The 144,179-nt window shown below is 42.9% G+C and overlaps 3 protein-coding genes across 3 annotated transcripts in view; 1 reads left to right on the top strand and 2 right to left on the bottom strand.

Annotated features, from left to right (window-relative positions):
- Window positions 1-9,551, bottom strand: part of LOC139174816 (uncharacterized) — a 12,744-nt gene extending 3,193 nt beyond the window's left edge. Inside the window, exons 1-8 of the mRNA XM_070765436.1 lie at window positions 9,352-9,551; window positions 8,348-8,436; window positions 5,949-6,036; window positions 5,347-5,435; window positions 4,714-4,846; window positions 4,390-4,498; window positions 3,515-3,567; window positions 2,808-2,899 (exon numbers count right to left, since the gene is read on the bottom strand). Of these exons, the coding sequence (XP_070621537.1) occupies window positions 2,808-2,899; window positions 3,515-3,567; window positions 4,390-4,498; window positions 4,714-4,846; window positions 5,347-5,435; window positions 5,949-6,036; window positions 8,348-8,436; window positions 9,352-9,418 (720 nt within the window). The 5' untranslated portion in view covers window positions 9,419-9,551. The remainder of the gene's footprint in view (window positions 1-2,807; window positions 2,900-3,514; window positions 3,568-4,389; window positions 4,499-4,713; window positions 4,847-5,346; window positions 5,436-5,948; window positions 6,037-8,347; window positions 8,437-9,351) is intronic.
- A 3,709-nt stretch (window positions 9,552-13,260) lies between these two features.
- On the bottom strand, window positions 13,261-48,104 carry ATP6V1B2 (ATPase H+ transporting V1 subunit B2). The gene is made up of 14 exons (XM_070765435.1): window positions 47,897-48,104; window positions 39,324-39,379; window positions 36,499-36,597; window positions 35,060-35,153; window positions 34,849-34,926; window positions 25,716-25,855; window positions 24,262-24,363; window positions 23,334-23,431; window positions 22,961-23,084; window positions 18,776-18,926; window positions 17,250-17,332; window positions 16,956-17,060; window positions 16,514-16,643; window positions 13,261-15,690 (listed from the first exon to the last, which is right to left on the bottom strand). The coding sequence occupies exons 1-14, from the start codon at window positions 48,018-48,020 to the stop codon at window positions 15,548-15,550; spliced, it is 1,527 nt and encodes a 508-aa protein (XP_070621536.1). The 5' UTR covers window positions 48,021-48,104; the 3' UTR covers window positions 13,261-15,547.
- Window positions 48,105-84,476: 36,372 nt separating this feature from the next.
- On the top strand, window positions 84,477-132,463 carry SLC18A1 (solute carrier family 18 member A1). Its single transcript, XM_070765541.1, has 15 exons — window positions 84,477-84,618; window positions 85,366-85,708; window positions 86,373-86,431; window positions 88,937-89,020; window positions 90,011-90,103; window positions 99,749-99,838; window positions 100,092-100,135; window positions 100,441-100,501; window positions 102,458-102,553; window positions 111,412-111,490; window positions 111,977-112,028; window positions 127,335-127,398; window positions 129,643-129,762; window positions 130,628-130,761; window positions 132,350-132,463. Exons 1-15 carry the CDS (start codon window positions 84,477-84,479, stop codon window positions 132,461-132,463), a joined length of 1,575 nt encoding a protein of 524 aa, XP_070621642.1.
- The last annotated feature ends 11,716 nt before the right edge of the window (window positions 132,464-144,179 follow it).

The raw sequence follows: 144,179 nt of genomic DNA, 5'->3' as shown, positions 1-144,179 counted from the left end.
AAAATATACTGTAAATTATCTACTATATAAACTGTATGTGTATATACAGAAAGAGAAAGAGAGAGAGCTCTTGTAAAATTATATATGGTACATTCAACCTCACTTACTGTAATAGGAAAAACAAACCCAGAGTCCACTTTCTACCACACAGTTAACCATAACCAGAACATTACACACGTCTTCAGATGTACCGGTACTTCCCTAGCTTGCACATCACTGTTAGAGCTAGGAAATGTCATGGATTGAGTAAAATGTGGTGATTCTCACTTAACAATGCTTTTGCTTAACAACAAATTTTGAGCTCAATTGTGGTCATAGGTCTCTGTCTGTCTGTCTTCCTTTCCTGTCTGTCTGTGCCCCCCTCCTCTCCCCTCCCCGGGTAAATTACAGAGTCAATAATGTATTGTTTTTTTATTTAAGGTTACAAAGCAAATGAAGAATCATCTTGAGTATTCTTTAAAATTTCTTCAGTGGGATCCATAGCTAATCTGGCAAAAGATTTTTCACCTGGCAAAACTTTATATTGTTGACATTAGGCACAGCCAGACAGATGTCTTAAAAGGCAAACAAACTGTCAAAAAAGTATGTTTTTAAAAAATATAATATTTTGGTTGTTGAATTTAATTCTGCCTTGGCGCGGGGCAGCCCCGCAGATGAGTGGCTGGCGAGGACCACGCATTCCCATCTTTGTGTCCGCTGGGGTTAAAGGAAAGTTTTAGGGACCCCTGCCCCTTGGAGAAATGCCTCGGTGGTGACATTCTGAGCGTTTTTGCCTCCCCACTCCGAAAACCCCACTTCTCGGCAGCTTGCCGAGGCTGAGAGGAGAGTGATTTTAAAAGGCACTCTCAGCTTGGGGTTATCTCCCCGCTGAAATGTTTCTCTCGCCACTGACAAATTGCTCGCCCGCCGCCCTCAACACCCGCTTTGTCCTCGACCCGGCAGAAGAAAACCGCATCCTTTCCTGTCGCTCTCTTCCCGAGAGGTGGGGTGGGGTTTTTTTGAGAAGACAGAAGCAAGAATCCACCCCCCCACACACACACACTGGCTTTTTTCCCCTCTAGCGCGGCATTGGAGTGGTTGGCTGGCTCTTTTGCTTGCGGGGAGAGGGGGGAAAAGCTGGTAAAGTGGGGGTGGTGGATTCTTGCTTCTATCTTCTCGCCCCCCCCCCCCCACCTCACTGGCTTAGGAACATCGTTGCCTCCCACAGCCACTTCCCCACGCGCTTCGGATGTTCCTGCCTCTCCTACAGCCAAGACAGGCGGCACCTTCCCGAAGCACTAAGCTAAGTGGTTGGGGGAAGGGCTGGCCATTTGCCGCCTCTCTCCGCTGTAGGAGAGGCAGGCGCAACCAAAGCAATGTTCCAAAGCGGTCTCCGGGAAGCGACCGAGGGAAAGGCAGTCGTCTGCCTTTCCTTCAGCTCTAAAGAAGCGGCAACTGCCCTGCCTTCCCCCAGCCGGTTAACCGAGCGCTTCAAGTTAACCGACTGGGGGAAGGTGGGGCATTTGCCTCCTCTTTCGAGCTGAAGGAAAAGCAGACGACTGCCTTTCCCTCGGTCGCTTCCCGGAGACCGCTTTGGAACATTGCTTTGGTTGCTCCTGCCTCTCCTGCAGCGGAGGGAAGTGGCAAATGGCTAGCCCTTCCCCCAGCCGCTTCACCGAGCACTTTGGGAAGGTGCCGCCTGTCTTCGCTGTAAGAAAGGCAGGTGCATCCGAAGCGTGCAGGGAAGCGGCTGGGGGAAGGGCTAGCCATTTGCCGCTTCTCTCCGCTGCAGGAGAGGCAGGAGCAACCAAAGCAATGTTCCAAAGCGGTCTCCGGGAAGCGGCTTAGGGAAAGACAGCCGTCTGCCTTTGCTTCAGCTTGAAAGAAGCAGCAACTGCCCAGTTAAAAGCAAGAATCCACCCCCTAGCCAAACGGCTTTTTTCCTGTTTAGCGCTCGAACGCCGTGCTAAGCAGGAAAAAAGCCGTTTGGCTAGGGGGTGGATTCTTGCTTTTAACCGGGCAGTTGCCCCCTCTCCCAGAGCAATATCCTTAGCGGTCTCCAGGAAGTGGCTTAGGGAAAGACAGCCGTCTGCCTTTGTTCCAGCTTGAAAGAAGCGGCAACTGCCCGGTTAAAAGCAAGAATCCACCCCCTAGCCAAACGGCTTTTTTCCTGTTTAGCGCTCAAACGCCGCGCTAAACAGGAAAAAAGCCGTTTGGCTAGGGGGTGGATTCTTGCTTCTTAACCGGGCAGTTGTGGCTTCTTTAAGGCTGAAGGAAAGGCAGACAGCTGTCTTTCCCTAAGCCGCTTGCGCCCTCTTGTGGTGACTTGTCAGTCACCCGAGTATAAGTCGAGGTCGGGTTTTTCAGCCCATTTTTTGGGCTAAAAAACTCGACTTATACTCAAGTATATATGGTACCTTCATTGAGATTGACTAATAGAATTCTGCAAATCTGATTGTGCTACACCTCTACCCTTACACTCCAGTGAATGAAGCCAATATTTGCCTTATGCCTTTCCAAATGTTATCTCAGGTTTTTTGGACTTAAAAAAGTCTCATTAACTTAAGTAATGGTTCTTGCACATTTCCATCAAAGATAACTTCCTTTCTTTTTACACTACTGCATAAACCATTCCACAAAACCAGATTCTTTACTCCTGCAATTTTTCATTTGGTAGTGTTCACAAGGAGATGGTCATATGGAGGCAAAATTAAGATAGATCAACTGAATCTAAGAAGACATCCAGAATTCTCATTTGGGGTCAATAGGTTTATTCCAAGTGTGACTTCTCTGCTATATGTTATCTGGAGAAGCAAACAAACACTTACCTTTCTGGATGTGGTTGCTGGTTTTGACAAAACTTGCTGATGAATCTTTACTAGTCTTTTCTTCAATTTCTGCTTTGGCAAGACAGCATCACCTAAAAGAATTTAGGCTATTGTCATAAAAATGCTTTGTTCTTTTGCACTTTAAGACCTAAGGCAAAGGTGGGCTCCTCCCGATTTGGACCGGTTTGCCCAAACCAGTAGCAACCTGCTGGTGACATCACAATGATGTCATGGAACCGGTTTGATGGAGGAAGCGAACCAGCAGCGAGGTAGGTTAGACCCCACCTATTTTGCCCTCTTGAAACCCCAGTAGATTTAAACTTTCAGCCAAACCATAAGAAGAGAGAGCTTTCAGCACTACTAATAAGCTGCTAGAATGCATATAATGCCGAAAGATTGCCCACTTTTGATCCAGATGTTCCAGCTAAACTTTCTAGTTTTGATGGATGAGAACTTAAGCCTCTATATCCTCTTCCATTACTACATAGGCTCATCTTCTAAAATGGTAGCCAGAATAAGTGGATGAAATGTTTGATAAAAGTAGAAATGAGCAGGACAAGATTCTCAGTTGATTTTGAAGGAACGGTTTTGCAGACATAGAAGACAGGTCATTTTGAAACTTCATTCTCTGCTCATCTAAATTGAATATGGTAACTTCCTTCCCCGTCAATTCAAATAAAAGCTAAGTACAGTACCAGAAACACTACCTTGTTTTTGCAAGTTTGATGCTGCAGACTTCTTGTTGATTTTAAAGAAGAATCTAGAGTTTAAAAAAAAACCAGTTGAGCTAAACATTAAAAATTCTTAATGAGATTTTCAGCACACACAGGTATCTGTTCACATGGGCAACTACAGAAAAACACCAGTAGAGAAGAGTGTGTTCCTTAATGAAAGAGAGATTTTTAAATTAAAGGGCCACACTGTGGCTTTCACTCAGTTTATTTCTGTAAAAAAATGCAAAGCTCCAACAGGATGATGCTTTGAGATGGGAAGGGTCTCACAGATGTCCTAACCAGCATGCCCGTGCTCATTTAGATTTCTGAAACCTATTGCCTAACATATTCAAAGGATAATATTGCATTTGCAAGAACAGCAACAGCAAGATTGTACATTGATTCTGGGAACTGAATAGAAAATGCCATTCAAATCCTAGTGACAGAATATCGAAGCCTGATGAGTTCTTGCATTAATCTGTTTTATGTAAGCTGGTAGCATAAATCTAGTTGCTCACATAATCTCAACTCTAGTTCACTATTTTCCAACTTTTGCAATCTAGTGTCCCTTTGAACTGCAGCAGTATAGCATAAATTTGAAGGTGATATTATCCCTTTGTGGAATGTCAGTCTTCAGTATTTAACAAGGTCTCTGTGATTTAAGAGGGGATTATTATAGTTATCTATTTAGTGATGGGACTTTTTCAAGATGTAATTGTGGCAGCAGCTCAGTCAATATAAATAGGTAACTATGAATGCTACTAAACAGATTTAATAAGAGTAATGTTTTAGGAACCGAATCCTGTAAACATAGCATTGCTCTGGATTAACTTTGCAACTTTGACAATATTTCTGGCTATACAATTTACCTGCTAGAAGATTGGGTAGGAGAGGAAGGTGAGGATGCATGCTGCTGGTTTTCTCCTGGCTGTGCTAAAGAACAGCTAGCATCTTGCAGCTGCCTCTGAAGAACAGTCACTGTGGAACAGGCAAGAGAATTAGCTGTGTCTCGGAAAAAGTCATACCACCTCTTCTTGAAATAGACATTTTAAAGTTTTCAAATTTAAAACTATACTTACCTTGGTGATTTGGCCATCAAATCGTAGTGATTTTACTTGCTGAATAGATTTTTACTATCAGAATAGTTTTCCTTTCTTAATTATTTGGGAAGATTAATATCTGATTTCTCTTACCTGTATGCTCTAATTCCACCATGGTCCTCTCTGCTGCAAATGCTCTGCCTTCTAGTTCCTGCTTTTCCATCAATAGGCATTCTAGGTACACTCTCACCCTCTCTGAGAGTCTTAGCCCTGTACATTCAGACAACTCCATCCAAAGAAAGCAGAAAACAGGAGTCAAATCTAGGCTTTCTTTCCATGGACACATAATCAAAGATAGCTAGTCTCTTATAACAGCAACCACCTCAATACAGTAAGTGCTGAAGCATCAGAAGTATACACAGGAAAAGCATTTTCTATTGATGTTTTGTCCACATAGACCTATCTACAGTGGTACCATGGCATGCAATTGCTTTAAAACTCATTGAATGTGGTACTCAATGTATTTTGTTTGGTGCTCAAAGCACAAGCTAGAACTTGTTGGTGTTGTCTGTCTTGTGACTCATTACATTATTCCTCATGGGGAAAATTTGTTTGGTACTCATTAATTTTGGTACTTATCACACCTCCCAGAAACAATGATGAGTGCCCAATAGATTATACTACTGTATAATCTTAGATTTATATGTAAGCATCTTATTTCTTGAAAGCCAAGATGCAGCATCCTAATCTTGTATAGAAATCCCTAATTCAAACAGCCAGCTCTACCTCTGGTAACACAAGTTGATCAATTTCATTCAGCACACAAACCAACTTGCAGTTGTCCTTCCTGGCATTATCCAACTGATGCTCAAGTTCTAAACAACAACAAAAAAGGAATATCAAGTCAGCGTCATACATGTCTGATACCATTAGAACAGGAGCATTCACTTCCTTAATGTCATCCAAATCAAAGCTTGCATGCAGCTTTAAAGCCAATAATATTTTCTTCAAAACAGCAATGTTTAGGAATTTGTACTGCAACCTAAAGCAACCTATCAGTGAATATTACTGAAAGCAGTAGAATTTACTTGAGCTAATGTGCTAGCGATGAACTGAAAATCATCTCTCTTATACCAAGGTCTGTGTGTTTGCCCAAATAACTTAATGGAACAAATATATCATTTCCCTATTAATAACACACACTGACTTTATAATATCAGATGTACATTATAAAGCACAATAGGTGGAATCCTGGGATTTGAAATTTTTGTCTCTTAAATTTGTCAAGTTTGAGAAGAAATGCTTTAGAAGAGGCGATTAATTGCTACTAGAAAAATGATTGCAGTTTTGTTCCATCAAGTTTCAATAGATTAATCAAATCAGTTTACCTCTGATACGCCTTTGATATGCTTCAGTATCTTCAGTTACCATATCTGTGGCACAGTGTTCTCTTTGGGATAGAGAATCTTGGACTTGCTAGAAAGAAAATTTTTAGTAAAAAATAATTAGCCATCTTATTTTTCCCACTTACAAGAGGTTGTAGCCAGGGCCGCCATCAGGAATTTTGGGCCCCATACAGCCTAAGTGTCTGCCCCCCCGCCATTTTAAAACTACTGCCCCCCAAATCCCGTGCCATGCCCACCATGGCCACACACCCTGGGCAAGGCCTCTCCCGGCCCTCTGCGGTCAAACACAGCCCTGATGTGGCCCTCAATGAAATTGAGTTTGACACCCCTGGCCTAGAGGCTAAATCCTATGACCAAGGGCTAAGAGAACGAGTATGTTTAGCTCAACATATAGAAAACTGAGGGGGAATATAATAGTAATTTGCCAATCCTTAAAGGGCTGCCACAGAGTAGATGGCCTCTATTTATTCTCCATGCCACCTGAAGGTAGTACAAGAAGCAATGGGCGGAACCTCACCAAGAAGAAATGCAATCTGGAAATAAGGAAAAACTTGGGACTGGGCGGCGCATATATATATATATATATATATATATATATATATATATATATATATATATATACATACATACATATACATATATATACACATATATATATACATATACATATATATATATATATATATATATATATATATATATATATATATATATATATATATATATATATATACACACACATACATACACATACACACACATATATATACATATACATATTATTTGTTTTCGTAGAACAAGGACCGAAATACCAGCCTGAAGATGACGAGTGAGATAAATAAAATAAAATAAAATAAAATAAAAAAACAAAACATAACATAACATAACATAACATAATAAAATAAAATAAAATAGTACCGGCCTATTGGCTTCCCTGGTTGTAGCCATCATTTCTATGAAAGATCCTTCATCCATCTATATATTACTGAAACACTTGTTGAAATGCCGTCAATTGGATAAAATAATGCATTATAAGGCCACCATTTTTAAACCAGGGTCATCTCAAATGAGGTAACTTACAGAATGCATCCTGAATCCAGGACCCATGACTCCTGAAGGAATAAAATTTGGGGAAGTTGTAACCATTTCTGGGCAGTTGCTGCACTGCTGTTGGGGTCACGTTTTCTTCATTTTCAACATTTTCAACTCTTGAAATCCCTCACTGCCTCCCCTGCTCAGAAAAAGCCATTTGCCTGCCTGCTCTCTTTGCCTTTTGGCTCTTGATCATACTGATTTTCTCTATTTAGGTTAAAAAAAAATCTCTGAAACAATGAATCAACATGGCACATGTTGTCTAGTAATCCTCTATCATGTTTGGTAAGGTTAGGCGTCCCTGCTGAAGAGTATCTCCTGCCATAGTTATTAACCCTATATTTTCTGGAAATCAATACCTTTTATGTGCACACCTGAAAGGCCAGAAAGTTATAAGATTTGCATTTTTCTTTAATTTCTCATCAGCTAATTGTCTAATTGTATTTGCTACTGGGCAACTAGCAGTGGTATAATTTGATAGTGATTTCCAAATGACTGTTTTTCTAATTCAGTTTCCTCTTGCTAGGATTCAGAATTTCCTATCTACTTGTCTGGAATGTTGACATTTTTCTTCTCACTATCCAAAATCAAAGAAAGTTTGTGTTGTTATCCCATCCAATAAATGAGAAACTATTTTGAATTGATCCTTTTTAAAAACACTAGTAGCCAGTAGTTTTAAAATACTAATTTTCAGTGGAGCAAAGTATTTTCTCTTAAGCATATTACGCTTGTACCAACAATTACTATGGTACTGAATTCCAATGACAAGGTCCACTTATGGTTTTCTTTATTTCCATATCTTTCTGCGCTTTGACAGATCTGATTTAAACCATTTTTAAAGCATAGTTTCAACAGAATCAATGCATCCAGTCTTGGATCTGACCATTATAAGTGGACAAAGATCCTGACATCAACAGGTCACAAAATCATTAAACAGTTTTTCAAATTCTCTAAAACTTCATCAGAATATAAAGTGGATAATAAGGATGTGGAGAAAGGAAACCAATTTGGTGTAACAGTTGCCAAATATTGAGCAGTTAATGGTTTCATTTTCCCAGGGAGTATTTCACTATCAGCAGTTTTTAGCAATGATATTAATAGCTAAGTAATTCACAAATAGTAAACTTTAAGTTTAAAACAAGTAGCTTATCTTATGTTGTATATTGTCATGTCCTGCTACTTTTAACATCTAATGGAAATCTTTAGCAATCTCAATTCTTACTTAGTATTTATATCTTTTGGAGCTATGCCAAAGTGTATAGAGTAAGAATATAGTAATTCAGATTTACCTGGACATCACTTCCTGAAGCAGTGCAGCCATTATCTTTTGTATGGAATTCTTCCTCTTGCTGTTGCTGTGGTGGATTAAGAACACCCCCTGAGGAGAATACAATTTTTGGAAAACTGAGAACATGAAGCAGAGACCCTGTTTTTCCAGCATAAGTAGCATCCAAAATGTTTTTGTAATAGCATAACAATGAACATAGTACAAAAGGTGTTAACATCTTTGAAACTCACTGAAAATCTGCAAAGTTAAGGTTTTCAAGGCAAACCCAAACCAGTTTTAGGTGCAGGCAGATGAAGCCATGATCAAAACATTTTCCAGTGTCTTGAGATTCAAGTATCAAAACTAATCAGAACTCTTATAGCTCAATTGGAAAGGAGGGGAAAACATACCCACTAAGGTCTCCATTTAAATCCAGTCCCTAGCATCTGTAGTTAGAATTAACAAACAATGAAATGCTTGAGCTAGATTTAGAGCTCTAGGACCAGTCTTGAATATAGAAAAGAAGGGGGGAGGATTTTTTTTTTTGCCTCTTATTCAAGAAGCAGTTTCAGTTCTGACTGGAGGGGAATAGAAGCATTTAATGGAGAAGTAAAATGTTTTGAAACCAAGACAAGTTCAGTTGCCTTTTGGACAAAAAAAAAGCACCTTTGTGACAACCATGGATGATGGAGAATGTCCATAGACTTTTATCTGAACGCTTTCTATTCTCCTAACACTCTGTGAAGTGTAAAGCAGCAGCAAATTTACCTTTTACTATTTGAAATATGATATCCCGTTTAATCCTTTAACTCATTATTTCTCAACCCAGCAAAAACAGTAGTAACTGAAATTGCAGTTAATTTAGAAATGTAATAAGGGTTTTAATATATTGCTAAATTTCAACACAAAGCATTCACTTCTCTGGGTATCACTCTTGGTTAAAAAAAATATTTTCCCCATACTAATGTTCCATTGTTGATGATCCACATTTATTCATCATTCTAAGGAAATGAACTCCCAACAAACCTTTGACTTTCAAACAACAAAGAGCTTCTCTTATTCCACCTCGCCGGCCATTCCTCTGATTAGACATAATTGAGCCTCACAAAAGTCTCCCAAGCTCAACTTTTCCTTCCATTTATCTTAATTTGCTCTTCTTCCATTGGAGAAAATAAACAGGGCACATGTGTTGCTTACTAATTAGTTTGAGGTCTCAGCTGACCACCTATTGCCTTTAAGATAGCCAACATTTGAACTAGCCCCAGCAGCTGTACTTCTAAGAGGCCTTCCTTGCTAGCAGTTAGAAGATCAGGTTTGGCCTTAAAGTTGCCTACCATTTTTTTCTGCCTAAAATACCGGTAAAACTATTATGGTTGTGTTTCCCCAAGTTGCCCTAATGGAGAATAGTCTATTGACCAGGGTTTTTCATTCTTTGCATGGAACAAGCAATACTTTAACGAAAGTAAAACTTTTTTTTTACAATATGATTATAAAAAGATATTGTCCTAAGGAATTGGAATCTTGGATGAGAAAGCAAAACATTTTCAAAGAAAAAAAAAGTCAAGGTGGCTTTTGGAAAAGGAACTTTGGGACAGCCTGGCCTGGATGATTGAGAATCTCTACAGATGTAAAAAGATATTGTGATAACCCTGTGTGACTTATATTTCTGATACTATGAACAGATACATAACAACCAATTGTCCATCACATTTACACAGAAAAAACTAGGAAGGAAGATTAAACCATAATTGTGTTCTTCACTACTACTAGCAATTCTTTGGATATCGAATAGCTTTGCTTTCATCAACCATCAGAACTACTTGGCCACCATGATCTTAAATTGAAAGGTCACTTTTTCCTTCTCTGAGCTATATGCAGATTAGAAGTGTTGTCTAAGCTCACATATCACACTAAGCTATATTGCTGTACATCTTTGATTTAAATTTCTTCACAATAATAATAAATAATAATAAAACATGATGATGATGTACATAATGTATACAACAAATTTGTTTTAGCCTCTGTTGGTGAAATCCATAACAGAAAATGCAACTAATGGTGGGGGGAGGGGTGCATTGTAATCTATAAACCATGTTTATAGATTATAAACACATCTGTTAAGATGTGTGAATAAATGCAATTGAGGTTTATTTAAGTCACTGTTAAAGAACCCAAACTCCATAGTGTAAATTCAGTAGTTCTTTATTGAAAGAGTAGTAAGGGAACTCTCTTCTTATTGTTCCACAAACTTCAATTGGTGATTCTGCTGTTATCTGTTTTTAGGGAATACTTAATTTCTGGTTTCTATTTTGTCTTGTAATTTCTGGAGATGCTTTGTGGCTGATTCTATCAGATTAATTTGTTCTCTCCCTACTTCAATCAGGATCTATAATATATTTTAATATAGACTGATAGATGTATTTTGACAATACTGTCCTAGACAGTTTTGATTCCTTTTGGCTCTAACATACACTCCTTAAAGAGGCCTTTTTAGCATTTTTTGTTTGTTTTTGGAGAAAAGGTAGTCCTCATTTAGTAACTGCCTCATTTAATGACTGTTTGCAGTTTTATGATGGTGTTGAAAAAATAACTTTAAACCAACCTCACACTTATGACCTCAGGTCTGTAAAGTAAAGCTAAAGGAAGATTGTAAGGACAGTGTGCATGGCCTCACATAGCAACGAGTTGTGAATCCCAATCATGAGTGCTAAACGAAGATTGCCTATAGTGGTTAAAACCTACTTTTCTAGCTGCTTAAATTATGCTAGTAATTTAAACTGTCGGCTCTGTAGTCTGGCTCTGCCACATAAATTGCTTTGTTGCTTATTTCTTATTTTGAATTCATTTGTGATTTGTTGTAGTAACAATATATTTTGATGTTTTATTTTATTTTATAAGCCCTGAATATACTTAATATTGTATGTCTCAACATGAAGCAGCGTACCACAATTGTTTTATCATCTTTTTAAAAAATGTTGTTATGCATTTCAAATTCCATTTATCTGACATTTACTAATACAGTTGTGATTTAAAAATTGTAGTGCGACCTTAATATAACTTGCTCCTGAAAATTATGCAAGACTGAACTGAGGAAAAGAGCAATGGAAAGTCTCCTATAGTTCTGCATCTTTGCCAAGTAGCTGACATATGAATCTATAAGTTAGGTTAAACAACTTGGTGGCCTTTTGGGTAACACACATACTCCCTTTGGGGCCCACCAGATTCTTTGTCTCTCCCAATTTAATTTTTAGAAGATTCTTCTTTCAAAATCTAATCAGGCTGCAATGCACCTGTCTCTAGCATAATTACACAGAAAGACCCTTGACTCCCTTCCAGTGGCCCCAACTGGCAGAAAAAAAGAAATATTCATGTGAGGTGGCTGTAGCAACCTCGCCAGTTTGTTTGAGGTAGTCAAAGGTAGTCCTTGACTCATTTAGTGACTGTCCAAAGACATAACAGCATAAAAAATGTAATTGATCATTTTTCACTTATGGCTGCAGCTCCATAGTCATGTGATCAAAATTCAGACTCTTGGCCACTGACTCATATTTATGATGGCTGCAGTGTTCTGGGGTCAAGCAATTCCCCTTTTGCAACTTTCTGACCAGCTAAGTCAATGGGGCAGCCAAATAAACTTAAAAACCATGTTACTAGCTTAACTGCAGTGATTCACTTAATAACTGGGACAAGAAAGGAACCGCCTTCTGCCGCACAAATCCCAGTGACCGGTTAGGTCCCAGAGTTGGCCTTCTCCGGGTCCCGTCGACGAAACCATGTCTGGCAGGACCCAGGGGAAGAGCCTTCTCTGTGGTGGCCCCGACCCTCTGGAATCAACTCCCCCGGAGATTAGGATTGCTCCCACCCTCCTTGCCTTTCATTAACTCCTTAAAACCCAGCTCTGCCATCAGGCATAGGGAAATTGATTCCCCTGGGCCGTTTCCGTTTTATGTATGGTTTGTCTGAGATGTAGGACTGTTTTTTATATTAAGGGTTTTAAAATTGTTTTTAACTATTAGATTTGTACTGTTTTCTTGTTGTGAGCCACTCTGAGTCTTCGGAGATGGGCGGCATACAAATCTAATAAACTCACTTAACAAAAGTACTGTTTAGCAACAGAAAGCTTGGGCTCATTTGTGATTGTAAGTCAAGGACTGCTTGCATTTTTTATATCTGGCCATGCCAATCATAGCAATCATCCACTAGAGCAGTGGTGGCAAATCTTTTTTCCCTGAGCTGCCAAGAGCGTGGGCATGCACTATCATGCGTGCGTGAGTGCCCACACCCATAATTCAATACCTGGAGAGGGCAAAAACAGTTTTCCCCACACCTCAGAGGCCCTCTGGAGGCTGGAAATGGCCTGTTTCCCAACTTCTGGTGGGCCCAGTAGGCTCATTTTTTTGCCTTCTTGAGGCTCCAAAGGCTTCCTCAGAGCCAGGGAAGGGTAGAAACGCCCTCCCCCATCCCCTCGGAGGCTCTCTGGAAGCCAAAAACACCCTCCCAGACCTTCTGTGAGCCAAAAATCAGCTGGCTGGCACACAATCATGTTGGAGCTGAGCTAGGGCAACGACTCCGTGCAAGCAGATATGGCTCTATGTGGCACCTGTGCCATAGGTTCACCATCACTGCATTGATTTCCACTGTAATGTACAAAATCAGTGATCAATGGACAATATCAGATAGAAAGCAGAAATTTGCAAGAGCGGGTGATGAAAGGTCTCTCCTTATCCTTCTAACAGCTCAGAAGCTGGTAGGCAAGGATATGTATAAAGGCAAAGATGAACCACAATGAGCTCATGATGTATGGCTATAGGCCATCTTTTGAGCATAAAATAGTTCTTAAGAAACTTCAACTTCTAAGGGCTCATGATTTATGAAAGGCCCACTTCCTAAAGAAAACAAGAAGCTTCTAGATGACCAGTACAGAACAGACTCCCATTTTCTTTAACATTTATTGATTTTTAACTTATTCAGGTATCACAGTTTTTACATTAAAATATTTCCATGCTATTTCCCCATCCCCATGATTCCCAACCCTCTTCCAATTCAGAGAAAAATAGAATTGATACAACTTCAATGGAATGCATCAAGAGTAAAGGGGGGGGGGGAAGGCTACTGCACCCAAGTTACAGAGCACACAGAACGAAACAATACAAAGATCTGCAAAACAATACAAAGAGGGCCAAAGGGGTGACACGTTGGGATAGACAGTCTTTTCAGCCTGAACCATCACAAACCTTTCCAAGCAGCACCCAATTGGGATCTGGGATATTGTTCTGCACTTTTTTGGTGATCACCAAAATTGGGAGAGCCGGGTGAGGTCCCCAGAAATAGGCTAGAAACCAAAATCAAGGTGAAAATGTACCTTGTATTTGCCTCTGGGCTTTGAAATTCACGCAAGTCCATTCTACAAAAGCATTGGGTTGCCAGTGCCATCTATCGCCTAGCACACGGGTAGGCAAAGTTGGCTCTTTTAGGACTTGTGGACTTTAATTCCCAGAATTCCTGAGCCAATCATGCTAGCTCAGGAATTCTGGGAGTTGAAGTCCACATGTCATAGAAGAGCCAACTTTGCCTTCTACTGGCCTAGCACCAAAGCAATGTTAGAACTGTGGTCAAAGGCTAGTGAACTTCACCTTTGGAAGATGATTTAAAGAAAAATCCAAGATTGTGATAGGATTCAAACCTAAAAACCTTCCAAACGGTCTCTCAATAACAGACTAAAATGGCCCTTTGCATGTTCAATACGCCTTCTTACTTTCTGGATCATTAGGAATTGAACAAGAGGACCCCTTAGTCTAAACTTTGAAACAATCGATGCATATTTCAAGCAAAGACTCCTCAGCTTTGTTAAAACATAAGGGTCTGCTGCTGTTGGAAAACACTGGGTCATTTTCAGAGTATTTTGAAGACTAATAAAGGAGAATATTTTGTAGCTTGGGATTTATATGAGGGGTCCTTGGTGCTCTCTAAGTTGGTTTGTTTTCTTAGAGACATTTCATGACCCAACTAGGTAACATCATCAGTGCTGATAACGAGTGGGCTTTGCTCTCGTTATATTCTGTGCCTGTCAGTGTTGGTGGTGTGTTTTTTGGTTTTTTTGGACTGTTTACTGTTGGCAGTTTGTTGATACCCCTATGAAAAAACTGCCAAAGAGCCCACAGTAATCAACCCAACCAAATAATCTCTAAGATCATCCCCACCAGCACTGAAAGGGCAAACCACTAAAATATAAATCAACAGTAAACCACACTCCTTACTAGCACTGATGATGTTACTTAGTTTGGGTAATGAAATGTCTGGAAGAAAACAAGTCAGATCAGAGAGCACCAAGGACTCCCATACTTTGAAGACCAATGCTGTACCAAACAAGGTACTCATTAGCTGCAGGCATCCTTACCCTTGCCAACATTGTCCTCTATCTTGATTACTTTGCAATGCAGCAGAGGAAAAAAAGTGGGGGAGGAAACTCCCATTTTCCTGCTGTTTCATATTTATGTCCACAATTGCGTAAATGTGCAGCCGGGCAATGGGACTGGCCACCTGAAGAATAGTCCTTATGCCAAGTTTTTACAAAAGAGGTAGGAATCATGTACTTTTTCTGGGCAAGCAACAGGATGTGCAAATATTGTAAAATCGCTGTTGGGCAATTTCCTAGCCATACAATAGCTGAAGAAAATGGCACTTTGTGGGCTTGAAAGGCTATCAGTAGCCACTGTAACCTGATGGGTGGCTTTCTCTTGCCCATTTGTCTTGCAGGATAACTTAAGAGTGGAGTAACCCCCAAATACCAAAACTCCCAAATGGACAAGGATGGCCTGACCAAGGAATACAACTTTTTCCCCATTTTTGATTAGTCTAGCTTTTCCCTCCACAACTAGATGATTTTTCTTATGCTCCAACAGTCCGAAAACAGCATGGCAGCCAGCTCTGTGTACTTTCTTCCTTCATGACTATATAAAGGGGAAGAAAAAAGAAAAAATCTTGCAGGAAAGCAAAGAAAATTCTTTAAATACATCATTTCCTTCCAATATATGTAAACCACTTAAGACACCAGTGCTTGAAAGGAGCGTATTTTAAACTCTGTTATCAGCTTAAAACATCAGCAACACTGGCACAAATATGTCACTTATTCTTGGTTTAATTACATAGCTGACAAGTAAACACCAACACAAGGGAAGGGGAAAAATCCAGTATTTGGGGGTGGAGGAGCAAAAGATGCAAGCTAATGTTTTGCAGTGGAGTCTCGTGGATAGAACTCTGCCAAAGTGCTCTGAGGAATCCTCTTCAGCATCTCCTTGGGGAAAATACGTAGCAGCTGCCAACCAATGTCCAATGTTTCATAAACAGTGCGGTTTTCATAGGGCCCTGAAACGATAATGGAGAGCAGGGTCACACGCTGAGATCCAAATGAAACAGCAACACGCTCCCGTCATCTGAGAGTCAGCTTGATCTAGTGCTTAAGGCAGCAGACTAGAAAGTAGGAGCCTGTGAGATCGAGTCCTACCTTAGATGTGAGAACTGCCTAGATGACTTTGGGCCAATCGTTAGAGACCATGGGTTTTAGTTCCACCTTAAGCATGAAATCTAGCTGGGTGACTGGGCCAGCCACTCTCAAAGCACAGTCCACTTCTCAGGGTTATTGTTGGGGGGAAAATAGGAGGAGGAAGGAGTAGACCGTAATTTTAGGTGTATCCCACTGGAGTATAAGATGCACCTTAACTTTTGGGGAGGAAAATAGGGGGGGGGGGGAGAGAATCTGCCTACCAGATATTCATCTGGCCAGCCTCCTTAATCTGGTCAGCTTCAGCACATTATTTTATCCCCTGGTTAGGGCTTAAAAAAAACTTATTCGGAAAGAGTAACAATAAAAGAGCTTGCAAGGTAAGAGCTGGGAAGATTGTTAGCACCTGGTTAGGGCTGGAAAGAAACATTCGGGCTGGAAAACCATTTTTCGGAGAGTAACAATGAAAAAGCTTGCAAGCTGGTAAGAGGTTAGCACCTAGTTAGGGCTGGGGAAAAAAATAAAAGGCTATATTCAGAATATAAGATGCACCCAAATTTTCAGCCTGTTTTGGGGAGGAAAAGGGTGCATCTTATACTCCCAAAAATAGGGTATGCATTTGCTGCTTTAGCTGTAAAAATAATAAAGGCAGTATATAAATAAATAAATTTGAAAGACAATCCCTACCCTGAGCAATGAAGTTCCTCTCAAATTTCTGCAGAAATTCAAGGTAGAGAAGATCATCAGAAGTAAGTGCTTCTTCTCCTACTACTGCTTTCATGGCCTGGACATCCTTCCCGATGGCGTAGCAGGCATACTAGACAAAAAACAAACACAAAATTAAAGGACTGTGAAGTTTACTAAGAAACATGTCTCCACATTTCAAGCAATAGGACCGTCATAAGAATTTTGAGATTATTTCTGGTTTGAAAGGCAATTAGACCAGGGAATACTTGTGGTTTTTTGGGATCCTACCTCTCATAAAGAAATTGAGAATTTGGGTTTTTTTAATTAAAGATCTTTCCCCCTAAATTAAAAAAAATCTAATAAAGGAAAGAGAGAAGGAAGGAAAGCTTTTTAAAGCAAGAAAATGGAGGAATTATGGACTTTTTTTAGTAATTCCACTTACCAGCTGGTTTGATACTTCAGCATGATCTTTTCTGGTCATTCCCTCCCCAATAGCAGATTTCATCAATCGAGACAAAGAAGGAAGTACATTGATGGGTGGGTAAATCTGGAAGAAGAACCAGGTTTTAACAATGGCGCTGACAATTTACAGGGAAGAAATGTGAAGCCAGTAATCATGACAGAACGAAGAGATGGCAAATAGATCAGCTCTTTGATAATTCCTTCTTGGACAATGAAAACAGTGGCTTCATGTGTAACAGGCACAAAGCAGTATTTTACAATATGAAATACTAACCTGTCGGTTGTGCAGCTGTCTGTCTACGTAGATTTGGCCTTCGGTAATATATCCCGTTAAATCAGGAATAGGATGTGTTATATCTGCAAGAGAAGTTGCATCAAAGTGCTTCAGTTTCTTTGCAAATTACATGACCAATTACTGATCTGTTTCACATATAACCTACTGAGCCACAAGAGCTGTGGTAGCATAGTGGTTAATGTTTTGAGTGCTCCTTGTCCACCTCAGGTCATGTCAGATTCTGAGGAGAATGAGCCAGGTCCCTCTGGGTACCCTGGGCCAGGGGTTGCCAGAGGAAGCAGAGAGCAAGAGTGAGGCAGAAAGTGACTTAAATGAGCTGAGGGGGCTGATGTGACATTGAGGGAGTGGTCCCAGTCAGACAGTGAGGAAAACATGTTAGTGGAAAAACAATTGGATAAATCTTCGCTATAGAAGAATGCTTCAAAAGCGAGAGGACCTCCAGAGTAAGAGGTATTATCTTATAGCCTTAGCTCTTTGAGGTGTGATGTCACTTCCAGGAATTATAAAGCAATGGGATTATGGAAAATGGGGCATGGAGACTCAATGCTGTTTTTTGGAAGAGACATGAAACTAAGCTTTAAAACCATGATTTCTGTTGCAAAAATATCATCCTTGTTGACCGCTGTACTAGCAAAGACTTTGGTGAGCAGATTTATGTTTCAGTAAATTGGCTTTGGGACTTTACCTCAGGAATGTAGATAAAGATTGAGTTCTAGTGCTCTTCCCCGACCAAAATCAAAGCTGGCTCTAAAAGAGATAGTATTTGCATCTATGCTGTTTTAACCCTATGTTTTAATTCATGTATGCTTGATTTTGAATAAAGAGTGAGTTTTTATTAATTAAATAAGTGATTCCAGAGATTGGAATTTGTCGGAGGCCTGTGAATCGGAACAGTTAGAATATAATATTACATGGTAATTCTACTAACTACCAGCAGTTCGATTCTGAAGGTTGACTCAGCCTCTAGGTTGACTCAGCCTTTTGTCTTTCCAAGGTGGGTAAAATGAGGATCCAGATTGTTGGGGGACAATATGCTGACTCTGTAAACCACTTAGAGAGGGCTTAAAACACTATGAAGTGATATATAAGTCTAATTGCTATTGCTATTTATATCTTAGTGTGTTCAATGAACCCAGCCATTATGGTTTATTTATAGCACGAACTATAAATCCAGCCACTGTGACACACTAACCTAAGCAGAAGAAACAGAAAAAGCGATCCAAATACAAAGATCTATTAAGGAAGGATACTGCTGTGGAAAGCAAGAACCACCAAATGCTTGGGAAAAACCATTCCCTTGTCTAGGAAGGCTGTGTAAGAAACCCTTGGAATTATAAAACACAGCTCATAGCAACATTGTCTGAATTGTGAAATGTTTGCCCATCAGGCTTAATGCATTTAATCTTAGCCTGCAGGGTCAGGTATCAGATGTATAGGTTGCATGCATCAGATGCAGAGGTTGAGAGAAGTTCCAGGACTAAAAGTAAGCCTGAAAGAGAACCTACCATCATTGGGCATGGTAAGAATGGGAATCTGGGTAATGGACCCATTCCTGCCTTCTACTCGTCCAGCTCGTTCATAGATTGTGGCCAAATCTGTGTACATGTAGCCAGGAAAACCACGCCGACCTGGCACTTCTTCTCTGGCAGCTGAGACCTTTGAGAAATGAAGGTGAACAGGTTGGAATAACAGCAGAAGCAAGAAAATAAAAAAGTGTCTTCAAACTTCTGTCCCCAAAGCTACACTTTTTTGATATAGCCTTTGGATCACTACTTTTCATCCCACTGATCTCTCTGTGAAAATCAAGACTGTTACCATCTCCTTAACATAAAGAAATATTTCCCTGAACCTAGCGTGTAGCTCAGGTATTGTCTCTGGAGCCACATGCGGTTCTTTGGGCCCTCTGCTATGGCTCCTTGTCGAGTGATCCCACCACTGGCTAGCCTCACCCCTCACCCTCCCTTTCCAGTCACTCCTCACCTGGGAAAGTAAGGGCGATGGTAGCAAATAGAGACTCGTTCCATATTCCAGAGCAGAAGAGAAACGCCACGTACTTGCCTCTTTTTCCAGCCCTTTTTGGTGCTGTGCGCACCTCAGCTGCTGAGGGTGATGCATGACTTTCTCTCCGCCCCAAGACACTGGTCTGACCCTGTTGCAGCTGTCGCCACTGCTCTTGCTGCCTCCATGTGCTGCTGGCTGCTCTTGCAGCGCATTGGGCAGCGGAATTAAATTTAGCGCACTTCACAATGGGAGAGATGGTTTTTCATCCTCCTCCCATTACAATGCGGAGCATCGGCTGCAGCCAAGCTGGGCCAGTGTTTTTGAACGGAGAGAAAGTTGCGCGTCTCCCCGATTATCTAAGGTGCATGCAGCACCAACAAGGGCTGGAAGAAGGGGCGCTTTTCTCCTGCTCTGGAATGTGGAGTGAGTCTCCATCCATTGCCACCACCCTTACCTTCTCAGGCAAGGAGTGACTGGAAGGGGAGGGTGCAGCCAGCCAGTGGTGGATTCAGCAAACAGGAAGCCATAGCAGGGGGATGAAGGAGCTTCATTTATCTAGGAAGAGAAGGTGAATTTATCTATGTTGAGAAGGTGGTGTCGCTCCAGCTCCAACGGTGCTTAGATGAAGCCCTTGGCAGTCAGGATTCAGGCTCAGCTACAGCACTGAAACTGCTTTGGTGGATGATCTCTGGCGAGCCCAGGACAGGGGTTTATCTTCTATCCTGGTGCTTCTTCACCACTCAGCGACTTTCGATACCATCGACCATGGTATCCTACTGCACTGGCTGGAGGGGTTGGGAGTGGGAGGCACTGTTTTACAGTGGTTCTGCTATCTCTCTGGTCAGTCGCAGTCAGTGTTAGCAGGTGGCCAGAGGTCGACTCCTAGGTCCCTCCCTTGTGGGGTTCCTCAGGGGATGCTCGCCCCTGCTGTGTAATATCTACATGAAACTGCTGGGTGAGATCATCCGAGGGCATGGGTTGAGTTACCATCAGTATGCTGATGATACTCAGCTATACATTTCCACCCCGTGAAGCAGTGGAAGTAATGTGCCGATGTCTGGAGGCTGTCAGGGTCTGGATGGGCGTTAATAGGCTCAGTCTTAACCCCGAGAAGACAGAATGGCTGTGGGTTTTGCCTCCCAGGGACAATACCGTCCCTCCATCATTCTGGGGGTGGGGGTGTCTTTGCCACCCTCAGAGAGGGTCCGCAACTTGGGCGTCCTCCTCAATCACAGCTGAGCTTAAAAGACTATCTCTCGGCTGTGGCGAGGGGGGCGTTCGAACGGGTATGCCCTGTGCGCCAATTGCGGCCCTATGTGGACAGGAGTCACTTCTCACAGTCACACCCTTATCACCTCGAGGTTCCATTACTGCAATGCTCTCTACATGGGGCTGCCTTTGAAGAGTGTTCGGAGACTACAAATTGTGCAAAATGTAGCCGTGCGAGCTATCGTGGCGCTACCAAGATCTCCCCACATTTCAACATCACTCCATGAGCTGCACTGGTTGCCAATTGGTCTCCGGGCGCAATTCAAAGTGCTGTTATGACCCACAGGGTGCGTTCCAAAAGTAATGCAATTGAATTTCCCGCGCTGCTCCTATTGATCAGTGGGACCAAAGCACATGGAGTGGGGGTGGGGTGGGGACACTAAGATTTGCCATGAAACCGGTCTCAGTGCTCTCCAAGCTGTGGAAGTGGCAGGTTGTCAGTTATTGTAAACCTCTGTGCACAGACCGTGTCACAAAAAAAATGGAATCGGAAATTTGAAGTGAACTTTTGCAATGTATTGAACCTGATTATTTGGACATCATCATCACTGGTGATGAAACCTGGGTTTTTGAATACGACCCAGAGACAAAACGCCAAAGCTCTGAGTGGCACAGCAACCAGTCCCCCAAGCCCCAAAAGGCAAGAATGAGCAAATCAAAAGTGAAAACAATGCTCATTGTCTTTTTTGACAGTAAAGGAGTGGTCCATAAGGAGTTTGTTCCTCAAGGACAGACAGTTAACGCTACCTACTACGTGGATGTGCTGGAAAGACTCTGAAAAAGGGTCATGAGGACAAGAAAAGATATCTCCGCTATCTGGCAACTCCATCATGACAACGCGCCTTGCCACAACGTGGTATGAGTCCGCGAGTTCCTGGCCAAACACCAGGTGCCAACGCTGCCCCAACCCCCTACACTCCTGATGTCACCCCAGCAGACTTCTTTTTGTTCCCTCGAATTAAGACAGCCCTGAAAGGAACCCGTTTTTTGTACATAGAAGAGATCCAATCAGCTGTGACGAAGACCTTGCGAGAGGTCCCTGAAGACGCCTTCCAGGGCATGTACCGGTCATAGCAGAGTCGCTGGAAATAATGTGTAGAGGCCCAATAACAGTACTTTGAAGAATTTTAAATGTCTGTGCAAATCTGTTCAATTGCATTACTTTTGGAACGCACCCTGTATAAAGCCCTACATGGCTTAGGATCAGATTATCTTCGGGACAGTCTTCTGCCTCATGTATTCCAGTGGCCAATTAGGTCCCACAGAGTCGGTCTTCTCCATGTTTCGTTGGCCAGACAATGTTGGCTGGCGAAGCCTAGGGGAAGAGCCTTCTCTGTGGTGGCCCCGGCCTTCTGGAACAAACTCCCTCCGGAGATACATACCGCCCTCTCCGGGCCTTTCGTAAAGCCCTGAAAACCTATCTCTGCTGATGGGCATTGGGGCCATGAGTGATAAGACTGTCTCCGGCCGTTACTATATATGATTGAATTGGATGAATGGGTATGATTGTATATGGGTTTAAAAAAAATATTTTTTAGTAATTTGTATAATCTTTCATAGTTATTTAGATTTCTTACATATTGTTGTATTTATAATGTTGTACGCCGCCCTGAGTCGCCTCAAGAAGGGTGACATAGAAATCTAATGAGTGAATGAATGAATCTGAAATGACTCTTGATTTAAACCATATGGTAAAAAACACCCAAAGAAGAACATTAGCAAAAACAAAACAAAACCCAATCCTTGCCTGTTTTTGGAAATTGTATAAGAAGACACATACATGCGCACGCGCACGCGCGCAAGCACACACACACACACTCTTAGTGGGGGAGGGAGGAAGAGAGAGATGAGATGAAAGAGAGATAGAGAGGGAGAAAGAAAGAGAAAAGAGAGCGGGGGACAGACAGACAAACACACGGACACACACAACACACAGAGAGAGGGAGAAAGACCTGTTTCCCAGAGAAAAGAAAATACAAAACCTGGGTGGGCATGGCTGTGTGTGTGTGTGTGTGTGTGTGTGTGATGTGACTGGATAAGAGAGAGTGATGTGAAGTTGGCCATGCCCACCCAGGTTTTGTGGCTGCTGGTGTTTTCTGTGGGAAACAGGTCCAAATAGCTCTTTAAGTGTTTAAGGTTGCAGACCCCTGGTCCAGCTGATGGGCATGCAATAGGTTTACATACCCGTTGATGATCTGAATACCACACACTTTTACTAAATGCCCTTTTGAATTCATTCATGCTATATATGAAAGGCAATAACGCCAGAATATTCTGCATAAATTCTTTTTTCTCAAAAAACCCATATAATCTTCAGATTCTTAGTTAATTTTATTTCTTACAAGCTAGAAAATTCAAGCTGGGGAAAATATTTGGCTGCACAGTTCAACAGTTGTCTAATTGATAGACTAAATATGTACCTCTCTCAGAGCTTCTGCGTAGGAACTCATATCTGTCAGAATGACCAACACGTGCTTCTCACACTGATAAGCCAAGAATTCTGCAGCAGTCAGTGCAAGACGAGGAGTGATTATCCGTTCAATGCTGGAAAAAGGTAATTAGCTCCATTAAATGAATTATGCAAGTGAAGGACTTGCTTTTTCTCTGAAGATTGTCTGAATATAATGAGTAGACAAATACATCCAGTGCTCTAAGACTTCACCCTATTTCAGTCACAAATAGATGCTTAGATGTTCCATGAAAGCCTACACAATTAATATTAAAGGCCCCACTTTTGGTAATATGATTAATATACAAGATGAAATCCAAGAATAAAGATTCCAGTCCACTTACGTTGGATCATTAGCCAAATTCAAGAACAGACACACGTTGTCCATGGACCCATTTTCTTCAAAGTCAGATTTGAAAAATCTGGCTGTTTCCATGTTCACCTGGAGTAAAGCAAGAAGATAGAAGTCGACCCAAACTCAACTTACAGAAAATATCACTGTATGCCTACTAGATGCCTACTATGTTTGTACGTTTTGCTCTTTCCCCCAATTTTAATTTTTTTAGCCAAAAGGTGTTGGTTATCACCATTAAAGCCCTAAATGGCTCAGGGCCAGACTATTTACGGGACCGCCTCCTCCCTCATACCTCACTGTGGCCAGTAAGGGCCCACAGAGTCGGCCTTCTCCAGGTCCCATCCAACAAACAATGTCAGTTGGCGGAACCTTGGGGAACAGCTTTCTCTGTGGCGGCTCTGACCCTTTGGAACCAATTGCCTCCAGGGATCTGCACTATCTCCACCCTACAAGTCTTCCGGAAAGCCTGGAATTAGGCTGATTGCAAGTATGTATGTTTTTTATGTTATTATTGACTTTTATTGTTGTTATATTTATTCCTATTGTTATCCACTCCGAGTCCGTTTGAAGTGAGTGGTAACTAACTAACTAACTAACTAACTAACTAACTAACTAACTAACTAACTAAGCAAGCAAGCAAGCAAGCAAGCAAGCAAGCAAGCAAGCAAGCAAGCAAGCAAGCAAGCAAGCAAGCAAGCAAGCAAGCAAGCAAGCAAGCAAGCAAGCAAGCAAGCAAGCAAGCAGCCAAAAGTTGCAGCAGTCTCAGAGAAATGGGGGCAAGTTACTCTACCATGGAGGTTCAAATTCAAATTCAAAACTTTATTTTCACAATATGTGTGTACAATGAGATTGGCTGAGGTGCCCATTTTTCTTAGCAATGAAGGAGAAAATAATTTTGCATGCATTTAATTACTTACTCCCATCGCAGCAAATACAATGGCAAAGTTGTCAGCACTGTAGTCCATCACGTCTTTGGATTTCTTCACCAAGCCTGCCTGACGACAGATCTGAGCCGCTATCTGAGGTTTAAAAAAAAAAAAAGGCAATGTATGACTTGAGTGTAATAAAGAGTTGATTATTAGGAAGAATGTAGATGATAATCCAAGTGTCATTTATGAGGGTAACTACTTTCATACAAGTAGTCCTTGACTTGCATCTATAATTGATATCATTATTCTGTTAATTGAACCTGGAATGTAGGAGAACATAGGCAGAGCCTGAGGATGGAGAGTAATCAGTCCAGTCATTATGTTCTCACAAGAATTCATCTTGAATTCTATTAACTCTTATTTAACGCCAATTTAGTTTTCACCATTATTTGACTAGATTCTTGTCACTAAGCATGAACGATAAATCGGCTAAAGTAGAATTTAAAATGTGGTCCTGATTCTTTGTGCCTGACACAGAATGACAGCCGTTAGTCATGCCAGTTAAGGAGGTCATCATGTGACCAACCAGATTTTATAGCAACTTTTTGTCATTAAGCGAACACCATGGCTGTTAAGCAAGTCCATTGCTTGCAAGGGGTACCTTTTGCCAGAAGCCAAAAGTAAAAAAAAAAAGTTTTTGGCAAACAAAATCAATCAATCGTGGCTTGTGGTCACAACTGCAGGACACTACAAACAGCCATAAATATGATCACAGGACTGCTGGATACCATGGTCATAACTTTGAATGGTTGCTAAGCAACAATCATAAGTCAAAGATTGCTTATTTATTTATTTATTTGATTTTTTTTAATGCCGCCCTTCTCCTTAGACTTAGGGCGGTTTACAACATGTTAGCAATAGCACTTGATTTGATTAAACCTAATATAGAATGAAAAGTAATAGTTCAGCTATATAGGCATATATATGATCTACCTAACCAATCTCTGAGTTCTGGGGAAAAAACTGGCTTACAAAGCAACTCACTTCATGAAAAAAAATTCTAAAAAAGAACAGAAAAAACCACATCTGAAGATCAGTCTTTATCTCACGTCCTTCAAGAGGGAGATGAGGTGCTTGTAAAAGGATGTTTCCAGTTGTGGACCACATTCTGTGGAGAGGTGTAACATTTACTTGAAGTGCCTCTCCACATCTCCAAGAAGGCATCCTTGGATTTCATACAGCTTTTAAATGAAATATAATGGAGTTCAGCTTTCAGTGTGATTTTAGCTTAATGTTTTGATCTATCTTAATGTTAGGATTTATTAAACACTTTTACTTTTATGCTTGTTTTTATACTTGAGCTTCAGGAAGGACTTGCTAGAGAGTGGCCTCCAGTTTTTTCCTTCTTTTTGATCTGTCCAGGAATTTCGACCATATGGTCATCTCCAAGTGGAGGAAGTGAGATGAATACTGTACTCCTTAAAATGCTATTCAAACCCTACCTCGTTATGGGGCAATCCAGCAGCAGAGAAAATGGGGATCTTCTGGCCTCTGGCAATACTGTTCATACCATCTATTGCAGAAATGCCAGTCTGAATCATTTCTTCTGGATAGATTCGACACTGAGGGTTGATAGGCTGACCTATTTTAATGGGGAAAACAGTCCATTTTATTCTGCATTTTTGAAAAAAAGCATGACCAGCATTTCCCACAAAAAATATTAAAATACAACATACTCATGTTACAGTTCAAGCAATATGTCTAAGGAAGTGGGTATTTTTGAAGCATCTATACCAGGAGTGTCAAACTTGATTTCATTGAGAGTGGCATCAGGGTTGTGTTTGATCTTGGGGGGGGGGGGGATTTCCAGCATAGGCATAGCCAGCTGAACATCACTCGTGTTGGGGGCGCCTGTGGCAGCTCAGGTGGGATGCATTGTCTCCAGCAGAGGAGAGCGAGATCAGGGAGAACACCAAACCCATCCTCCAGAAGAGCCTTGCCGGCCCTCTCAGGTCATGCAGAGGACCCATGGAGAGCAGTGCAGGCTGTCCAGAGGCCTAGGCAGTGGAGGGCAATGTCCAGCCCGACCCTCAAGTTCCCAGGGCAGCAGGACTCCACAGCCCAGCCCAGCTTCCCCAAGGAGATGCCCAGCTGCGCATACCTCCTCAAGGGTGCTATTCTCACTCAGCTTGGCCAGGTTGCTCCTAGCGCATGTTTTCAGCATGCATGTGGCCCCTCTGGGCTCCATTTTTTGGCTGCGATGGCCTCCTGCAACCCTCTGCCAGTAAAAGCAGCGCGGGGGGGGGGGGGAGAGCTCCATTTTCACTGGCAGAGGCATCGTGAAACAGTCCTTTGCTGTTTCTGGCCTACGGGCCAGATTTAACAACCCTGAAGGCCAAATTCTCAGGACCTTGAGTTTGGCACCCCTGATCTATACATAGCATGGTCTTGTGTGAGTTACTAACTGCAACCTACTGCTTAATCGACAGCCTCTAAAGATAGTGAGGTACTTTCAAAGTTTGAGGCCACACTGCATTTTTATTATTTAAATGACTACATAATGATAAGCCAATTCTGGTTCCTTAAAGACCTCACCCAAGCAATGTTCACTTCTCATAATCACTTAACGCAAGTTAAAAGTTTCAAGGCCTTGAAACTAGATCTTGCAATAATTGGGTTAGAACAGTGATGGCGAATCTTTTTTTCCCAGGTGCGCACTATCATGCATGTCAGACTCTGCATTTCTTTTTCATGGCCTGCTTGTATTGGCTTCCATAAGAAAGGGTGGGAGGGGAGAGGAAGCTGGAGGGGGGGATATGGAGGGGAAGTGCACTGGAGGAGCCCGTTTGAAAGAAGGGGGAGTTAGCATTGCCGCCCCCTACCTGGTACAGTTATGCAGAGCAGACCTGCTTATCACTAACTCAAGATCAACGGCCTTGCATTCCCCATGTGTAACACCAAATGGATGAAGCACCCACCTATGCACAGAGGGGATGCCCAGGGGAGAAATTGGGAGGGTTTTTGGATACTTTGTATATGCTATGTGCGCACCTTTTTCCTCAGACTTTGCTTCACTTTTGTTGCGTTCATTTCTTGTCTAGTAAAAGTGCTCTTTAAAACTCCAATGGACCATGAGTTTTACTTCCCTAGATCCTGAAAGGAAGCAGACCTGACAGCGCATGTGTGAGTGCCCACACCCATAATTCAATTCTTGGAGAGGGCATAAATACCTTTCCCTATCCCCCGGAGGCTGGAAACGGCCTGTTTCCCAACTTCTGGTGGGCCCAGTAAGGTCGTGTTTCACCCTCCCTAGGCTCCAAAGGCTTCCTGGAGCTGGGGGAGGGTAAAAACACCCTCCCCTATCCCCCAGGGCCTCTGTGCGAGCCAAAAATCAGCTGGCCAGCACACACATGCATGTTGGAGCTGAGCTAGGGCAACAGCTCATGTGCCAGCAGATATGATTTATTAATTGGACTTGTATGCTGCCCCACTCTGTGGACATGGGATGGTTCACAACATATCAAAATAGGCGTTGATTGCTTACCTGAACACCTCTTCTCATACACTGAGCAGGTACAGCTCGCTGTCCAATTTGCATAGGACCGAGCCTTGTTTTTTAAAAGATTGCTGGATCCACACCTTCCCAGAATTCGCAAATCCATAGACTTAGGCTCAAAAGTTGTGGCTCAAAAGTGCTCTACTCTCATAATTAAGAATATAGATTAGAAAGGTACAACCACAGTCAGAAAGACATAGGGAGGGACATGACTGCTGTACCCGCTCAGCATACAAGAAGAGGCACTCAGGTAAGCAATCAACGCCTATTCTCCATACTAAAAGAGCAGGTCCAGCAGTCACGTGGAACATACCCAATAGATGTGTCCCTAGGGAGGGATTAATTGGCTCTCATAAGAGATAACGGATTGGAGGACTCTTCTGCCAAGGCAGCACCCACTGAAGCACAAGAGTCGATTTTATAGTATGAAGGAGTTGGGTGAGGCCCAGGTGGCCGCTTTGCAGACTTCTTTCAATGGGGCTTGAGTGGCCCAAGACGCTGTTGTGGCTGCATTTCTTGTAGAATGTGCCGTGATTCCTCTTGGTACATTGAAGGAAGCTGATTCGCAAGCTTTTGAGATTGCCCCTCGAATCCAATGGCCAAACACGGTTGACGAGATCTTGGCCCCCAGAGATCTGGGGGGATAGGCTACAAATAAGGCTTCTGACCTACGAAAGGTCCTGGTTCGTTGGATATAGATCCACAGTGCTCTGGTAATGTATGCCATCCGATGGAGAGATGATGGTTCTGGTTGGAGCAGAAGGAAAGCAGTACTACGTCCTGAGACCTGTGGAACACGGAACAGACCTTTGGAGAAATGTGGGGTCCAAATGGAGGACTACTTTGTTTGAGTGGAACTAGCATAGGTCTTGTTGGATGGAAAGAGCCACCAGTTTAGAAATGCGTCTGGCAGAGGTGATTGCCACAAGGAAAGATACCTTGAAGAACAGGTGTTTGAAGGAAGCGGACATTAATGGTTTGTATGGAGCTTGAGTAAGAGAATGCAGAACTCGAGGTAAGTCCCAGGATGGATATCTGTGGACAGTGGGAGGCCTGAAGTTTGAAATGCCTCTTAACAACTCTTGTATTTCAGAGAAACTACGTAGTGGTTGTCTGCGGGGTCCTGCCAGGACCAACAAATGGTGTTGGCTGAGAGGCCTTGATGAAAACCTCTCATGAGGAAGGACACAATCCTGTGAATGGGAATACACAAGGGGGAGAGACCTTCCTGCGAACACCACTGGTGAAATTTAGACCAGGTGTGGTCATAGATCCTATTGGTAGATATTCTTCTGGATTTTAGGATCACTTCCATGGCATCTGGATCGTAACTTCAAAGATCTAGGTCACGCCGGATAACAGCCAAGCGGTGAGGTGGAACCAATCTTTTCCTGGATGGTGAGAGGCCCCCTGCTGCAGCATATCCCCCAAAACAGAGAGTCACCAGGGGGCCTGGATGGAGAGCCACTGAAGTTCTGCGAACCAGGGATGGCTGCTTCCACTCCCGGGGACAGGAACCTGGAATAGAACCGAGGGAGTTGAGTGTTGGCTGCGGTCACAAACAGGTCTATCGATGGGGGACCGAATTTGAGGCAGATCTGGTGGAACAGGTCCGGATGGAGGCTCCAGTCTCCCGGGTCCAGAGTTGATTGGGAGAGCCAGTCCGCCTGAATATTGAGGACTCCCGAGGTGTGGTTGGCCGAGGACTGCAGATGTTTCAGTGCTTCCTGCATCAGGGCCTTGAACCAGGTGCCCCCTTGACAGCAGATATGGCTCTTCATGGCCATATTGTCCATTAGGACCAGGATATGTTGGTTGTTGATGTGGGATTTGAATTTCTTGAGGGCTAACGACATTGCTCTCAGTTCTAGCCAATTGATTGGCCTGGAAGACTCCTCTGCTGACCACGTGCCCTGGGCAATCAGGCCCGGTGCGTGGGCTCTCCAGCCCACCAGACTGGTATCCGTGGTGATAGTAAACTGGTCTGGAAGCCTGAACAGGGATCCTTTGTCCAGGGTGGAGGAGGTCCACCATGAGAGGGACCTCAGGATGGTGAGAGGAACGGAAATGGAGCGTGCCGAGTTGCTGGTTCCCGATCTCTGGGATGGCAACAGAAGCCATTGGAGCTCCTTGGCGTGGAGACGAGCCCATGGAATGATGCCAATGCAAGACACCATATTTCCCAGTAGGGAAGAAAAGGTGGCAATGGTGGTCTTCTTTTGGGATCTAATTTGGGAGATAAGCTTTCTGATGCTTATCTTCCTCTCAGTAGAAAGGAAGACCTGGGATTGCCACAATCAATAAAATTGAACGGGTCCAAAGACGGGCTACAAGAATGGTAGAAGGTCTTAAGCATAAAACATATCAGGAAAGACTTAATGAACTCAATCTGTATAGTCTGGAGGACAGAAGGAAAAGGGGGAACATGATTGAAACATTTAAATATGTCAAAGGGTTAAATAAGGTTCAGGAGGGAAGTGTTTTAATAGGAAAGTGAACACAAGAACAAGGGGACGCAATCTAAGTTAGTTGGGGGAAAGATCAAAAGCAACATGAGAAAATATTATTTCACTGAAAGAGTAGTAGATCCTTGGAACAAACTTCCAGCAGACGTGGTTGGTAAATCCACAGTAACTGAATTTAAACGTGCCTGGGATAAACATATATCCATCCTAAGATAAAATACAGACTAGATGGATCATGAGGTCTTTTTCTGCTGTCAGTCTTCTATGTTTCTATGCCTCCAAGTGTTGAAAAGAAGTGGAAGGAAGAAGCTGACTTTTTTTTATATTGATAGAAAAATCATGTTCCTGTAGGATAGACATGGAAAACTGAAGATCTGAACAGGTGCACTCTTTGGAGAGACCGTGAATTAAAATGTCACCCCAATAGCACAAAATATGGATGGGAATAGCCCGGATGTGGGCCGCTAGGGCGCCTAAGAGCTTAGTAAAGACTCGAGGGGTTGAGGAGAGGCGAAAGTGCATGGCCCTGTATTGATAGTGCTTGTCCTGGAAGGCAAGATAGGGATGTGGAGATAGGCCTCTGTAAGATCCAAGGAAGACATGGAGTCCCCCAGATGGATGGATGCTAAGATGGATGACAGGGAATGAATCTTGGATTTTCTATACTTTCTATACTGATTTAATCCCTTAAGATCCAGGATGGCTCTCCATCCTCCAGAGATTTTAGGAACCATGAAGAGGATGGAATAGAAGCCCAGGTCTCTTTGAGAAGAGGGCACTGGCTGGATAGCTTTAATGGAAAGGAGGTGTTGGATTGCTTCCTCCATGCGGAGGTGGGAGGGAAAAAAATCTAGGAGACGGGCATGAAATGAAATGCTTAGGAAGCATGGAGATAAACTCCAATTGGAGCCCCCATTTGACCGTGGAGATAACCCAGGCGTCCTTACAGGAACGGCGCCAGCTGGAGGCAAACTAGGCCAGGCGCCCCCAAATAGGAATAGGATGGTCATTACCACCTGGACCTTTCAGAGACTCTCGAGGAGGAGGAGCCCCTCTAGCAGCGAGACCCTCTATCCCTATCTGATTGGGAACAAAAGTGGGAGTTATACTGATCTGTGTTTCTTTGAAATGCGAAACCTTGTTCTTGCTGGCGACTGGGGCGCCGAAAGGACTGTTGTGTTTGGGTAGCCTTCTTGTAGTGGGACCCAGGACTTTCTTTTTGTCAGTGTTCTCTGTAAGCAGCGGGTCAACTAGGTCGCCAAATAGAAGATTGTGCTTCAGAGGACCCATGGAAAACTGCCAGTTTGCCTCACACCCGCTTGCCAGGGACGGGGCCAGAGGAGTCTTCTGGCCACTGTTGAGGCAACCACTGATTTCATAGCAAATCTTGAAGATTGCAGAGTGGGATCTGTCACATCCTGGGCCGCTGCAGATACTTTGTTGAAGTCCTGGTGGTCCCGTAGATCAGGGGTCCCCAACCGCCGGGCCGCGGACCAGTACCGGGCCGCAAGGCATGTTGCACCGATCCGCGGAGTCAGCAGCTGCTGTGGAGCCGGCGAGTGCCAAGCTGTTTCCTGTCTCTTTCCCCTCGCGTTCACTCAGGACCGCCATTTCCCTCGGGCTGAGAAAACCTTTACTTGCTTGCTTGCTTTCTTCCTTTCCTGTCTTTCTTCTCTTGTCGAAAGTGGTCTATTTCCTCCTTGCGAAGCCCTCGCAAAGCCCTTGCTCTGCCTGCAGCTCAAACGGAAAGGCTTTGGCATTGTGCAGCTCTGTTTTTGCTAGGCTCCCCCACCCAGGCTCCCCCACCCTATTCCCGGGGTCCTGGGTGGGAGCGAAGCCAGTGGTGTGCGTGTGACCATGAAACCCCCACCACCAGCTCCGGTAATTTTCTTTTGGAAGGATTCCTTGCTGCAAGAAAATTACCGGATCTGGTGGTGGGCACTCCAAGCAGGCAGCGATCACAAAGGAAGGTGACTGTGTCCATGGAGGCACCTCCTCCTCCTCTGGGATTCCTTGCTGGAATCCCAGCCGGAGCGGGCGATGGCGGGGGGGTGTCCTCTGAATCTGCTGAAAGGCAAACGGCAGTCCCGAGTGAACGCGAGGGGAAAGAGACAGGAAACCGCCCCTTCCTACACTTCCTCCCTCTGTCACCTCGGTTCCCCCGCAAAATTAAAAAGGGGGGGAGGGAAGAGAGACAATGGAATGATAAGCTATACCCTCATGTTTAATCCCGCCCAAAACCACACCCCTTTCTGCCCCCACCGGGCCATAGAAAAATTGTCTTGCTGAAACTGGTCCCTGGTGGAAAAAAGGTTGGGGACCACTGCCGTAGATCATCGGGGGTAATATTTTGTTGAAGCTGCTGTAGCAATAATAGCATGGCTCTGGTGAAAAAGGACGCTACTGCTGCGCATTTAATAGCCCAGGTGTCAGCGAAGAAACACTTCTTGAGCATTTGCTCCAGATGTTTGTTCTCAGGCTTTAAACCTCTTCTGCCTCGCCAGGCATGGCTACTACAGAATGGAGCATTTTCACCAGTTCATCTGCTCTGGGGAAGAAAGGAGATCTTCATAAGATGGAGAGACTTTATATAATTTCTTATCTTTGGATGTGGGGTTAGAGCCCAAGGTTGGGTGGTCCCACTGCTTCAACAGAGCATCTTTAAATGACTTAGGCATGGGGATGACCACAGTGTCTTTCTGCTTCTCCATAAAGAATGGAAGATTTTCCTCTTGAGGAGCTGTAGGTGCAGGTTTGTCCTGAGCCGCAAGGCCTGTAGCTGCTCTGGCCTTGAATAGAAGGGGCTTGAACAGCTGGAAAGATGGTAGCCGGTGAGGGAATCTTGATTTGGGATTCCTCATCCTCTGACAGGCCTTGGAATGGATCATCCCTGTCCTCTGGATCCTCATCTTCCTTGTTCTCATTCTGTGAAGAGTCAAAGTCTGTTCTTGAACTGGTACGCTATAGGTTGAGAAAGAGCTCATGGGCCTGGAGGTACATGGGGGAGGACGAAGTTGAGGAGGCATATTGATAGCCAAGAGTTTGGCATCAATGGCTTGGGATAAGGCAGAAAACATAGACTGTCATTCTGGAGAGAGGTTAGTAATAGATGCAGGCAGCTGAGGAGGCACCCTGTGGGCCTGGGCTGGGCCTGGCTCTGGGGGATCCTCCATGAAAATTTCTGGCTCCCCTGGACCTAAACCCCATAAATTAGGTTGGGATCTGTTTAGGTTTGGCTCATCCAGGGAAAGCACAAGGACACCTGAAGGAGGCAGGTCAGAAGCCTCTGGAGGATCGGCCGGAGGGTGGTGGTGGTGCTAATATGAGCTTAGGCCCGCACTCTCAAGGGTTTAGCTGATTGCTCATAAATTTTCTGAAGTTTTGTCCCGCCTCTTCTCAGCTCTAGTGGCCCTAGCCACGGGGGGGGGGGGGGGGGAAAGGAGGAGGGGGAGGAGAGAGAGCTGCTAAGGAGGAGGAGGAAGAGGCAGCCTGGGGGATGGATTCAATTTCATCACCAGCAGGCCTACCATCCTGGAGACCTTTAGAAGAAGTGCCTCTCTTGGGAATAGAAGAAGCTATGGCCTGAAAAACTTACAGGAACAAGGTCTGAGCCAAGGGTGGAGAAGCTACGATGAATAGGCAAAAAAATTCCCAAGAGGAAAAAGGTCCAGACTCCTAGGCCCAGGAGCGTCTGCAACTCAAAGACAATCTGGACAAATCCAAAGTTCGTGCCAATAAACAACCAAGACACACTGGTTAAGAGGCCTAGCAGATGAGTAATAGCCTGAGAGTTTCACAGCCTACTCTGGGCCAGGCGGTGGACTTTATGGTGCCAAGCAGCTTGCGGGTGGGCAAGCTGAAAGTGCCGTTATTACTGGGCGCTGAGGGCCTTCGCGCCAAGGAGAAACTCCAATTTTTTGAATGGAGAATAGACTAAAGTCCAGGAGACAGAACAAGAGAGCTTGTTAAGAGCCCCACAGCGCAGGAGGAAGAAAGCCACAATCAATAAACCTTCAGTACAAAGAAAAACAATATACAATAACACATTTGAAATCCAATTAACTAATCTAAAACTATTCAAAAAAGGGTAAAACAGAAGGCTCATTCCCTAGGCCCCACCAAGCGACATTGTCTAGTTGATGGGACCTGGAGAAGGCCGACTCTGTGGGACCTAACCGGATGCTGGGATTTATGCGGCAGAAGGCGGTCCCCTAAGTAATCTGGTCTGATGCCATGTAGGTCATAACCAACACCTTGCATTGTGTCCGGAAACCAACTGGCAGTCAATGTTTGAATTGATTTGAACATTTGGATGCATACAGAGATAGTCAACAAACCTTCAAATCAATCTTCAAATCAATCACTTCATTCACCGAATCCACAAAACCATTGCAAACCCCAACTGATGGGATCATAGCAATTTTATTAGAATGGGTGTTTTTCAGTTGTTTTCATGTGACTCCATATTTATTTATTTATTTATTTATTAGATTTGTATATTTGCAACTGAACAGTCATACAATTCTGCTTTCCTGAGCTGTCTCTTTCATTATATTACTAAAGAACTGCAAACTCATTTCCTGTGAGAAATGCATATTGTTATATTAAACATACCCATGATATCAAGGTAGTCTTCAGCCAAGACTACAGGACCTCTGTCTATAGGTTTTCCTGAGCCATTAAACACACGTCCTACAAAGATCAAAATGAGAGAGAGAAAGAGAGAGACATTATTATCACAGAAGCTACCATATTGCATACAAAATAGATATCAGGACAAGTTACATATAAAGTTTTCCATCAAATAAACAAAATCTGATACTACCGAGCATATCTTCAGACACCGGGGTTCGAAGGATATCCCCAGTGAATTCACAAGATGTTCTCTTAGCATCGATTCCCGAAGTTCCTTCAAACACCTACAAAAGGGCAAATACACTTCGTGTTTTTATTTCAAAATTATATCCATTGTCATCCATGACTTCCTACCAACATTTAAATAGAATTAAGGTAGTTATGCTTGTCCTTTATTCTAGGCTTCAACAGCTCAAAAATAGCTTTACAAGACTATTTTGAAGGGAAACTAATTCCAAACCCAACAGGAAATAAGATGTTAAGCTTTTCTGGAACAAAATTATCGTGAGACCAGAAACTGAATGTACTTCTCTTTCATAAGAAGCCTGGAGGTATTTATTTATTTATTTATTGGATTTGTATGCCGCCCCTCTCCGGAGACTCTGGGCGGCTAACAGCAACAATAAAGCAGTGTACAATAGTAGTCTGATGTTAGAAACAATTAAAAACCCATTAATATTAAAAAAAAAACATACATACATACATACCATGCATAGAATTGTAAAGGCCTAGGGGGAAGAGGGTCTCAATTCCCCCATGCCTGACGGCAGAGGTGGGTTTTAAGCAGCTTACGAAAGGCAAGAAGGGTGGGGGCAATTCTAATCTCTGGGGGGAGTTGGTTCCAGAGGGCCGGGGCTGCCACAGAGAAGGCTCTTCCCCTGGGTCCCGCCAAGCGACATTCTTTAGTTGACGGGACCCGGAGAAGATCCACTCTGTGGGACCTAACTGGTCGCTGGGATTCGTGCAGCAGAAGGCGGTCCCTGAGATAATCTGGTCCGGTGCCATGAAGGGCTTTATAGGTCATAACCAACACTTTGAATTGTGATCGGAAACTGATCGGCAACCAATGCAGACTGCGGAGTGTTGGTGTAACATGGGCATATTTGGGAATAGGTATACAATTTCTAAAATATTACAGCTCAATTTAATAAGCTCAACATAAAATCTTATGTTAAAAAATATCAGACCCTAGAATAGCAGGTAAGAATACAGGCAGTCCTTAACTTACAACAGTTCACTTAGTGACCATTCAAAGTTACAATGGCATTGAAAAACATGACTTTTTCATGCTTATAACCTCTGCAGCATCAAAAATCAGATGTTTGGGAACTGGTTCATATTTATGACGATTGTAGTATCCTGGGCTCATAGGATCCCCCTTTTGTGGCCTTCTGACAAGCAAAGTCCATAAGGAAGCCAGATCCACTTAACAATGTTACTAACTTAACAAATTTAGTGATTCATTTAATAACTGTGTCAACAAGTCGTAAAATGGGGCAAACTCACTCAACAAATTTGGGGCTCAATTGTGGTCATAACTTGAGGACTACCTATAAAAGTGTGTATCCTGTTATTTCAGATAGCTTATTTTCATTTCAAAATTAGAAATATGACTGGGAAGCAATGTACCTGAACTACAGCTTTGGATCCACTGACTTCTAGGACTTGTCCACTTCTCTTTGTTCCATCAGGAAGTGTCAAATGCACAATCTCTGCATACCTGGGAAACTAAATGACAATAATTTATTTATTGTATTTATAAATAAATTATTTATAATGACAATCAATCATGCAAAGAGATTTTTGTTAAGAGCAGGGGACAACACAAAATTAAAGCACAAAACATCAAGGGTGATCAAGCTCATTTCTTCAAATTTAAATGTTAAATTACAACTTGAATAAACTTAAGGGAACACTGAATTGTTAGACATAATTATAGACCAGTGGTTTCCCCACCACCCATACCATTTTTACAGGCATTCAGTATGAAATTCTTACAGCCATAGCAATGGCTTGACAGCCACTTGTTAATGAAAATTTACTATGGCAATTAATTAATTACACTTCTATGCCACCCTTCTCAAACAACTCAGGGCAATGTACAGCATAATAAATACAATACAATACAATTATTTATGGATAAGGGATAAAATTATCTAGCTCTTTCATCCCAGAAAAAAACTGGTATCTATTCAATAGCTTCCCTAAACTGATGTTCTTAAAATGTGATGGACTACAAACTCCCAACCAAAATTAGATGTGCCAGGATGCTGTTGCTAGTTCACTATCAGATGGAAGATATAAAAAATAGAAAGGGCAGTCTAATTTTTCACGTTTGAAATTCCAGTGAAATTGGAAATCCCTACCAGAGGTTACATATTGATACTGCTTTTGTATTTGATGTGAATGTTCAGTAATTTGTCCGTGAATGTTATTTTACTGCAAAGGATGAGATGAGATTTGCATGTCTTTATTGAACATGTTGATAAATGCTCTATCCACAAGAATGGCATAGACACAGAGTCCCTACGTTGGTTTGAATGTAATTTTCATTACAATATCAACCAAGCTAGCATTGAAATAGACAACTGCAAAATGCACTAAGATACAGTGGTACCTCAAGATACGAACCCCTCATCTTACGAACAACTCGTGATACGAACCCGGGGTTCAGCAAAATTTTGCCTCTTCTTACGAACTTTTTTCGAGTTACGAACCGGCGTTCGGAGACTGCTGGGAAGCCGCGCGGCTGTTTTAAAAGGTAACAGCCGGGCGGCGGGGTTTCCCAGAAGCCTCCCGAACGCCGGTTCGTAACTCGAACAAAGTTCGTAAGACGAGGCAAAATTTTGCTGAACCCCAGGTTCAGTTCGGGAGGTTGCTGGGAAGCCCCCCAGGCCGGCTGCGACCTTTTAAAACAGCCGCGCCGCTTCGCAGCTGTCTTCCGAAGCCGAACGCGGAAGTTCGGCTTTAGCGTTCGGCTTCAGGAGACAGTTGCGAAGCGGCGCGGGTGTTTTAAAAGGTTGCAGCCGGCCTGGGGGGCTTGCCAGCAACCCCCCGAACCCTGAACCCAGAGACGGAAGGCCCGGGAGGCGTGGCTTGATCCGGAAGGCGCGGCTTGATCCGCTGAGCCTGGCCGGCCCGAAAGATCGCAGCGAGCGTTGCCTGCGGCGGCAAGGGAAGCCAAGCCGGGAGCAGCATCACCGCGGCTCCTGGCTCGGTTTCCCTCGCCGCCGCAGGCAACACAGGCTGCGATTTTCCGGGCCGCGAGGATCAGTGACGGAAGGCCCGGGAGGCGCGGCTTGATCTGCTGAGCCTGGCCGGTCCGAAAGATCGCAGCAAGTGTTGCCTGCGGCGGCGAGGCAAGCCAAGCCGGGAGCAGCATCACTGTGGCTCCTGGCTCGGTTTTCCTCGCCGCCGCAGGCAACACGGGCTGCAATCTTCCGGGCCGGCGAGGCTCAGTGACAGAAGGCCCGGGGGGCGCGGCTTGATCCGGGAGGCGCGGCTTGATCCGCTGAGCCTGGCCGGCCCGAAAGATCACAGCGAGCATTGCCTGCGGCGGCGAGGGAAGCCAAGCCGGGAGCAGCATCACCGCGGCTCCTGGCTCGGTTTCCCTCGCCGCCACAGGCAACACGGACTGCGATCTTCCGGGCCGGCGAGGCTCAGTGACGGAAGGCGGCCGCCTGGCCCGGGAGAGGCGGCTTGATTCGCTGAGCCTGGCCGGCCCGGAAGATCGCAACGCACATTGCCTGCGGCGGCGAGGGAACCCAACCCGGGAGTAGCGGCGACGCTGCTCCGGTTGCCTGGTCCTCTCCTGCCTCCCAAGCTGATGTTCCCCGCTGCGTCGGGCGCCGCCAGCCCCGAGTCGGACGCACCCTCGCCGCCGCCCCCAGCCGCTGCCCTCCCCGTCCTAGCCGGAGCCTGAGCCGGGCCCGCTCGGTTCGGGGGGGGGGGGCTGGCAAGCCCCCCAGGCCGGCTGCGACCTTTTAAAACACCCGCGCCGCTTCCCAGCTGTCTCCTGAAGCCAAACGCTAAAGCCGAACTTCCGCGTTCGGCTTCGGGAGACAGCTGCGAAGCGGCGCGGGTGTTTTAAAAGGTCGCAGCCGGCCTGGGGGGCTTGCCAGCACCCCCCCGAACCCGGGGGGTGCTGGGAAGCCCCCCAGGCCGGCTGTCACCTTTTAAAACAGCCGCGTGGCTTCCCAGCAGTCACTGAAAGCCCTTTTTTTGCAGGGTTTTTTTGGTTGCACGGATTAATTGACTTTACATTGTTTCCTATGGGAAACAATGTTTCATCTTACGAACCTTTCGTCTTACGAACCTCCTCCTTGCACCAATTAAGTTCGTATCATGAGGTATTACTGTATATAGAAATACTTGCTATAATTAAGGAAAACACAACCACAGAAAACTGCACTTCAAATCAAGTGCTTTACAAACCCATCGAACCCTAAATTTACCTTCACTTGATCCAAGATTACGAGCGGTCCATTAACACCAGATACTGTTTTGTATGCTGAAAAGCCAAAATGAAGAAAAATTGTTTTAAACAATTTAACACAGTCTTAGTCAAAATTTACTAAATGGAGGCTATATAATCACATCACATTCTTATGTTTGATAGATCATCTCTGGAAAAGAGACTACAACTAGCTAAGTCAAACGCTAGATATGGAGAACCAATTACAGTCCTCACCTTACGACTGCAATTGAAACCAAAATTTATGTTGCTAAGTGAGAAATTTGTTTAGTGAGTGCTGTCCCATATTACAACTTTTCTCGCCACATTTCTTAAGTGAATGACTCTAGGACACGGCAACTGTCATGTGAATTAGTTATCAAACATCAATATATAAATCACATGACCATGGGGAACTGCAATGGTCATAACTGGGGGAAATGGTCATAAGTCACTTTTTTCAGTGCTTTTGTAACTTTAAACAGTCACACATTTATTCAACTGTTGGTGACCGCTGTTCTAGAACATCTCTCACTTGCCCTTTAAAGAAAACTAACCCGGAAACTAGAAACCACCACCAAGTTTCATTCATTCGCTGGATGGTAACCCTTTTGCTTTCTTACCTGTTGACTAGAGCAGCGATCACCAACTGGTGGTCCACAGAAAAATTATTTGCATTTGTTATATTGCACTAAATTAGGGGTCCTCAAACTATGGACCCTGGGACAGAGATGTGAATGGTTGTGTTGCTGCAGAGAGTCTTCCCTTTCTAGGTCTTTTTGTGCGGGTCAGAGGGCGGCAGAAATTCCGATGTGGGGCCTGCTTCAGCCTCCTGGTGCGGGGCTTTGGGTGAAGGCTGGAGGGAAGCTCCGGTGGTGGTGAAGTGCCTTGTTCCAGTGGGACTGCATCATGGCCTGGAACTGGCTGACCATCTCAACCCGCTGAGCCTCTAAGCACCGGTACCTGGCCTTCCACTCCTGCAGGTCTTCCCTCTGTTTGGAAAGCCTATTCTCGTAGCCATCAGTGAGGTGCTTCTTCTGAGCCTCCTTCTCGGTCAGATCCAACTTGAACTGAGCCAGTTGTTTTGCCAACTCTTTCTTGTGGTGGCTTCTTAGCTCAAACAACTGCTTTCTATTGGGGCCCTAAGCAGCAGGCAGGTAGGTGAGGAGTGGCTGGGAGGGGAAGTGTGAGTACAGGCCAGCAAGATACTTCTCAACGTGAGTGACATCACGTTGGTCACACCCACCCAGCAGATCATTAGGCAGATAATATTACTAGTCCACAGAATTTAAAATTATGAATTTAATGGTCCCTGAGGTCTGAATGGTTGGTGAGTAGTGGAAGTGAGTTTTAGGAATGCTTTCTCTGTCTATTTTAGCTTGTCTATGAGAAGCTTCTGAAGATTAAAATGTGCATGGCCTAATTTCTTGCAGGTTAGGTTATCATAATGAATAAGACAGGAGGTTGTCTTCTAATATTTGTCTGCTCAAAAATAATTTGACATGGTTCTTACACCAAGATTTATAAAACAAGTCAAAATTACACGAGTGTATATAACATGCCATATCTTAAATCAGGGTTTTAAAATTAAAAGGGATGATTTCATAGCAAATCGAAGCCATGGTTTGTTTATAATGCCACAAGAACCTAGATCCATTCATCATGCTAAATTTCAAGAATTACCTCCACCAACCATACATTTTGACTTAATACACACCCACTCATTTCATAAATAAATAAGACTGTGAAACACTGTGGCCTGTTCCCATTGCCAAGATGGCTATCAGAAATTCAACTATCTCTGTGTTATGCAAAAAAAGTTCATCTGGGCTCAAAGATGCAGTCAAAAGGTGTGCAGGAATTATTTTACAATAATCTATTCTATAAAGGAAGTTTGAGACATTGTATAATGAATAAAGGATGGGAGGAGGTGAAAAAGAGCATGCACAAAGTTATAAGGGTCCTTTATCATCCTTCTCAGCAAAAGCTTCATTTTAATCCCACATGACTGTAAAAACAGAAGTACTTCAAAGAACACAAAGGACTTTATCAGGCTCACAAGACGAAAGAGAAATCATTAATCACCATCCCACCAAATTAAGGAAAGGATGAACAATCATATTATTTCTGGAACAGAATAACTGAGTAAGAAGCTGCATCCAATCCATAATTATCTAGAAATAAATCTCATTAGACAATAGTGAGATTGAATATATGCCAAAGGATTGTCTTAAGGTCACAACTAAGCACAAATCTTCATGGAATCCAACTAGACTCAGATCCAATTAAAGATTTGGTAGATAAGAGATTAGCTATTTGGTCAATGATTACACTACATATAGCTACGTTATAAGTCTGCTTTAGTTGCTGCCACTGTTGTTACTGCTATTTACAAATTGGATGGGGACAGAATAAATCCATTATTCCTTAGTCACCCCACTTTATCTTTGTGATAATTTAAACCAAGATAGCCTTTAGACCTTTTGCTTAAAAATTCCTTTCAACATGATCATTAGACGCTACAAGTAGTCCTTGACATACAACTGTTCATTTTGTGACTGTTTAATGTTACAAAGGCACTGAAAAAAGTGATTTACAACCATTGTTCACATGACCATTACAGCATCCCCAGGTTCAGCTGATCAAAATTCAGATGCTTGGCAACTGATTCATATTTATGACGGTTGCCATGTCCTAGGGTCATATTTGCAACCTTCTGACAATCAAAATCAGTAAGGAAACCATATTCATTTAAGAACTGTATTACTAACTTAAATAGTTAGTGATTCACTTAATAACTGTGCCCAGCAAGTCACAAAATGGGGCAAAATCCATTCAGCAAATGTCTTACTTAGCAACAGAAATTCTGTCCTCAATTATGATAGTAACTAAAGGAACACCTGTATTCACTTCTGGTCTTGGAAAAGGTAAATAAAGATTCTTTTCTATCCGAAATGTCTCACCAGGTCATCTACTCCATAGCATTATTTTGTTAGGCTTTATAGTAGGTGGTTGGCTTAATAAACTGTATGAATCCAGTCATAATTTTAAAGGTACATTTTGCATCTAGAATTTAAAACATTTTACATAAGTAAAATTTATCATCATTTATTTGTGCTGGGGATTATCGTGAAGATGTCTCAAACTTAACTGGAAGAACAGCTATATGAAACTATTTATAGCAAACCTGATAGTATGTTACCTGTGTTGTGTCAACACAGTAATATTTACCTCCCTGGTGGATTTGTAACAAAGTTTTTATAATACTGTAAAGACGTTTTACAATATCACCAATTAAGTTGATAATACTGTACTTGGATTTTAAATCAAAACAACTTTAAAGCATACATCTTTTAAAACAGTTAGTCCAGGTTTTTTTTTAATCTTAACCCTAAATGTTTTAACATTGTACATACAGTATTCTTCTGCTGCTCAAAAAATGTGTATTGTAAAACTCTTTCTGTGTTTCCTAGCAACTGGAGAGCAATCGACAAGATTTTTTTCCTTCCTGCCCTACCACATTTCAGTGTTAGATCCTTAACAGCTGTTACACAACTGCAAACTATTTTGGGCTAAAATCTTGCCAAACTGCAAGATTTTAGGGGTCTCTCAGAAGGTAACTTCTAGGATTGCTGTTTGAAAGCAGGCTTCTTTTATTAGCTTTGTAAAGTTACTGATAGTTTTCAGATAATATTTACAACATAAGCATAGTCGTACATCCTGTATTTTCGGAGTACAGTGGTACCTCTACTTAAGAACTTAATTCATTCCGTGACCAGGTTCTTAAGTACAAAAGTTTGTAAGTAGAAGCAATTTTTCCCATAGGAATCAGTGTAAAAGAAATAATGTGTGCAAACCCAGTAAGAAAGAAATAAAAGCTTGGAATTTGGGTGGGAGGCGGAGGAAGAAGAAGAGGAGAAGGACAGACGCTACTGAAGGAAGAAGGTGAAAGGAGGGGAATTAAAAAAAATCCAAAACTTTAAGGCTTAAAAAAAAAAGAGGGACTCTGAGGTGGTGAGGAGAACGCACCTCCCATACAGCGCGAGGCTGCCTCCCATACACTGCACCAGAGAGAAACCCAGGCCGGCGAGAGGAGGAACCTCCCACTCCTTTGACTGAAAGGCAGCTGCTGCTGTTGATGCTACCTGCTTCCTCTTCCTTCCCATACTGAAGGGCTCCCCTCTCCTCTCGCTCACCCTGTAGCCGGTGCCTTTCTTTCACTGTGGTGACTCCTCGGTTTGGCTGAAGCTGAGTTGATCTGGCTGGGGCAAAGTGCCCCCTTTTGCCTTTCCGTACCCAGACGCTCCCGGCAGCCATGTCGCACCGGATGTATGGGAGGCAGCGTGAGGGAGTCACCACAGTGAAGTGGTTTATTCCCTCTCCAAGCACCTAGAGAAAGGAAAATGCTTCATTCGCTCTGGACTGCCAAAGCCTCCTTAAGTGCCACTGAAAGGCTCCTCTGGCAGTCCCGAAAAGCCCGAAATGGCCAGGATTAAAGGGGGAATGGCAGGAGACTGGGCGGGCCTTCGTGCCGCTCTCAAATTTCCTGGGAAATTTTTCCAGGCTTGGGTTCTTAAGTAGAAAATGGCTAAGAAGAGGCAAAAAACTCCTGAACACCCGGTTCTTATCTAGAAAATTTCTTAAGTAGAGGTGTTCTTAGGTAGAGGTACCACTGTATAAGATGTACCCCTCCCCCAAAGAGGGTGGAAATGTTGGTACATCTTATACACTGAACGTAGCCAATTTTGCTGTCCCACCCCCACATGCAGAAGGCTCTTGGGTGCTGGGGGTTGGCAAAGATGTCGGTTTTTGTGGAAAATGGACCATTTTTGCCCCTTTTTCACAAAAAAGGGGTAGGCAAGGGATCTGGGGAGCGTGTAGACAGCTCCTGGGGACTGGGGAAGGCAAAAATGCCTCAATTTTTGTGGGGAAAAAATGCAAAAGGTCAATTTTTCACAAAATGGGGGCATTTTTGCTATCCTCCAGCACCCAAGACCTCCCTGCAGGCTTCCCAGACACTTTGCCCACCCAATATTTGCAAACAAATTTTGCAAAAAATGGCCTGTTTTTCCAAAAATGGGGTTGTTTTTGCCTTTTAATTACCTATCTAGTATGACTAGAGGAGGAATTCTGGGAGTTGAAATCCACAAGTCTTAAAGCTGTCAAGTTTGAAGTTTGTAAAAAGTGTACATGGTTGTAAAAAGTATTCTGCTATACTGGTATTTTATTAAATAATATATTATTACACCATTTGGTTCAGAATACATTTTTCCTTGTTTTCCATCTCTAAAATCTAAGTGTGTCTTATAGTCCGGTGCGTCTTATACTCCGAAAAATACCGTATTTTATCCTAGATAACATATTTCTTGCAACTGCAGAAACAATATACAAATCTAAGAACTGGGGGAAGGAACACCCAATTTTACCCCTAACCTCCCCAACTAAGAGTTAGTTAAAATGTGTCCTTTGATTACTCCTGAACATTTTGTCTCCTTTTCCCAGGAGAAGAGACTATTTCCTGTTGCTCTCCAAACAATCTCATTTCCTTCTGTATTTGCACATACAAAAATCCAAATATTTGGTTTCTAGTCTATAATAAGGACCCTGCACTTCTAACAAAGCAACAACCAGCCACAGAGACCAAGCCAGAATCCATGTAGCTAATATCAACCAATGCTTCCAAATTTGGCCAACATTGCTGGCAAACACACTTAAATTCTTTCAGCAAAGGGAGTTGCAGGCACATCATATGTATCCTACTCCAGGTTTAGTTTTTTATTTATATCCTAGTTTGCAGAACTATCTGAGAAAAGAAGTGGATTACCTCCTGCTTGAATGAATTTCCTCCACATCCAACATCTGCATCTACCTCCTCATTCTTTCCAGAGATATCTTTTTCTCTCATTCTGTTGAAGATGAAGAACCATATCTAAAAGCTGTAGCCCTTAACTAAAGATATCTGGATGCTTGTGGCACACAAGGATTGGCCAAAGGCAGCATTTTTCACTGATATGGGCATTTTAAATCTCATGGGCATGACATTTTCTGTAACAGGAAAATGTTATATACTCTTACAAACAAATGCAAGTAGCCACAAATAATGCATTTACTAGAAATCAAAGTCCTGAGGTTATTCATTGCTGCCCACTCTTAAGTTCCCTTTTCTCCACTATCTTAGCTTAACTCTTCCTTACTACATGGGCAGTCTTGCAACCCAAGCACAGGGCTACAGCTCTGTACTCTAGAAATATAGAATTGCCTGGAATGCACTTTTGGAAGTAAACAATTCTGGGGACTAAAATATGTGGCTTAATAAAAATATACATAAATACACGATACATCCCTGAGCACAGTGAAATAATACTATTACTGGTATAGATTCAGGATCATGGAGGTGCTGAAAAGACAGGATGGGAGGATACACAAACCTCTATTCAACTAAGCAATTGTTTTTAATGTAATTTGAGTATAACATTTCACAGCTTCCACAGCAACATCTCCTCTGGAGATGCAGAGAAAAAAGATACTAAGAAAAAGAGAAACCTTGCCTTCCATCTACATAATTAGATTTCTTTACCCTTCCTGGAAATTACCTCTATAAAGATAAAGGTATCTTCATAAAACAAACTATATGTGCTTCTAAAAAAACATTTCTCTGCTATTGGAATTTTTCTGTTCCATGAGATTCATGAAGTGAAAATGGGATCTATTTTTTATTGCCACAACACAGGATATCCCCATTCTGGGAGTTCCACAATTGCAAAATATTATTTGTTGTCACGCTGCCTTTGATTTACAGGAACAAAATAAGCATCAGAATATCCCTGCCCGATCTTAATAGTAACCAAGTTTAATTTCCCAGTCAATAACTAAGCCTATTTCACTTTACATCTGGTTTAATTGCCTACATTAAACTTGCACATCACCTCATGCAAGGAGCACTATTATAGCTAAGTGGCAAGTCGCCAAATAGCCAGCTAGCTCAACAATCTGAAGAGATCAGCATCCAGATTTTTTCTCCCTTCTGATCTAAAGGCAAGCAAGGCAATTCCAGATCAGGCTGAAATGAATAAAACCAGTTGTCTCACGCAACAATGTTGCTTCTATCTTTCCTTCATTTCATCTGGCAACAACAAAATTAACCCTAAAAGACCTCCAAGTGAGCATTACAAACACTGGGATGTGAGAACGAAAAAACACTGGAATCTGAGAGTGCCAGCACCATCTTGCTTCCACTGTTTCACACAAGCCTGCAGTGTGTCACATGACCTTGAGGCTTAGCCAGAATCTATTAGTCAGGAGGTTTCACAATCACTCACTCTCATTTCTTGTTTTAATAGCAAACCTCGATGGATGAACAGAGAAAAAAAAGAAAAACCAGGCAGGGAGAGTGTATCAGCTTCAAGGAGCAGCAATAGCATAAGAGTGGCAAAGACAATCCTTCAGTGGTGGAACAAGAGCATTCTACTGGGGGTTTTTTTATGCACAAATCAGCACAGGTGGGGAATAAGCTGACCAAGGAAAAAGAAGGCAGTCCATATTAAAAAGTGGGGGAGAAAAACATGACGGGGATAAGAAAAAAGTGATAAAATCACTTGAGTTATTGCCACAAATTAAAACCAAGGAAATTACAGAAGAGGAATCATTTACTAAAGAATATCTACTGTCAAGAGAATGGGCATGGAGTGCCATAAAGCAGCATATCTGATCCTGCAGGGGATGGCATTGCAATATAGCCCCCTTTAGGCCTCTCCACTCCCAAAATTACCTCTTTACCTTGGGATTTATTTTATTTTATGGCAATCTACCCTATCCTTCAACATTCAGTTCTAGCTAAGGGAGGGTTTCACTGGCCTTATTTGGAAGGAAGGGCTCCCAGCAGAAAGTGGCACTGCAGTGCTCTTTGTGTGTGCAAGGAGGTCCTAGCTCAGAGTGCCCGGTGGGTCTGATGCCAACCTAGGGAGCATTCAAAAGACACTCAACAGCCTTGGAGAAAAAACCGAAAGGTCACACAGAGGTTCTTCCTGCAAGATGATGGGCAAGAAGGTAGGAAAAGGAGGCAGAAGCTGAGCCTAGCTATGCGTGCAACATCTGGTCTTCACTGCAGGGCTTTGGGGCATGGAAACCTCTGAAAGAAAGGGTCGGGGTCCCTTCCTGGGCAAATGCAGAGTAGGATAGGGACTTCCTTTTTGACGCCAGAATGAGATCTGAAAAAGGAGGGGCAGCCCGCGCTCAAGAAGGGCTCCTGCATCGCCCTCTTTCTTTCTCTCTCCCTCTTCTCCCCCCCCCCCATCACCACAACGCACGAACAAAATCACCCTTCGTCCCCAGGAAAAATGGAATTTCAATCCAATGAAGGGCGCCAAAGTTGGATCTGCTGCACCCAGGATGATCTTGCCCAATGAACTCATCTTAGCTTCCCCTCTTTCGAGAGAGAAGAAGCCAAGCCATTCGAGGGATGCCGGGCGGAGGTGACCTGAACTGCGCCCACTCCCCGATCTTTTCCCAGCTCCGCCAAAGGGTAAAAGGAGAGTCTCCCTTAGCACTAAAGCGCCGCCGGGCACCCGTACTCACTGAGGCGGGGCTGAGAGAGGTAATCGCGAGTGACGGCGGCCGCCTGATCCCGCGTCGCGCCTCCACCGCTCAGTTCCGAGACGGCGCCGTTCACCATCCCTCGGATCGCCCGCATCGCCGCCATCTTGTCCCGTCTGGACTGCCGCGTGACTGCGCACGCGCTGATATAAGCGCCATGCGTCACCCCCCTCTACCCCGCCTTTCTCTCGCGCGCCAAGCCGGAAATCGCTGGGAAGGGAGAGGGGCGGGACAGGGCAGGGCAGGAGGAGAGGAGCTGGCCAAAGTGCTGAAGAGAAAGTGCGAGGGAGATGCGCAGGCAAAAGCAGGGCGAGGCGCAGAGCGGCTAAACTGCCCCTGAGCGTGTGCAGAGCGCAGAACGGCAGCTCCCCCGTCTGCAGGTTGCAATGGAAACTATAGAAGCGAGAAGAGGCTCTCGACTATGCCCAGGGTGCTCCCTGCCCAACCCAGGTGCTACAAAGCCAGCCATGCCTTAATCGGGGATCAAGTTGCATCAGAGAGCTGGGACAGTTAGTTTAGACCAGTGACTTTCAACCTTTTTTGAGCCGCGGCACATTTTTTACATTTACAAAACCCTGGGACATATTGAGCGGGGGGGGGGGGGGGCTAAAAAAAGTTTGGACAAAAAAATTCTCTCTCTCTCTTCCTCCCTTTCGCTCTATTTCTCTTTCCCTCCCTCTTTCTCTCCCTTCCTCTTTCTTTCTCTTTCTCTCCATCCCTCTTTCTTCCTCTTCCTTCCTTCCTCTCTTTTTTCTCTCTTTTTCTCTCCCTCCCTACCTCCCTCTATGTCTTTCTCTCTCCTTTCCTCCCTCTCTCTCTCCCTCTCTCTCTCTCTCTTGCTTTCTCTCTCTCTTGCTTTCTTTCTCTCCCTCTCTCTTGCTTTCTTTCTCTCTTTCTTTCTCTCTCTCTTCCTTTCTTTCTCTCTCTGAGCTTCACGGCACACTTGACCGTGCCTCGCGGCACACTAGTGTGCCACGGTACACTGGTTGAAAAACACTGGTTTAGACCAATCTCTGGTACTGCAAAGTGGCTGAATTTATCTTCTGTTATATAAATCCGCATCTGTTATATAAATCTGCATTAGGGCCTCTAAGCACCTGCAGAGGGCTTCTCCAAATGCCACCTTGTATAGCATAGAAAAGTCAAAGCTCCTGTGTCATAGATGTGCATTAATATTGTAGTGAATTACTGTGAGGCAAGATGTGATGGCTAATACATCTTATAAATAAATAAATGAAGAAGGATCATATCCTCTCCTTGAATTAAAGGCATTGTAAGATAGATTAAGATAGCCTTATCTACCTCTCAGGTTAGTAGCAGTCCTTTCAAATAGAATTATAAGGAATATAAACAGTTGCAAATAAAATGCAAGCAACAGGAGAGGAAAATAAATATTGTAGGATTTTTTTAAACCATAGGAGTGTCTATGTCAATAGCTATGCAAATAGGGGTAGAAACAGGGTGGGGAAAGGCCAGATAAGCAAGTGACTGCAGTGACTACTATCTGGGGCTGATAGGAGTTTATTGGGTTTGGGAAAACTGTTTCAAAGAAATAGCACGGAGCACCAAAGTAAGAGAGAGACGGAAACTGAGTGAAGGGAAGTCTGATGCATTTGCCTGGCAGGAGAAAGCAGCATACAAATACAAAATGGTTTTATATTTGATATACAGCCATCACTGGAATTCTTCCATAATGTCTTGACAGCATGAAATTTTCTTATCCTTGGAAATCTCAAAGGTTTTTACTTTGTTAACTGAGGAAAAACTGATATCTACATTGCTAATAAATTCCTAGTGAGGCCAGCATTATTAATAAAGGAAAAATGTTTTCTCTTTTTCCACTGAGTTTTTGCACTTGCTTCTCCTCTAGCTTGGATATACATGTATAAAACTATGTGTTTTTCAATCTTATTCAGCAGCAATTAGAAGCAAATAGATTTACAAAGCTTCCGTATGCCTGGTCACATCATTGGACTGCATTATATCAGTCAAGATTGCTTTATTATTATTATTATTATTATTATTATTATTATTATTATTATTATTTATTTATTTATTTATTTATTTATTTATTTATTTATTTATTATTAGATTTGTATGCCACCCCTCTCCGTAGACTCAGGGCAGCTAACAACAATAATAAAAACAGCATATAACAAATATATCTAATATTTAAAATAACTTTAAAAACCCTTATTAAAAACCAAACAAACACACACACAAACATACCATGTATAAATTGTATAGGCCTAGGGGGAAACAATATCTGAGTTCCCCCATGCCTGACAACAGAGGTGGGTTTTAAAGAGCTTACGAAAGGCGAGGAGGATGGGGGCAATTCTGATCTCGGGGGGGAGCTGGTTCCAGAGGGCCGGGGCCGCCATAGAGAAGGCTTTTCCCCTGGATCCCACCAATCAACATTGTTTTGTCGATGGGACCTGGAGAAGGCCAATTCTGTGGGACCTAACCGGTCGCTGGGATTCGTGCGGCACAAGGCGGTCCCGGAGATATACCGGTCCGATGCCATGAAGGGCTTTATAGGTCATAACCAACACTTTGAATTGTGACCGGAAACTGATCGGCAACCAATGCAGGCTGCGGAGTGTTGGTGTAACATGGGCATATTTAGGAAAGCCCATGATAGCTCTCGCAGCTGCATTCTGCGAGATCAGAAGTTTCCGAATACTTTTCAAAGGTAGCCCTATGTAGAGAGCATTACAGTAGTCGAGCCTTGAGGTGATGAGGGCATGAGTGACTGTGAGCAGTGACTCCCGGTCCAAATAGAGTCGCAACTGCTGCACCAGGCGAACCTGGGCAAACGCCCCCCTCGCCACAGCTGAAAGATGTTTCTCTAATGTGAGCTGTGGATAGAGGAGGATGTCCAGGGTGATGGATGGACAGATGGAATTGTCCCTGGGAGGCAAAACCCACAGCCACTCCGTCTTATCAGGGTTGAGTTTGAGTCTGTTGACACCCATCCAGATGCTAACAGCCTCCAGGCACCAGCACACCACATCCACTGCTTCGTTGACTGGACATGGGGTGGAGATGTATAACCAGGTATCATCTGCGTACTGATGATACCTCATCCCATGCCCTTGGATGATCTCGCCCAGCGGTTTCATGTAGATATTAAATAGCAGGGGGGAGAGGACCAACTCCTGAGGCACTCCACAAGGGAGAAGCCTAGAGGTCGACCTCTAACCCCCCACTAACACCGACTGTGACCGACCGGAGAGGTAGGACAGTGCCTCCCACTCCCAACCCCTCCAGCCAGCGCAGAATGATACCATGGTTGATGGTATCGACAGCCACTGAGAGGTCGAGAAGCATCAGGACAGAGGATCCAGAGATCATCCATCAATGCAACCAAAGCAGTTTCTGTGCTGTAGCTGGGCCTGAATCATGACTGCTGAGGGCCTAGATAATCGGCTTCTTCCAAGGACCACTGGAGCTGGAGCGCCACCACCTTCTCAACAATCTTCCCCATAAAGGGAAGGTTGGAGACTGGCTGGTAGTTGTTAAGAATGGCTGGGTCCAGGGAAGGCTTCTTGAGGAGGGGGTGCACAAGTGCCTCCTTGTAGGGATCTGGAAAGGACCCCCTCCTCAAAGAAGTATTGACAATCTCCTGGACCCAGCTCCGTGTCACCTCCCTGCTGGCCGAGACCAGCCAGGAGGGACACAAATCCAGTAAGCAGGTGGCGAAACTCACAGCTCCAATGGCCTTGTCCACTTCATCAGGTGTCACCAGATCAAACTCTTCCCAGACAGGTGGACAAGTACAGGCCCCAATCACCTCGACTGACTCATTGTCAGTCAACTCTGTTATCCAATTGGAGTCAAGGTCTGCCTGGATCTGAGCGATTTTATCAGCGAAAAACGTGTTTCAATTTATCTTCTTCTCTTCCTGACACAAGAGGATTATATCTCCATATTTTTTGTTTATTATTTAAATCAAATACAATCACTGCTAATAATGGGGCGTGGTCTGATAACCAAATGCTTTCAGTTTCTTATTTTCACCAAAATCCTGCTTAAATCCTCTGAAATGTAAGTTTGATCTCCTCTGCCGGTCTTCTAAATTGTTTATACGCTGCTCTTGTTTTTTTCTATCTGCCTCAAGTCTCGAGATCCTTGTCTCCTGATTTTTGGATTGAACTTTTAATTCATTCATACCGTTTGTCACTTCTTTCATGGCTAATTGCAGGTCTTTGAGTTGTTGTCCTACATTTGCAAATGCCTGAAGGAGTGTATCCATTTTCCCCCCCCAGGTCTGGAATAGTCGCCATTTCCCTTTGTCGTTTTTACTCACTTTTTTAACAGTGAAGTTCTGGTCTGCAACTCCTCTTTTTAGCTGATCCCAGCAGGTTTTCCAAGTCTCTTTTAAATTCTCTTATCTCTCAATGCACTTTTCACTTAGTTTGAGAGGGCTGTTAAGGGTTAAGATTTGTTTTCTCTAATCACATCTGGAGAGCGTTCCGTGGGAGCGTCTACTCTCGATGCATGCGCAAAGCCGAAAAACATGTTAAAATCCTCGGCACTACTCTGTAAGGGCTCCCCAACTCCCCCCTGGTTAAGAAGGGAGCGGGTCACCCTAAACAGAGTGGTCGGGAAGGATTCCGCTGATGCAGTCAAGGCGGCATGATACGCAATCTTGTCACTTTGAGCGCCACTTTGTAAGTCTTAATATGAGCTCTTACAAGTGTTTGATCGGATTCGGATTTACTCTTCCTCCATCGCTTCTCTAGACGTCTCTTCTGGCGTTTCAACTCCCGGAGCTCCTCGTTGAACCATGCAGCTCGATGGGGTCTAGTGCCACAGAGAGGTCGCAACGGTGCAATCCGGTCAAGAGCCTCCGCTGCAGCCTTGTTCCAGGCCTCAGCAAGAGACTCTGCCGAACTGTGGACGAGTGCATCTGGAATAACCCCAAGAGCCCTCTGAAAGCCCTCTGGGTCCATCAGGCGTCTGGGGCGGAACCACCTAGTCGATTCCACCACCCTGCAGGGAAGGATTGGAGCCAGGAAGTCAAGCCGCAATAGAAAATGGTCTGACCATGACAAACACTTCTAAGCCCCTTAGTCTCAGACCATCACTCAATTGCTGAGAGAGGAATACCATGTTGGGTGTGTGCCCCTCCTCGTGAGTCGGACCCTGTACTACTTGAGTCAGGTCCATGGCTGTCAAGGTGGCCATGAACTCCTGCGCTAGCCCAGAGGTTTAACCGAGCGATGGTAGGTTAAAGTTCCCCAAGACAATAAGTCTGGGGAACCCCACTGCCAGCTCGGCTACCTCCTCAAGCAGCACAGGCAGGGCTGTTGACATGCAGCTGGGAGGAAGGTACGTGAGTAACAAGCCCACCTGAACCCCTAAGTCCAACTTCACCAGATCTGAAACCCGGCTGGGCAAATTTCAGAGAGAGGAACTCCTCCCTCCGGGCCTCCTCATCCAGGATCAGATCCTGGATGAGGAGAGCTTTATTTCCCACCGACCTGGCATTGAGTAGCAGCAGCCTGAGCCCAGGGCCAGAATTACACTCATCACCAGTGCCCAGGGTTGAGCTCACGGAGCCGGAACAAGGGATTGTTATTAAGCAGCGATCCCTCGTTCCCCTGGAATGGCTAGCTCCGTGGCTCCCGCCATATCTGCCTCTCCCCAGCAACACTGGAATATTACGACCCTCTGCCACCTCAGATATTGGTGCCCCCTCCCCTCCTGCCTCTCCAGCATCAGGTGGGCCAAGTACATTATTCATAACAATCCCATTCGCCTCCTCTATCCCACCCACCCCACCCCTCCCACTCATACCAATCATTCATTTCATGCATGTCATTACACCCACCCCAATTACAGCCTACAGCCATCCTCTTGAAGCCTTTCAGAAACATTGGAATATAATGGTCATTCTGATGAGCATTCATGACAAGGATCTATTTTGTTATATGGGGGTTACACCTGTTGAGAAGGATGTTTTAAATGTATTTAGGTAGGGAACGTTCTTGAGAAAGATAGGAATTGAATTTAGGACTTTCTGTAGGCCTTCAGATCTTGACCTATATGTTTGATCCACTCAAGTAGAATTCTTCCATGTTACAAATTTAGAGAAGCAGAAAAGGAAATGATGAAACATCATCCTACTTCCTTTAATTTGCATATGGACAACTAGCTAAGTGTCATCTGCTTCTTTCTCTAGAGGGGTGATTAATATGTGCATATTGCCGACTCACCATTGTGTTCCAATGGAATAAATATTCATGCTTTTGGTTTGAAAAACACAGATAGTCCTCGACTTACAATCAGTAATGGGGAGCCAAAATTTTTACTGCCACACTCTGGGTGTGGCGTATTTTGTGGGTGTGGTTTAATAATCATGTGACTGGGTAGGAGTGGCTTGTCGGCCAAGTGACCAGGTGGGAGTGGCTTAAACAATCATCATCATTCAAGTGAACTGTTAACTGTTACAACCATAGTTCCCTCTAAGCTGAGCAGTGGGCTGGAGCGCACTAAAAATAGATGCCTGGAACACGCTTTTCTATGGCTGCTCAGAGAGGAGGATGGCGGAGGCCCCCCCTCACCCCTGCCTACCACCGCCACCACCACCATGTCTCTAATCACATCTGCGGCGTTTTACTTTTCCTGCTCCACCTCCTCCTCAGCAGCAGCTCTGCAGGGCTTTGAAATGACGTCAAACCTGCGCCAAGGGAAACAGCGCGTTTTTGAAATGCGCTGCTTCACTGGGCAGTCGGCTTTGCCTCCTCCCCTGCCGCCATGCTGGGGGCTGCCCCCTGACACCGGGTCCCCTCGCTGCTGAATCCGATGTTGCTGCTGGGGGGGGGGTGATGGGCAATGTTACCTCTAAGCTGCAGAAGAGGAAGAAGATCTGGATTGAGCGTGAGGGGGGAAATGATGGAGGGGAGAGGGGGTGGGGATCCCAGGTTAGGGATGGTGCACGCAGGGAGGGTTGTTTGGGTTTAAAAGGCTGCTTGGTTAAAAACTTGGGCTTTTACATTCTTAGTAATTTTAATAAGAAAATGAGAGGAAAAATTTTACATTTAAAATACTAATAGACAAAAAAGTTAAACGTACCAATTCGATTCAATTAATACAATAATTAATTATTTGATTTAATTAAAAAGAAAAAAAGGAATGAGAGAGAGAGAAAGAAAGAAGATATTTCAGTAAATTCCTAAACTCCTTAAAAAGGGGGTCAGGTGGGGAAAGGAAGAAACCGATGTTCTAGCACATAACTATTTAATAATAAAAAAAGGAAAAAGATATAATTGTGATAAAAAAATTAATTAAAAAAATAAAATAAAAAGGAAGAGAAAGGAGAAAAAAGGGAGAGAAAGAAAAAAGAAAGGAAGGAGAAGAAGAAAAATGAAAAAGGGCTTATTTAAAAAATTATTAAAAACAACTGAGAGAAGTTTCTTAAAAAAATTATTTTATATATTTAGAAAATATGAAAAAATGTATATAAGAAAAATAATAAAAATACAGTGATAGTAATCAATTAACTAAAAAGGAGGGGGAAAGGGAAAAATATAAAAAATCTAAAAGAAAGAGCCAAAAAGGAAAAAAAAACTATTGAGTCCAAATATACCAAATATAGGTTGTGCTTTAATAAAAATCTCCAAAAAAATGTTCCAAAGCCAATGTCCAATATAATGTCCAAATTAAAATGACAGTAAGATAACTGTAAAATTAAAATCTATGTCTTCTTATTGTATAAAGGGGGAAAAAAAGATGAGAAAGGAAATAAGGAAAAAGAAAAATATCCTTACGCCTCCAATTTCATGTTGAAAAAAATAGTCCCACTTAGTCCATGGAAAAAGAGAAAAAATAGGAAAAAAATAGAAGAAAAATTATAAAAATAGAAAGATAAAATATGCCATCCAAAATTTATTCCAAATAATTATAACCTCAGTGAAATTCCATTAAAATAGGGTGATTTCAGTTCAATCCATATGTTCGTGTATTCAATTCATTTAAATATTTTTACTTCATCTAATCAAATAGTTGTCAAGCCAGTCTTTAATTATCAGGGAAAAATATAATTTTAAAAGATGGACAATAATAGGGAAAAAGAAATAGAAATAGAAACACCACACTATCTTAAAATTGAAAAAGAAAAAGGATTATACTGTTGGGTTTAACAAAGGCAAGTACTGTAGTTCCGGCTATGCTTCTCCTCCGTGTATGGATATCACTTACAGTTTTTTTCCTTCCTTGTTTGTGTTCGCCTTCAGAATCTCCTTTTTTCTGAAAAGAGTTCCTCTGATACCAAAAGATTTCTGTGTGGTGCTATTGATCTCCCTTATCTGCCAATCTGCTGCTTTGTAGACTTCTTATTCTTTCTTTAAACTTCCGCTATCGGCGATCGCTATGGCTGCGCCCAGACGGCCGTCCAGTCACAGCTCTCCATTCCTGTAGCTGCGGGGCTGTCCCTAACCCCCAGGGTCGCGGCAATCCATCCCAGGGGGTCCAGGAGACCCCCTGTCCTGGGCCGACCCCTCCGGGTGTCAGCACAATACAAAACGGCATCCTACAGGGTGAAAAGAAGGCCATGGAGCCGGAGCTTGGCTTCCGCACCTCCGGCGCAATCGAGCTCCACCCGGAAGACCCATTACAGATATAGAATTAAAACAATCTATAAAGAATGAAAAAAATAATAAAGCAACTGGCCCAGATGCAATACCAATTTGAAATAGAAATACTCTTTTCAAATATGCTTGAAACATATAATCAAATATTGACAATAGGTAAATTACCAAAAACCTGGTCAGAAACTTTAATAACTTTAATACATAAGGCTGATACCAAGAAAGAAAAAATTGAAAACTACAGACCTATTTCATTGTTGAACGTTGATTATAAAATTTTTATATCAATATTTGCTAATAGACTTAAAAGTATTATAAATAATATGATACATAGTGATCAAAATGGATTTCTACCAGGAAGACAAATTAAAAATAATTTAAGAATAATAGTCAATACTTTGGAATATTATGAGCAGCATCCAGAAAAGCAAATGGCACTTATATTTTTAGATGCTAAAAAAGCATTTGACAATGTGGATTGGAATTTTATGAAAATACAATTAAATAAGATGGAAGTAGGAACAAATTTTTTTAATATAATAGATGCTTTATATTCCGAACAAACAGCTAAAATTATAATAAACAGTGAACAGACGGGAAAAGTAGTCATACAAAGAGGAGTAAGACAAGGTTGTCCAATATCACCATTGTTATTCATTTTAACATTAGAAGTATTGTTGATAAAAATAAGAGAAGATAAGGAAATAAAAGGATTGAAAATTAAAAAAGAAACTTATAAAACACAAGCATTTGCCGATGACGTAGTGTTTGTTCTGGATGATCCAATAGAATCTATTTTAAACTTAATAAATGTGATTGAAGAATATGGGAAAGTTGCAGGATTGAAAATAAATAAGGAAAAGACACAGATATTAACAAAAAATATGACTGAAATACAGAGAAAATATTTAGGAGATCTATCAAACATGAAAATTACGAAAAAAGTGAAATACTTAGGGATATGGATGACTTCCAAAGCTGTATCCTTAAAAAATGATAATTATCTAAAATTATTAAGTCAGGTCAAAAAAGATTTAGAAATATGGAGTAATTTACAACTATCATTTGTAGGAAGAATCTCTACAATTAAAATGAATATCCTTCCAAAAATTTTGTTCCTTTTTTAAGTAATTCCAATAAATCCAGGAACAAAATTCTTTGCCGAATTGAATAAGATAATAAGAAAATTTATCTGGCAAGGTAAAAAATCAAGAATAAAACAAAATTCATTAGAAGATCATAAGGAAAGAGGAGGCCTCGGTCTCCCAAATTGGAAATTATACTATCATGCCACGGCCCTGACATGGATAAAAGAATGATTTGATGGTCGGTTGGCATGCATTTGTATGGTATGATAAATTAAAAACACACTCATATTTTAAAAATAATGTTATTAGAAAAGCATTGATAGAAGTATGGAATGAAATAAAGAAAAATCACTTCTTAGTAATGCCAGAATGGGTCTCACCCCTTAAAGCCATTGTACACCCAAATCTTAAAGAAAAAGGTAAGATTTGGAAATATAGAGACTTGCTAGACAATCAATTAAAATTAAGAACAAAACAAGAGTTACAGGAGTTAGGTATAGATTTAGATTGGTGGCATTATATGCAGATTAGTTCTAGATATCAAATAGACGTAAAGACTTATATTTTTAAAAAAGAAAATAATGTATTAAGTAAATTATTATTTCAAAATCAAACAAAGACAATTGGAAATGTCTATAAATATTTATTAAATTATAGAATGATAGGTTGGATATTGAAAGATAATATGATCAGTTGGTGTAAAAATTTTGGCAAAGAGATTAATTTAGATACTTGGGAAAAGATATGGATGTATAATTGGAAAATAACAAAATCAATAAAGAAAACCAAATCAAGATGTTTTATAGATGGCATCTTCCACCATACAGAATTTCTAAAATGTTTTCATCTGTATCGCCTATCTGTTGGAAATGCAAAAAAGAAGTCGGTACATATTATCATACATGGTGGACTTGTTCTGAGACCAAAATATTTTGGAATAAAGTAGAGAATTGGATAAATGAAATAACAAAGGAGAGGATTAAAAAAATCTCCTGAATTTTTCTTACTGGGTATTTCAAATATAAAGTATAAAAAAGAAATTTATTATTTAATAATACATATATTGGTTGCGGCACGAATAGCATTTGCACAGAAATGGAAAGAAAAGACGATACCGAAAGATATTGAGGTATTCAAAAAAATTATAGAATGTGCAGAATTAGACATGATGACTAAACGTCTGAATAATCAAACCGAAACAGAATTTTATAAAATATGGGATAAAGTATATGATTGGTGGAATTTTAAAAACTAAATATATAAGAATAAATGACTATTTGAAGAATTATAAGATAGAATGAAATAGTTTACATTATAACTAACTTAGAAGTGTTCTGCCTGTTCTGTCTGGGTGCCCCCAGACTTCAACACCAACTGGAAAAAACAGCCAGAGACGCTGGTAAAAGCAAAGGCACTTTATAGTTTGAAAAATAAACACAGAGAAAAACCTGTTCTTCCCAACAGGCAGGCTATGAGGCTTCACAGCAGAGTCCTGACGGCCAGACAATACAGCAGACTTCTTGCTGGCACACACACCACTGTAGAGAATAAGACCCACGCCTTTTCCCCCAAGGTTTCAGCCTTCAAGGCCACAAGCCAGAATCAGAGACGCCAAAGATCACAGCCAGGTCCCAGGACTCCCAAAGATAATACTCCACAATACAGGAAGGGTGGGTCTGCCTTTTCAGCCTTTCTGGGGAGAACGACACCCAAACCCAGCTGTTGCCTATTTAGGGCTGGAAATACCTGGCTAATTGTCCCCTTCGTTGTGCTGCTCTTCTCTGCCTGAGATCGATTATGGCTTGTGCATTTTCATCTAAGGACTCCAGGCTGCTTGCTGGGGAGAGCTCCACCCCGGGGGACTCAGGCTGTTCTCCCTCTCCCTCGGCCTGATATTCCTCCTCCCCGTCTGCCTGGGCCTCCTCCTCCTCCTCCTCCTGTTCCTCATCCTCCCCCTCTGAGCATGGAGCCGGCAGAGGGTCAGCCGTTCCCTGAGGAGCCTCAGACGGAATCACAACACTGCCCAAGCCCCACTGCCAGCTCGCCACGCTCCTCCCACTGCTTGCCTGCTGCCCAGGCCCCGCTGCCGGCTTGCCGCATTCCTCTTGCTGCTTGCCCATCACCCAGCCCCTTGCTGCCTCTCCCCCTGCCATAGGGAGAGAGAGGGAGAGAAAGAAAGGAAAGAAAGAGGGAGAGAGAAAAAGAGAGGGAGGGAGAGAAAAAGAGAGGGAGGGAGAGAAAAAGAGAGGGAGGGAGAGAAAAAGAGAGAAAGAGAAAGAGGGGGAGAGATAGAAAGGAAAGAAATAGAAAGGGAGTGAGAGAAAGAGAGAAGAGAGAAAGAAAGAGGGAGAGAGAAAAAGCAAAAGAGGGAGAGAGAAAAAGGGGGAGAGATAGAAAGGAAAGAGAGAGAAAGAGGGAGGGAGAGAAAGAGAGAAAGGAAAGAGAGAGAAAGAGAGGGGGACATGGAGAAAAAGAGGGAGAGAGATAAATAGGGAGAGAAAGAAAGGAAAGAGAGAAAGAGGGAGAGAGAGAAAGAGAGGGACAGAGAGAAAGAGAAATAGAGGGAGAGGTAGAAAGGGAGAGGGAGAGAAAGAGGTAGGGAGAGAAGAGAGAGAGAAAGGAAAGAAAGAAAAAGAGAGGGGGACATGGAGAAAGAGAGGGAGATAGAGATAGAAAGGAGAGAGAGAAAGAGGGAGGGAGAGAGAGAGGGACAGAGAGAAAGATTTTTTATTTATTTATTTTGTTTAGACTTCTATGCCACCCAGTCCCGTAGGGACTGCCGCTCAGACACTATACTTTTCTGCCCACACAGAAAAAAAATTAGAGGGAACATTGATTACAACCTTACCAATGTCACTCGCTGGGGTGACAATTTGCTTTGTGTTTCTGGCACTCTCCTTCCTGGATCGCTCCCCCACTTCAGGCTGGGTAGCTAGGCGAATGGGTGCTGCCAGAAGCATAAATGCTGCCAGTGCCACTTCCACCCACGCCTTCTGCTTGCACGTCAGGCGGGAGGTGGCTGCAGGAGGCTGGAGGGGAGCCGGGCAGGAGAGAGGGAAGCTCATCTGAGGCCAGGAAGGAGGAAAGAGGAAAAAAGCAAGGAGCGCAGATGCAGCAGCAGCACCAGGGGAAAAAAGGAGAGCCCAGCTGAGACCAGTAACCCAGGAAGTGACAGCCACCGATCAGCTGGAACTGCACACGCATCTTCATTTCTGCTGCTGGAACTGCATTCCATCCCATCCTGCCTGCTGCTCACCCCTGCTTACAATGGCACAAAAAGTGACCTATGTCAGGTCCTCATGCTTATAACCAATGCAGTCTGCTTATAAATTAATTTATCATGATAGGTTATTTTTCTTATGGGTATCTAAGTCCAAAATAGTCTTCCTTGTCACATTGTGCATAGTAAAATAAATCAGAAGTATCACAAATGATTGCATTCTACTAATTCAAATAACTTTTTATTATATAAAAGTATAACAAAAGATTTCTACAATACCACATGCTCCTTCACAGGCCATGTGGCAAGAGATGTTTTCACAACAAAGTACAAATGGAGAACCACCCCCTTCTTCTTCCTCAGGTTCTGGACATGCTCAGTCAACACTATGATTGGTTTTCTGAGTCACCAAACAAGATTTATTGACAAACCATGTTCTGATTGGCTCTCCCTGTCAGGAACAAATCTCAACACTCCTCCCTTCATGATTGGAAGAGACAATCAGACTAATTCATTTTACATATTTTCTATGATGGACACCACCCAATGGTTTGGTCATCATGTCTGCCAAATTATCCTCTGAAGAACGATGATGTAAACTTATCAAGTTTTCTTTTACAGCTTCCCTGGCATTACAATACTTAATGTTATCTATATGAACTTGGCTGAATTGATTAATTAATTGACCAGTTGGAATATTTTACCTATATTTTTAATAATTAATATATATTTTAATAGTTTAGTTTTATATCAATTAACTTTTAATTAAATTATTGTGGGGATTTTTAAGGATGGATGAATGGCAAGGGTGGAATGGTGGGAATTATATATATGAATGGAATGAGGGGGGAGGGTCAAGGTTGGAAGATTGGGGTGGGAGGGCTGTTTTGTATGAAATTAATGAGTGGGGTGGATGGGATGATAGGTATATGAATAATGAGAATAGTGTGAATGTTGAACTTAGCCTACCTAGCGATGGAAGGACAGGAGGGAGAGGGGCACCTATCTTTGGGGTGGCAGAGGGCCAGAATATTCTGGTCTTGCTGGGAAGAGATAGATATGGCGGGAGTCACGGGGCTAGCCATTCTGGAGGAAGAAGGGATCGCTGCTTAAAAGCGATCCCCTGTTCCAGTCCCGTGAGCTCATCCCGGGGTACTGGTGACGAGTGTAATCCAGGCCCTGGGCTCAAGCTGCTGCTGCTCAATGCCAGATCGGTAGTAAACAAAGTTCTCCTCATCCGGGATTTAATCCTGGATGAGGAGGCCGATCTGGCATGTGTGACTGAAATCTGGCTGGGCCCCGAGGGAGGAGTTCCTCTCTCAGATATGGCATCAGCCTCGACCCCAGGGAATGGGGCGGGGAGTGGCTATTATAGCCAGGGAGAACTTTTGCCTGTGTAGACTCGTTGCCCCTGAGATTGCGGGTTGTGAGTCACTCCTTGTGAAGTTGGATTCAGGGTTTGAGGTGGGCTTGTTACTCACGTACCTGCCTCCCAGCTGCATGTCTACAGCCCTGCCTGTGATGCTTGAGGAGGTGGCCGGGTTGACGGTGGAGTTCCCCGGACTTATTGTCCTGGGGGACTTCAATCTGCCGTCACTCGGCAGTTCCTCTGGATTGGCACAGGAGTTCATGGCCACCATGACAGCCATGGACCTGACCCAAGTAGTTCAGGGTCCGACTCATGAGGGTGGACACACATCTGATATGATATTCCTCTCGGGGCAATTGAATAATGGTCTGAGACTAAGGGGCTTAGAAGCATTGCCTTTGTCATGGTCAGACCATTTTCTACTGCGGCTCGATTTCCTGGCTCCAATCCTCCCCCGCAGGGAGGTGGAACTGATTAGGAGGTTCCGCCCCAGACGCCTGATGGACCCTCAGGGCTTTCAGAGGGCGCTTGGGGGTTTACCAGATTCACTCATCTACAGCTCGGCAGAGTCTCTTGCAGAGGCCTGAAATAAGGCTGCAGCGGAGGTTCTTGACCAAATTGCGCCTTTGCGACCTCTCTGTGGCACTAGACCCCGTAGAGGTTCATGGTTCAATGAGGACTTCCGGGAGTTGAAATGCCAGAAGAGACGTCTAGAGAAGCGATGGAGGAAGAGTAAGTTTGAATCTGACCGAACACTTGTAAGAGCTTTTATTAAGACCTACAAAGTGGCGCTCAAGGTGGTAAGATGCGCGTACCATGCCGCCTTCATTGCATCAGCAGAATCCCGCCTGGCCGCTCTGTTTAGGGTGACCCGCTCCCTTCTAAATTAGGGGGGAGTTGGGGAGCCCTTGCAGGGTAATGCCAAGGAATTTAACTCATTTTTCACTGATAAAGTCACTCGGATCCGGGCTGATCTCGACTCTAATTGCATAGCAGTATCAACTGACAATGAGTCAGTTGAGGTGACTGGGGCTAAACGTCTTTGTCCATCAGTCTGGGAGGAGTTTGACTTGGTGACACCTGATGAAGTGGACAAGGCCATTGGAGCTGGGAGTTACGCCACCTGTTTACTGGATCCGTGTCCCTCTTTGCTGGTTTCGGCCAGCCAAGAGGTGACACGGAGCTGGGCCCAGGAGATTGTCAATGCCTTCTTGGGGAGGGGGTCCTTTCCGGCCCTTTATAAGGAGGCACTTGTGCGCCCCCTCCTCAAGATGCCTTCCCTGGGCCCAGCCGTGTTTAATAACTACCGTCCAGTCTCCAACCTTCCCTTTATGGGGAAGGTTGTTGAGAAGGTGGTGGCACTCCAACTCCAGCGGTCCTTGGAAGAAGCCGATTATCTAGGTCCTCAGCAGTCTGGATTCAAGCCGGGTTACAGCACGGAAACTGCTTTGGTCGCATTGATGGATGATCTCTGGCGGACCCGGGACAGGGGCTTGTCCTCTGTCCTGGTGCTTCTTGACCTCTTAGCGGCTTTCGATACCATGGTATCCTTCTGCACCGGCTGGAGGGGTTGGGAGTGGGAGGCACTGTTCTTCAATGGTTCTCCTCCTACCTCTCCGGCCGGTCGCAGTCGGTGTTAGTGGGGGGGGTCAGAGGTTGACCTCTAGGTCTCTCCCTTGTGGGGTGTTTCAGGAGTCAGTCCTCTCCCCCCTACTATTTAATATCTACATGAAACCGCTGTGTGAGATCATCCAAGGGCATGGGGTGAGGTATCATCAATACGCCGATGATACCCAGCTGTACAACAGCCTGGAGGCTGTTGGGGCCTGGATTGGTGTCAACAAGTTTGAACTCAACCCAGACAAGACGGAGTGGCTGTGGGTCTTGCCTCCCAAGGACAATTCCATCTGTCCGTCCATTACCCTGGGGGGGGAACTATTGACCCCCTCAAAGAGGGTCCACAACTTGGGCATCCTCCTCGATCCACAGCTGACATTGGAACATCATCTTTCGGCTGTGGCGAGGGGGGCGTTTGCCCAGGTTCGCCTGGTGCACCAGTTGCGGCCCTATTTAGACAGGGAGCCACTGCTCACAGTCACTCATACCCTCATCATCTCGAGGTTCGATTATTGCAACGCTCTCTACATGGGGCTACCTTTGAAAAGTGTTCGGAAACTTCAGATCGTGCAGAATGCGGCCGCGAGAGCCATCATGAGGCTTCCTAGATTCACCCACGTTTCTGCAACACTCCGCAGCCTGCACTGGTTGCCAATCGGTTTCTGGTCACAATTCAAAGTGTTGGTAATGACCTTTAAAGCCCTCCATGGCATTGGGCCAGAATACATCTGGAACCGCCTTCTACCGTACGAATCCCAGCAGCCGATAAGGTCCCACAGAGTTGGTCTTCTCCGGGTCCTGTTGACTAAACAATGTCGTTTGGCGGGCCCCAGGGGAAGAGCCTTCTCTGTGGCGGCCCCAGCCCTCTGGAATCAACTCCCCCCAGAGATTAGAACGGCCCCCACCCTCCTTGTCTTTCGCAAATTACTCAAGACCCACCTTCGTCGCCAGGCATGGGGGAGTTAAGATATTCCTTCCCCTAGGCCATTACAAATTATGCATGTTTGTGTGTATGTTTGGTTTTTTATAATAAGGGTTTTTAGTTGTTTTATTAAATTGGATTGTTACATGTTGTTTTACCATTGTTGTTAGCCGCCTCGAGTCTGCGGAGAGGGGCGGCATACAAATCCAATAAATAAATAAAATAAATAAATAATGTCTACATGTTTACTTTTGTTCTTTATTCTGGAATTTTTATACAGGCAAATTATCTCCAAATACAATTGCTGCTCCATTATTTATTTATTTATTTATTTATTTATTTATTTATTTATTTATTTATTTATTTATTCATTCATTCATTCATTCATTCATTCATTCATTTATTAGATTTGTATGCCGCCCCTCTCCAAGGACTCTTACTTTTACATTTAAATCTTGTAACAATGATACATACCATGTTATTTCAGAACATAACTCAGACAATGCAACAAACCCTGCCTCCGCAGTTGTTCGTTTTTTGAACTTCCAACCAATTAAAGCCCCTCCAAACCATATTATAATCCCAGAATTGGACTTTCTGGTTTTTACATCATTTGCATAATCACTATCAACATAACATTTTAATTTTAATTCTTCAGTGACCTGTATTTGAAGACCCAAATTAACAATTCCCTTCAAAAACCTGAGAATTCTTTTCACACCCATCCAATATAATTTCATAGGTGCAACAGTAAAGCCACTTAAAATGCTTACTGCACAAGCTATGTATGGTCTGCACCACTGTGACAGATATAACAGACTCTCTATTGCTGAGTGATATATCTCCTGATCACAGGCTTCACTTTTATCCTCATTCAAACTATTGTAAAAATCTGTGCTCATAAGTGTAGGAGCAATATTATAATCCTTCATGTGATATTTCTCCAATAAATGTTCAATTTTTCTCCTTTGACAGAGAAGATAATCACCTTTTTTAGTTTTTTGTATCTCTACACTGAGATAATTCTTTATTTCTCCCAAATTCTTTAATTCAAATTTATTTTCTAACTTATTAGCAAATACTTTTAGTTGTGATGCATCCTTTGCAATGAAGCAAAGATCATCCACAAATGCTAACAGTAGACAATTCTCACCTTATAACTTTCCAGTATATATGCAACCATCAGCTTTGCAACTCTTGAACCCAAGATGTTTCAATGCAATATCTAAACCAGGGGTCCCAAACTCGCAGCCCGCGGGCCAACTGCAGCCCTCAGGACAATAGTTTGCGGCCCCCACCTCAATATCAAAGTTTAATGTTAGTGCGGCCCAAGTTTGATACCAATGGCACTTTTCAGTGTTGTGTTCGGAACTGAATGAACCTACCAATCATGATGGGGTATATTGCTTTCGGTAGCGGGACATCAGCTGGGCTTATTGCGAACTTGCGCCATTACCCTGAGCTCAGAAGCAGAGGCAGCCACAGAAATTGCTACTCAGCGAGACAGGAAAAAAAGCAGAAAAGACGCATCGGCTAAAGTTTAGCTGCTAAACATTGAAACAGTGACACCAAGTAGAATTATATATTACAAAGCCCCAAACATGTCTTTTTCAAAGCCTGCAGTGAAGAGAAAGGTTGGTTATGAGCACAGACAATTTCAGGAAAGTAGGAAGTGCAATATTTCTCTGTTGAACACAGGGGCATACCGACGTGTCTTATTTGCACAGAGAAAGTTGTGGTGCACAAAGAATACAATTTGAAACATCATTACACAACTAGACATGTTGAGGAGTATCAGACCCATGGGCTTAAAGCACAGAAGGTTTCATGCTTTTTTAGAGGAAATGGAGTGAGAATATGGGGATGTGCTCTACTTCACCAAGGTGCATTGGCTCAGCAGGGGAAACATATTGAAGATATTTTTTTGAGTTGAGAGTGGAAGTGAAAACCTTCATGGAGAAAGATGGGGTTGCTGTTCCTGTGCTAAGGGATCCAAAATGGCTTATGGACTTAGCTTTTTACATGACCTTAATGTACTGAACAAGAAGTTACAAGGCGAGGGGCAACTTGTCAGTGCTGCCTATGACAACGTGAGAGCATTCTCTACAAAACTTATGTTATGGAAAGCCCAGCTTTCTCAGACAAACCTTTGACATTTCCCAGCATGCAAGGCACTCATGGATACAGGCACACCATTCAGTGATTAGGAGTATGTGGATGTCATTTTGAAGCTACAGGAGGAATTAGATCACAGATTTGCAGACTTCAAGACGCACAGATCCACATTTCAAATTTTTGTGCACCCCTTCTCCTTTGATGTGCAAGATGCCCCATCTGTGCTTCAAGAGGTGCTCACTGACTTGCAGTGCAATTCTGAACTCAAAGCCAAGTTCAGGGAGGTGAGTGGAAAAGCAGACAAGCTCGGGCAATTGCCACCCAGCTTCCCTGAGCTTTCCTGAATGTTCAAGCAGACCTTGTGTCTTTTTGGGAGCACATACTTGTGCGAAAAGCTCTTCTCTACCTTGAACTTCAATAAGTCCAAGTACAGGTCCAGACTTACTGATGAGCATCTTCAAGTCCTACTGAGGGTCTCAACTGCTTCCTCCCTTAAGCCAAATATGGCTCGGCTATGCGAGAGTAAGCGCTGCCAGATCTCTAGCAGCAAGAAGTAGACAGAGAAAGCCATGTTCAAAACAGTTTATGTTCAATGTTTCCATTCATGTTCAGAAAGTTAAATGTTAAAGAACAGTTAATACAGACATTTGAATCTGAATAATAATAATAATAATAATAATAACAACATTTCTGTAGTCACCAATTATATGTGGTTTCTTCAGTCTTCTATATCTGCTGTATTATTATTATCATTATCATTTTATTTATTTGTTACTGATTTATTTATTTTTTTCTTATGAATTTAAATTATTTATTTATAAATAAATTTATTAATTTATTAATTTATTTTTATTTTTTAACACAAAATAAGATGAAAAAATAAAGACATTTGATAACATTGGAATGTTTTTGTATGAGCTTTTCTTATGGAAAACCTAATGTGCCCAGCCTCACCCAGCCTCTACCTCCAGCGGTCCCCGGGTAAATTGAGTTTGAGACCCCTGATCTAAACAGATATGCCAATTTCTGGCTGACTACTTCAGCCCATAAATGGCCTTGTTCAATTTATGCTTTCATATCTATTGTGATTAGCTCTGGCCCAGCTCCTGCCCCAAGGAATGTGCAGGTGGATGTGGAGAAAACATCCACATGCCGCAGGCCTGTTTTGCTCCCGATGGAATTTGCCAACAAAGCCTCCTCTGACCAAGGAAGCGTGAGTGACAGGGAAGAGGGGAGTTTGGCAGACAGCCCAGGAGGAGATCAATCAACTGTATCATCCTTGGATTCTGAACAAGAATTAATGACACATCCACGCATGCGTAGAGTGATGCATAGGAGACAACAACTGAAGGATTATTACAAGAGAAAATGAGGCCACCTGTGGTTGGGTGGGGCTGCTGTAATTAGTGCTACAGATAAAAGTGCAAACTGGTGTTTTAGCCTCATGGCAGTTTATCTGATTCATTGTTTTGTCAAGATCGGGGTTTTTGTGCTGTTCAAGATTGTGTGTGGACTCTCTGGACTTTAGAATTGGACTCAATTTCCCAGTTATTGGGTAAACAATTGGATTGCATTTAACCTGTGCCTTGTGTGTACCAGAAAATCCCTTTGACATTTAAAAAGGGAACTGTTTCTGTTTTTCTGTTTATAAAAACTTTTGGGTTTTCCATTTAGCGTGTGGTATGTGTCTTCCTGGACTAATTACCCTGTAATTACGGGCGGTTGAAACACGCCAGCAGAACACATGCCATGGTGCTTGGACCATATAAATTTCTTCTTCTAAATCAGCATTGAGGAATGCTGTGGTTATTTCAAAATGCCAAATTTTATGCTTATATGTTGCTTTCATTTTTTACAGTTGGTGCAAACAGCTCATAGTGTACATCAGGCTAGGGTTCCCAAAATTTTTACTACCACACTGTGGGCTTGGCTTATTTTGTGGGTGTGGCTTAATGGTCATATGATCGGGTAGGAGTGGCTTGCCAACCATGTGACCATGTGGGAGTGGCCTGACGATCATGTGACTGGGGGTGGCTTAAAGGGCATGTGACTGGGTGGGAATGGCTTATGACCAAGTTAAGTTTTCAAATATATGCTTGGACTCTTTTTGATTGTCACATTATTTGAATGGCTATCAAAAAGGACAAATGATAGATAGCATTATTTGTTAAGAAGCACAGTAACATTTAAGGTATTGTACTGAACCCACAAGTATAATAACAGATTAGGCAAGTAGCTCAATTTTCTTTAAATGCTATAAAAATTCAATTCTAAATAATGATTAAAATGATTAAAGTGTTTATGGGTTAAACATACTATTTAACTATTTCCTATTTTAAAAGTAATTAAGGTTCATACTAAGGTACTAGAGAAGGAAGGACAATTAAAAACCTATTAAGTATTCAATAAATAGTGCATAAACCTCTTAGATCTACTTTTTGATAGTTTATATGACTGGTTTTTTAATCATAGATTTTAACATTTTAGTATAATAACATGTTTCACCAGAGAAAACTTTTATTTTAATTAACTATCATTAATGAGGTCCTTTAATAAATATGCCTTTTCCAAGGTTTATCAGCTATTCCTGAGTTCTCATTAATATCTAAGTGTAAATATCTTTGATTTAATCTTGTGATAAGCTGTTTTCACATAAAAAATATACCAAACAGCAGATTTTGATCTTCTGCATATTGTTTCTGGGAATGTATAGGGTGCTCAGGGAGGGCTAGCAGCACGAAGGGTTATCGCTATCAGGATACCAACAGACAGTCCTAATGACAGGCCAATGCCTCCCCCATCAGAACAGGTACCCGAGTTTACCAACTCCCTCTTGCTTAACCGAGGCTCGAGGCTCCCAGGAGGCCTCTGGCATTTGAATCCGCTTGAAAGCCTGGTGCAAGCGCGCACAGAGTCACCCAGACAGCCAGCAACTAGAGAGGGATGCCACTTAGCCTGAGATAGTAATGGGTTTCTGAGAGAAATGTAAGCCATTAGCCAACCATAGGGAACAGAACCAGTAAGGGGAATGAGAGATGCTGGCGGTGGCTACTTCTACTACTACTGCTCCTCTGCCTCCAGCTATGCAATATTTGTTAATGCACTTGTAAGAACTCCATTACTATTCTCTCCACACTGACGCCCGTGAGAGGCAATGGGGCACCACTGCAATTAATGCAGAGAGGCAATGGAAGGCTGCCACTGCAATTAATGCAGAAAGAAAGGCTCATAGAAAGCTTTGTGTGCACCTCTTTCCCTGCCCAGAAAGAGCGTGTGCCTGGTCTCTCTCCCTCATTAGGACTTTCCATACACATGTTTGGCTAGTTCTAGATTTGCTGAGAGCGAGAAGAGAGGCTTTGTCCCCACCCCGGTTCTTCAGCCCTTTGGTTCCTTTCCACATTCCTGATGGTATCCGATTGGCACTGGGTGGGTGGGTGGAAATTCAGAGAGCCTGGAAGGTGAATATCTTTTCTTCCTTTCTTTTTCTTTAAAAAAAAAAAAGACTGGGGGCTTGGGGTGCTGAGGCGCAGAAGCAAAAAAATGCAAAAATCTCACATACACAAGTGTCCCCTCATGGAATTTTTCTTCTGCATATGCACAGAAAGCAAAAAATAACAAAAATTAAAGAAAAAGATGGTGGCACCCAAAGGACTGTCACCAGAGTGATCACACGCAAATTGTGCAATCTGGCAGCCATTACCCGTTGTGAGTGCTTCTTGTCCACCTCTGCTCATGTCAGATTCTGAGGAGCATAAGCCAGGCCCCCCTGGATAACCTGGGCCGGGGGGTTGCCAGCTGATGCAGAGAGTGAGGGAGAAAGTGACCTGAGTAAACCCGAGGAACTAATAAAGGGGTTGATATGACAATGGGGCAGTGGTCCCAGTCGGAGGATGACAAAGACATTAGAGTGGATAGTCTGTGGATAGATCCTCGATATAGGAGATTACTAAGAAGGCAAGAGGAGTTGCATAGTAAAAGGTATTAGCTTACAGCCTTAGCCTCTTTGGGGTGTGATGTCACTTCCATGCAGTACTAAAGCAAAGGATTTCGGTAATTGTGTGTGGGGTTTCAATGCCGTTCAGTGGAAGAGGTTTGAGTATGGGGGTGTGCTTGAAAAGACTGCATGACCATGATTTCTGCCTCAGAAAAATATATTCTCTGCTGGATGATTTTTGCTCCAAATTTTGGTGATCTGATTTATATTCTTGAATGATAAATGGACTTTGTTATCTAAGGGATGCTATTTAGGCCATGTTTGGCACCTTTCCCAGACTTTGTTGTCCCCCTTTCCTTGCCATTTAAATCTGCTTTAGCTGTGTGTACTTTTATCAATAAAGAGTGTGATTTTTACCATGAAATAAGGGACTTTTGAGTCAGGGGGTTCAGTCCAAGGGCCATGGACAGAACATTACCGCTGCACAGTCACCTACCACACCAGTAGCAACCCATCACTGGTCTTATCTAACAAAATGAAAGTCAATGTAGAGAAAAGTAATATCTCACACTTAGACAAGAAAAACCAAAAGTATACATGTATTTTTTTCCCCACCAACTTTATATCCATACATATACCTCAATATCAACTTGTTACAGCCATACATTTTTCCAATATATAATAAACAAATATCCTAAATGTTCACCATTTATACTTTTCTCTCTGTTGTGGGCCAGCTCCTGCAGCCGGGGATTTTGATGTAGATTTATGGGAATCCTCGGTTTATTGGAGACCTGTTTAGTTGCTAGTTGAATCGGACAGTGAGGCTGGCTCACAAGCAGACGCAGACAGTGGGGGAGAGGAGACAGACAGGGGGATGGGTGCAGCCAGCCCACTAGTCAGTTCTACAGTTAGGGAGTCATCAGATTCTGAAGAGGATGAATCGGACAGTGAGGCTTACACGCAGACAGTGGGGGAGAGGAGACAGACCGGGGAATGGGTGCAGCCAGCCCACCAGTCAGTTCTACAGTTAGGGAGTCATCAGATTCTGAAGAGGATGCTATTTTGGAGGACCCAATTTTGGATCCCCATGTGCACAGGATTATGGCATGTAGGGATCAGTTGCGCAGGCAGCAAAGGAGATAAGAGCAGACAACTGTTCAAGGGGTGATTAAGCTAATGAGTTCATGATAAATAAGGGAGGTCGGGACTGTGGGTGCATGAGAGTTTATCCGTTTGGAAGAAGACTGAATCAGCGTAAAGTGTTTTCTGTTGTTCAGGGACTCTGAGGAACTTTGTATATTTCAGTGTCAAAGAGCTTTGAGGATTCTGGTGTGTGCGCAGTGTGGTTTTATAGCTGCACCATTTACTCCTTTGTTTTGGCATGCTTCAGCATCAAAGGACTTTTGGGTGAGAGTAATTTGACTCGTCTCGGGGATTGTTTTTCAAGACTGTCTATAAACTTGATTTATTTCTACTGGTTGCATGTTTGAAACTTATTCTGAACTCACTGGGGGCTAATTGCCAATAGTCCGGCATAACACTCTCCAATCCATTTTACTTCTATATTTCATGTTACTCCCCTCCCTCTATCTCCTTCTCTTCTCTCTACCTTCTTTCTCCCTCTCTCCCTATTACCTACTTCCCTCCTACCTCTCTCCCCTTCCTTCCTTCCTTCCTTCCTTCCTTCCTTCCTTCCTTCCTTCCTTCCTTCCTACTTCTTCTTCCTCCTTCTTATACTTCCATGAGTACTTCTAATTTTAATCTGTTATGAAGTTGACAGATGAGCTTTCCAGAACCCTAAATTTATTCCAACATTGGTGCTATTCTTAAGCTAACACCTCCCCTTTCCTCTATTTAAATAAAAAATATATTCTTCTAGGTATAGCTACTATTATCTAATACTGCCTCCTTCCTCCTATTTCTGTCACCTGGCTCTACCACTTTTAATTTTCAATTTTCTTTCAAATTATTCACCGTTGCTTCTCTTTTAAATTTCACTCCATTTTAAAACCTCTTTTGTTTCCTTTTAAGCTTGGAATTTATTCTTTTAATCTTTAAATCAGCCAAACACTCATCAGCTTCAGTACTTCTACACCTCTCTTTAGCACAAATGCTTAAATTTTGTCACCCAGGCAATCCATAATCTCTCTCTTTTCATCAGTCCATCTCAGCCATTGGCCAAGAGGCTGGTGCCAGTTCTCTGGGTGATTTGTAACCCCCCTGAAACCCTGACAGTACCTCTCTTTTCCACTGCCCCTCCAAGGTGGATCTAACCTGGTTCCGATTGGTTGCAGATCTCCAAGTAGCTGGAATTCATGGTTCCCCACAGAGTACAGAGGAAACCCATAGCACTGCAATGTTGGCCACACCCCTTCTCCCGAAACCAGGCTTAATAGCAATAACTGTGAGAGGGATCTTAGAGTCTTAGTGGACAACCAGTTAAATATGAGTCAGCAGTGTGCGGCGTCAGCCAAAAAAGCCAATGCAATCCTTACTTGCATTAACAGAGGGATAGTATAAGGATCAAGTGAGGTACTAATAGTACTGTATAAAGCTTTAGGAAGACCACACCTAGAGTACTACATCCAGTTTTGGTCACCACACTATAAAAAAGATATTGAGACTCTAGAAAAAGTCAGAGAAGAGCAACCAGGATGATTAATGGACTAGTGACTAAAGCATATGAAGAATGGTTGCAGGAACTGGGCATGGCTAGTCTAATGAAGAGAAGGACCAGTGGAGACATGATAGTAGTGTTCCAATATTTGAGGTGATGCCACAAAGAGGAAGTGGTCAAGCAATTTTCCAAAGCACTTGAAGGCCAAGCAAGGTATAATGGATGGAAACTGATCAAGGAGATTCAACCTAAAAATAAGGAGAAATTTTCTGACAGTGAGAACAATCAACCAATGGAACAGCTTGCCTTTGGAACTTGTGAAAGTTTAATCACAGGATTCTTTCAAAAAGAGATTGGACTGCCATTTGTCAGAAATGGTGTAGGGTCTCTTGCTTGGACGGGGTGGTGGTGGACTAGTCACTAGATGACCTAGAAGGTCCCTTCCAACTTTGTTAATCTGTAATCTGTAAACCCAATGTAACCCTTGATTAATATGGAAAAGGATGAAGAAGTGCAATCTACAATGCTTGGAGAAAATCGAAGAGTTAGGTAGAGAATTTAGATCTCCCTAGCAATAGCAACTGCACATAAGGTTCACGAAACTATATCAATTTTAAAGCAGACAGAAAAATATATAATGTAAGCCATGATTTTATTTTCTTCAAATGCAGCTTCTTGTGAAGCAACCCAGCTTATGTATACATCAGCAGGATACATTTAGATACGATTCTCTTTGCAAATTAATTTCCTCCCTCATTTTATTTATGTAGTTTCTCTGTATGGGTAGATGGGCTGTCATCTTTCAGATTATCTTTCCCACTCGTCTACAATTTATAACAATATGTTTGTTCTTCAGAGGTTTATTATTCTTATGATTGATATCTAATCCAATATCTGAGTAATAATAGTGTCTGGTTCCTATTATAATTTGCAAACACAATGCTACCCTCTTCAGTGTAACGTTCGTTGCTGCACCAGCCTGTCCCTCTTCACACAGCTAAAAGGATTTCAGATAATTGATTCAAAGCATTTCCATCCTACTCTTTAGCCAGTTTGCCTTGATGTTACCATCAATTTACAATTCAATAATTTATCAATATAACTGAGTTGTTTATGCCTGTGAATATATAACCTGTGTGTGTGTATATATGCAAATTTGAAGCAAATTTAGCTTTTTTCTTCTTTTATAATTGTGTCAATTTTTTCTTTATTTTTTTGGATTTTGTTAATAAATGTGGGGAGGGGGAAGAAAGTCACCTCTGCATTTGTATTTACAGTGATCCCTCGATTTTCGCGATCTTGATCTTCGCGAAACGCTATATCGCGATTTTTCAAAAAATAATAAATTAAAAATACTCCCCGGTTTTTTTGCTATACTGTACCATGGTTTTTCTCACCCGATGACGTCTTTTTTTCTATCATTTCTCTCTCTTCCTTCCACTCTTCTCTCTCTTTCTTCCTCTCTCACACTCTCTTCCTCCCTCTCATCTCTTTTGGGGGGGGGGCGGCGGGCAGGTGCCTACGGGGCATGGTGGCCGCCAGCGCTGGACTCGGCAGTGAGAGGGGCGGTAGCGGCGAGTGGGCGGGCGGGCGAGTGGCGGGCGGGTGGGTGCTTACGGGGAACGGTGGCCGCCAGTGCTGCTGCAGGAGGACTTGGTGGTGAGAGGGGCGGGTAGCGGCGAGCGGGCGGGCGGACAAGCGGCGGGCAGGCAGGCGGCGGACAAGCGGCGGGCGGACAAGCGGCGGGCGGGCGGCGGACAAGCGGCGGGCGGGCGGCGAGCTGTATGTAGCGGAAGTAAAAACACCATGGAAAATTAGTGCGCATGCGCAGATGGTGTTTTTACTTCCGCATCACTATATCGCGAAAAATCGAGTATCGCGAGGGGTCTTGGAACGTAACCCTCGCGATACTCGAGGGATCACTGTATAATCTTATTATATGAGCTTTTTATGATATTGTTTGCTTATTTCTTTAGCTCTTTGCTCTAGAGTCTAGCTAAATGGAATAGTTGAAACAGGGTTTCTCAACCTTGGGGACTTGAAAATGTGTGTACTTCAACTCCCAAAATTCCCCAGCCAGCACTCAACTTCTGGGAATTGTAGTCCATACACATTAAAGCTATTGAAAAACATCAAATCCAGTGGTTTATGGAGAGGCAAAATCCTGGAGCTGATTTATTTATTTATTTATTAGATTTCTATGCTGCCCTTCTCCTAAGACTCAGGGCAGCTCACAACAAGTAAATATAGAACATGTAAGAAATCTAATATTAAAACACACTAAAAACTTCAATATTAAAAACATATAATTTAAATTCTAAAACCCCAATATATTTATTTATTTTATTTTATTTATTATTTTATTTATTACTTAGATTTGTATGCCGCCCCTCTCCGAAGACTCGGGGCGGCTCACAACATGTAAAAACAAATCATAAGCAATCAGACAAATTTAAAATATTTAAATATTTAAAAACCCCATATGCTAGCAGACACACACTCAGACATACCATGCATAAATTAAACGTGCCCAGGGGGAGATGTTCAGTTCCCCCATGCCTGACGGCAAAGGTGGGTTTTAAGGAGTTTACGGAAGGCAGGAAGAGTAGGGGCAGTTCTAATCTCCGGGGGGAGTTGGTTCCAGAGGGCCGGTGCCGCCACAGAGAAGGCTCTTCCCCTGGGGCCCGCCAACCGACATTGTTTAGTTGACGGGACCCGGAGAAGGCCCACTCTGTGGGACCTAATCGGTCGCTGGGATTCGTGTGGCAGGAGGCGGTCTCGGAGATATTCTGGTCCGATGCCATGAAGGGCTTTAAAGGTCATAACCAACACTTTGAATTGTGACCGGAAATTGATCGGCAGCCAATGCAGACTGCGGAGTGATGGTGAAACATGGGCATACCTAGGTAGGCCCATGACTGCTCTCGCAGCTGCATTTTGCACGATCTGAAGTTTCCGAACACTTTTCAAAGGTAGCCCCATGTAGAGAGCATTACAGTAGTCGAACCTCGAGGTGATGAGGGCATGAGTGACTGTGAGCAATGAGTCCCGGTCCAGATAGGGCCGCAACTGGTGCACCAGGCGAACCTGGGCAAACGCCCCCCTCGCCACAGCTGAAAGGTGTTGTTCTAATGTGAGCTGTGGATCGAGGAGGACGCCCAAGTTGCGGACCCTCTCTGAGGGGGTCAATAATTCCCCCCCCAGGGTAATGGACGGACAGATGGAATTGTCCTTGGGAGGCAAAACCCACAGCCACTCTGTCTTATCCGGGTTGAGCTTGAGTCTGTTGACACCCATCCAGGCCCCAACAGCCTCCAGGCACCGGCACATCACTTCCACCGCTTCATTGACTGGGCATGGGGTGGAGATGTAAAGCTGGGTATCATCCGCATATTGATGATACCTCACCCCATGTCCTTGGATGATCTCGCCCAGCGGTTTCATGTAGATGTTAAATAGCAGGGGGGAGAGGACCGACCCCTGAGGCACCCCACAAGGGAGAGACCTAGGAGTCGACCTCTGTCCCCCCACTAACACCGACAATGTTTATAAATGGATAGATAAGAAAAAATAAGACATACATATTTACTTCTAGTTAATTTTCTGCATTTGTTTTTACCTAGGTGATAACAATATTAATACTAGTTCAAATGTATTTTTTGACGATTATGACATAGTAGTGTACGCATAAGTATAAGTAACATATTAAGATTTTTGGATGTATAATGGTTGAAATTAGCTTAAATGTTTGGTTTGATGGTTTGATATTATTTTATCATAGTAATTAGGATTACATTAAAGGTATTTTTTGACGATTATGTTATACTAATCTTATCTAACATTTACATTGTATTCAAGATTTGTAAAACTTTAACTCAAATTTACTAATTTTTTTTTTTAATAGTTAACATATATTTAATTATGTATTCTTTTTCTATATTTGAATGTATACTTTCAAAAGAAGCGGGGGAAATACACCCCCACTTTATGTTTATTGTTTGTATGTACCTGTTTGTTTTATGAAAATTAATAAAAAATTGAAAAAAAAAAAAAGCTGGGTATCATCCGCATATTGATGATACCTCACCCCATGTCCTTGGATGATCTCGGCCAGCGGTTTCATGTAGATGTTAAATAGCAGGGGGGAGAGGACCGACCCCTGAGGCACCCCACAAGGGAGAGACCTAGGAGTCGACCTCTGTCCCCCCACTAACACCGACTGCGACCGGCCAGAGAGGTAGAAGGAGAACCACTGAAGAACAGTGCCTCCCACCCCCAGCCCCTCCAGCCGGTGCAGAAGGATACCATGGTCGATGGTATCGAAAGCCGCTGAGAGGTCAAGGAGCACCAGGACAGAGGATAAACCCCTGTCCCGGGCCCGCCAGAGATCATCCATCAACGCGACCAAAGCGGTTTCCGTGCTGTAACCGGGCCTGAAACCCGACTGCTGGGGACCTAGATAATCGGCTTCTTCCAAGGACCGTTGGAGCTGGAGTGCCACCACCTTCTCAACAACCTTCCCCATAAAGGGAAGGTTGGAGACTGGACGATAGTTATTAAGCACAGCTGGGTCCAGGGAGGGCTTCTTGAGGAGGGGGCGCACAAGCGCTTCTTTATAGAGTGATGGAAAAACTCCCCTCCCCAAGGAAGCGTTGGTAATCTCCTGGGCCCAGCTCCATGTCACCTCCCTGCTGGCCGAAACCAACCAGGAGGGACACGGATCCAGTAAACAGGTGGCGGAACTCACAGCTCCAATGGCCTTGTCCACTTCATCAGGTGTCACCAGATCAAACTCTTCCCAGACAGGTGGACAAGTACATGCCCCAGTCACCTCGACTGACTCGTTGTCAGTCGACTCTGTTTTACAATTGGAGTCGAGGTCGGCCCGAATCCGAGCGACTTTATCAGCGAAAAACGTGTTAAAATCCTCGGCACTACTCTGCAAGGGCTCCCCAACTCCCCCCTGATTAAGAAGGGAGCGGGTCACCCTAAACAGAGCGGCCGGGCGGGATTCCGCTGATGCAATCAAGGCGGCATGGTACGCGCATCTTGCCGCCTTGAGCACCACTTTGTAAGTCTTAATAAAAGCTCTTACAAGTGTTCGGTCGGATTCAGACCTACTCTTCCTCCATCGCTTCTCTAGACGTCTCTTTTGGCGCTTCAACTCCCGGAGCTCCTCGTTGAACCATGGGGCTCTACGGGGTCTAACGCCTCGGAGAGGTCGCAAAGGCGCAATCCGGTCGAGAGCCTCCGCAGCAGCCGTGTTCCAGGCCTCCGCAAGAGACTCCGCCGAACTGTGGACGAGTGCCTCTGGGATAACCCCAAGCGCCGTCTGAAAGCCCTCTGGGTCCATCAGGCGTCTGGGGCGGAACATCTTCATTGGTTCCGCCTCCCTGCGGGGGAGGATTGGAGCCAGGAAGTCAAGCCGTAGTAGAAAGCCCCTTAGTCTCAGACCATTACTCAGTTGCTCGGAAAGGAATACCATGTCAGGTGCGTGCCCTCCCTCGTGAGTCGGACCCTGTACTACTTGAGTCAGGTCCACGGCTGTCATGGTGGCCATGAACTCCTGTGCCAACCCAGAGGTTTCGCCGAGTGACGGCAGGATGAAGTCCCCCAAGACAATAAGTCCGGGGAACTCCACCGCCAACCCGGCTACCTCCTCGAGTAGCACAGGCAGGGCTTTTGACACGCAGCTGGGAGGCAGGTACGTGAGAAATAAGCTCACCTGAACCCCTAAGTCCAACTTCATCAAGAGAGACTCGCAACCCGCAATTTCCGGAGCAATGAGTCTACGCAGGCAAAGGCTCTCCCTGGCTACAATGGCCACTCCTCCCCCCCTTCCCTGGGGTCGCGGTTGATGCCATATCTGAAACCCGGCTGGGCAAATTTCCGAGAGAGGAACACCTCCCTCTGGGCCCAGCCAGGTTTCAGTAATGCATGCCAGGTCGGCCTCCTCATCCAGGATCAAATCCCGGATGAGGAGAGCTTTATTTACCACCGACCTGGCATTCAGCAGCAACAACCTGAGCCCAGGGCCAGAGTTACACTCACCACCAGTACCCAAGATTGGGCTCATAGAGCCAGAACAAGGGATCGTTATTAAGCAACGATCCCTCGTTCCCCTGGGATGGCTAACTCTGTGGCCCCCGCCATATCTGCCTCTCCCCAGCAACACAGGGATATTCCGACCCCCTGCCCCCCCAGAGATCGGTGCCCCTTCCTCTCCCGCCTCCCGAGCGTCAGGTGGGCCAAACCTCTCGTTCACACTACTATCAATGAATTCATCCATACCATAATCCCCCCACCCCCACCCATGCAATCATACCAATCATTCCATTCATAACCCCAATTTTGATTATCCCAGTCATCCATTACTTTAGACCCCAACTACGTTAAAAAATTAATTAAATTAATAGCAATATAAAATAGTAGTAATAATAATCTAAAAGCATTAAAACATTAAAACATTTAAAAACAAATCATCCACATTCATCCTATCATTCAATCATAGGCCAGGGTAGATGTTAAAATTTCAATGGCCTCAGGCCTGACAGCAGATATATGTTTTAAGGCTTTATGGAAGACTGGGAGGGTGGAGGCAGTACAAATCTCATGGGGGAGTTGATTCCAAAGGGCCAGGGCCACCACAGAGAAGGCTCTTCCCCTAGGCCCCACCAGATGGCATTGCCTAGTTGAGGGACCTGAAGAAGGCCAACTTTGTGGGACTTGACTGGCCACTGGGATGCATGAGGCAGAAGACGGTCCTGTATGTTATCTGGTCCAATGCCATGTAGGGTTTTATCAGTCATAACCAACACTTTGAATTGCGTTCAGAGACCAATCGACAGCCAATGTAGCTTGCAGAATGCTTGAGCAACATGGGTGTATCTACGAAGCCCCATGACTGCTTACGCGGCTGCATTTTGCACCACTTGTAGTCTCCGAACATTCTTCAAAGGTAGTCCCATGTAGAGAGTGTTGCAGTAATCAAACCTCAAAGTGATAAGGGCATGAGTGACTGTGAGAAGAGACTCCCAGGCTAAATAGGGCCACAAGTGGTGCACCAGGAGAACCTGGGTGAACGTCCCCCTCACTACAGCTGAGAGATTGTGTTCTAAGCTCAGTTGTGGATCAAGAATGATTCTCAAGTTGCAGACCCTCTCTGAGGGGGGCAAAAGCTCCCCACCCCAGAGTGATGGATGAACAGATGGGATTGTCCTTGGGAGGAAGAACCCACAGCCACTCCATCTTGTTGGGGTTGAGTCTGAGCCTGTTAATGCCCATCCAAATCCTAATAGCCACTAGACACTGGCACATCACTTTCACTGCTTCGCTGAGTTCACATGGGATGGAGATGTATAGCATACTGATGGTAATTCATCCCATGTCATCGGATGATCTCACCCAGCGGTTTCATGTAGATATTAAAAGCAGGGGGGAGAGGACCAACCCCTGAGTAACCCCCAAAGGAGGGACCTTGGAGTCGACCTCTGACCCCCTGCCAACTCTGACTGTGACTGGCCAGAGAGGTAGGAGGAGAACCACATAAAACTGTGCCTCCCACTCCCAACCCCTCCAGTCGGCGCAGAAGGATGGGCTCCTATGGGTACGATCAGGTACGCAGAACCGATAGAATAATTTTTAATTTTGATTTTTTTTCCTTTCTGTGCTCTGGATATATTTTCCTATCACAGTAAATGAGGTTGGATGTGTATAATTTTAAAAGAGCTGTGCAGGTGTGTGCAGGTGTACATACACATACAGTTTATATGGTAAATAATGTATATTTTTGTGTGCCTGTGTGTAATATGTATCTACACATATGGCATATATACATAGAATTAAATAGTATATTTTGGATGTTCAGTAATAGTAAATAGATAGAGAAATAATATCTCTTTGAGGTGAGGAGACCCACACACCCTAACCCTAACCCAAACCCTTGACATGAGTTATGTCAAGTTGGCCACCATTTGTTGTGATTCAGCCTGAGGCTCCTCAGGGACCGGCTGGAGCTCTGCCGGATCCATGCCCAGAGGAGGAGGACAGTGACCAGGAGGGGGAGGACCAGGCAGACGGGGGAGAGGAACGTCAGGAGGAGGAGGAGGGAGAGCAGCCTGAGACCCCCGGGGGGGGCCTCTCCCCAGCTAGTAGCCTGGATTCATTGGATGAAGACGCACAGGCTATAATAGACATGAGGCAGAGACGTGCAGCTCAAAGAAGGGGCCAATTAGAAAGATATTTCCATCCCTGAATTGGCAACAGCTGGGTTTGGGTGTGGTTCTCCTCAGCAGGGTTGAAAAGGCAGGCCCGCCCTTACAGTCTCGTGGAGAGTTATCAACTGGGAGTCCTGTGACCTTGCTTCGATTCTTGGCGTCTCTGATCTTGGCTTATGGCCTAGAAGCCTGGAAGACTTGGGGGAGGCGTGGGTTTTATTATCTCCAGAGTTGTTTTTGCCAGCAAGAATCCTGTTTTATTGCCTGGCCTTTGTGAAACCTCTGTGAAACTGCATCATGTTCCTGTCTGTAAGAACAGTTTTTGTTACCTGTGTTTGCTTTCCAGTATATAAACTGCCTTTGCTTTTTACCAGTGTGTCTGGATACTCTTTTTGGTTGGTGTTGGCGTCTGGGGGGACCCAGACAGAACACCATTAAGCCAGTAACATGATCTTTAAGCCACCCCAGTCACATGATTGTCAAGCCACTCCCACTTGGTCCCATGGCTGGCTATCCACACCCACAAAATAAGCCACACCCACAGTGTGGTAGTAAAAATTTTTGTAGCCCTTCACTGCATGGTTGATACTATCAAAAGCTGCTGAGAGGTCAAGAAGCACCAGGATAGAGGAGTGGCAGGGCCCGCCAGAGAACATCCATCAGCACGACCAAAACAGTTTCCATGCTGTAGCCAGGCCTGAAACCAGACTCTTGAGGGCTCAGATAATTGGTTTCATCCAAGTACCGTTGGAGCTGGGGCACCAACACCTTCTCAACAATCTTCACTAAAAAGGGAAGATTGGAGACAGGACAATATTTGGTCAGAACAACCGGGTTCAGGGAAGGCTTCTTGAGGAGGGGGGGGGGGGGGCACAAGTGTCTCCTTTAAGGGAGCCAGAAAAGATCCCTCCCTCAAGAAAGCATTGACAACTTCCTGGACCCAGTCCATGTCACCTCCCTGCTGGCTGAGACATTAGGACAGTGACTGTAGGCACAAGGGTGTACTTATGCATGCCCATAATAATTAAATAATCAAAGAGTAATTAAACTCACATTCCATATTTTGCTCACCACTGCCCTTATTATTTGGGGCAACTAGAAATGGTAACTTAGCAGTTTCTGGAGAAGTTTAGATGGTTTCTCCTAGAATGTCAAAGATAATTCCCTTCAATTCTGTAAATCAGTAATTTTGCTAAAAGATTTAGAAAGGGGATATAGAGAAGGAATATTGTACAGGGAAGAATATCAGAGTTCTGAATATTCCTATGGGAACTGGGATTTTGTTATCTGTTCCTCTTTGAGCTGGGACAGAAGTACTGGTATGTACTTTTGAATGATAAAACCTGACTTTAAAATTGGGTATTTTTGAGGTGTCTCTTAATGCCAATCCTCTCAGTAGTCTACCTGCCATTTCCCTGGCTTTGACACAGAGGGAGCTACTGAACTGATTGGGACATGTTTGAGCTATCAGTTATGCCTTCCTGGTAAAGAAATCCTCATATCATTTTCAGATAAAAAGGAATATTAAATTCACTTGGTGAAGCATTTTCAGAGCACTGTGAGAAAGCACCAGGAAGACAAACAGTGATATATATTCAAGAATGGTAAGGACTCTCATTTCTCAATATCGGGAGGTATGACAGGGTGGAAACTTATGAGGCCACTAGAAGCCTAATGGGAGGGAGGGAGGGAGAGAGGGGGGGGGAGAAAGCTTAAAAATATAATTTGACATTTGCATAAACTCAAACCCAATGAGTTGTACTAACTTCCAATATTTTCTTTCCTATGAGTAATATTATGAAACTTCAAAAACACAAATCTTATTAAAAGATAATGCATTTGGGTTGTTCAACTATAGGTACCCCTGTGGTTTACTAGACACCTTCTTTAAAGAAAAGATAGGCCTGGACAATGCAGTAAGTTGAATTAATTTGGCACAACTAGTATGCAATCTTTCAAGTTCTACCTACAGAGATTCTTCTGTGATTGAATGTTTTGTAAATTGTGGTAATGGAGAAGACCAGTCACTACTGCTTGTAACTTTTTAAAAATAAGGTTGTCAGGATTGATCAAATCTAAAAGAATAAGCCTCTGCTAACTGCTCATGCTGAATAGTTTTCAATTCATACTGTATCAGAAATTAAAGAAACAATAATGTGTGTGTGTGTATGTTTGCAAATCTGTACTTGGCTATAAAGCTGTCTGATTCACACCAGAACAACTGAAGGAGGCAGAAGCTGAAATACAATTTTCTTATTGTTTGTTTATTTTTTAAAAATGCATATTTTGGTGATGCTTCATGTTTGTTCAGGATCTAGAATAAGTAAACCAATTTAAAATGATACTTTAGCAGCCATTCAGGTCTGTATATTTATTTTTCCTTTGTTATTTTCTAATGTGCTCTTTTCAGAAGATTGTTTCAGGAATCATTTTGGACTTTTATATGGGTGTTTCACAATAATTTGGATCAGAGGTAATGAGAGCAGCAGTTGACTGGCTAACAGAATTTTCTGTTGTATTTTTTCATTCTTTCTTTTGGAAAACTGAACGAGAGTAGTCTGGATATCTGCAAAGGGTGTGGGAATCAATATCCCAATTAGATCAATATCTTTGTGTATTCAAGTCACGGGCATGAAATAAAATGCAAGATTTTTACGTCCTTGATAAACATTTCTGGAAACTTTTGTTGCAAAAAGAGATTTGCAACTTGGTTGCAAAAAGAGATTGTCCTTGTCAATTTTAGAACTGTCCTTTTAGGTATATTATTGATGCTGGAGTTTGGGGTTGACATTTTGCTAAAATCTTTTCCTTACAGGATATAGAAACATTTAAATTCTAAGTAGCAGTGAAAAGGATCTCGGAAAATGAAGATTCAATTCTTTCCTAACCTAGCAACTGAATGCTCCCTATGGCTCTTGTTAAAAGAAGGAAGAGAATCCCGGAAATTGGTTCTACTGGTTGTGTTCGTGGCTCTGCTAGTAGACAATATGCTTTTCACAGTTGTGGGTATGTAGTGTTTTGGTTTGCTCATTCTTCTTAAATGTGGAAGCTTTTATATTGCTTTTATACTGCTTTTTTTGCACACAGCAGCTTATTTCAGTGTCCATTTCTTAATAGTATCCATTCAATTTACCCAGAATTCCTCATACATTGTTCAAGGACATTCTGAATAAAATAATATTGGCTGCCAGTTGGAATGATATTAGTTGCTAGATATATTCATGCACATTTTTCATGATACAATATATTGGTTTAAAACTCAAGGGTTTGCTTATCTGTGGATAGGTGTGTATGAATATAGAAAATATGGATGCCGTAGTTTTTAAAAAGTGCCATTATATGTACTTGTGCATAGGTCCATCAGTAAATAAGCCAAACTAATTTTGGGAGTGCATTTTGGCACCTAAAATTTCCAAATTTATCCCAAAGTTTATACAGATTTATACCCCATGTTTGTATTTGACTGCCATCATCCTAAACCTAATCAGATTGCTCTGCAATATAGTGAGTGTGTATGTCAGGAGTGTTCAACCTGGGCAATATTAAGACTTGTAGGCTTAAACTCCAAAAATTCCCCAGCCAATCATGCACAATCCTAAAATTGCCAAGGTTGGACACTTCTATGTATGTGTTTGCGTGCGTTTCTAAAAGCAGTTGGTAGAAGGCAGAAAGCAAATACATTTAAGATAAAAATAAAAAAGCTAAATTTTTTTTGACAGGAGAAATATTGCCAAGCTGTTCTCTTTTTTTCAGTGCCAATCATTCCTTCATTTCTATATGCCACACACAAAAATGTCAGTCACTCTGCAATACGGGCCACACTTCCAAGGATTCATATGCCTTTCTCAGCTGAGTTGGACTTTTTGGACTATAACAACATCACAACAACCGTCTCAAGCCATGATACCCTAGTCAGTGTCAGTGGGATCCAAGAAGGAACAGTTGCCTCCTCTTTCCCCATGGATTCTTTGAACCATAGTTGTACAGATGGAATAAACTCTCATTCAAATGAAAATCTCCAGGTTGGGCTGCTCTTTGCCTCAAAAGCTTTGATGCAACTCATAGCAAATCCCTTTGTGGGACCCTTGACCAACAGGTAAGTCAGTTTTTAAACAAATAAATCAGAAAGACTTTCCATATTGCAACACATTAAATTTGCAAACTTTCCAAATACTCAGTAGGAGCTAGTTGGCCTAGTGGGTAAACATCAGGCTAGCAAACAGGAGACTAACTTCAAGTCTTGCCTTAGGCCAGTCACTAATTCTTGGCCTTGGGAAGGAAACAATAATAAGTCTCTTTTGAAGTCTTCATGCCCAAGGCAGGACTTCTTGTTATTTTAGCAAAAACTGGGGAAGGTCCTGTCTGAGACACTTTTTCAAACTACACTTCTGTCCTGGACCTAGATTTCTTTTATCTGACTATTGCAGCTTTCCTCACCATTCCTCAAGATTACTTCTTAAGCCTGCTAGAGTTGCCATATTTGCAATAGGGTCTCTATGATTATTCACAACTAAGTCAGAAGACATGCGTAATGCCAACTAAAGCAGGCAACTGCAACTTGCCATTTTAAAGCATCTCCAATATCTCATTTGATTTGATATTAGATCAACCTAAGGATTTCCAGAAATGAAAATTATGTCCCCTACTATGATGGGTGCTCAGACACATAGTAAAAAATCTTGTTTCCTTCTTCCTCCCGATTATTAAAGAAATGTGAAGTAGCTTGTGTTGAACTCAAAACCATTTTTTAATCCCTGTAGGATAGGATACCATATCCCCATGTTTCTTGGATTTGTTATTATGTTCATCTCTACGCTATGTAAGTATGAACATCTACACAACATGCATCTCCTCTGATGTTGCTGGATTTGAATCCATGGTAGTAGAATACAACAGTACTTTGTTCACCCCACTCAACTGTGTTTACAGAATGGAGATGTGAACAATACAGAAATCTGTAATTTTAATTTTAAAATTAATTTTTAATTTTTTAATTTTAGAAAATGTGCAGAGAAGAATAACAAAGATGATGAAGGATATAGAAGCTAAATTGTATGATGAATAGTTGAAGGAGCTAGGTAGTTCTAGCCTATGAGATGGATTGGTGGGGGTGTGATAACTGTCCTCTACTCTTTGAGGGGATGTCACAGAGAAAAGGGAATTGAATTATTCTCCAAAGCACCAAGGCCAGGACAAGAAGTAATGGGTGGGAACTTGTTAAGGACAGATCCAATATAGAAGTAACAAGAAATTTTCTGACAGTGAGTACAATTTATCAGTAGAACAGTTTGCCTCCTGTAGTTACAGAGACTTCATTGCTAGATGTTTTTAAGAATAGACTGGACAATAATTTGACTGGGATAGTATAATGGTATAAGGTCTGCTCTTGCAGTGGTTTGGGTTAGAAGACCTTTGAAATCCTTTCCAGTCCCATGATTCTATGTTTGTGGAATAATATTAAATAGTTTTGTTTCTGGGTCAGCAGTCTAGCATCCTGCAAATATTTTGATCTCCAAACCCATAATATCTTGTGCCTTAGTTATATTATTGACTACAGATGCTGGGAGACTAAAATATTAAAACAACTCAGTTTGCTTCATCTTGATATTTGTCTAATATAATTCAATAGAATAATATGTAACCAGAATTTCAATGTACTTTCTGTCTTTAAATGTAAATTGGTTGTTCTTGTTATTTTACAAATCACTGTTATTACTCAATTAGTCTTTTGAATGGATAAGTAGCAGTTTGTGCTTTACTTCTCATTCCCCAAAATAAAATCAATGTTCACTTAGGCTTCCATCAATTTATTTTTAAAAACTCTATATGAAAATTCCAGCATGTGCATCTCTTCTCATCTGCATTGCTGTATGTAATTTTCCCCATACATAACATTTTTTGCAGGTACTGTATTTTTTGGTGTATAAGACGCACCAGAATAGAAGATGCACCTAGATTTTGGAGGAGGAAAACAAGAAAAAAAGTATTCTGAGTCAAATGGTCAGAGACAGCAGCTTCTCAGTAATCTATTTATATGTGCATGTATTTTACTGCTGCTGAAGGGATGGCTCATTAGCACAGCAACAGAGATGGTGGCTTCTCAGTAATCTTAATATTTACCGAGTGCATGTGTTTTACTGCTGCTGAGGGGAGGGCTCGCTAGTAACGGTAACAGCCGGCTGACAAAGCATTTGCTCCTCTCTCTACCCCCTCTCCAATGAGTCAGCCATCCCTTTTTCCTTCCCCCTCTACCCACCCACCCTAAGAGATAGAAGCCACTTTCTTCTGTGCCAACTTACCGATCACCTCCTGCAGTCCATAGGAGTCCCAGCAAATGGGCCAGGCGATGATTTGAGATATGGGAGCAGCAGCCGAGGGTGGGGCAGCAGCTGGCATCAGCTGAGGCTGTGGGACGTGAACGAGCAAGCCGCTCTGCTCTACCAGGATGCTGCCGGAGCTGCTCACAAGTGGCGACTTTGGTGTATAAGACACACCCAGTTTTTAATGCCCATTTTTGAGGTTAGAAGGTGTGCCTTATACACTGAAAAATACAGTAATTTTCTCCTAATGTTATACATTTTTATTCTTACTTCCTTTCATATAACTTTTTTGTTCTGAGCATTGTAAAAAAAAATTGAGAAATGCATATTCATGAATTGCTTTGCCAAATCAGACCAATTAATAAACTATAATAATCTATTCACTGTCAGGAGTTCAATCCTGATCAGCTCAAGGTTGATTCAGACTTCCATTCTTCCAACGTTGGTAAAATGAAGATCCAGATTGTTGGGGGCAATATGCTGACTCTGTAAACAACTTAGGAATGTAAAGCACCATGAAGCAGTATGTAAATCTAAGTACTACCCTGTTTCCCCGAAAATAAGTCACCCCCGAAAGTAAGACATGGTGAGATTTCGTAGAATTGCCTCATAAGGCATCCCTCAAAAGTAAGACGTAAGAGATGTTTCATTTTGCAGCATTCCCGAACAGAACATATAACAATTTATGCTGTCCATAAATTGCATTCCAAAACGCTGCATCAATCAGATTTAAAACACATGCAACACACATCTAACATGTGGCTGCGTGTTTGGATGCATTTTTGCTGCAGCAGGATGCAGGATATAATTCATTGGGAAAAAATAAGACATCCCCTGAAAATAAGATGTAGCACATCTTTGGGAGCAAAAATTAATATAAGACACTGTCTTATTTTCAGGGCAATGAAAATAAGCAATGAGGCAATCAAGTTCTCTCCAAAAATCCTTTTTTGAAAGCATCCACAATTCCCGTAATCTGATTCTGCATCTTTTTCTTCCTTTAGTGTTTGCTTTTTCAAGGAGTTACACCTTGATGTTCATTGCTCGGGCGCTGCAAGGCTTTGGTTCTGCCTGCTCATCTGTTGCAGGTAAACATGATGACAGCTATTATTGGCAATACTATAGATCTTGCACAGCATCCTGGAGTGCCAAGAGGCACTTATTTATGAATTAAATAGATTTATATGGCTGCTCAACTCACACTTGGTGACTCTGGGCAGCATATTATATTACAAATCAACAATACAAGCCCCCACTCACTGCAATGGTGATAAACACAATCATACAAACCGCATAGCTCCGAATGAGCCTGAAGTCTCCACACTGACTGACAAAATCATGTCTGCAGGGCCTTCCAGAAAAATAGCAAGGAGGAGAGTCAACCTTATTTTAGGTGGAATGATGTTCCAAAGGGAAGGAGCTACTACGGAGAAGGCATTTTTTCTAGGCTCTAGGAGTACTAGTAAAGTACTTTTTAAATAGATGGGACCTGCAACATTCCCTTCCTTCCCACTTTGATAAGTTGGGAGAATATTACATCTTGAAAATTCAAGTCATTTAAATTTGGTATCTCCAGTGAGGGACAGGAAAATTGCCCACCTGGAATCTTTGATTGTTGCTATTCACATCACCTAGCTGGATGGCCAAAGATCTCATTCCTTGTTCTCAAACAAGGGACTAAAAAGGATATGTCTCCTGCAACTTATAATTTCTATATCAGTTCTATTTTACTTCTTGGAGTAAAGAGACTGATGCTGAAATTATAAAGGGAAAATTTATTTATTGAGTTGAAAAGTTTGGGACAGTAAAAGAATTTTTTTTAAAAGAAAATCTTCAATATTGGAGAAGATTTGTAGTGGAACACTGTGGGAGCATACTTTCTCCCTTATCACAGATAAAATTACACCTTCCACAACAGCTGGCAGTGAAAAACTGGGGAAAAGAAGGATTCCATAGACCATGAAGATAGTTTCAGTCTTTCATTTCTTCACAGTGCAAGAATGCTAACATTAACCCATGCTTGTTGCTTATTTCCAGCAACTCAAAAATGATTGGTTCTACTCTATTTCTGCCTGCAGGTCTAGGGATGCTTGCAAGTGTGTACCCTGATGACTGTGAGAGGGGAAATGCAATGGGAATAGCATTGGGAGGTCTGGCATTGGGAGTTCTGGGTGAGTAAATGTTCATTTAATATTGTTTAGGACATCTAGGAACTCATGCAGAGCTCAATTTGATGCATCTCCCCAGCTGCTTCCCTTTAGGACCTTGTTCATTATACAGTTGTCTTTGTAGTTCACTGGTGTTCTGGTTTCTGGTAGAACTTTAGCTAGTAAAAATAACTCTTACTAAATGCAGTATTTCATAAACAAAGAAACTCCATTTTTATTCTCTTCACTTCCATATTCAAAATACAATTCAGACTAGCACATTCCTTTTCTCCCGTTATCTCTCTTAATTGCATTCCACATACATTCCTTTCAGCCTCCTCCATCTCCCAAGATTTATGTACGCACAGCCACTGTACCTTCTAAGGTGCGCGCCTGCGCACCCCAAAACACCCCCACGCACCCTTTTCCAAGGCCGCAAAAGGAGCCACGGCCGCCCCCGCCCCTCCAGCGCCTCTGGCCCCCTTGCACCCATGGCTTCTCGCCGCTGCCCCCTGCCCGCCCCCCCCACCCGATCCGCCCCACTTTCTCCTCCTACGCTTCCCGCCTTGGGGCGCGGCTCCTTCCGCGGCGGTGGCAGCTGCGGCTTCTTGTCCTCCTGATCCGGCTGCTAGCCGCTCCGAACGCTTTGGGAATGCCCGCCCTGCCCCTCTCGTAGTCCCTTCGCCAAGAGTGCTTTCGTCCCGGCTGTCAGCAAAGGGGCTGCAGGAGAGGTGGAGCAGGCATTCTTCTCACAGCGAAGGCTGGCAAAGGTTAGTTTGAATGTTGGGTGCTTGGGCGCACGTGCGCACACGCACGCTCCCCATCCCCTTGCCAGCCCGCCTGGAACATTCAAACTAAGAAAAACCTTCGCCAGCCTCTGCAGAGAAGAAAGAAAGAGAGAGAAAGAGAGAACAAGAGAAAGAGAGAGCAACAGACAGAGCAAGAGAGAGAGAAAATGAGAGAGAGAGAAAGAAAGAGGGGGGAGAAAGAGAGATAGCAAGAGAGAGAGAGAACAAGAGAGAGAAAGTGTGTGTGTGAGAGAGAGAAAGCAAGAGAGAGAGAGAAAGAAAACAAGAGAGAAAGAGTGTGTGTGAGAGAAAGCAAGAGAGAGAGAAAGAGAACAAGAGAGAGAGAGATAGAAAGGAGAGAGGGAGACAGAAAGTGAGAAAAAGAGAGAGAGAGCAAGAGGGGGGAGAGAGGGAGAAGATAGGAAGGAAGAGAGAGTGGGAGAGTGAGAGAGAGGAAGAAAGCCATTAGAGAGAGAGAGAGAGAAATGATAGAAAAAGGGGAGAAAAAAAGAGAAATGAGAAAATGATTGAGGCAGAGAATGACAGGAAAGAGAGAGAAACAGAGAGAGAAGTGACTCTTGATTTAAAGCATATGGTAAAAGCACTTAAATAATAACAGAGAAAACCCCCCCCCCAGCCCTCACTTGTTTTTATTAATAGTTATGTTTTGGTTTTGCTCGTTTTAGTTTTAATAGTAATAGATTTTGGTTTTGTTTTATTATTAATTTCTTTTAATAAAAAGAAGGGATTGATTTATTGATTGATTTATTGACTGACTTTGACTGATTGACTGATTTATTTATTTATTTATACTTCTATGTCGCCCAGTCCCAAGGGGACTGCCGCTCAGACACTATACTTTTCCACCCACCCTGAAAAAAAAATTAGAGGGAACATTGCTCACAGCATGATTCAAAAACAGCAGGAATAACTGTAAAATAACATAGAATGAACTTGCTCGCTCAGGAGCTGAACAGAAACACATTTCATTTTAGCACTACAACATTGAAACTCCACCCTTCTTCCCCACTGGCCCCTTGACGTGCCAAATACATCATTCCAGTATTTAACCCATTCCTCCCCTTAATATCTTGTTCCTAACACCTGTTCCTTGCGTTTTTGGACCCTTCTGAATTGAGGATTGACCCAGCAAACGTCTGTTTCTTCCTCACTAGATTCTGGATTCATAGCAACATCCTGTGGCTGGCCTCCCACCTGTTCTAATACCTGTAACCCAGGTCCTACCACTAATTCATAAACACTATCTGCAGTGTTCCCTCTAATTTTTTTTCGGTGTGGGCGGAAAAGTATAGTGTCTGAACAGCAGTCACTTCAGGACTGGGCGGCATAGAAAATATATATATAATTCCCTTCTATTTTATTAAAAGAAATTAATAATAAAACAAAACCAAAATTTATTACTATTAAAACTAAAACAACCAGCAAAACCAAAAACAAAACTATTAATAAATCTATGATTTAAAATCCACTTAAATAGTTGAGCTAGTTTCAAACTAGATTTTGATTTTCTTTCTCTCTTTCTTGCTCCCATTCTTTTTCTTTCTTTCCTTTCTTTCTCTCTTTTCCTCCCACTCTTTTCTGTCTGTTTCTGTCTCTTTTCCTCTCTTCCTCCCTCCCTCTCTTTCCCTCTTCTCTTCTTTCTCTCTCCCTCCCCCCTCCATCCTTCTCATTCTTTCCCTCTTTCTCATCCTCCTTTCCTATTTCTCTCTCCCTCCCTTTCCTTCTTTCTCTCTTCCTTCCTCTCTTTTTTCTCTCTGTCTTACTCTCTTCTTTTTTTTCCTGCCCTGCAACACCACTCACTCGCACAAATATGTTTTTGGGGCCAGTAGCATGGGGGCTTCCTGGGAAACTTTCCTTTTTCCCTGGGACCTGGAGAAGGCAGCCGTCGGATTTGGGGCCAAAAGGCTCAGAGGCAAGAACCCCGCCATCAGCCCGAGCAATTCGCGTGATGAAGTAGGATTGGGAGGGCGCCGGGCGCCGGGCAGTAGCCATGGGAAGGTTGGGGGAACTGCGACAGGGCGGTGGCCGGGCTTGGCCGGTGGGGTAACCGCAGTAGGCTGGTGGGTGGGCCTGGGTGGTGGGTGGGCTGCGGCAAGCCGGCAGCCGGGTCTAAGCGACGAGGAAGCTGCGATAGGCCGGCGGCCGGGTCTGTGCAGCGTCGGGCGGGCCGTGGCAAGCCGGTGGCCGAGCTTCGGCGGCGGGGGAACCGCGGCAGGCTGGCGGGGGGGCCTGGGTGGTGGGTGAGCTGCGGCAAGCCAGCGGCCGGGTCTGGGCAGTGGCGGGCGGGCCGTGGCAAGCCGGCGGCTGAGTCTTGGTGGCGGGGGAACCACGGTAGCCTGGCGGGCAGGCCTGGGTGGCGGGCGGGCTGCGGCAAGCCAACGGCCGGGTCTGGGCAACGGCGGGCGGGCCGCGGCAAGCCGGCAGCCGGGTCTTGGTGGCGGGGGAACCGCGATAGGCTGGCGGCCTGGCCCAGGGCCCCCGGTCATCACCCCCCACCCTCGTTCCCACCACCACCCCAAGGATGCTTAGAAGGCCCGGCAGCAGACCGTGCCGCCAGACCCAGGGCCCCCCGGATGGTTTTCTTACCTTACCGGGCCGGCAGCTAAACAACCATTTGGCTGCCGGTGGAGTGTGTGTACGCGGATTAGAACGTCTGGGATTTTAGGGGCGGGGAAGAAAGCGGGCCTATAATTGGCCCCTTTCATTCCCGCCTTTACTTGAAGGAACTGTTGCTGCAAACTGTTGTTTACAGAGCAGTGGCAGTTCCTTTAATTTCAAATTCCGGCGCAGCGGTCGGTCCTGTGCGCTGGAATTTGAAATTCCCGGGCTGGGGGTTAAAAACCTCTGCGCTATAGTGCGCTGCGCAGCTTAGAGGGAACTATGACTATCTGTATCAGAGTCCTCAAGCTCTTCATCATCCTCCAACTGACCAGGAGTATGTACAACACCATCCCCCTCCTCATGGTCCCTCCCCTCCCCTGGAGGAAAATTAGGCTTAGGTTTATCAGGGAAATGAACATGAAAGTTAGCAATCAAAGCAGGAGCATCAAAGTCATGAGCATCCATCCAAACAATGGTGTCAGGCCCACCTCCGGACCATTCCACCTGGTCATTGGAAATGGTCGTTGAGCCAACGAGAGTCCCGGATGCTAGTAATGTCCAAGCATCGTAGTGGAATGCGAAGGGTGGCGTCCGGATGGGAGGGAGCAGAACCGGCAGGGCCCGGGAGTGGGGCCCGAAGTGGAGAGTCAGGGGAGACTGGCAGCAATAGAGAGCGATGAAAAATGGGATGCACTCACATGGAAGAAGGTATAGTCAAACGGTATGTGACAGGACTGATGACCTTTTCAACAGGGAAAGGGCCAATGAAATGTTGATCCAGCTTGTGGTGAGGTTCAGAAAAAAGGTATTTGGTAGAAAGCCAAACTTGATCAACAACAGTCAATGGGGGAGTGTCTCTGCAGGAACAGTCGGCAAAGCGTTTGTAGTCTTCTTTGGCTTGAGTTAATGAACATTGGACAAGTTGGTGAATGGCACGTAACTCGTTGAGAAAATCACCAGCAAGTGGAAACGGCGAATCATCAGGAGTGAGCGGAAACAAGCGGGGATGGAACCCGTAGTTGGTGCAGAATGGTGTTGTCTGGGTAAAGGTATGTTCAGAGTTATTAAAGGCGAACTCAGCTACAGAAATATATTTGGACCAATCATTTTGTCTGTCGTGAACAAAAGAACGGAGTTATTGTTGCAGGATGCCAATAATTTTTTTGTTGGTTTGGGGGTGACGGGTAGATGCCAGGGAAATCTTGACTTGGAGAGAGGTCATGAGTTTTTTCCAAAACTGGGCGGTGAATTGCGGACCGCGGTCGGAGACAATGATGTCGGGTAATCCATGGAGGTGGAAGATGTGTTGGATAAATAGATGAGCTGTGATTTTGGCTGTAGGGATTCGACAACAAGGGATGAAATGAGCCCTCTTGGTTAACATGTCCACTACTACAAATATAGCAGTGAACCCTTGGGAAACAGGTAAGCAGGTGAGGAAGTCCATAGAAATGGTACCCCAGGGTCTTTCAGGTGTAGGTAAAGGTTGCAATAATCCTGGAAGGGGTCCGGTGGCGGCTTTGGCTTGGCAACAACGGATACATGAGTTAACATAGGTACTGACATCATGGCGGAGTCTGGGCCACCAAAAGGTATGAGAAATGAGGCGTAGGGTTTTGAAGAGGCCAAATTGGCCAGCGGCGGGATTATCATGACACTGGTTGAGGATGAGACTTCGTAGTGGACCTGCGAGAATGTAGAGCAGGTCATGGTAGCGGAGCAAGTCATCAGCGACAGTCTGTGGGGAATCAGGTTCTAGATCTTGTTTCCTTTGGGTGACAAAGTGGTCCTGGCATTGCGCTTCCCGAATTCGTTCGCGAAGATCTACCGCATTGTGGGCGACTGCGATCGACGCGAGAGGCAGAATGGTATGAAGTGGCACAGTTCGTGGCTTTGGGTGTATTCAGGTTTGCGAGACAATGCGTCGGCTTGTTTATTGTCCCACTTAGAAATGTAGGTAATGCGGAAGTCGAATCTGGCAAAGAAGAAGGACCATCGGATTTGTCTCTGGCTTAGCTTCCTGGCAGTTTGGAAAAATTCCAATTTTGGTTGTCCGTTCTGACCTGTACTTGATGATGGGCTCCTTCCAGGTGATGTCGCCAGGTCTCAAAAGCAGTCTTGATGGCTAAAAGTTCCTTTTCCCAAATGGTATAATTCTGTTCAGGAGGTTTTAATTTCCTAGAATAATAGGCACAGGGAAATAAAGGTCTGCCGTCTTGGCGTTGTTGGAGAAGTACAGCTCCTACTCCAATGTCGGAGGCATCGGCTTCGATGATAAATGGACAGCGGGGATCAGGGTATTGGAGAATAGGTTCTTGCATGAAAGCTTTTTTGAGATTAAGAAAGGCTTGTTGTTCTTTGGTGCCCCATTGAAATGGAACATTTTTCTGGAGAAGGCAAGTGAGGAGTGCAGTCAAGGTGGCGAAGTTAGGAATGAAGATTCGGTAGTAGTTGACAAAACCCAGAAATCGTTGGACATCTTTGGCTCGAGCTGGTGGTTGCCATGTTTGCAAGGCGTCGAGTTTTTCGGTGTCCATGGCGGTCTTCCATTCATCGCCTTTACAGATGCGAATGAGGTTGTAGGCACCTTGTAAGTCGATTTGGGTGAAAATGGTTGCTGTACGGAGGCGGTCCATGAGTTCTGAGATTAAAGGTAGAGGGTAGCAATTGCAAATGGTAATGGAATTGAGTTTACGATAGTCACAGAAAAATCTAAGGTCTCTGGTTTTCTTTTTGACAAAAAGTACTGGGGTGGAGAGTGGTGAAGAGGAGGGTTGGATGAAACCTCTGGCGAGGTTCTGGTCAATAAAGTCTTTTAAGGAGGCTGATTCGGGTTGAGACATTGAATAGAGATGTCCAGCAGGAAGTTTGGCGTTGGGTAAGAGGTCAATGGTACAGTCGTAGGGTCGGTAGGGGTGTAACTGGTCTACTTCTTTCTCATTGAAAACATCGGCAAAGTCAGCAATCTCTGGTGGGAGGGTGCCAGTGAGTTGGGCAGTAAATGGTGGACAGATGTGGTCGACACATTGTAGACTTGGAAAGGAAATTCGGTTTTGGGACCACGCGATGTGGGGATCATGGGTTCTGAGCCATGCTAAGCCAAGGGCCATAGGAAATTGGAGGCCTTTGGTGACATAAAATTGAATAGGTTCTTCATGGTGTTTGATGGTTAAGATAAGTGGCTGGGTCTGGAATTTGATTGGTCCGGACAAGAGAACTCGGACGTCGATGGTTTGGACCTGAAACGTGGGCGCAGTGTTCGAGACTGGAGTAGCCGTAGGAGTGAGATGTCTTCTTTGAGGGCAAGTAGGTAGCATGTGTCCAGCCTCTCCACAATACATGCATAGGCCTTCTGCTCAACGTTTGGCTCTCTCGGCATCACTCAGGCAAGGTCTGGCCATACCTAGATCCATTGGTTCCTCTCAATTGATGACAGCTGGTCGGTTTCCCATATCTGTTGACATCTGGAAGGGACATCTTGGCACGGAGTTGAAACCGCTATTTTGAAATCTTTGGCGTGGAGCTGGCACTGGTCTGGTTCTCTCTCCAAACTGGTTTTCGTATCTTGTGACACAGTTCTGGGCAGATGACAAATTAGTCTCGATAGTCAAAATGGTCTGGTAGAGTTCATTTAACATGTTGGGTGTTGGTTGGCGTGTCATCTCATGCACAATTTTGGGTTTCAGGCCATTGTGGAACAGTTTCATAAGGGCTTGCTCATTCCAATTCAGGGTGTGACTAGTTTCTGGAAGTCAGAGATATACTCCGAGATGGTCTTGTTGCCCATGTGCAATTGGCGTAACTTAGTGATAGTGTTTTGTACGCGCATGGGGTCTTGAAATTCTTGTTCAAACCTCTGGTGAAAAGCAGCATAATTTTGCAGGATTGGATCCTGGTGTGCTAAAAAGGGCATTGCCCACTCAAATGCAGCACCTTTACACAGGTTTATAATGAAACAGACTTTCATAGCATCCCTAGCAAAGTCCTCTGGAGATGAGTTAAAATAATTATTGTCAAAATACATTAAGTTGATCTCTTACCCCTGTAAAAATGGATGGCTTAGCTAAGTAAATCTTTGCCCTTGGTTGAATGATGACTTGTGGTTGAACGGGGACTGCAGCTTGATTTTATAGCATGATGATTTGTGCCTGCAACACAGCTACTGTTTGTGTTAAAGCATGGACATCATTAACTAAATTGGCTATCCTGAGCTGGTTGGTTGAATTTCTTATTTAATTCAGTTGGAGTTTTCAACATGGTTCTGTATCCTGGTTAGAATTTTGGTTAAATTGGAAATAACGCTTACTGAATGCAGGATTCAGTAAACTCCATCTTTATTTCTCCTCTCCTCCGTATTCAAAATGCATTACAGGCAGTCACATTCCTTCCTCTCTTATCTTTAGCAATTAGAGCACATAAAAACATCCCTCCAGGCCTCCTCCCTTATCTTAAGATTTATGTCTATCCAGCATAGTTCAAAGCACTAAAAACATCTGTTAAATAGCAAAGAATGAACTAACTTACTTCGTAGCCATACCGGCACATGTCCATGGTGGATGTACAACATTGAAAACTCCACCCTTCTTCCCCACTGGCACCCAGACATGATAAATCACTTCAGTAATTATTTATTTATTTATTTATTTATTTATTTATTTATTTATTTATTTATTTATTTATTTATTTATTTATTTATTTATTTGATTTGTATGACGCCCCTCTCCAGAGACTCGGGGCGGCTAACAACGACAATAAAACAGTGTACAATAGTAATTTGGTATTGATGATTAAAAATCAATTAATATAAAAACCAAACATACATACATACATACCATGCATAGAATTGTAAAGGCCTAGGGGGAAAGAGGATCTCAATTCCCCCATGCCTGGCGGCAGAGGTGGGTTTTAAGTTGTTTACGAAAGGCAAGGAGGGTGGGGGCAGTTCTAATCTCTGGGGGGAGTTGGTTCCAGAGGGCCGGGGCCGCCACGGAGAAGGCTCGTTCCTCCCCTTAATATCTCTTCCCTAACACTTGTTCCCTGCGCCTTTGAGGATTTAACCAGTGATTATCTGTCTCTTCTTCACTGGAGTCTGGACTCATAGCAACATCCTGTAGCTGGCCTCCTACCTGTTCTGATACCTGTAACCCAGGACCTGCCACTAATTCATAAACACTGTCAGAGCCATCAAACTCTTCATCGCTCTCCAGCTGACCAGGAGTATATACAACAGACATCATGGACAACCCTTATCTAAGTTATCTACTGATGAAGAAGACAAGGAAATTGATGGGTTTTATGGTCATGTTCAATCACATCCTGTAAAGAAAGTGTGTTTTTATAGTTTGATACTATTGGAAATAGTGAAGTGGTTAGACTGTTTGGTCTAGAAAACAGAAATGAAGCAAGAAAAGAGCAGTTGTCCAAGCAACTAACCCCAAAGGTGTTGTGGTTAGCTCTGGCCCAGCTCCTGCCCCAAGGAATGTGCAGGTGGATGTGGGGGAGATATCCACATGCCGCAGGCCTGTTTTGCTCCCAATGGAATCTGCCAATGAAGTCTCCTCTGACCAAGGCAGCATGAATGACAGGGAAGAGGGGAGTTTGGCAGACAGCCCAGGAGGAGATCAATCATCTGTATCATCTTTGGATTCTGAACAAGAATTTATGACACATTCCCGCATGCGTAGAGTGATGCATAGGAGACAACAACTAAAGGATTATTACAAGAGAAAATGAGGTCACCTGTGGTTGGGTGGGGCTCCAGTAATTAGGGTTGCTGCTATAAGTAGCAGCATGTGGGTTTGGCCATTGTGAAAGAGTATCTGATCACAGTTCATCAGGAATCTTGGGTTGCTGGTTTCTGGACTTTGCTTGTTGATTTTTCATGCCTTTGAAAACAAAGCAAAGCAATGTGTGTATGTGCGTGTGTGTGCGTGTGTATGCGTGTGTGTGTCTCACTTCGTTGGAAGAAGAAGGGGTGTGAAGTTTCTTCACAGCTGCTAGCTAAGTACTTAATGACTGCTTAAGGTTAATTGTACAGACTACCCAGTTGTTTTGGGACGAGTGCTCTTTGCAATACAAAAAGAGTGCTTAGTTTATTTTGAATTTTGGGATAAAGAATTTTGAATTTTCAAACGTGTGTGTGTTTGAAATTTGTACCCTTGAATTTTCGGGAGGCTCCTACCAGAGAGCCCGGCAGAACAAAATGCAATGTTTTATTATGTGTTTTCATATTAGCACCACTGATGTGTTTTCTTTGCAGTGGGAGCTCCATTTGGAAGTGTGATGTATGAGTTTGTCGGGAAATCATCTCCTTTTTTGATCCTGGCAGTCTTGGCTCTCTTAGATGGAGGTAAGTCATCTTTTGAAGTAGTTAGGTCAGGACCCACCTTGAATCATTGAGCTGGAAAAGACAGCTCCAACCGCCAATATTCTGTGAAATAAATGCCATTGAGCATAGTGGGTCTTACTTCTCAGAAAACATCCTAAGAAAATGGCAGGGTCAAAGGAAAACTGAGCTACTGAATAGAAATAAGGTTGAACATAATTAGTAGGAAAGATGGAAAGATATTTCTAAGCATGAAATAATCATATTTCTGTTTTAGCTTTGCAGCTTTGCATCCTGCATCCAACAAAGATTTCACCTGAGGTAGGGCAAAAATACCCATTCATATTTCCTTTTATATATGTACCAAAATAGTTCTGCCCTACTAGTTGATGCAAAGGATCTACACATCGATTTACTTTTACTTTTTAATGCAAAATAAAATGTTTAAAAGCAGCAGTCTAAAATATCAGATTAGGAGTTATAAAATGAAGAGCAAAACAAGCATTTTACACAGAGCAAAAATATAGAAACTCTGAAAGCTGCTACTAAAGCAGGCTTTAATAAAAAACCAACTCCAATTAACATTTTCCTCTGAAGCATAACTGTCTTCTCTCTGTGTTTTCCAGAGTATCAAAGGAACCTCCTTGTTGACCTTGTTGTGGGACCCCTATATTTTGATTGCAGCAGGTAAGTTTTATTGCCTCTGTTATGGGCATTTGGTCTTTGGGATAAAATCATCATCATTTCAGCTTAGTTTCTGTGGATCTGAGGTTGGTTTAGAAATGATTCTTCTGATAACTTATTGTTTCTGGTCCTACCTGATGGAAGGATAAAGCATATTTGTCTGCCATTCAGCTGAAGATGGTTTTATATCTTTCCAAGCAAAATGCATCCTGCTCTTTCTATTGTCTCATGCAGCAAATGTAGAATCAGAGAGTTTAAAGAGGGGTTTGTAAGAGAAGAGCAGGCAGAGCTGGGAGCAGAGTTAAATGGGTCATCAGCCTAGAGTTATTTTCTTCGCACAAATAATCTAGGTCCAACACTTCTTGAATTCCCTTGACTCTTATCTAATATCAATTTAGTGCTGAACATTAGATGACTAAATTCTTGCGTATAGGGTTTTTCACTGCAACTTAACATATGGTCCTGATTCTTTCCACCTGAAGTATTAGGTCATTGTGTGCAGTGCAGATTTCCAAAATAATTGATGTCCAACTTCTCATTCAACACATCTAATAAATGTGAGCTCAGGATGTTGTAGAAGGTTCGTTTGTCAAACTAGCAGAGGAATTGTAAGTTCTTCCTAAAATTTTCTCTGCCTGAAAGGTGTTATTTCATATTTTGCCTTTGCCCTCTTGCAGGGCCGCCATCAGGAATTTTGGGGCCCCATAAAGCCTAAGGACCCCCCGCCATTTTAAAACTACTGCCCCCCAAATCCCGTGCCATGCCACCATGGTCACACACCCGGGCAAGCCCTCTCCCGACCCTCTGAGGTCAAACACAGCCCTGATGTGGCCCTCAATGAAATTGAGTTTGACACACCTGGCCTAGAGGCTAAAGCCTATGACCAAGGGTTAAGAGAATGAGTATGTTTAGCTCAACAAATAGAAAACTGAGGGGAAATATAATAGTAGTTTCCCAATCCTTAAAGGGCTGCCACAGAGCAGATGGCATCTATTTATTCTCCATGCCACCTGAAGGTAGTACAAGAAGCAATGGGCGGAACCTCACCAAGAAGAAATGCAATCTGGAAATAAGGAAAAACTTGGGACTGGGCGGCATAGAAATAGATAGATAGATAGATAGATAGATAGATAGATAGATAGATAGATAGATAAATAAATAAATAAATCCCTTCTTTTTTATTAAAAGAAATTAATAATTTAAAAAAAACCAAAATCCATTACTATTAAAGCTAAAACAACCAGAAAAACTATTAATAAAAACAGTGAGGGCTGGGTTTTTTTCTCTGTTATTATTTAAGTGCTTTTACCATATGCTTTAAATCAAGAATCACTTCTCTCTCTGTTTCTCTCTTTCCTGTCATTCTCTGCCTCAATCATTTTCTCATTTCTCTTTTTTTCTCCCCTTTTTTCTATCATTTCTTTCCCTTCTACTCTTCTCTCTCTCTTTCTTCCTCTCTCTCACTCTCTTCCTTCCTCTCTCATCTCTTTCTTTCTTTCTCTCTCTTTCTCTCTCTTGCTTTCTTCCTCTCTCACTCTCTTCCTTCCTCTCTCATCTCTTTCTTTCTTTCTCTCTCTCTCTTTCTCTCTCTTTCTCTCTTCCTCTCTCTTTCTCTCTTCCTCTCTCTCACTCTCTTCCTTCCTCTCTCATCTCTTTCTTTCTTTCTCTTTCTCTATCTCGCTTTCTTCCTCTCTCTCACTCTCTTCCTCTCTCATCTCTTTCTTTCTTTCTCTCTCTGTCTTGCTTTCTTCCTCTCTCTCACTCTCTTCCTTCCTCTCTCATCTCTCTTTCTTTCTCTCTCTTTCTCTATAACCTTCATTATGTATTTTACTATGTGTATACCCAGTAAAACCCTCATTGTGTATTGGACAAAATCAATCAATCAATCAATCAATCAATCAATCAATCAATAATTGATAGAAAATTCATAAAGGTTCTGCATCTTTTGTCTTCCTCCAGGTTCAATTTGCTTTGGGAACATGGGAGTTGCTATTTTAGAGGCTACTTTGCCTATTTGGATGATACAAACCATGTGCTCCCCAGAATGGCAACTTGGTAAGTCTTTAAAAGAAATAATTTTTATAGGAATTGGATAGTAATAAAATATGTTAATTTAGTCTTTAAATTTTACACTAAGATGCAAATTGTATAGATTTAAAATCAATTCAGGGGGACTTCAAAACCATTTGTGTGTTGGACTTGGTTTTTTAATTGCAAGCTGGAAACTGTTGTGGCCTGTGCACATCCTGCACAGCTGATCACAGATTCTGAGGATCGAGAGGTGGGTGTTGGTTGGTATCCTAGGCCAGTGTACTTGGCACCTGAGTCTGATAGCAAGAAGGTCAGAGAGGATGTAGGGTCAAAGGATGAAAGCTAACTAGGGCCTGTTGCACCTCCAGAGGTGCACATGAGTGACTCAGGAGAAGAGGAAGAGCTTCTTCTTGATGCCAGAGTATTCAGAAGTGTCGGAAAGCATGAGTGGCTGAACAAGTGAATAGATCTCTAGAACATTTGGTCACGCCTTTTGACTATTTAAGGGTGAGCATCATGACGAGCCAGTGCGGAAGTCAACATTTGAATATACCAGATGGATGTTGGTATCTGGTTCTTGGACTATTTATGTTGAATTACAAAGTTAGAAAGTGGAATCTTTGTCTCTGAGCTTCATGACAACTCAGAGTGGACCATGTTAATGAGAGATGGTTGATCAAAGAGAAGTATTTGGGAAGTTTGATTTACTGCTTGAGACACTAATGAACAGCTGAGACTGAATTGACTTATCTCTTGCTTTGCTGATATATTTTACACATTTAAACCTCCCTGCTACTAAACTATTAGAATTACATGCTTAAATCATATCAAATCCATGTGTATGAACTTATTTCTTGGGGACGCTCATCACTGGGACAGAACAGAAACTACTTCAAAAATAACGTATGGGTCAGGAGTAAATCTAGATTCATTTTAATTGTGTTTATTTAAATTTAAATTAAATTATTTAATTGAAATAGAAATATTTATCATAAAAAAGATGGTTTTAGAAAGTAGAAATTGTAAAGGAATTCTGGGATAGTTACTGTATTGTATCTTTGATGCATCAGTTTTGACTAAATTGGAGGAACCATAACTTTCTTCCTGTATGAAACAGGCTCAAAATGAGACCTGTTTGTGCAGGTTGGCTATTAGCCTCATCTGGACAGAAATTGTTATTATAAACTTCCAGTTTGGGCTGCAGCCTTGCCCAAACCCCAGTAATCTTTCTAATGCTTGTCTCTCAACTTTATTCCTAGTCTCATATTTGTCTGCCCTTTTCTTTCAGTGTCATCTTGGCAGCAGCACCTGTAGGCTCATGCGTGCTTGTGCATATGGATAATGCAGTATTAAATTAAAAAGGGGTCTTTCTTCATTCATCTATTAATGAAAACTGATACCACTGAGAGAGAAAGAGAAAGAAAAAGAAAAAGTGAAATCTAGGCCTATGACTATTGAAGAGTTCCTACTTATTAAAAAAAAAGGCTTCTTTAGAGGCAGAGGGTTGGTGACTCAGCATACAGCAATTATGTGCCATCACAGAGATAGAATAATGAGATTAAATAACTGTGTTGTTTTGTAAAAGGCACTGAAATTGAATTTATGGAGTACTAATGCTCTCAATGACACTTTCTGCCACAACAATTGAATTGCTGCCTTGGCCTAGCTGAGTGACTGAGGGTTGCTAATCAGTTTAAAGGCTGGCTAAAGCTAAGCAGCCAGGAGAAACTCTTGATACGATGGAGGGTCTTAGAGGATGACTTGCCACCTTCTTTATTCCTTTCTGGAAAAACAGCAAAGGAGAGATGGGTGAAGTTGTTATCAAGAGGATGGCAAGTATAGGGATTATGATGGTAAAGAGGTGCCCACTCTGAGACTGGAGACAACATCCATGCAAGACAAAACTCTCCACAATCTTTCTAGATCTGTACTCCCCTGGTTTTGTAATATTGTCTTATTATTTCTTTCCTATATCCATTCTCCTTATTTTTATATATGCTTTGCTCCATTTGTGCATGGCATCTTTGTTTTATCCTGAATGCCTTTGATAGAATCTAATTGATTTTCTTAAAAAAAAAATACAAAAAATAAATATGTGGATCCCCAAGTAGTAGGACTCTTAGCAGTTCCTCAGGTTATTAATAGAAGGAACATTTTGTGCAGTACATTAATCATCCAGAAATGAATGAATGAATGAATGAATGAATGAAAAAAATAAAATAAATAAATAAATAAACAAGTAAATAAATAAAAGAGGCATTTCATGACCTTGGAGAGCTCTAAAATGATAACTTGCATGCACAAGATATGGCAGAAATTTAAAGTGTTTACCATGCTGGAGTCTATCCTAGTTTGTTCTCCAAGGTGCTTCTCTCTTCCTGAATGGACCTGAGGTGGGGGAAATAGAGCAATGCTTTGATCTTGAGCCAAGTGGCACACATATTTGTTTATTTATTGATTTATAAAATAAAACTGTCCCTCGCACAGCAGTGACTCTGAGACAGAGTTTCTCAAATAGTGGGGCGGGCGCCCCTAGAGCAATACCAGGGGGCAAGTGACCCTGGGAAATGTGCTTTTTTGCCACAGGGATTAGGAGTTTTTTGCACCAAATAATAGCACACAGCACAGAGTAGGAGATATGAAGTGCATATAATCTTAAGATACACCACGGAAAAATATTTAACAGGGATGAAAGAGAAATGAGGAGAGAACCTGAGATAATGAGACAAATATTTATTTATTTATTGTTAGAGTTGAAAGGGACCATGAAGGCCATCGAGTTCAACCCCCTGCCCAAGCAAGAACCCTATAGTACACCAGTCAAGTGGCAGTTCAATCTTCTCTTAAAAATGTCCAGACTGTTGGAGTTCACAACGTCCGCTGGTAGGTTGTTCCATTGGTTGATCGCTCTGACCATCAGGAAGTTCCTCCTTATCTCCATGTTGAATCTCTCCTTGGTCAGCTTCCCGCCGTTGTTCCTCGTCCGGCCCTCTGGTGCCCTGAAGAATAAAGTGATCCCCTCCTCTCTGTGACATCCCCTCGTATACTTGTAGACTGCTATCATGTCCGCTCTGGCCCTCCTTTTCTCTAGGCTATCTATGCCCAGTTCCCTCAGCCTCTCTTCGTAAGTCTTGGTTTCCAATCCCTCATCTTGGTTGCTCATTTTTGCACCTTCTCCAGAGTTTCAATGTCTCTTTTGAAGTGTGGTGACCAGAACTGAATACAGTACTCCAGGTGTGGTCAGACCAGAACGTAGTAGAGTGGTATTAAGACTTCCCTGGTCTTGGAGTGTATTCCCCTGTTGATGCAGCTTAGGATTGTGTTGGCATTTTTAGCTGCTGCTGCACATTGATGGCTCATGTTTAGTTGATTGTCCACCAAGACTCCGAGGTCTCTTTCGCATTCGCTACTGCTAAGAGCGGTTTCTCCCAGGTTGTATGTGTGTCCAGGGTTTTTTCTGCCTAGGTGAAGGACTTTGCTCTTGTCGATGTTAAACATCATTTTGTTGGTGTGGGCCCACTGTGTTAGTCTGTCTAGGTCTTTCTGTAATTTGAGCCTGTCTTCTAGGGCAGTGTTTCCAAACCAGTGTGCCACGGCACACTAGTGTGCTGCGGGACATGGTCAGGTGTGCCGCGAGCCCGGCCCGGCTGGAGCTTCCCTGGCGGTGATGGCAAGTGAGCTTTTGGGGCCCGGTGGGAGGGCGCCGGCCACTGTGTGCCCGCACAGCCATTAGGAACCCCCTCCCCCGGCAGAAATTTTTGAAGTGGCGCAAAGCCACGCAGTCCTGAATCGCTCCCTTCTCCGGCCAGCAAAGTCGCTGCCTAAAAAAGCGCCGCATTTAAAGCGAGCGATCCGGGACTGCCTGGCTTTGCGCCATGATGACAACAACGGCGCCATGGTGGCCTTCAAGCACCGCCCTTCGTGGCGGCCAACCACCCGTTCCTCAGGTAGATGTCTGGCACGCTACCAGGAGGCGGAGGCGGCGCGTGGCCAGGCGCTGAGCTCCATGGACACCTGAGAGGGTGAAGGGGTGAACGTGGCTGCTGCCTCTTAGGCGGAGGCGAAGGCGATGGCGGAGTCTGCGCTGGGGCCATGCAGGGACGCTGATCCAGGGGGCCGCGGACTGGCAAGCCGCCCTCCACTCTCTCTCCGCTCTCCCTCTCTCTTTCTCTCTCTGTTGCCGGCGTGGTGCACGAGAGAGAAAGAGAGAGAGAAAAAGGAGAGAGAGTAAGAGAGAGAGAGAGAGAAAGCAAGGGAGAGAAAGAGAGAAAGAGTGTGTGTGTGAGAGAGAGGAAGAGAGAGAGAGAAAGAAAGAGAAAGAAAGAAAGCAAGAGAGAGAGAAAAAGAGAGAAGGAAAGTAAGAGAGAGAAAGAGAGAGAAAGCGAGAGAGAGAGAAAGCAAGAAAGAGAGGAAGAGAGAGAGAAAGAAAGAGAAAAAAAGCAAGAAAGAGAGAGAAAAAGAGAGAAAGAGAGAAGGAAAGTAAGAGAGAGAAAGAGAGAGAAAGCAAGAGAGAGAGAGAAAGCAAGGGAGAGATAAAGAAAGCAAGAAATAGAGAAAGGGAGGAAAAGAGAGAGAGAAAGAAAGAGAAAGAAAGAAAGCAAGAGAGAGAGAAAAAGAGAGAAGGAAAGTAAGAGAGAGAAAGAGAGAGAAACAAGAGAGAGAGAGAAAGCAAGAAAGAGGAAGAGAGAGAGAAAGAAAGAGAAAGAAAGCAAGAAAGAGAGAGAAAAAGAGAGAAAGAGAGAAGGAAAGTAAGAGAGAGAAAGAGAGAGAAAGCAAGAGAGAGAGAGAGAAAGCAAGGGAGAGATAAAGCAAGAAATAGAGAAAGGGAGGAAGAGAGAGAGAAAGAGAAAGAAAGCAAGAGAGAAAGAGAGAAGGAAAGCAAGAGAGAGAGAAAGAGAGAGAAAGAAAGAGAGAAAGAAAGCAAGAGAGAGAAAGCAAAAGAGAAAGAGAAGGAAAGCAAGAGAGAGAGAAAGCAAGAGTGAGAAAGAGAGAATAAAAGAGAGATAGCAAGAGAGAAAGAGAAAGAGAGAGAGAGAAAGCAAGAAAGAAAGAGGAAAGGAGGGAGAAAGAGCAAAAAAGAGAGGAAGAAAGAAGGAAAGAGGGATGGAGAGAGAAGGGGAAAGAAAGAGGGAGAGAGAGAGAAATAGGGCAAAAGGGAGGAAAAGAGGGGGGTTTTGTCCAAACTTTTTTTAGCCCCCCCCCCGCTCACCGTTCCCCAGGATTTTGTAAATGTGAATAATGTGCCGCGGCTCAAAAAAGGTTGGGAAACACTGTTCTAGGGTATTGGCTGCCCCCGCCAACTTGGTGTCATCTGCGATTTTGATCAGTTGCCCTTCTATTCCCTCATCCAAGTCGTTGATGAAAATGTCGAAGAGCACAGGGCCCAGGACGGAACCCTGTGGTATCCCACTGTCTACGTTCTTCCATGTGAATTTGGAACCACTGAGGACAACTCGTTGGATGCGGTTGCTCAGCCAGCTATTGATTCATCTGCATGTGTTGTAGTCTACTCCACTTTTTTCTAATTTGTTGATTAGGAGATGGTGGTCGACTTTGTCGAAAGCTTTGCTGAAGTCTAAATATATGAGGTCCACCATGTTGCGCTGGTCTACTGATTTGGTTATGGTGTTGAAAAAGGATATGAGATTGGTTTGGCATGATTTGTTTCTGACAAACCTGTGTTGGCTGTTGGATATTATTTTGTTTGTTTCCAGGTAGTGGCAAAGCTGTTTTTTTTTATTATTTTCAGTATTATTTTCAGTATTTTTCCAGGTATTGAAGTCAGGCTAATAGGTCTGTAGTTGCTTGGATCCATCTTTTCCCCCTTTTTTTGGATGGGAACTACGTCTGCTCATTTCCAGTCTTTTGGTAGGTCTCCAGTGGCCCAAGATTTTTGGTAGATAAGGAGAAGAGGTTCCACTATGGTTTCTGCCAGTTCTTTTAGGACTCTGGGGTGGAGTCCATCAGGTCCCGGTGATTTGTACTCATTAAGCTCCCTCAAGTAGTCCCTAATGGTAGCTTTGTCTGTGTTGAATTCGGTTCCGGGGCTGTTATTTGCAGTTAGGTTGTAGGTTGGTTGGTTGGTAGTTCCTTTATGTGTGAAGATTGATGTAAAGTAGGCATTGAGCAGCTGTGCTTTGTCTCTGTTGTTGGTGATTTCGTTACCATCTTTGTTTTTTAGTATGGTGACTGTTTCCTTGATTTTTTTCTTGTTGTTTATGTGGTGGAAGAAGCTTTTTTTGTTGTCGTTAATTTTCATTGCGAGGTGCTGTTCGTGTTGAGCTTTTGCTGTTCTTATGTTTTGTTTGCAGGTTCTGGCTGTTTGCTGATATTCCATCTTGGTTATGAGTCCTTCTTTCCATTTATTATGTTTGGCTTTTTTTCTTTTACATTGTCTGCGAGGTCCTTGTTTAGCCATGCTGGTTTCATTTTAGTTTTTCTGCTTTTCTTTTTCGTGGGGATTGAATTGTTTTGGGCCTCAACGATAGTGTTTTTTAGGGTTTCCCAGGCATCCTGTGTGGATTTACTATTAAGAAGTTCCTTCCAGGGTTTATTCTTCAGGTTTGCTCTGAGATTGTTAAAGTCCGCTTTTCTGAAGTCTGGGACTGTAGTCGAGTTGGGTGTTGTAGTTAGTGATTGCACAATGTTGAATTTTAGGATGGTATGGTCACTCTCACCTAGCGTCCCTTCTCCTTCTATTCCCTCAATCATTTCTTCCCTGTTTGTTAAAATTAGGTCTAGTATTGCAGTCCCTCTGGTTGCTGTTTCCACTTTTTGAGTTAGAAAGTTATCGGCGAGGCTGGTGAGAAATCTGTCAGACTTTCCACTTGGTGCTGAGTTTGTTTTCCAGTTATTGTTGGGGTAGTTAAAGTCCCCCATTATTATTGTGCTGTGCTTGTTGCATATTGCTGATAGTTGGGTTGTAAAGAGGTTGTCCATTGTATCTGTTTGGTTTGGGGGCCTGTAGTAAACTCCAATTGTAATGTTGTCCTTTTTTCTTTTATGTTAACCCATATGGTTTCAAGGGGGTTATCTTCTTTGGATTGATATAGCTCAGTGGCGGTGTAGTGGTCTTTTATGTATAGTGCAACTCCACCTCCTTTCTTGTTTGACCTGTTTTTCTTGAAGAGATTGTAGCCCTTTATCTGTGTGTTCCAGTCATGTGATTCGTCCCACCATGTTTCTGTAATACCAATTAGATCGTATTGGCCCTCGTGCATTAGTATTTCTAGTTCGCCTTGTTTGTTCCCCAGGCTTTGTGCATTAGTGTACAGGCATTTTAGGTGTTTGTGTCTGATTCTGGGTCTCCTGAAAGCACTGACAGACAGCAGCCAGTGCTTCCAGGTGTGCAGCTCTGGTAAAAAAATCTCAGATGCATTTTGTTCAGTGAAAATGTGCTGAATATTGCAAACAATCGTCTTGGTGGAGAGTTGGCGGGGGAGGTGTGAAATGTTTACTTCTTCGGGGGGGGGGGAGAGCTAACAGAAAATAATTGAGAAACACTGCTCTAAGTGATGTACCCAGATTAAGACCATAATCCATGTCACAGTGATTAAAACAACAATAACAAAGACACATCACCAATAAAAACTCTCGCCCCTTTTCCTCCACTTCTCATTGTTTCTTGCATAGATGTCCAAATCCCTGCTTGTCACCAGATTCACTGAGTGACCCTGAGCTACATTTAGTCAATTCTAATCTACCAAGTAAAGATGAAGATAAAATGAAAATTGAACCAGGATGTATTTCATGGAGAAAGGAAAGCCTTAACATATATTAGTTTTGCTTAACAATTGAAACATCAATTAATGAGATCCAAATATAATGCTATTTAGAGCAGACTCACTGAAAAAAACCCTCTTTCTAATGGTATCTCCACATGGTTCAGATTATGTTTTCCTCCCCAACGGATGGGGAAGTTAGAAATTGCACTCCAACCTCATCTCAGCTATAAAAGAATCATATTTCATCTCATATTCAAGGATCTCCAATCCACAATGATAAATCTTAGAAAAGTTTCGTTTGTTTAATTAAAAAACCTTTTAATTATATACTTCAATATGAAATATAAATACATTGAAAAGATATGCTGTAAAATCAGGTTGACACTATTGGCTGACATTTACACACTGAGTTGTTTTGAAGAACTATGCGTTTTTTAAAAAAATTGCTCAACCTGCTGTTTCTTAGCAAAATGAAAAGAATGTAAATTTCCCCAGAGGACCTGCAAAACAAATAAAAAATCTATAGGAAATTAAAATCAATAGCTGAGTTTCTATAAACCCATTCTGTCATTTCCAGGCAAACAGAGATGCTTGCTGGTGATAACATCTGTCATCTCCAAGAGAATAAATTAATGATAAGCAACAGCCTGTCAAATATTTGATTTTGGTTCAACTATAACTGCAAAGCAAATTATTCTTTGGTTGGTGCAGCATGTAAAGTAGAAACGAGGAGGAAGTGATGGACTTAATATACAGAGTAGGTCAATGCCTGCAAGGACCTGACCATGAAATTTGTTTTGAATACAAAGGATTTTAATGAAGCACTAGATAAATTTTGCAGTTTAACCAGGAAGTAGCTATCCCTTAGCAACTGGATGCTGTCTCTAAAGGTTGAGTTGAATTATCATGCTTAATATCTTTTATTAGAACTGAGCTCCATACATAGTTTACTTTCAATTGAACATTGAATTTCTTTATAGGACAACCTGTACTGACACTCTGGTTCCTTATTTTTGTTCAAGAATGTGTCTTTTGTATTCAACTGATTTGTGTACTCACAAATACACACTTACACAATAGGATTCTAAGCAAAGGCTCAAGGGGGACTTGGAAATGCTGTGATGCCTTCCTTTCAGATGGTTTTCTTTTGTTTTACAGGAATAGCTTTTCTGCCTGCCAGTATATCTTATCTAATTGGGACCAATCTTTTTGGGATACTGGCCAATAAAATGGGGCGGTAAGTAGAGAAGTTAAAAAGATTTTTGAATGTTGAAGTATTGTAAACTATTGTTGCCTCTTTGATGGTGTTGTCATAGAGAAAGGAGTGAATCTTGGGAGTGTTTCCTTTGTGACATACAGGAGAAAAAAATTCAGGATTTAAATTCTATATCTATCTATCTATCTATCTATCTATCTATCTATCTATCTATCTATCTATCTATCTACCTCTATTATTTTCATCCATCCCTACATAACCCATTTCCTTATCTGTCCACCCATTCCTTATTTATCTATCCTGCATTATTTAGCTTGCCTTCAGTAAAAGATCTACCTATCTACCTATTGGTTAGAATTCCACATAAATTTATTGCAGCTATTTTAGGACACTTCTGACATGGGAATCTATTGCTAATTTCTGTAAAGAAAGATCCCAGTATTGATGGCTTTATTGAATTTTCCTTCAAAACATTTGATATTGTTTGTTCATTACTTTTCTTGGCAGTTGGCTGTCTTCATTGATTGGGATGATGGTCATAGGAATCAGCCTCCTCTGTGTGAGTATGACAACATATAACCCAAAAATTGAAAAAATGGAAAAACCAAGCAAAAAGTCTTAATTCCAGCTTAATATCTGCCAACATTGTTGCAGGTAGCACAGGAATTTCAAAAAGGATATGGAAGTGGCAGCCTGCATCCTAACAGAATTTTATGAGAAAAGATATATACTAGTCAACAATGGCAAAACATGGGAAAATTGAATAGTGGAGGAAAAAATTATCTCACTCTTTCACCTATTTCTTGTGATTTTCCCATCCTATGCCACTAGGTCTTATCTGCACCTTCATGGTTCTAGTCTAGTGAACTCCTTCAAATTAACTAGAATCTGACCTGGTTAGGACATAAACGTAGCTAAGCAATAATGTTTTATTCTGCTTAGTGTCTTAAGCGACTCTACTCATTGGTTTAGAAAACATGATTTATCGTGTACTGCAGTTAGTTTTATTAAACCATAACAAATCATATCTTGGTTGATATGCCAGGAGATCCTCAGGACTGATAGAAAAGTACATGTTGAGGGTTTTCTAAAAGGTTTTAAGGATCGAAGCTGGCTTAACCTCAATCTGTCTAATGATGGATGTGGCATCAATATTTCTGCTGCCAGAGTTCTGACTGAGGAACCTAAGCAAGCAAGCAGTGTTGAGACAATCTAATGCAAAACTTTATTGACTATATCTTTTCAGCACTGATTGCAACCAAAAGCAGCTCTACTTCATTCCCATGGTTTAGCATAATTAAAGAATAGTTTCTTCCCTCCCCCTCATTAGTGCAGGTCATATTTTCCAATTAGACATCTAGATATTATTATGGAAACCTGTTCAGGTCCTTGCTGACCATCTGGTTAGATGAGTTTGGTTCCCAAAAGACAATTCCTGTTTCCTGAAACTGGTATTCCAAACCTTGTCTTCCCTTCCCACTGGTTCCGTGGCAAGCTGACAAGCAATAAAGGGCTACCAAAATGTTTACAACCACACCATGGGTGTGGCTTATGCAGGATGCCCTGCATTTTCTTTCAACATATTTCAGTGCAAATTGGGTACTCTGGGGTGGAGCTCCATTTTTGCTACCCCACTGCGTTCCCCCCCATCCAGGCAGTAGCCCACCTCTGCTGAGAAGTAAAAATAATCACACTTTGAAACCACCCTTAGCATGTGGAGGGTATCTGGAAAATAGTAAACACTATCAATGACATCAGGGCTCCCACTAGGAAGGGGACCTGGGTTTTGGAGGATACTTTTCATGGAATCTCCTTATGAAATGGTTTGCCTTCATATTCTGAGTTTTAATTCACCCTGCTTCTGACATTGGGCAATCCTTCCATTGTACTAAGTACTGGAGGTTTCCCTTATATAGCCTGGAATCCAATGTTCATTTGACTTCATAATACTTGTCACCTCCCACTATGATGGTACCTGGAGCCTCTTTTGCCACTGGCCATAGCCAGGATTCCACCACTGGTTTAAGCAGATTATAATGAAATACTGGATCCACTTTTCACAATATCTGGGGTAGTTTGAACTCCACTATGACTGGGTTTATGACTTTTGCAATAGGGAAAGGCCCTGTGTATTTCAGTCCTAGCTTTTTACAGGGTAGTCTTACCTTTTGATACTTTGTAGACAGATACTTTCCCCCCTCTTTGGAATGTTCCCTGGGGTGATCACATCTTATCTGCCTCATTCTAATTCTGGCTAATGCCTTATTCACATTTCTACAGTCATATTGGGGAGAGTCTACCCATTCAGTTAAGCTTACTGACAGGGGGGGGGGAGGGTTCCCTAGCCTAGGGTATTCTGGCATGGGCACAAATTCTACCCCCATTGCTTCCTTAAAATGGGTAAATCCCCTAAATAATGTATGGAATTATTGTAGAACACCTCAGCAAATAGCAGGATTCTCTGACCAGCTATATTGCTGATAGTTGACATAGCAATGCAGATATTGTTTCATCATTATATTAGTATGCTCTGCAGCCCTGTTAGTGCTCAGATAAAAAGCTGAGCTAAGTCCTTGAGGTGTCCTTGGCTGTTTGACGAACTCCCTCCAAAATTTGACTGTGAATTGGACCCCCTGATCCAAAATGATTTTTTTCAGCACTCCATGTAGTCAGTAGATGTGCTGGATGAACATCTTAGCCAATTTCTGGCTGATGGGAGGCTTGGGCAAGTTATGAAATGACCCCCTACCAATGAGCCATCCACTTGCTCAAACTTCATAGGGTGGCATAGCCTTCTCACTCATAACTCCACCCTCTGCACTGTCTGCAAACTGATTAAACATTAGATGCACCCTGGATTCATGAGCGCTTTCACTTCTCCCTGGGTTCCCAATTTGGGTGCTATGATTCTCATAGGGACTTACCATTGGATTATCCTCCCTTTTATTGTCAACTCTCATAAAGGTTAAGCTAATGCTATTCCTTGATCAAAGTTCCATCCTCTTTGCTGCTAGGGGAAGAGACCCACACCTTTCTTTTTGGTTTTCTTTCTCAGAGGCAGGGCTGGGGCTTTCAAAGCCACCTTGGTGGCCAGTGTCAAGTCCACAGTCACTCGGTAGCCTTCCTGACCACATCAGAAGCACAAGCTGGATTTGTGCCTTGGGGCCTCCAGGGGGTTGGTGTTGATATAGATGGGGGTCTCCTTCCCAATGAGGTGTCACTTCTGACTCTTTTTTGGCCAGCTTTCACTCCCCATGCCTCTTGTATTATTTTATATCGAGCTCCACTACTGTTGCCAGTCTATACCAGGTGGATATTCCCCAGGGTAAGCAATTCCAGATTCAAGCCCATCTCTAAAATGTTAGAAAAGCAGCTGCTCCAACCAGTGCTTCGGTTTCCCTGCAATTCTCTGGAACTCATGAATACTTTGCTATCTGTTGTTTCTCTTGCCTGATGGTTTGCATTTCCTATTCTGCCCACCAGATTTGGGTGTCATCCTCAAATTTGGCTCTGAGCTCCACTAATTTTGATGCCCCTTTGTCATGGAGCTCCATCACCCAATCTGGTGCACCCCCCCTCGAAGTTAGTGACAATGGTGTTTATCATTGTTACCTTGTCGGGGTAGGCCAGGACTGACTGACTGACTGACTTATTTATTTATTTATTGGATTTGTATACCGACCTTCTCCGAGGACTCAGGGTGGCTCACAACATATGAGAACAACATAATATAAATCTAATAAATAATAATAATAATAATAATAATAACAACAACAACAACAACAGTACATCTAAAAATCCAATTAATATGGCTAAAAAGATTTAAAAACTCTAATATAATTAAAAAAACCATCACCATTCACTCAACCAAACATAATAATGGCCCCTAGCCTGGCAGTATAAATGGGTCTTTAAACTTTTATGGAAGGTGAGGAGGGTGGTGGCAGTGCAAATCTCTGGGGGGAGCTGATTCCAGAGGGCCGAGGCCTACACAGAGAAGGCTGTTCCCCTAGGCCCCATCAAATGACATTGTCTGGTTGACGGGACCCTGGGAAGGCCGACTCTGTGGGACCTGACCGGGCGCTGGGATTCATGCAGCAGAAGGCACTCTTGGAGGTGATCTGGCCCACACCATGTAGGGCTTTGTAGGTGATAACCAACATTGAATTGTGTTCGGAAACTAATCAGCAACTAATACAGTCTGCAGAGTGTTGGTGAAATATGGATATGCCTTGGAAGGCCCATAACCGCTTGTGTGGCTGCATTTAGGACGATTTCCGAAAACTCTTCAAAGGTAGCCCCATGTAGAGAGCATTGCAGTAGTCGAATCTCAAGGTGACAAGGGCATTAGTGACCATGAGCAAAGACTCCCTGTCCAAATAGGGCCATAACTGGTGCACCTGGTGAACCTGGGCAAATGCCCCCTCGCCACAGCCAAAAGATGGTGTTCTAAAGTCAGCTGTGGATTGAGGAGGACACTCTCTAAGGGTGTCAGCAATTCCCCCCCCCCCAGGGTAATGGACAGACAGACGGACGTGTCCTTGCGAGGCAATACCTACAGCCACTCTGTCTTGTTTGGATTGAGCTTGAGCCTGTTGGCACTCATCCAGACCCTGACAGCCTTCAGACACTGGCACATTACTTCCACTGCTTCACTGAATGGACACGGGGTGGAGATGTATAGCATACTGATGGTAACTCACCCTATGCCCTTGGATGATGTCACTCAGCAGTTTCATGTAGCTATTAAACAGCAGGGGGGAGAGGACTGACCCCACAAGATAGGGACCTAGGAGTCGACCTTGACCCCCCCACTAACACTGACTGTGACTGACCAGTTGGCGCAGAAGGATACCATGGTTGATGGTATCAAAAGCCGTTGAGAGGTCAAAGAGCACTAGGACAGAGGATAAACCCCTATCCCGGGCCCACCAGAGAGCATTCATCAGCACGACTAAAGCAGTTTCCATGCTGTATGTAGCCTGGTCTGAATCCTGACTGTCGAGGGCCTAGATAATCGGCTTCTTCCAAGGACCATTGGAACTGGAGTGACACCATCTTCTCAATAACCTTCCCATAAAGGTAAGGTTGGAGACAGAACGATAGTTGTTAAATACAGCTAGGTCCAGGGAAGGCTTCTTGAGGAGGGGGTGCACAGGTACCTCCTTGTAGGGAGCTAAGAAGGACCCCTCCCTCAAAGAAGAATTGTTAATCTCTTGGACACAGTTCTGTGTCACCTCCCTGCTGGCCAAAACCAGCCAGGAGGGACATGGGTCCAATAAATAGGTGGTGGAACTCACAACTCCAAGGACCTTGTCCACTTCATCAGGTGTCACAAGGTCAAACTCCCTCCAAACAGATGGACTAAGATGAGCCCCTGTCCCAACTGGAGTCAAAGTCAGTTTGGATCTGAGCGATTTTATCTGCGAAAAACTTTATTAAAGTCCTCAGCACTACCCTGCAAGGTTTCGTCAACTCCCCCCCTGGTTAAGGAGGGAACGAGTCACCTTAAACAGGGCAGCTGGGCAAGATTCTGCAGATGCAATCAGGGCGACGTAGGCACACCTTGCCAACCTGATCACTTCTTTGTAATACTACTACTACTACTACTACTACTACTAATAATAATAATAATAATAATAATTTATTAGACTTGTATGCCACCCCTCTCCGAAGACTCATAAATCTCCATATGAGCAACAAGTGTTTGGTCAGATTTGGATCTGCTTTTCCTCCAATGCTTCTCTAGACCTCTCTAGACCTCCCCTTTGAAAACCTTCTGGATCCATCAGGCCTCTGGGGTGGAACCTCCTAATCAGTTCCGCCTACCTGTGGGGGAGGAATGGAGCCTTAAAATCAAGCCACAATCAATATTTCATCTAAGGTGCGCAGCTGCGTGGCCGCACACACAAAAACAACCCCCCCGCGCAGCCTTTTCCAAGGCCGCGCACAACGGAGCCAGGCATTGGAGTTGGGGGCAGGAGTCAAGAAAGTGCAGAGGCCGGTGAAGGTTTTTCTTGTTTTGAATGTTGCACGCGTGCTCCCCATCCCCCTGCCAGCCCGCCGGAGGGGGGGCGGATTCATGCCCTGTGCGCTGCCAGCGCCGGCCCGATGATCGTGGGAGAGAGAGAGAGAAAGAGAGGGAGAGAGAGAGAGTGAGAAAAATAGAGAGAGTGAGAAAGGGAAAGAGAAAGAGAAAGAAAGAAAGAAAGAAAGAAAGAGAGATAAGAAAGAGAAAAAGAGAGGAAGGAAGGAGGGAAGGAAGGATAAAAATGGAGGGAACAAGGAAGGAAGGAAGGAAGGAAGGAAGGAAGGAAGGAAGGAAGGAAGGAAGGAAGGAAGGAATAATGAAATGACTGTAGGGACAGAGGAATGAAGGACTTTTTTTGGGGGGGTAAATTTTTTAAGATTTTTCTCTCAACATACATTCAAATAATACAGTGTACTATCTATTTTTCCATGAACAGTATTTTGTTAGTAACTAATATCAATCATCAAAAAAGTTGCAAAAGCTTTTTTCTAATGTTGTCATCCATGTACATACTTTTCCTTTAATTAAATTCCCTGCTTAATGTTCCTTCAAAAAGTGCAACACCAATTATATTTCTAACTTATTAACCATTATGCCAAAGTGCTTCCTTCTTTCTTTATACATTTTTCTATAAACCAAGAAAACCTTGTATAGCCAATCAGATATTAACAAACGAAAATTAAAAACAAAACATAAACATATACAAATTTCAGACTTCTCCCTCCCTCTAAATAATACATTTACCTAATCCAAAATTTAAAAATTATTTCAACCCATCTAACATTTAGCCAATTAATACTTATCTACATTTCTTACTTAATTATTAATCTTAAATTTCAATTTGAGAAAAGAAAAAAAGGGGGGAAATTCTAAATATTCTCTATTTTCAATCAAGTAAAAATCATTAATATCATTAATCTCCCCAACAATTCTAAATTCAATTCCATTTATGCATTAATCCTTTGAGCGCCGCTTTGAGCACCGCTTCCCAGCTGACAGAGGAACCCAGCGAGCAGAGGAGTTCAGCGGGGTGCGGAAGAGCGCGCGGCTGCCTCCCAGCTGATTGGGGAGAGCCGGCGGCCTCAGAGCAGAGACCCGAAGGCCTGGAGCAGTCTGCAAAGGCAGGAAAGGCCTTAAATGAACAGTTGGAATGCTGCCCGCCATTTTGAATTTTCGGGCGAGGCCTCCCGCCAATTACAGGGGATGTTCCTTCCTTGTAAAAGCTCCACCCCTCTGTTTTTCTTGGGTGAATCATCATCAGGACAGCACAAGGCCAATCAAAATCCTCTACTTGGGGCTGGTATAACCCCAGCCAATCATGACAGTCCTTGTTACTCTGGGTAACTCCCAGATAAGTGCCTTGTGGGTTGTAACAAAAAAAAAGTGCACTGTGAGTCAGCATTTGCCGGTAAGGAGGAAATTTTCTCAATGAGCTACCCCAATAACCCCATTAGCAAATTGATTGCAACTGGGACTACTCTTGATCACAATATGGCTGAGCTCCCTAAATCTATACCCCCAGAGACAGCCAGCTCTGCAGCCTCCAACACAAAAACCAAGGAGAAATCTCACTCCTCAAGATCCAAATCCAAGAGCACACAATCTTCTACTGCTCTAAAAGATGCAGAAAAAAGAATTAAAGCCTTGGAAAGTCAGCTGGAAATATCTCATAGGCAGAACTCTCAGACCTCTCCCTACCAGACTAATTCTACTATACCAACAGGCAGGTAATGGGCTTGAGAGCCTCCCCCACTCCACAGACTCTCCCAGAGGGATTGGGTGCAGCCACAGATATGGACTGGTCACCAGACCGCCCTGGTACACAAGCTGGAGGGACTCAAAGGTCAGAATTTGCCATCCCAGCCCCGCCAGCCTGGCCACAAGCACCATCAGCCACATTTACTTCAATGGCTGCAGGTCTTTGGTCATCACCTGATACATGGCATCATCTGTTGCCATCCATACAGGACATGATAGCCTCAGCATATTCTCAAGGCACAGTGGTGGGAGCACAACAAAACCCAGCACCACCCCCTCCAGCCCAACCACATAGGGACATCTGGTCATTACCAGCTCCACTGTCCCCAAGACAGGAGTCTTTCCATGAGGACCTTGAACTGTGTGACCCGGCCTCAGAACTGGAGGAGGAGCTATCGGAGGATGAGATCCCTCCTCCAGAGCCTCTAACTTTCACAGGTCTAATTGGGCCATCATTTTTTTGCATCCTGCTTAATAAAGCTAAGAGACCGTAGCCTTGGGGACAGCTGATACATCATCAGGCCCTACAACTGGTGCTCAAGCAGCTACCCATTTGTTCACTGAGCCTCAAAAAGACTCAGATCACATTCCGTCCTCGCCGCTGTTCCTGGACAATGTCAAATGCTCATGGGAACACCCAACAGCGGCAATGGGCCCGACAGCATCTGAACGCAGGTTTTACACCTTCGATCCAGAGATAGAAACAGCACTTCAGTTCCCGGCTGCATCAGTTGCAAGTCTGGTGTCAAATGCTTTAGTACCGTCCGAACTAGATGATGGACTGAAGCCAGATGATAGAAGGGCTGAATCGCTGATTAAAAAATCTCACCAAATGGCGGCTTGGTCGCTTAGGGCTGCCTCAGCCTCATCATTCTTTAATAGAGCATCGATTCTGTGGCTGCAGGAGATGCTCACAAAGTTAGGCCCTCATGAGGGCCGTCTCAGACAAGATATCAACAAATTACTAGCAGCAGTGGAATTCTCAGCTGATGCTACCCTGTCTGCAGCCAGATTTTCCTCGAGAGGTCTAGCAGCGACCCTTTAATCTCACCGATTAGTTTGGCTACGTTCTTGGCAGATGGACGCCAAGTCCAAGTGGCGCTTAGCAATGTTCCCTCTATTTTTTTGGGGGTGTGGGCAGAAAAGTATAGTGTATAATGTGTAGTGTAAAAGTAAGTAAATAAATAAATAAATAAATAAATAAATAAATAAATAAATAAATAAATAAATAAATAAATAAATAAATAAATAAGAAAAAAAATTCTGGGTACCTCTCCTATCTCTCCCCCTTTTCTCTCTCATTTGTTTCTAATTTCTCCCTCTTCCTCCCTTTTTCTCTCATTCCTTCCCTCTCTCACTTCTCCTCTCTTTTTCCATCCCTGCCTCTTCCCCCCTTGTGTGTGAACTCTTGAACCATTTCCCAAAACAGGTGAGGGCTGGGTTTTTTTTTTCTCTGTTATTATTTGGGTGCTTTTTACCATATGCTTTAAATCAAGAGTCACTTCTCTCTCTCTTTTGTTTCTCTCTCTTTCCTCTCATTCTCTGCCTCAATCATTTTCTCATTTCTCTATTTTATTTCCCTTTTTGCTCTCTTCTCTTCTCTCTCTCTCTCTCTCTTGCTTTCTTTCTCCCTGCCTCCTCTTGCCCCCACTTTCTCTCTCCCCCTCTTTCTTTCCCCCCTCTTTCCCCCTCTTTCTCTCTCTCCCCTCTTTCTCTCCCCCCTTTCTCTCTTTCCCTCTTTCTCTCTCCCCCCTCTTTCTCTCTCCCCCCTCTTGCCCCCTCTTTCTCTCTCTCCCCTCTTTCTCTCTCCACCTCTTGGCCCCTCTTTCTCTCTCCCCATCTTTTTCTCTCCCCACTCTTGCCCCCTTTCTCCCCCCCTCTTGCCCCCTCTTTCTCTCTCCCCCCTCTTCCTACTTGTTTGATGGTGGCCGGGTCCATGTTCTTGATGTGGGCTGCCGCCGTCTCATACCGGGATTGGGTGGTGAAGGGGATCCGGCGGTGGTGGGAAGCCCCCAGCGCAGCGGCGGGGGAGGAAGTGAAGCTCATGGATGGGCCTGGCAGCCCCTGCCGCCATCTACTCCACCCTGCGCTTTGGCCGCACTGGGGTGGAGTAGGCCGAGGCCGGGCCTGTCACCCCCAGCTCCAAGGGGCAGCCTCAGGGCGGCGGCGGGGGAAGAGGCAAAGCCGGCTGCCTGGGGAAGCGGCGTGTTTGAAAAGTGTGCCGCTTTTCTGGGCGCAGGCCTTGACATCAGCTCAAAGCCCCGCAGAGCTGCCGCCTCTGCCTGTCCCTTTCCATTCCAGTGCAGGCCAAGCCTCTATTACTCAGGGGAAGGGTGGAAGTGCCTGATGGGCGCCACCATCTTTTCTTGAAGGGGGTCAAAGTGGAATGGGGAGTGTGCGGTTTTTCAAATGAAGAAAAACTTTGTCGCTCCCCACCCACAACTCCGATGCCCAGCTCGGCTGGGCAGCCTTAGAAAAGGCTGCGCGGGGGGTTATTTTTGTGTGTGCACCTGCGTGGCACGCACCCTAAAGGAAACATTGACACTTAGCCTCAGCTCCGTTTAATGGATCAAAACTGTTCGGTGAATCTCTAGACAAAGTCCTCATTGAGGACAAAGACAAAAAGAAGATATTACCAAAGTCACACAGAAGACAAGACAGACAATCAACTCCATATTTCAGGAGGCAGCCCTTTTGGACGGACACCTCTGCAATGGCCTCACACACTACAAGACCATACACACAGGGAAATTATAACCAACCCTCCTATAGATCTGATAGAGGAGGATATGGAGATAGGAACAGACAGTTCCAACAGGCCAGGGGACCTTTGAGAGACTCCAACCATGGGGGCTACCGCAAAAACAAGTGACGTCCAACAGGACAGTCCCATTGGAGGACACCTACAAGCCTTCATAGACTCCTGGGAACCTACCTCTTCAGATGTTTGGGTCTTAAACACAATAGCCCAGGGTTTGAAGATAGACTTTATCCGATTACCCCCAAACAGATTCATCACCTGCCCGGTCATCATCAACCGGCCAAAGAGACTACTCTTGACACAAGAGATACAACATCTATTGGACATAGGAGCCATCGAGAGGGTACCACCAGGCCAGGAGGGCCTAGGCTACTACTCCATTGTTTTCACCGTGCCCAAAACTTCAGGCGGTTGCCACCTAATTTTGAATCTCAAGCAGCTGAATTGCTTTGTGCGTTACCAACGATTCAAAATGCACTCGCTGCGGACAATTCTTGCCTCAATACGTCACGGGGACTGAATGACATCAATCAACCTGAAAGAAGCTTATCTTCACGTCCCAGTCCACCGACAATTTCTACAATTTTGCCTCGAGGATCTGTATTTCCAGTACAAAGCAATGCCCTTTGGCCTGTCATCTGCACCAAGGACATTTACAAAATTACTGGACGTATTAACAGCAGACCTATGGACACGTCCTCTTCGATAGATGGCGTATTTAGATATCATAATCTTGTCCCACAATGCATGCCAGGCGCAGAAAGACCTCACAGAAACCATCAAAACACTCGAGAGGCATGGCTTCATGATAAACCATCCCAACAGTCACCTAACACCAACTGGATGTTTACCACATCTAGGCACTGACATAAACATGTTAACCAGCAAAGTTTTTTTTCTCAGAGGACCAGCGGAACAAAATCAGAACCCTGGTGTCCTCCCTCCAATCCAAGAGAAGAGTCACATTGGCTTCTCTTTCACAGATGCTAGGAATGTTCATTTCCTGCATCGAAATCATACCATGGGCTCGACTACACACCAGCCCCCCCCAAAGGTTCCTCATATCCTTCCAGAGATCTCGTTCCAGCCACTCATGGAATCTGGTATGCATCAGTGCAGAGGTTCGCCGCTCCCTCCCATGGTGGAAGTGAGCATGCCTTGCAGCAGGGTTCTCTGTTCCTGACACATCAGGAAGTGACCATTACTACAGATGCCAGTCTGTTGGGCTGGGGCGCACACTCCAGCTCTCTCATAGCGCAAGGTCTTTGGTCAGCAGAGGACCTCCTGGAAGTCAACATAAATTTCTTGGAACTAGAGCAGTCTTCCTAGCTCTACAGAGTTTCTCTCAACTAGTTCAAGGGCAACATGTCCTCATATTAACGGACAATGTAGCCACTCGTGCCCACATCAATCACCAGGGTGGGACGAGATCAGGCTGGCTCATGCGAGAGGCCCAAGCCGTTTTCAATTGGGCAGAATCACATCTAGCTTCCATCCGAGCAGAACACATCTCGGGCATCCTGAATACCCAGGCAGACTGGTTAAGTCGAACATCAATCGACCCCACTGAATGGAGTTTGAGCCCCTTGCTGTTCTGAGAAGTGGTCTCCAGATATGGGACCCCAGAGGTGGACCTGTTCGCAACTCACCGGAACAGCCAAGTTCAGAGATTTTTTTCCCGTTTCCCTTCGCCGGGAGTGGAACAAATCAATGCGCTACTCGCCCCTTGGCTGGAGGGACTACTGTATGCCTTCCCTCCACCTTGACTTATTCCAAAAGTAATAGCCAAGATTATACAAGAAGAAGCAGAAGTCCTCATGATAGCTCCGTACTGGCCCAGACATCCATGGTTTGCAGACCTACTGCAACTGTCAGTAACCCCCCCCCCCGGCATATACCACAACATCGAGTCTCTCTGTGGCAGGGGTCAGTGTCACACCCAGGTCCACAGTGGTGGAAACTTTCCGTGTGGCATTTGTGGGGGAGCACTTGAGGAGAGCGCAGCTACCAAACAGTGTCATCAACACCATTCAGGCGTCCTGCAGACCCTCAACAACAAGGATCTACCAAGCCACCTGGGTGGCCTACTGCAATTGCTGCAAGGCCCAGAGCTTAGATCCGCAGTCCCCCCAAGGTGGTCAATGTCCTATCCTTCCTACCATCAGGTCTGGACAAAAGACTTGCTCTAAACACTCTTCGTAGACGTATGGCGGCCATAGCCACTATACTTAAGGTGGACTTTTTCGATCCCTTTCCCATCATCCTTGGATCAGGGATTTTCTAAGAGGGGCTTCTAACCTGAACCCTCCCACGATATACCGCTTTCCTTCTTGGGAGCTACCAATCATATTGCAGGTGCTTACAAACCCAGTATCCTTCCTACCATCAGGTCTGGACAAAGGACTTGCTCTAAACACTCTTCGTAGACGTATGGCGGCCATAGCCACTATACTTAAGGTGGACTTTTTCGATCCCTTTCCCATCATCCTTGGATCAGGGATTGTCTAAGATGGGCTTCTAACCTGAACCCTCCCACGATACACCGCTTTCCTTCCTGGAAGCTATCAATTTATTTATTTATTTATTTATTATTTGGATTTGTATGCCGCCCCTCTCCGAAGACTCGGGGCGGCTCACAACAAGTGTAAAACAAATCATAAATAATTCAATTAATTAAAATATTTAAAGATTTAAAGAACCCCATACACTAACAGACACACACACAGGCATACCATGTATAAATTAAATGTGCCCAGGGGGAGATGTTTAGTTCCCCCATGCCTGACGGCAAAGGTGGGTTTTGAGGAGTTTACGGAAGGCAGGAAGAGTAGGGGCAGTTCTGATCTCCGGGGGGAGTTGGTTCCAGAGAGTCGGTGCCGCCACAGAGAAGGCTCTCCCCCTGGGGCCCGCCAACCGACATTGTTTAGTTGACGGGACCCGGAGGAGGCCCACTCTGTGGGACCTAATCGGTCGCTGGGATTCGTGCGGCAGAAGGCGGTCTCGGAGGTATTCTGGTCCGATGCCATGAAGGGCTTTAAAGGTCATAACCAACACTTTGAATTGTGACCGGAAACTGATCGGTAGCCAATGCAGACTGCGGAGTGATGGTGAAACATGGGCATACCTGGGTAAGCCCATGACTGCTCTCGCAGCTGCATTCTGCACGATCTGAAGTTTCCGAACACTTTTCAAAGGTAGCCCCATGTAGAGAGCATTACAGTAGTCGAACCTCGAGGTGATGAGGGCATGAGTGACTGTGAGCAATGAGTCCCGGTCCAGATAGGGCCGCAACTGGTGCACCAGGCGAACCTGGGCAAACGCCCCCCTCGCCACAGCTGAGAGATGGTTTTCTAATGTGAGCTGTGGATCGAGGAGGACGCCCAAGTTGCGGACCCTCTCTGAGGGGGTCAGTAATTCCCCCCCCAGGGTAATGGACGGACAGATGGGATTGTCCTTGGGAGGCAGAACCCACAGCCACTCCGTCTTATCCGGGTTGAGTTTGAGTCTGTTGACACCCATCCAGGCCCCAACAGCCTCCAGGCACCGGCACCTCACTTCCACCGCTTCGTTGACTGGGCATGGGGTGGAGATGTAAAGCTGGGTATCATCGGCATATTGATGATACCTCACCCCATGTCCTTGGATGATCTCACCCAGTGGTTTCATGTAGATGTTAAATAGCAAGGGGGAGAGGACCGACCCCTGAGGCACTCCACAAGGGAGAGACCTCGGAGCCGACCTCTGACCCCCCACTAACACCGACTGCGACCGGCCAGAGAGGTAGGAGGAGAACCACTGAAGCACAGTGCCTCCCACCCCCAACCCCTCCAACCGGTGCAGAAGGATACCATGGTCGATGGTATTGAAAGCCGCTGAGAGATCGAGGAGCACCAGGACAGAGGATAAACAATTGTACTGCAGGCGCTTACAAACCCACCGTTTGAACCACTACATGAAGTTCCACTACGCCTTCTATCTCTCAAGGCCATCTTTTTGGTAGCAATTACCTCAGCCAGGCGAGTATCAGAACTGTCAGCACTATCAGTGAGACCAGACTTGTGTATCTTCCATCCTGACAGAGTAATATTCCGTCTCGACCCTGCTTTCCTAACCAAGATTAACATGGTTTTTCATCGCTCACAAAAACTCATTCTACCAGACTTTTGCATGCACAGCAACCAACCGTCGGAGTTACACTGGCAGAAGTTAGACGTGTGCAGGGCACTGGAAATCTACTTCCACTGCACACAATCCTTTAGAAAGACAGAGTCTCTTTTTGTATCTTATTTCCCAACTTCCACGGGAACTAGAGAATCGTCTAAGACTCTTAGCAGGTGGATACGAGCCTGTATAATAACAGCATACAATTCAAGTTCCACACTGCTCCTCGCTGGCATCATGGCCCACTCAACCAGGAGCGTGGCCACCTCAGTGGCTTGGGCATCTCAAGCATCTGTAGAGGACATTTGCCATGCAGCAACCTGGTCCACACCTACGACTTTCATCAAACACTACCGCTTAGCCTCTTACACCTCAGTCAGAGCAACCTTTGGGCATAAAGTGTTACAAAGAGTATGTGAAGCATTAGCAACCTTGGGCCAGGTTGCAACCCCCCCCCCTAGTTTTAAGCTTGGGTATATCCCACATTGGACTCTCTGCAGCAGTGCAGTAGAGAAGAACCATTGAAACTTACCTGAACGGTCTTCTCCATGCACTGCAAGGAGAGTTCAAACCCACCCAAGATTGAGCCCAGGGATGCCTGGGTAAACTTTGAAGTTTGGGTTAAGGGTTTGTTTGAGTTTAGTTATAATTGACATATGGTTAATAAAGTTGAGTTATTTGCACTATTCCTTCATTTTTATTGACTGACCGGCTGGGAGCAGCTAGGTGTGGGGCCTGCTTAATTATGTTAATTTTTAACTTAGTCCCTTCCAATGAGGCTGACGAATCACCCACATTGGACTCTCCTTGCAGTGCATTGAAAAGACCATTCAGGTAAGTTTCAATGGTTCATCTCTTAATACAAAACTTTATTGACTACATCACTTCAGCACAGATCGAAAGCAAAACAAACTCTACTTCATTCCTGCAGTTTTAACATAGTTAAAGAATAGTATCTTCATTCCTCACATCTTGTTGTCACCTGGAACTGGCATTCCAAACCTAGTTTTCCCTCCCCTCTGCTTCTGTAGCAAGCTGAAAAGCAAAAATGGCTGCAACAGCATAATCATACTTTGAACTTGACACCTTAAGTTTTCATCAGAAATAAGTTATGTCTTCTTCTGAACTTTAATCCTTTCTCTTCTGCACCCTAGATTCCTCTGGCTCACAATATTTATGGACTTATTGCACCTAACAGTGGACTTGGTTTTGCCCTTGGTAAGATTTTTGAAGACTTGATAACCTGTGACAAACCAATACAGGACAATTATTGTCGACTAAACAGTGCTGGTTGGTTGGCTCCTGGGGGGAGGGCCTTATCTGTGGCAGCCAATGTTCCCTCTATTTTTTTTTTGTGTGAGCAGAAAAGTATTGGGACTGGGCGGCATAGAAGTATAAATAAATAAATAAATAAACAAACAAATAAATCTTTTCTTTTTTATTAAAAGAAATTAATAATTTTAAAAAAACAAAACCCATTACTATTAAAACTAAAACAACCAGCAAAACTATTAATATGCTTTAAATCAAGAGTCACTTCTCTCTCTGTTTCTCTCTCTTTCCTGTCATTCTCTGCCTCAATCATTTTCTTGATTCTCTTTTTTCTCCCCTTTTTTCTATCATTTCTCTCTTCCTTCCACTCTTCTCTCTCTCTTTCTTCCTTCCTCTCTCTCACTCTCTTCCTTACTTTCTCATCTTTCTTTCTTTCTTTCTCTCTCTTTCTCTCTCTTGCTTTCTTCCTCTCTCTCACTCTCTTCCTTCCTCTCTCATCTTTCTTTCTTTCTCTCTCTCTTTCTCTATCTTGCTTTCTTCCTCTCTCACTCTCTTCCTTCCTCTCTCATTTCTTTCTTTCTCTCTCTCTCTCTTTCTCTATCTTGCTTTCTTCCTCTCTCTCTCTCTTCCTTCCTCTCTCATTTCTTTCTTTCTTTCTTTCTCTCTCATCTCTCTTTCTTTCTCTCTCTTTCTCTATCTCTCCCCCTCTTGCTCTCTCTCTTTTTCTCACTTTCCCTCTCTTGTTTTCTTTCTCTCACTCTTTCTTTCTCTCGTTCTCTCTCTCTTGCTATCTCTTTCCCTCCCCCCTCTTTCTCTCGCTCTCTCTTTCTCATTTTCTCTCTATCTTGCTCTGTTGCCCTCACTCTCGTTCTCCGGAGGCTGGCGAAAGTGATTTACAATGTCGGGCGAGCGGGCCGGCGTGCGCTCTCCCCATCTCCCTGCCAGCCTGCCTGGAACATTCAAAATAAGAAAACCCTTTGCTCTTACTTTGAATGTTCCGGGTGGGCGGGCGGGCGGGCAGGGAGATGGGGAGAGCGTGCGCCGGCCCGCGCGCCCGCCAGCCTCCAGAGAACACCTGCCCCGCCTCTCTTGCAGTGGAGGAGACAGAGAGGCAGATCGGGCGGGTGGTGGGCAGCCGGCACGCGCTCTCCCCATCTCCCTGCCAGCCCTCCCGGAACATTCAAAATAAGAAAACCCTTCGCTCTTACTTTGAATGTTCTGGGCGGGTGGGCAGGGAGATGGGGAGAGCGCGTGTCGGCCCGCACGCACGCCAGCCTCTGGAGAACGCCTGCCCCACCTCTCTTGCAGCGGAGGAGAAAGAGAGGTGGATCAGGCGGGCGGGGGGCAGGGCTGAGAGGCCAGGAGCGCGAGGGGGCGGAGACACCACGGAGAGGCAGGGGCGGCCGCGGCTCCCTTCTACTGCCCATGCCTCCCCGCCTGCCCCCCACGGGCTGGCAGGGGAATGGGGAACGCGCGCCCGAGGAAAAGGGTGCGCGGGGGGTATTTTGGAGCGCACTCAGCTTACAGGGAACGGTGGTGGCAGCCCCATGTCTTTGGAATCAACTACCCCCTGAGGTACATATGCCCCCCCCCCCCCGGCTTTCTGAAAAGCCTTGAAAACCTAGCTCTGCTGGCAGGCCTGGTGTCCATGAGAACTGACATCCTTAATTCCAGCCTAGACAGATTTGATTGGGATGTTTGATGGTATGACTGTTGTGATAATATTTAAAGGGTTTTATATTATTATTAATTGTTGTATTTTAATCATTTTATACTGTTCTTATTTTTGTTGTAAGTTGCGCTGAGTCTCTCAGGTTTGGCAAATCGAAAGAAAGGAAGGAAGGAAGGAAGGAAGGAAGGAAGGAAGGAAGGAAGGAAGGAAGGAAGGAACTGAATTTTTATAGAAAAGGAAGTGAAACTTTCCTGCAGTCAAGCCCAGCTGAGTGATTTTATAGGCACACCAATTCTTGGCAAAAGATTTTCCCCATGGGTGGGGAAGAGCCACTATTCTGAGTTTCAAATATGAAGAAGGTACAATGTACTGTATATTTCAGATTGTTTGTGATGGCTATTTCAGATTTAGTGAATGCAAGCATATTTTGGAAGCATCATGGCTTGTTATTCATGAAACATGAATCAGGGATTAGATGCTATTTCTTAACAGATCTTTATGTTTTATTTTGCGGACAGGCATGGTGGATTCATCAATGATGCCTATCATGGGATACTTGGTAGATCTTCGCCATACTTCTGTTTATGGCAGCATCTATGCCATTGCTGATGTGGCTTTCTGTCTGGGCTTTGCTATTGGTATGGATTAATATGCACCATAATGACAAATTACTTTTTTGTTTCATCTATATACTGGAAATTCCCAGAAGACTAATTGACTGTTTACAAAAAAGGGAGTGATTGGTCTGAAGACATCCATGACTGAAGTTCATTATCTCTCTATGAGAAGAACAGAAATGGAGGGGCAGAATTTTTATTAGCTGTTTGAAACATATGAATTCCTAAAGGAGATCTGTACTTCAGCACTTTTATAGCTCTCCCCAAATTGCTGATTCTTCTGGGCAGCACATAGATACTGCCCCTTGATTGCGCCATTTCCTTTTTTTTTAAGATTGACAATTATTTTCTTAGAAAGAATCCTGAAACCTAAATCCACTTAGTTTTTTTAAAAATAAATTTAAAATAAAATAAAATAAAATTTTATCACCTTTTACTCTTTTGCCCAAAAACAATCCAATAAGCAACAACACTTGTTTAGTAAGTCTGCAGAACCATGAGTCTTCTCATTGTTCCCATCACCCATCTCTTCCCACAAATGACTGCATGACTGTAACTTTGTTGTTTGTAGCCATACAATTTATGTTGACTGGTTCCTAATATGATTTGATTGCTTATTTGTACCGAGACTATAATGTGTTATACCTTTTCTGTATCTTTTTCTTTTATGTACACTGAGATGGTATGCTCCAAAGACAAATTTCTTGTGTGTCCAATCACACTTGGCCAATAAAATTCTATCCTATCCTATTCTATTGAAACATATACTGCATTACAGAGAAACACATTTTAAAAGCAGAGAATCACTGCACTATCTTCCTCCACCTCCTTCATTGACTAAACCAAGGATAGTTCTCCAGTCAGAATAATGTATTGTTTTTGACAGGTCCTTCTACAGGGGGTGCTCTCATACAAGCTATTGGCTTCCATTGGCTCATGGCCATCATTGCAGGGATCAACCTCGCATATGCGCCTCTGTGTTGGTTTCTACGAAGCCCCCCAGCCAAAGAGGAGAAGATTGTGAGTTCGACTAAAAATGGGCATGGGGTCTCTGGTGGGCAAAGAGACAGCATTGTTTACTTATTAATTAACCATTCTTAATATTTTATTTTATTTTTAATTATTAGATACTTAACCAATTATCTCTATTTAAAATTGATGTTAGGCTAAGGTGACCAGACGTCCCGATTTTGGCGGGACAGTTCTGATTTTAAGCTATTTGTCCTGCATCCTGCATTCTAAAAAAGTCCCGATTTTTTGAAGAAATACCAGTCAGTGGCTTGAACGCCAGCTGGAGATTGCATTGGAGCTGGAAGGACCAGCTCTTCATCCTTTGATGCCGGGCAATCACGTGACTTGAAGGAATCGCCCGGCAGGCAGTTCAGCTTCTGCACTGCCCAAAATTGACCAATGCTGAGCTGAGCTTCCTTCTTTGTGGCTTCCAAGTTTTTCCCCCAGCAGATTCTACTCACCAGTGCTGGGGAAAAACTTGGAAGCCGCAAAGAAGGGCAAACTGAGCTGCAGCGCACAGAGCGAACTTTCCTTCAGCCCGGGCAGCAAAGTGGGGATGGGGGGAAAGAAAAAAATGAGGGTTGCAAATAGCTGCAGAACACAATGGGATTTGATTTAAATGTTGAGGTAAAAGTAGAGATTTTTCAGTTGTCCATCCTTTCCCCTCCCCCCATCAATGGTGTCCCGCTTTACCGAAGTAAAAATCTGGTCACCTGATGTTAGGCCCATCTCAAATATGATGATAGAACAGTTTAGTTAAGTTTAGTTCTTTGTTTGCTAACATTATATAGAGAGAATCTCAACTTTTACCACTCTTATCGCAAAGGATGCTTAGAGATTTTAAGGAATAAGTTGCTATAAATCCCTTCCTCTTTCCCGATCCAGCTCCAGACTTATCTCGTCTACCGTCTCCTCAAAAGTGCTCCCTCCATCCTGAGAAACTGTCACCTCAATATAGTTGTTCACACCATCTTCTCCCTTGTAAACTCTCCCTCACAAATGATGACACACCTTTAATAGCAATTGGGTTTGGCGGGACCCAGGGGAAGAGCCTTCTCTGTGGCGGCCCCGACCCTTTGGAACCAACTCCCCCCAGATATCAGAGTTGCCCCCACCCTCCTAGCCTTTCGTAAGCTCCTTAAAACCCACCTCTGTCGTCAGGCATGGGGGAATTGACATGTTTCCTCCCCCTAGGCTTATAAAATTTATGCATGGTACGCTAGTGTGTATGATTGGTTTTAATTTGTGGTGGTTTTTTAAAATTAATTTAAATATTGGATTTGTCTTACATTGTATTGCTATTGCTGTGAGCGGCCCCGAGTCTGCGGAGAGGGGCGGCATACAAATCTGATTAAACTTAAACTTAAACTTAAACTTTCTTTTTTGAGCTAGCTGATGACTGTCCTAAAGCAAGAGCCTGAATTTCAATTTTTCTCAAATTGTTCTTCCTTGTGGGAGGATGTGACGGCTGAGGAAATACATGATTTTAGATGCCATAATAGATTCTTTGAAAAACAAATTCTACATTGATATCACCAGGGTGTAACAATGATGCTCATGCTGGTATTTTGCTTCCCTTATCTGTCTCCTCTCTCAGGCAATTCTAAGCCAGGAGTGTACCATGCAGTCCAGAAGTTCCATTACTCAAAAGACCCTTCAAGAGTTCCCACTCACAGACAACAGTGATGAAGAAAACGAGACTGATTTCTAAAAAGAGGGATCCGCTTTTTTCCTTTTCTCTCTCTTCCAACTCCTCTTCTATTAACTGTGGCCTGCATTTTTCCCTGGCAAAGTCCATTGCTGTAGCTTGTAGAATGACCAAATAAGAAAAAACTTATGATATTTGTTTCAGAATTTTATGGCTGTAAGCTGTTTATTTAGGGAGCTATTTCCAGTTCTGAGTGGGACTGTACTGCAGGCCTTTCTTTCCTCATCTCAGAACAATATTTCACAGAAAAAGTTTTTCTTAACACTCTTAGCTGCTTCAATGCTTTTAACAGGATCTTGCACAGCTTAATAACAACAACAATAGAGTTGGAAGGGACCTTGGAGGTCTTCTAGTCCAACCTCCTGCTTAGGCAGGAAACCTTACACTACTTCAGACAGATGGTTATCTAGCATCTTCTTAAAAACTTCCATCTTCATGCTGAAAATGTAAAAAAAATCAGGGAACATACTATCATATGTGGTGGACTTGTACATACGCCCAAAAACTTTGGACACAAATTAAAAAAATAATGGAGCAAGTCATATTGACAAAGATAATAACTAAACCAGAACTATTCCTTCTGGGCATTTTTAGACAGAAACTAAGTCATTCAAATACTAACGGCCGCTAGATTAACATACGCACAGCACTGGAAAAAAGAAGACATTCTGACAAACTTAACCATCATTAGTAAAATTATGGAATGCGCCAAACTATCAAAAATAACAATGGAATTTCAAAACAAAAATGATTCAGAGTTCTACAAGGCCTGGGAGAAATGGTTCAGATGGTTATCCAACTTTAAGGACAATAAAACAAAAACTAATTAAAATCTCTTAATATAAATCAAAATAAAGATATACACAATAGAAATTCGGACCAAAATCAATACAACCCCTGTCTGAGTTCAATCCATTTGATAATTATCAGAAATTTACTAATATCGCAACCTATAATTACTTCTCACTAACAAAAATAATAAACATAACCAAACTAAGCCGTCACAATCCAAATGCCTGCTAGTTTGCAGGTACCACCCCTCCTCTCTTTTTTTTCTTTCTTCTCTCTTTCTTCTTTTCTTTCCTTCCTCTTTCCTTTTCTATCCCATCTCCAATCACCTCTTCTTTCCACGTTATTCTTGTACTATTAAACATTACAGCTATAAGATTATCCAAATAAGAATATTGAATACAAAATATTTACATATAGACAAATATTTGGAATGTATATACAATAATATATATAAGTCGATGTATAAAAATACTGTTTACCCCAACCCCCTCCCACTTCTCTTTTTTGTATTCCCATCCCCCTTTCCCATTTTCTTTTTTCTTTTTTATATAACCTAATAAAGTATATTTTTTTAAAAAAACACTTCCAGTGTTGGAGCATTCTCAACTTCTGGAGGTAAGCTGTTCCATTGATTAATTGTTCTGTCAGGAAATGTCTCCTTAGTTCTAAGTTACTTCGCTCTTTGTTTAGTTTCCACCCATTGCTTCTTCTTCTACCCTCAGGGGCTTTGGAGAATAGTTTGAACACTGCTATCATGTCTCCCCCGATCCTTATTTTCATTAAACTAACTACGCCAGTTTTTGCAAGCGTTCTTCATATGTTTTAGCCTCTAGTCCCCTAATCTTTGTCACTCTTCTTTTTCTTTTTTTCCCCAATATATTTTATTAATTTTCTTAAAATAGACGAGACTGACAAACATACATTTAACATAGTGATGGGGTTGTATCTTCCCCGCTTATTCTAGAAGTAAAATTTCAATACAGAAAAAAGAATACATTCAAAAAATACTTAAAATCAACTTATTACTTTAAATGAAAAGAAGAAATTTGTTTTACCTTATAAAGTAAATCTTCATACATAGACCTAAGATAACTCTTAAATCATATCCCTACTAATACAATTCTCTTATTTTTTTTACTTTTAGTATTTCTTCTTGTTTATCCATATATACACTTTGTTCCATATCTCATAAAATTCTGTTTCTTCTTGATCTTTTAACCATCTTGTCATCATATCCATTTCAGCACAGTCTAGTATTTTCTTAATAGGTTCCTCTTCTTTGGGAATATTTTCCCCTTTCCAATTTTGCGCGTACATTATCCTGGCCGCGGTCAAAATATGAATAACTAGATGTAAAATTTCTTTCTTATATTTCTGATTAGTTATGCCCAGTAAATAAAATTCCGGGGTTATTTCTATCTCCTGTTTTACTATTTCTTTTATTATTCTTTCTATCATTTTCCAATAAAGCTTAACTTTACTACACATCCACCATTGATGACAATAGGACCCTATTTCTTTCTTACATTTCCAACATAATGGGGAGGTCTTAGGGAACATTTTTGCTATCCTATTTGGTGGGAGGTGCCACCTGTAGAACTTCTTAATTTGATTTTCTTTTAGGGAGACTGATTTTGTTATTTTCCAATTTGAAGTCCAAACATTTTCCCATGTATCTATATCAATTTCTTTACCAATAATTTTACACCAACTTATCATGTTGTCCTTTAAGGTCAAATATATATTTTTGTGGCCAATCATATATTTATATGCTTTCCCTATTAATTTAGTCTGATTAGTAGCTAGTAAGTTACCTAAGAAATTTTTACTTTTATTAAAAATATATATCGTACTATCTCTTTGAAATCTAGACTGAATCTGAGCATATTGCCACCAGTCAATTATAATCCCTTCTTCTTGTAGTTTATTTCTTGACTTTAATTTCATTTGGTCATCTAGTAATTCCTTATATCTTATTATTTTCATTTCCCTTATCGAATTGGGGTGTGTTATTGCTTCTAAGGGGGAGATCCATTTGGGAATAGTCAAAAAATGATTCTTCTTTATGTCTTTCCAAACTTCCAACAAATACTTTCTTATTGTATGTCTTTTAAAATATGTATGTATTTTGTCCTTATCATACCATATAAAGGCATGCCAGCCAAGCATAAGGTCGTGTCCTTCTAATTTTAATGTTCTTTTATCTTCTAATACTATCCAATGTCTAATCCATGTTAAGGCGGCTGCCTGATAATATAATTTCCAATTAAAGCGAATCCTCCTCTTTCTTTAATATCTTCCAAAATATTTATCTTTATTCTTGCTTTCTTTCCTTGCCATAAATTTTTTTTAACTATCGTTGTTAAATTTTTTTAAAAATTCCCCCCAGGATTTATTGGTATGACCTGAAACAAAAACAAGATCTTAGGTAAAATATTCATCTTAATTGTGGCAATTCTCCCCAGAAAAGATATTTTTAAGTTGTTCCATATTTCTTTCTTTTTTTATTTCTGCGATTAATTTCATGTAATTATCATTTTTTAATGATATTGTTTTTGATGTTATCCATATTCCCAAGTATTTAACTTTCTTAACTATTTTCATATCTGTGATATGTTCAAGTTTTTTTTCTTGAATTTTATTCATGTTTTTCACTATAAATTGTGTTTTACTCTTATTTATTTTTAACTCTGCAACTTTTCCATATTGTTCTATTGTCTGTATCAGTATTGGGACTGCTGTTATCGGATCTTCTATTATAAAAGTCAAATCATCTGCAAATGCTTGAACTTTATATATTTCTTTTCCAATGGTCAAACCCTTTATTTTTGGATCTGCTCTTACTTTTATCAATAAAACTTCTAAAGATAAAATAAATAATAAAGGTGATATCGGACATCCTTGTCGAACTCCTTTACTTATTTCAAATGTTTCCAATTGCTCATTATTTAATATAATTTTTGTTGTTTGCTTTGAATAAATTGCATCTATTAAGTTTACAAATTTAGTACCGAATCTCATTTTGTTTAATTGCATTTTTATAAAGGTCCAATTAACATTGTCAAAGGCTTTTTTAGCGTCTAAGAACATTAATGATACTGATTTTTCAGAATGTTGTTCATAATATTCTAATGTGTTAATAATCATTCTTAGAACGGGTCATCTATCCAGAGTTTGCCGTTCAACACCTAATCAAACCGCTAGGCATGCCATACCCTCACGTCACATGCAACAACATCCGTCGGGACGACAAGGCGATTGTTTCGCCACAAAAGCGGACCAAGAATTGTTCAACGGAGAGGAAGAAGTATTTTTAACAGCAGGAGGTGGGACAAAAGAAATGTCCATGATTGTAACTAATGAAGGGTCACCCCTAGAAATGGAAGTAGACACTGGGTCCACCAGGAGTTTGGTTTCCTGGGACATTTTTGCCCAACTGGTTGGTGACCCATCTCAAGTTAAGTTGAGCCCAACAAGTGTGAAACTGCGGGATTATCAAGGGAACTTAATCCCAACTAAGGGGGAGGTAAAGGTCCATGTAAATAAGGGGGCATTTTCTGGGATTCTCCCACTAATAATTGTAACTAACCCCCTACCATCACTAGTGGGGAGGGACTGGTTTACCAAAGTAGGTTTGTCCGTATCAGGAATTCATTCAGTAACCTGTGACGTGTATTCATGTATATTCGATGAGTTCTCTGATGTATTTAGCAATTCATTGTCTGCAGCCGACATAGCGGCCCACTCCTCTATGGATAATATCATTTCCCAAATTATTGATTGGATGAAATGGGGATGGCCCACGGGAACCATGCCTAGTGAATTTATACCATTCCGGACAAGGCAAAGTGAGTTATCTATATATAGAGGGTGTTTGTTGTGGGGATCAAGAGTCATTGTTCCCCCGTCCTTACAGGACATAGTCTTAAGCCTCCTCCATGAATACCATCCAGGCATTGTCCGGATGAAGGCCTTGGCTCGTAGTTATGTCTGGTGGCCGGGGTTAGACCAAGCCATTCAGACCTGGGTAGAGCACTGTAGGGAGTATCAGAACTCCAGACCTATGCCTCCGGAAATACGCCCAAGGCAGTGGAAATTACCTAGAGGACCATGGTCTAGGGTCCATCTTGACCTGGCTGGCCCCTTCCATGGGCATAAATTTATGGTATTGGCAGATGCTTATTTGGGCTGGGTAGAGGTAGATATCTTACAGTCTACGACACCGGAGAGTGTAATTAACATTCTATCCCGACACTTCTCCACACATGAGTTACCCGATCAGTTGGTGACCAATAATGGACCACAGTTTACCTCTGCACAATTCCAAGTATATTTAGCCACCTTGGGAATTAGGCAAATTTTAACAGCCCCTTGGCATCCGAGAAGTAACGGCCGGGCGGAGAGGGCTGTGCGGTCTACAAAAGAGGCCTTAGGTCGCCTTAAAGGACGGGATTGGAAAAATAAGGTGAACCTTTATTTGACTACTCAACATTCAACTCCCTGCCCTACCACAGGCAGGAGTCCAGCAGAAGTACTTATGGGCCGGCGTCTGCGTACGAGATTAGATCAGATTCACCCTACATATACTCCTAACAGAGATAAGGAACCACCAAAATGCACGAGAGTATTTGCCCAAGGAGATCCAGTATATGTTAGGAATTATGGGGGGAGAGAACAGAGTTGGGAGTCAGGTTGGGTTTTGGATGTAACTGGACCGCATTCTTACAGGGTCCAGCTAGGGGACGGACGGATCTGGCGTTGGCACATGGATTAACTACGTTGTCGAACTTTAGAAGCCGCTATGCCAGCATCACAAGTACCACCCGTCCAACCAACCAGCATTACATTACCTGACTACACAGAGATTACCCCCTCCATGGGAAATCAACATCTAGGGCCGACACCGAAATCACCACATCAGGAAAGTCACACAGAAGCACAATCACAATCCTTGCCTAGAGAAATAGAACCATTAGTTCCTCCACCAGAGGTTGAACTTCACCGTTCTATAAGATCACATAAGCGACCCACATATCTAGAGGATTTTGTGTGTACTAATCAGGTGGGAAGGGGTGTTGTGTCCTGAGGACAATCAGGGTTTGCAACTACCCATAATTGGGGTGTGGAACAATACTGTAAGCTGATTGGCTAGTGAGCTAGGTGGGGCTGGGTTACATGTATATAAGCAGTCATTCAGACCAGCCTGTGGCTTGTTCTTCTTCTGATGTTTGTTACCTGCTTTTAACCCACATTAAAGGACTGACAACTGCTTCAGGTCTGTGTTTTATCTGTATGAAGATGTAACAATTTCTATTTTAAAATTTATACTAATGTCTAGAAACAAGGAAAAAACAGAAATAATGTAAAGAAGAAAAAACAAGATATCAAACAATACAACAATAATATACCTTTTATAATTATTTTCAAAGTCTCGAAATGCCAAATAATGCCAGGAAAGTCCAAGTCTTGCTGAGTCTTATTCAGTCACTATGTCAAAATCCAAAGTCTAGTATTTTTCCAAATCAAAATTTATTAAGTTTAGGTCAGTTCCAGATTTTAAAATAATCCTACAAAAGCAGCCCAAGGAAAGCAGACAGGAGGAAAGAAAAAAAGAACGAGACAATCTCTTCTTTACTGCGAGTCCAAAGAAACAGGCAATAATCCAATAACAGCGATTCCAATCACGATTACTCAGACAGTGTAAATCTTCTTAATTATTTAATTCATCAGTCACCAAAGGCCAGTAAGGGGCGTACATAAGTGCACTGATGTGCCTTTCGTCCCCTGTCCAATTGTCTTTCCTTTCCCTTTTATCATATATATTCTTTCCTTCCCACCCACTTCTCTTCCTCTTTACTTCCTATCTTTACTTCCTATCTTTTATATATCACTTAATATCTATTCTCTTTCATATGTATTGTACAGTATATTGGACAAAGAATAAATAAATAAATAAATAAATAAAATCACCAATTCATTAAGTTGTTTAATTGATTGCTGATTGCAGGTTTATTTCATTTTAAAATTAGAAGTTGGAACAAAAGAAACGTAATCCCTCCGCTATCAAAAGTAGTGCCCGGGATTCAATGTTGTTCTGAAGACTTAGAAATTCCAATCTTTATTTCAGTTTTGCCAAATCATAGCTCTTCATACTTTCATGCCAATTTAAATTTTATATCCAACTTTCTTCCAAATTTGAAAGTTCAAAAGTTCAAATTCAGCTTGAGAAATGAAAGAGAGAAAATAGATCCGGCCGTTGTTTGGCCCCAGGATATGAATTTTTCTACCAACTTTCTCTTTTGCCTTGTTAACAAAACTTTCACTTATAACTTTCACTTTACTTCAATCTTCTGTTTAACATGGAACAATGAAATTTTACCTTGGTTCTTCTTTTCTTTTAGTATTCTTTTTCCACTCTATTAGACTTAGAAATCTTGGCTTTCTTCCTTTCACTTTTTCGCTTCCCACTGGTGTGGGGGGGATCGCAATGGCCGAATCCTCTGGATGCCGAGGATTGGTTCTCCCTTTTTCAGAGCTGCAGGGCAGACCCCTGCCTCCGGAGCTTCAGCGATAGCTCCTTGGATCAGACCGGAAGTCCCATTCTCTGCACCTTTTTCTAGAGCAGTGATGGTGAACCTATGGCCTGGATGCCACAGATGGCATGCTGAGCCATATCTGCTGGCACGTCAGCCATAAACCTAGCTCAGCTCCAACGTGCATGTGTGTGCCAGCCAGCCGATTTTTGGCTCACACAGAGGCTCTGGAAGAGCGTTTTTGGCTTCTAAAGAGCCTCCAGGGGGATGGGGGAGGGCATTTTTACCCTCCCCTGGCTCCAGGGAAGCCTTTGGAACCTGAGGAGGACGAAACATGAGCCTACTGGGCCCACCAGAAGTTGGGAAACAGGCCTTTTCCTACTTCCAGAGGGCCTTTGGGGGGTGGGGAAGCTGTTTTCTCCAACCTCAGGCATTGAATTATGGGTGTGGGCACTCATGCAGATATGATCGTGGGTGTGCATGCTCTTTTGCCACCCAAGGAAAAAAAGATTCACCATCACTGTTCTAGAGGCTCAACATCCTTTTTGCATCATGGTGACCAAAATTGAATGCAGAATTCCAAGTGTGACCTTACGATGGCCTGATAAAGTGGTATTAACATTTCACACGATCTTGATTCTATCCATCTGTTAATGAAGCCTAGAACTGTGTTGGCTTTTTTGGCAGCTGCTGCACGCTGCTGGCTCATATTTAAATGACTGTTCACTAGGACTCCAAGATACCTCTCACAGTTACCACATATACTGTACCTGTGCATTTTGTTTTTCTTGCCTAAATGTCAAACCTTACTTTTTTCACCATTGAATTTCATTTTGTTAGATAGCGCCCATTGTCCACGTTTGTCAAGATCCTTCTGTATTTTGCACCTATCTTCTGGAGTGTTGCTTTCCACATGATTATTGACATTATAGCAAAATATCCATTACAAAGAGAAAATTGCCCTCAAGCTGAGCTCAGCTTTTCCTTTTTTAAAAAATATATATTTTTATTTGGTTTATATACATTAAAAAAAACACTTTCTCAATCATCACATTGCTACAATTGATCATTATTCTGCCTACATTTAAGGACAGATGCAAGAACAAAAGGAAAAAGCAAACAGAAAGACCATAAAAGAAGCAAGAAAGAAAAATATAGACATAACAAAAAGAAACTATACATAACCCCCCACCCCACCCCCGCTGTCTCTTGACTTTACTTTTAAATTATTCTACTTTGCATGCTACTAGCGGTTACTATGAAATCATATTTTGCTGTTTTCCTATTTTTTTGTTTGATTGTTACAACATCTTTAAGTTTGCAAATCTAATATTTTACACCCTTCAGACATACTTACAGATCTTTCATACAGCTTCCTTTCCCCCCTTCTTTCTAGCCATTTATAAAAACCTCTCCATATTTCGTGATATTTTGAATCTTCCTGGTTGTTTAGCTCCATCAGTCTAATTCTGCAGTCAAGTATTTTTTAAATCAAATTTCTTTCAGATGGTATTGCTTCTTGTTTCCAGGACTGAACAATGTTTATTCTTGTTGCTGTTATGATGTGTTGGATTAGATAATAATGTTCTTTTTTAATTGGTTTTTCCAATATGCCAAGTAAAAAGATTTCCGGTTTTGACTCTAGTTCCGCTCCGAGTCTTTGGAGAGGGGTGGCATACAAATATAAATAATAATAATAATAATAATAATAATAATAATAATAATAATAATAATAATAATAATTATTATTATTATTATTATTATTTTGCTGTAAAATTTCTTCTATCCAAATTTATATTTATGCCAGATTTTTTTAAATTTGAGGACATGTCCACCACATATAAAAGTAGATTCCATTATTTTGGCCACATTTCCAACAATTTGGTCTGAGATTTATGTACATTTTTGCTAGTCTAGCGAGTACTAAATGCCATCTATAAAACATTTTGATTATTTTCTCTTTGTGTGTTGCGGATTTTGTCAATTTGTAGGGTTTTTTGCCATATTTTTTCCCATTGGTTTAAGTGTATGTTGTGGCCAATATTCCTCGCCCAACGGATCATATTTCCTTTAACAATTTCATTTTCCATTTTATATTCTAATAAAAATTTATATAATTTTGTAATTGATTCTTCTCCTTGACCTAATAAAATTTGGTCTAGTACTAAATTTTGGGCCTGTATCCCATAGTTCATTTTGTCATAATATAATGTTGACTTAATTTGTGGTTATGGCCACCAGTCTATTTTAATTCCTTCCTTCTCTTGTATTATTTTTAAAAATATTTTTATTTGGAATTTTCAAAAGTTTTACATACATACATAGAAACAAAAAACAAGAAGATAAATGCATACAGCAAAAGGGAAAAAGAAAATAATAGATAAGGAGAATGGGGAAAAAAACCTAACAAACAACAAAAAAACCCAATACAATATCCAACATTGTTAATTACCTGTCACTAATATTAATTTCTTTGATGTCGGTATATAATTGTAATTATTTATATCAATATACATTTTACATATATCTAAATAAATATACAGTATTTCCTTTTCTCTTAATAACGCAATTATACATTTTCCATTACAATGTTTTTATGAGATATCTCATTACAGTTTTATTGTTTTTAAATTTATAGCTTTTTTCTCTTTTCAAGCCATATATACAGTTTCTCTCATATAATATACATTTCTTTCCTTTGCTCATTTCGTAATTCTAAGGTAAGTTTAGTCATTTCTGCGCATTCCAGTAGTTTATTTATTACCATTGTTTCAGAGGGTATATTTTCATTTTTCCACATTTGTGCAATTGCTAGTCAGGCAGCTCTCAATATATGTATAGTGAAGTAATATTGGTCTTTTAAATATTTTTCTGTTATTATTCCTTATAGGTACACTTCCGATTTTAATTCCAATTCGTAGTCTAGTATTTCTTTTACCCAGGTTTGAATCATGGTCCAAAATTTCTTGCGTTCTGGGCATGAACACCACACCTGTAATATGGTTGTCCTTCATACGTGCATTTAAAATTGTGTGTGTTTCACACCCTTTTTCTCCTATAAATGGGCATGCCGCCCTTCTTGTTTATTAAAACCTTCCAGGGTTAGAATTCTCTCGTTGTGCAAATTGATCCAATCTTTCGCCCATAATAGGGTTGCTGCCTGGTAGTATTTCTCTAAATCTGGGAGGCCAAAGCCTCCCCTAACTCTATGATCTTGGAGTGCTTTGAGTTTTATCCTCGGTTTTGTTCCAGCACAAACAAATTTTGTTATTTGTTTGTTAATTTCTTTGAATAATTTTTTCTTCAGCTTTATTGGTGCTATTTGAAAAAGGTATAGCCATTTTGGAAGGATGTAGGATTTTACTATAGCTATTCTCCCCATTATTGATAGTTGTATCCAGTGATGGGCTCTTACGGGTACGGTCAGGAACGCAGTACTGGTACCAAATTTGGAGCTCAATCCCAGAGCACCCAATTAGCACTGAAAGATGTTGAAACAAAATGCATAAGCCACGCCCACAGTGTGGTAATAAAAGTTTTGGTAGTCCATCACTGGTTGTATCTTTTGCCATCTTAGCATATCTTGTTTTGTTTTTTGAAGTAGACTAATATAATTATCTTCTTTTAATGAAGAGTATCTTGCGGATATTAACAGTCCCAAATATTTAATTTTTTTTGTTATTTGTAAACCTGTTTCATATCACTATTACGTTTTCTGAGCAGTTCTTAGTTAATATTTTAGTTTTGTCTTTGCTTATTTTTAATCCTGCAATTTCTCCGAATATCTCTATCTCTTTCAGTAGTTGTGGAACAGAGTTAATTGGGTCTTCCAGAGAAAACACCTGGTCGTTGGCAGATGCCTGGGTTTTATATGTTTGGTTTTTAATTTGGGTCCCTTTAATTTGAATGTTTGACCTAATCCTGTTTAATAATATTTCTATAGATAAAATAAGTAGTACAGTAACGAGGATAGGGGGACACCCCTGCTTTACTCCTTTTTGTATTTCAAACTGGTCTGTCATATCCCCATTTATTAAGATTTTGCCCTTTTGATTTGTGCAGATCATGTTAATCAAGTTTATGAAATTGGAATCAAAATTCATAATTTTTATTTGTTGTTTGAAAAAATCCCAATTTAAGTAGCCAAACGCTTTCTAGGAAGATCATAGCTAATTGTTTGTCACTCTGAATTTCATAATATTCCTGTATTTTATCTTAGGATAGATATATGTTTATCCCAGGCATATTGGTATCTGCTACTCTTTCAGTAAAATATTTTTGCACGTTACGGCTAATCTTTTCCCCAATTAACCTTAGATTGTGCACCCTTGTTCTTGTGTACACTTTCCTATTAAAAACACTTCTCTCCTGAACTTTATTTAACCCTTTAGCAT

The sequence above is a fragment of the Erythrolamprus reginae genome, chromosome 12 (assembly GCF_031021105.1).
Source record: "Erythrolamprus reginae isolate rEryReg1 chromosome 12, rEryReg1.hap1, whole genome shotgun sequence".
NCBI classification, from domain to species: Eukaryota; Metazoa; Chordata; class Lepidosauria; order Squamata; family Dipsadidae; genus Erythrolamprus; species Erythrolamprus reginae.
The sequence above is the reverse complement of the archived record's forward strand: the minus strand, read 5'-3'. Positions and strand labels throughout refer to the sequence as shown.

Excerpts from the sequence above, each read along its gene's own strand:
- ATP6V1B2 (XM_070765435.1), bottom strand. The coding sequence starts at position 48,020 with ATGGCGGCGATGCGGGCGATCCGAGGGATGGTGAACGGCGCCGTCTCG. Across the intron at positions 39,380-47,896 it reads CCTCTCTCAGCCCCGCCTCA|CATACAAAACAGTATCTGGT; the intron begins GTGAGTACGGGT and ends TTGGCTTTTCAG. Across the intron at positions 17,333-18,775 it reads TCTTACCATGCCCAATGATG|ATATAACACATCCTATTCCT; the intron begins GTAGGTTCTCTT and ends CTTCTCTTGCAG.
- SLC18A1 (XM_070765541.1), top strand. The coding sequence starts at position 84,477 with ATGAAGATTCAATTCTTTCCTAACCTAGCAACTGAATGCTCCCTATGG. Across the intron at positions 102,554-111,411 it reads CTCCCCAGAATGGCAACTTG|GAATAGCTTTTCTGCCTGCC; the intron begins GTAAGTCTTTAA and ends TTTGTTTTACAG. Across the intron at positions 111,491-111,976 it reads CTGGCCAATAAAATGGGGCG|TTGGCTGTCTTCATTGATTG; the intron begins GTAAGTAGAGAA and ends TTTTCTTGGCAG.